This window comes from Saccopteryx bilineata, chromosome X (assembly GCF_036850765.1).
Source record: "Saccopteryx bilineata isolate mSacBil1 chromosome X, mSacBil1_pri_phased_curated, whole genome shotgun sequence".
Classification (NCBI taxonomy): Eukaryota; Metazoa; Chordata; class Mammalia; order Chiroptera; family Emballonuridae; genus Saccopteryx; species Saccopteryx bilineata.
Window position 1 is genome coordinate 128,508,487 of NC_089502.1, and position 142,418 is coordinate 128,650,904.

At 45.5% G+C, this 142,418-nt stretch overlaps 4 protein-coding genes, 1 long non-coding RNA gene, 1 other non-coding gene and 3 pseudogenes across 8 annotated transcripts; 3 read left to right on the forward strand and 6 right to left on the reverse strand.

Annotated features, from left to right (window-relative positions):
- Positions 1–18,288: 18,288 nt before the first annotated feature.
- On the reverse strand, positions 18,289–21,099 carry SAT1 (spermidine/spermine N1-acetyltransferase 1). Its single transcript, XM_066249770.1, has 6 exons — positions 20,840–21,099; positions 20,598–20,649; positions 20,425–20,508; positions 19,076–19,177; positions 18,932–18,972; positions 18,289–18,798 (listed from the first exon to the last, which is right to left on the reverse strand). Exons 1-6 carry the CDS (start codon positions 20,903–20,905, stop codon positions 18,628–18,630), a joined length of 516 nt encoding a protein of 171 aa, XP_066105867.1. The 5' UTR covers positions 20,906–21,099; the 3' UTR covers positions 18,289–18,627.
- Positions 21,100–30,908: 9,809 nt separating this feature from the next.
- On the forward strand, positions 30,909–49,521 carry LOC136317872 (uncharacterized). The gene is made up of 3 exons (XR_010727899.1): positions 30,909–31,132; positions 33,000–33,060; positions 49,242–49,521. It is a non-coding gene; the product is annotated as an uncharacterized lncRNA (long non-coding RNA).
- On the forward strand, positions 34,345–34,420 carry TRNAA-GGC (transfer RNA alanine (anticodon GGC)). The gene has a single exon. It is a non-coding gene; the product is annotated as a tRNA-Ala (tRNA).
- Positions 35,669–38,438, reverse strand: LOC136317296 (jupiter microtubule associated homolog 1 pseudogene; annotated as a pseudogene).
- A 5,778-nt stretch (positions 49,522–55,299) lies between the features above and the next one.
- Positions 55,300–82,992, forward strand: ACOT9 (acyl-CoA thioesterase 9). 2 transcript variants are annotated; one of them, XM_066249983.1, is made up of 16 exons: positions 55,302–55,476; positions 60,058–60,155; positions 61,054–61,080; positions 61,707–61,752; positions 64,327–64,497; positions 64,756–64,793; positions 68,774–68,857; positions 69,475–69,578; positions 73,064–73,137; positions 78,152–78,219; positions 79,938–80,049; positions 80,212–80,302; positions 80,689–80,774; positions 81,455–81,542; positions 81,692–81,842; positions 82,785–82,992. In XM_066249983.1, the coding sequence occupies exons 1-16, from the start codon at positions 55,457–55,459 to the stop codon at positions 82,871–82,873; spliced, it is 1,347 nt and encodes a 448-aa protein (XP_066106080.1). In that variant the 5' UTR covers positions 55,302–55,456; the 3' UTR covers positions 82,874–82,992. The 2 variants fall into 2 exon arrangements, with proteins under 2 accessions (XP_066106081.1, XP_066106080.1); XM_066249984.1 differs by lacking the exon at positions 61,054–61,080 and having other exon boundaries at positions 55,300–55,476.
- Positions 82,993–90,184: 7,192 nt separating this feature from the next.
- Positions 90,185–109,155, reverse strand: PRDX4 (peroxiredoxin 4). 2 transcript variants are annotated; one of them, XM_066249707.1, is made up of 8 exons: positions 108,704–109,077; positions 104,675–104,792; positions 100,389–100,505; positions 97,433–97,555; positions 94,433–94,563; positions 93,366–93,400; positions 90,526–90,572; positions 90,185–90,296 (listed from the first exon to the last, which is right to left on the reverse strand). In XM_066249707.1, exons 1-8 carry the CDS (start codon positions 108,942–108,944, stop codon positions 90,293–90,295), a joined length of 816 nt encoding a protein of 271 aa, XP_066105804.1. In that variant the 5' UTR covers positions 108,945–109,077; the 3' UTR covers positions 90,185–90,292. The 2 variants fall into 2 exon arrangements, with proteins under 2 accessions (XP_066105804.1, XP_066105805.1); XM_066249708.1 differs by lacking the exon at positions 90,526–90,572 and having other exon boundaries at positions 108,704–109,155.
- A 17,570-nt stretch (positions 109,156–126,725) lies between these two features.
- LOC136317861 (AN1-type zinc finger protein 5 pseudogene) lies at positions 126,726–127,402 on the reverse strand (annotated as a pseudogene).
- A 3,789-nt stretch (positions 127,403–131,191) lies between these two features.
- LOC136316981 (probable ATP-dependent RNA helicase DDX20) lies at positions 131,192–134,764 on the reverse strand. Its single transcript, XM_066249400.1, is given in 8 exon segments — positions 131,192–131,266; positions 131,963–132,151; positions 132,153–132,607; positions 132,610–132,668; positions 133,101–133,740; positions 133,743–134,486; positions 134,489–134,641; positions 134,644–134,764. Coding segments are annotated over 8 exon segments (2,436 nt in total).
- Positions 134,765–135,266: 502 nt separating this feature from the next.
- On the reverse strand, positions 135,267–140,860 carry LOC136317862 (histone-lysine N-methyltransferase PRDM9 pseudogene; annotated as a pseudogene).
- Between the last annotated feature and the right edge of the window lie 1,558 nt (positions 140,861–142,418).

The following is a 142,418-nucleotide window of genomic DNA, read 5'->3' on the forward strand; positions in this document are numbered from 1 at the left end:
CCCATCTGCTTCTCTAACCCTCCCCTATCACTTCTCTCTCTCTCTTCTCCTCCCACAGCCATGGCTTGATTGCAGCAAGTTGGCCCCAGGTGCTAAGGCTGGCACCATGGCCTCGGACTCAGCACTAAGAAGAGCTCAGTTTCTGAGCAATGGAGTAACGCCCCAGATGGGCAGAGTATTGCCCCCTAGTGGGCTTACCAGATGGATCCAGGTCAGGGCGCATCCGAGAGTCTGTCTCTGCCTTCCCTCCTCTCACTGAATTAAAAAAAATTTTTTTTTTTTTTTTTAAGAACAAAGCAATGTCTGGCCATATATATGGCTTTTTATTTTTTTGAAAGTTTGCATTTTTTTTTTTTTTTGGTGAACCTTTAACATTTTCACTTTAACTCCATTAGAAAGTTGTATAGTTTTACAGTGTCAAAGGTTTGTTTTGTGTAGTTTAAATAACTAGTTTGTTGGCTGGTGGCTTAGTTTACCGTCAGTCTTCTCAATTACTTAAAATAGAGTAACTAGAAAGCAAGATGCTGGAATTCCCAGCCTCCCTTACCATGGAGGGGTGCTGCAGGACACATCCCAGCCAATGAAGTGTAGGTGGAAGGGCTGGGAGGTGGCTTTCTTCAGAATTAAAAAAAAAAAGGCCAAGCTGTATAAGGACAGGCTGTATATTTTCCTTTACCACCCCCATCACTGTGTAAAAAATGGACACATTGCTTAGAGGTTTTGGGAGTGACATTCAAGCTGATTACTGAAGAAGTGTAGGGGTTAATTAGGTGAAGGGGAACAGGGATCTTCAAGCAATTATATTTAGTCAAGAATGACTGAAGGCCTGAATATCTGACATGTCCATCTTGGAATCATCAAAAAACCCATGCAGTGGGTACGAGTTATTCCAGCCCTGGTGCAGAATTAAGGAAACAATTGGGTAAATGGGAACAACAAAGGGACAGCTTCCCGCGGGAAGCTAGCTGAATTTTTTCCTAAGTGGAGCCTTCCAACAAAGGTTTGAGCTACGGCGTAGCGAGTAATTTCCCCATCACCCAATGCGTTCCAGCAGATGCTGGCTGACGCCTGGGAACAGGGAGAGTGCTTGCCTCCTGCGTTAATGTATGGCTTCTGCTGTTTCAGTTGCATTCAAACATGTTTGCTTGAATATGTCCTAAAAGAATTCTGAACAATCGTGGTAGCCCCTCACACCTTTTATTTTGTCTGTTAAATTTAAAAAATTTCCCCCAATTTCAAACTGACACATTTGTAAAATCATAGGTTAAAATAGCTGCAAGGAATGTGATTTCCTGGTGTACTGTACATTATGCACATAATTTAAATCTATACTTTTTTATATAATTGTTTGAAAGATTTTATTTTACTGGTTTTACAGAGAGAGGAGGGGGAAGGGCTCGAGAAGTATCAACTCATAGTTGCTTCACATTAGTTGTTCATTGATTGTGTGTTGTATGTGTCTTGACCAGATAAACACCGGGTTTAGAACTGGTGACCCCAGCATCCAGGTCAATACTTTATTCCCTGCGCCACCACAGGCCAGGCCTAATCTATTCTTATTGCTTCAAAATCTTGGCAAGGCTCATTCAGCTCATTCAGGTAATGAAAATGCCTGTTCGTAACCTGATGGCAAAGCCAGCCGCCACCATCAGACCAGCTAGCCCAGTCAAACCGACTCTCCAGGAGCGGCGGCAAACGTTAGCCCTCTTCCTGCCACCAAACAACTGTGCACCAAAGGGACGTGGTTCTTGCCTTCATGGAGGCTGGCCTTTAATGGGAGAGACAGGTCTTTTTTTTTTTTTGTAATTTTTTTTAAAAATTATTTTTATTTATTCATTTTAGAGGAGAGAGAGAGAGAGGGAGAGCAGGAAGCTTCAACTCCCATATGTGCCTTGACCAGGCAAGCCCAGGGTTTTGAACCGGCGACCTCAGCATTTCCAGGTCGAGCGAGCGAGGCTTTATCCACTGCGCCACCACAGGTCAGGCTGTAATTTTTTTAAATTTATTCATTTTTAGAGAGGAAAGAGAGAGGGAGAGAGAGACTTAGAGGGAGATAGAGGAGAGAGAGACAGAGAGAGAGAAGGGGGGAGGAGCTGGAAGCATCAACTCCCATATGTGCCTTGACCAGGCAAGCCCAGGGTTTTGAACCGGCGACCTCAGCATTTCCAGGTCGAGCGAGCGAGGCTTTATCCACTGCGCCACCACAGGTCAGGCTGTAATTTTTTTAAATTTATTCATTTTTAGAGAGGAAAGAGAGAGGGAGAGAGAGACTTAGAGGGAGATAGAGGAGAGAGAGACAGAGAGAGAGAAGGGGGGAGGAGCTGGAAGCATCAACTCCCATATGTGCCTTGACCAGGCAAGCCCAGGGTTTTGAACCGGCGACCTCAGCAGTTCTAGGTCGACGCTTTATCCACTGCGCCACCACAGGTCAGGCTTTTTTTGTAATTTTTAAAGATTTTATTCATTGGCTTTTTAGAGAGAGAAAGATAAGAGGGAGGGGAGGAAAGCATCAACTCATAGTAGCTGCTGTTCATATGTGCCTTGACCAGGCGAATCCGGGGTTTCCAACCTGGATCCTCAGCCTTCCAGCTCGACACTGGATCCCCAGCACCACCACAGGTCAGGTGAGAGACAGATATTAGTCAAAGTATTTCACAAATGAACAGTAAGTCACAACTGGGGAGAGTGCAGGAGGGAGGTGTTAGTGGAATGTGTAATAGGAGATGGGGAGGTGGTCTGGGAGGGCTTCTTGAGGAAAGTGACATTTTAGCCAAGAGCTACAAAAAGGGAAATGAAAATCTTTTTTGTTTTAAGTGGGAGAGAGACAGAGATGGGAAGGGAGAGAGATGAGAAGCATCAACTTGTAGTTGCAGCAATTTTGTTGTTCATTGATTGCTTTCTCATATGTGCCTTGACCAGGGGCTCCAGCCAAGCCAGTGACCCCTTGTTCAAACCAGTGACCTTGGGCTCAAGCAAGCGACCTTGGACTTCAAGCTAATGACCATGAGACCATTTTTTGATGTTCTCCCACTCAAGCCAGTGACCCCGTGCTCAAGCTGGTGAGCCCACACTCAAGCCAGTGACCTCAGGGTTTTGAATTTGGGACCTCAGTGTCCCAGTCCAATGCTCTATCCACTGCACCACTGCCTGGTCAGGCAGGAAATGGAAATCTTTAAAGAAAATCTGACTTCTTTCTGTTCAAATGAACTTGAAATATTATCTCACTTCTAATGCTCAAAGCAGTTTGTCACCTGGATAAACTAAGTTGCCATTTCTATCACTATACTTAAATTTTTTTCTTTTTTTTTTTTTACCAAAGCTCTCTTTTTTTCAGGCCTTGAGAGAGAAAATTGTCTCAAATCTACTCTGAGATAGAACTTGATGTCTAATGTCATTTGCAGCCCTCTTCTGGGAGATCATCAGCAATCCTGCTGAAATACTTGAGCAATCTCTTTGTGGAAAGTTCTGGTTACGCCCCCAGCTGACTGACTGCTGACACTCTAACCAGTAGTTCCCTATTGTACCACTTATATCCCTACAAAAAGAGGATCTTTAAATTGGCTTGCTCCGGAGCCTCTTGGGAGAGTTTGAAACGAAACCTTGGTTTGTGCTCCTAAGCAATCTGAGGAGCCCAGGGGTCACTGGTGAAGGGGATGAGAACACGTACCCCAAAATATGCTCTTTGGCGTAAGATTCCCTTGAGCTGGTTATTTTTAAGAACCACAGACGCAGGAGCGACTCTGAAAACTGAAGTACAAGTTACCCTTTTGTGAGACACACGCGCCTTTAGAAGGGAAATGTGCGTTTGTCAGGGTGTCTCCCGCTTTGTACCAGGAAGAGGAGGGTGACTCTGGATCTCCAGATCTTATCAGTGGACAAGGCACTGACTTGAAGGTGCACAGCGACCTTACCCTTGTTTACTGGGCTGTTCCTGGTCACCTCCCATAAGTGGCTCCCCGCCCCAACATCTTTTGGCTTTAGTGCAGCTAGTATGTACGGTGGAGGCTTGGGCCCTGTGGGGGAGCTGCTCAGTTATCCTGAGCCTCTCCCGTGTAGGCAGGAGGTGTACCTGTTATTAAACTTCTGTTTGCTTTCCTCCTAGTAATCTGTCTCTCTTATTGCAGGGGGTCTCAGCCAAGAACCTAGAGGGTAGAGGGGAAACAATTTTTCCTCCCGCACACTGACTGAACTCTAAGGGAACTATTCCCCCATGAGCTGTATATTCCTGAATATATATATAGAATATATTAAAGTGTAAAAGCCCCATAGCTCTTACACTTTAAGGTGGCATGTTCTGCTAAGATTCAGGATAGATGAGCATACACTTTTTTTTTTTCAGAGACAGAGAGAGAGTCAGAGAGAGGGATAGACAGGGACAGACAGACAGGAACGGAGAGAGATGAGAAGCATCAAGCATCAGTTTTTCGTTGCGACACCTTCGTTGTTCATTGGTTGCTTTCTCATATGTGCCTTGACCGCGGGCCTTCAGCAGACCAAGTAACCCCTTGCTTGAGCCAACGACCTTGGGTCCAAGCTGGTGAGCTTTGCTCAAACCAGATGAACCCGCGCTCAAGCTGACAACCTTGGGGTCTCGAACCTGGGTCTTCGGCATCCCAGTCCAACGCTGTATCCACTGCGCCACCACCTGATCAGGCACACCTTTCTTATTTTAAGGCAAGTGGGAGAAGGGTAATTATGAAAGGAACGATGGGCAAACAGAACTGAGTCTGACTTCTTCACTTCAGGAGCATTGTCATGCGAATTATTTCCAGAAAGAGTATATATAAAATTTGAGGCCTAGAAACTTAAGCTCCCGAAACTCAGTCCCCTGGAAAATTCTCATATACCTGAAGTGGCAAATGTGTCCCAGTTCGAAGGCCTTAAGCTAGGTGACTCCTCTATGCTTGGGGCAGAGGCTTATTATATAAATGACCACAGAGAGTGATGGATGAGAAATCATATCAAGAGGTTATTGTAAGGACTCGGGAAGAGAGGCCACTGCAGCAGCCTACATCTTTTCAAGTTTTTTCAAAGCCCGTTCTTCTCAGTGGCTCCTTTGAGGACAGAGTGATTATTATTCAGTGGTTACTGTTGCAGAAAAATCACGTGGTGCTTTAGTCTGAAATGCAGGCAGTGATGGAATCGACTTAAAAGAAACAGAAACTGCTCTGAATTTGTCCCTTATGGGTTGGAGCATTTGATATCTAAGGGTTTGTTTTAAGAGCTAAGTCTCAAATAATTATCATTTGAACTAAAAGATTGTGTATATTTCATTGGAAGGAAAGCATGGTCTTTAAAAAAAAAACCTTTTGGTTTTTTTCTTATCACTGGTAAATGTCAACTTTCAATTTCCACTTCCTTTCTTGGTCCAAATCTCAGGAAGATATTCTTTCCTACAAATCATTACCAGGAAATACCTAGGTTTTAAAATGTACACTTTGCTTTTTCCCACTGAGTTGTAGTAAGAAAGAATAATAAACTTGATGAAATTCAAGCCTAGGACAATGCACCCGGAAAAATACTAAACACAATAACCTGGGTTGCAAAGCTTGTTGAGCAAGTTTCAGTGGGGAGGTTAATTAAAACCTGCTCAGAAACTCCTTAAATCACAGACCGGAATGAAAACCACACACACCGTCACCTGCATTCTTCCTGCAAGGCCTTTCTCCTCACCACTTTCCTGGAGCTGGGTGGAACATTTCCCTCGAGTTCCATCTGGCCCAAGAGCACAGTGTCTGTGACCACTGGTGTCCGTGACCATGACACAGCCCCTTTCCTTCTGTGGTGGAGGAGAAAATGTCCTCTTTGCCTACTGAGTTCTTCTGGCTGGTCAAATAACTAAGATGACATGTGACAGATTAACAGGAGAAACTAACTGAATTCCTTAAGAACATGAAGCCTGAGGCTAGGTCAGGCAGTTGAGGCTTGGATGCCACCTTGAGCTAAGGAGAAGGGGTGTGTCACTTGGGACCTCAATGGGGAGGGAGGCAATTCGCATGGAGTTGGAAGAACCAGTGTTTGGTGAACAGATGTTTGCTGGGCCATCTTTAGCAACAGGGCACAGAGCCCTGGCTGAGTAGCTCAGTTGGTTAGAGCATTGTCCTGATACACCAAGGTTCCAAGGTTGCAGGTTCAATCTCTGGTCAGGTCATATACAAGATTTAATCAATGCATAAATAAGTGGAACAACAAATCAATGTTTCTTTCTCTCTTTCTCTCTCTCCCCCTTCCTTTCTCTCTCAAATCAATTTAAAAAAATGCCAATGGCACACCGAGAGAACTTCGAACGAAGGAGCCTTGATAGGTCTCTTGCTATCAGTCACACCTAGTGCCTATTGAACTGTGTTTACCGATAATGACAGATTCCTTTTCTGCAGCTGGTCCTCTAGCTAAGTTCTTTTAGGCAGTTGGGGGAAAGGGAGGAGGTAGAAGGTTCTCCCTCAGTCTTTGTTTCTTAAAAACAACCAGCTTGAAATAATCAATATCCCAAAGAGGCCTAGTTTGGGATTTAAACTCTGCTCCCATTCACTGCCGTTGCTGGGAGGAGCAGCAGGGCCCCAGGTAGGCAGCCCCACCGTGGCAGGTGTGACAGACTACAGGGATACAGCACTCCACAGTTTAGCTCCTCCAGGGGGTGGAGTGGGGTTGGGATCGGGGACTGAGGCGCTGGAAGAATCCCCCCACCATTTCGTGTATTTTTGTTTGTTTTCTCTTTTTGTTTGTGTGTGTGTGACAGAGACAAAGAGAGGGACAGATAGGGATAGACAGACAGGAAGGGAGAGAGATGAGAAGCATCAATTCTTTGTTGAAGCACCTTAATTGTTCACTGAGTGCTTTCTCATATGTGCCTTGACCAGGGGGCTACAGCAGACTGAGTGACCACTTCCTCAAGCCAGTGACCTTGGGCTCAAGCTAGCGATCTTGGGCTTCAAACCAGCAACTACAGGGTCACATCTGTGATCCCAGGCTCAAGTCAGGGACCCCATGCTCAAGCTGGTGAGTCTGCGCTCATCGCTGGTGACCTCGGGGTTTCGAACCTGGGTCCTCTGTGTCCCAGTCTGATGCTCTATCCACTGTGCCACTGCCTGGTCAGGCTGTTTTATGTTTTAAGGCCACATATTTTAAGATATAGAGGAGTGGAGTGATTGTTCTGGGCATGAGACCCCAAAGAAAAGTCAAAGGCAGAATCGGAGGGCAAAAATGCTACCTGGTAATTTTTGACTGAGCTATACGAAAATATTGAACCGGCTGAACATTCTGGAACATTAGCTGTATATTCTTTCAGAAGTTCCTCAGGGTTACCGCTATTATTTCTTTTGTCCAGGCTTGTTCTGAGTGATTGTCAGCTAACCCTGCTGGTGGATAAGCATCTGCAAGGCGTGCAGGAAACAAGGCCGGGGTATAATTATAACATAATGCTTTAACAACATTGCACAAGACTGCCTCAGGACTATATGCCAGAGTGCACAGCAACCGTCTGGCTGACAGACATTTGGATGGTGACCAGTATTGGACCATGTCCTGGAATCAGGCTTGAAGCCAGAAAAACTGGAAAATGATTTTTGTTTTTCAACTCCTTGGAGGCCCACGTAAAAATTTTAGGAGATCAAATTTTTGTTTCTAGTAACAGAACTCAATCCAATTTGAGGAACAGAGAGTGGAACGGGCTGGTTCCTGAACCACTCGCGTTGCCTTGAAGCAGGTCTTCCGTGGAGAAGATGAATTTCTCGCCGAGCTGGCTGAGCAGTGAGGCTGGGAGTAGGTGGCCGGAGGCCCGCATTCCCCTGGTTCCTCCCAGACCTAATGGGAGCACAGGCAAGACCTTGTCCAGGTGACAGAAACAGCCCCAGAGCGCCACCCGTATTGATGACTCCAGGCCACTGTGTCTGGTTAAACGAGACAGAGTTGAGGTGTGTGTGGCGTCCCGCTGCCCAGGTCAAATCCCACCCCATCACCTCTGCTTAGATAACACGGAATGGGTTGCTTCCCTACGCCCTGTCTTCCTCATATGCAAAGGCCTGGTTTTGTTAGAAGGATTACGTGACATAAGCCATTTATAGTGCGTGGGGTGTAGAAAGTGCTTTACAACGATTAACTTTCTTTTTTCTAATTAAATTGAGACTCAAGATGGGTACCTGTTACAAGTAAAGGGTGACATTCGAGTTGATTCTATCTCTGTTGCCCCCTAAAGCGAGGGTGGGTTTGTTCTGTTCATTATATTTTAAAATTGATTTTTAGAGAGAGAGGAAGGAAGAGAAAGAGAGAAACAGAAACCTTGATCTGTTCGTGTACGTGCCCTGACTTGAGAGCAAAGCAGCAGCCCTTGAGTATTGGGGTGCTACTCCAACCAGCCGTGCTCTCTGACCGGCGCACACTCCACTTAGCTGCTGATTGTTCACAGGGTGTCCTCTGCATGCGTGCACGGAGCAAGACCCTCGGAGTATAAAGATTATGAGACACAGGCCCTGACCAGATAGCTCAGTTGGTTGGAGCTTCGTTTGACCTGAAACACAGAGGTTGCTGGTTCGACCCCGCGTCAGGACACATACAGGAACAGCTCAATGTTCCTGTCTGTCTCTCTCTTTCTCCCTTCCTCGCTCTCTAAAATCAATATATAAAATTAAAAAAAAAAGATTATGGTACACAAAATCCCTGATCCCAAGATATTGACAGTCAAGGAGGTGGACATTTTTATGCACATCACTATAACAAAAGGATAAATAAATAAGTAAACCCGAGGTCAAACAGTCTGGAGAACTGCTTAGAGAAGGGAAGGTGTGTCAGAGAGAGTGCCCATGCGTGGAGCCGCAGACCTGGTCGACCGCCCGGACCAGCAGCCCCTGCAGTGAAGCCAAGTTGCTCAACCTCTCTAAGCCAGCTTTCTCATTTAAAATGGGCCCCATTTGGTGGTGCGCTGAAGCCGGCTCCTGCCAGCTTGGGAGAGCCGATTGTTAAATAGTCCGGGAATTTTTCAAGCCAGTTGTTAAAACCATTGGTAGCTTGAAATCAGCCTTGATGGAAGTATTCCACCTTGTTAACCAGGAAATTCTACACACCAAGGCGCCCCCTCCCACCTTCTGCTGGTTTAAGCATACCAGTGGTAGTATATGTGTGGAAGGCAGAACTTGACCTTTATTCTCTTGGGGTCTTTGGCTGGTCCTGAGAATTTAGTGAACAGAAAACAGATTAACAGGAGAAAAGTATACAAATGTATTCAATATAACTTTTACATGACATGGCAGCCCTTATAAGGAAATGAAGACACAAAGAGGTGCAAAGCCTGGAGGTGATTGTTCTGGGTTGACCACAGACAGACAATTCTGTATAAATAACTAAAATATATTGGGACGCTAAAGAAAAGGTTATTTTACAGTTTGTTCAGAATTCTCTCTGCTTTGACTGCCCTTCACAGAATGTTTCTTTTCCCCTGGCACAAGGAAAGCACTTTCACATGGGACTTTTATCTCCTGTTTTCAGAAAGAAAACGGGAGATTAGAGTGCCCTTTTTGCATCTGCTGTTTTTCAAGTGCCTTTAGTTCAAAAATAATCCTTATGCCAATGTGGCATATTTCGGGATGGCATAATCTATCACCCATCAAATGCCCTTCACTACTGTTATGGAGATGGATGGAATAAAATCACCAAGGCATCTGGCATATACTTGGTACTCTTGACAGGGTGCTGTAGGTATACAGGGTGGGGGCAATGTGGGTTTACAGTAGTTCATGTGAAAAATAATACAAGAATTAATAAATAATAATAAAGGAATAAAGTCTGTTTCATGTACTCACAACTATAAACCTATTTTGGCCTACCCTGTATATATCATAAGATATATTAATAATGTGGCCCTGGCTGGTGGCTCAGTGGATAGAGCATTGGCCTGGCATATGGATGTCCTGGGTTCAATTCCCAATCAGGGCACACAGGAGAAGCAACCATCTGCTTCTCTCCCCCTCCATCTCCCCTTCTCTTCCTCTCCCCCTCCCTTAGCCAGTGGCTTGAGTGGTTTGAGCATGGCCCTGGGTGCTGAGGATAACTCGGTTTGTTTGAGCATCAGCCTCAGGTGCTAAAAATAGCTTGGTACTTGAGCACTGGCTCCATACAGGGGTTGTCAAGTAAATTCTGGTCGGGGCACATGCAGGAGTTTGCCTCACTATCTATCCTCCTCTCACTTAAAAAAAATAAAATAAAAAAGAATACATTAATAATACATGCCCTGTACCTCCATATTCATCATTTTATTTAACCCTCAACACAACTCTGAGGTAGTTTATTTACTCCCATAAATGAAGTTTATTTTTATTCCCCCAAATGAAGAAGAGCCGGTTGTCATTCAGTTTCCTTTGACCCCAAGTGGAATGTTCTTTCCTGCAGCCCCAAACTGCCTCTGGACCTTGTCTGTCTGCAAACAATGATCATTGTCATTGTGGATTTAGCTGTTTCGAAACTACTTTTGTTGTTGTTATATTGATTCACTAGATGAAAGAAAGCAGTATAAGCAACAAGGTGGAAGAAGTCAGTCCTGGCCCACTCAGAAAGCCTCCCTGAGCTAAGCTGGAAGAGAATACCCTTCTCTTAGTCCGCACTGAAAAGGCCCTCCCTGCTGCGCCTGTGCATTATCAAAACAGAGCTGTGTGCACTGCTTGCTCCCTAGAAATGGTGCCTCTCCAGGAGCCTCTGAAGCTCAGAATTACCTGGACATTGATGTCAGGGCTTGGGTTGGAAATATACCAGATGAACCTGGGACATCTTAAAAGTGAGGAGGCCAAGAAAGGCTTCTGGGGTCGTGTCCAAAGGGTTCTGCAGCCAACTTGAAGAAGCTCGCACTGAACAATATGGGTAATCTGAGCTCCAGTAAGGAATAGGATGGCAGTGAATTAAGACACAGGAAATTTTTAAAGTCCGTAAAAGTCCATAAGTTAATAATAACGATACTTGGGTAAGGGGTGAGTCCAAATTGGAGAAGCCAATTCTTCTGAAATTTGGTAAATTTGGTAAGTACAAGAATCGAATATTTATCTTGCCTTTGCTAGGTAAACTGTACTTTATGGTAACAAAATACAAGATGGGAGGTTCTCTTTATAGAAAGAAATATTTTAACTAACGAAGAATGAATGCTAGAAATATAATATCATCACTTTGGAACTTCTAATGAGTCAGTGGACCTAGATATTCATCTGAATGGCTGCTAATATCACAAAAAGAGATGTCAAGATATTATATGCCTCTTGGTAGGAAAAATCATGTATGAAATATTCTTGCTAAAAAATAAAACCTGAATTTGATCAAGTTGGGGCCCAATTGGTAAAGTCTTACCTCTTACACCTTTGGCTTTTTCTTTTTTATGTGTGACAGAGACAGAGAGAGACAAAGAGAGGGACAGATAGGGGCAGACAGACAGGAAGGGACAGAGATGAGAAGCATCAATTCCTCGTTGCAGCACCTTAGTTGTTCATTGATTGCTTTCTCATATGTGCCTTGACCGTGGGCCTTCAGCAGACCAAGTAACCCCTTGCTCAAGCCAGCGACCTTGGGGTCAAGCTGGTGAGCCTTGTTCAAACCAGATGAGCCCGTGCTCAAGCGGCGACCTCGGAGTTTCCAACCTGGGTCCTCTGCGTCCCAGTCTGACGCTCTATCCACTGCGCTACTGCCTGGTCAGGCTGGCTTATTTTTTAAAAGACTTTATTTATTGATTTTTAGAGAGACAGACAGAGAGAGAGAGAGAGAGAGAGAGAGAGAGGTGGAGGGAAGAGAGAGATGCATCAACTTGCAGTAGTTGCTTCTCATACATGCCTGGACTGGGCAAGCCTGCAGTTTCAAACCAGCGACCTCAGCATTCCAGTCAATGCTTTATCTACCACGCCGCCACGGATCAGGCTCCTTTGGCTTTCCCCCCACCCCCCACCAAACAGAAACAGCAGTATTGCGTTATGGTCATGACAATGATTTGAGTACCATGGACCCCCTTTTTTTTTTCCAAAGCCAGAAACGGGGAGGCAGTCAGACAGACTCCCGCATGCGCCCAACCGGGATGCACCCGGCACGCCCACCAGGGGGCAATGCTCTGCCCATCCGGGGCGTTGCTCTGTTGCAACCAGAGCCACTCTAGATCCTGAGGCAGAGGCCACAGAGCCAATCTCAGCGCCTGGGCCATCTTTGCTCCAATGGAGCCTCGGCTGCAGGAGGGGAAGAGAGAGACAGAGAGGAAGGAGAGGGGGAGGGGTGGAGAAGCAGATGGGCGCTTCTCCTGTGTGCCCTGGCCGGGAATTGAACCCGGGACTCCCGCACGCCAGGCCAACGCTCTACCACTAAGCCAACTGGCCAGGGCCCATGGACCCCTTTTAAAGGAAAGAATTTTCACAGTCCTCTGGTGAGATTGAAAGTATTATATTACTTACTACTGACATACATCTAGATGTGAACATTTTTTTTTTTTCTTTCTGAAGCTGGAAATGGGGAGAGACAGTCAGACAGACTCCCGCATGTGCCCGACCGGGATCCACCCGGCACGTCCACCAGGGGCAACGCTCTGCCCTCCAGGGGGTGATGCTCTGCCCCTCCGGGGCGTCGCTCTGCCTCGACCAGAGCCACTCTAGCGCCTGGGGCAGAGGCCAAGGAGCCATCCCCAGCGCCCGGGCCATCTTTGCTCCAATGGAGCCTTGGCTGCAGGAGGGGAAGAGAGAGACAGAGAGGAAGGAGGGGGGGGGATGGAGAAGCAAATGGGCACTTCTCCTATGTGCCCTGGCCGGGAATCGAACCTGGGTCCCCCGCACGCCAGGCCGACGCTCCACCGCTGAGCCAACCGGCCAGGGCCTGATGTGAACATTTTATGTTCCTAACTTCTATATAGCTGTAAAACCAATATATATATTTACAAATCAAATACAAACAGAAGTACCAAGCTAATGAAATGGAAATGAACAACACTGATTGAATGTGAGGGAGGATGAGGAATTTGGGGAAATGAAGTTGCTGCATACTGACGAACACGGTGCTGATGGCCGGGGTAGATGTTCTTGGTTTTGGCACTGTACGTGCTTGGACGGCACATTTCTCCCACCATGTTTCTCTAAGGACTTGCCAGGAGGTTCCCCTTGATGCACTGTGATGTCACTTCAGTTGACCTTTGCTGGGCAAGAGCTCACTGTCAATGACGTGGTGCAAGGTAAGCATAACGGCTGTACTAACATGGTGAATAGGGTTTGGTTACAAGATGATTTTCTAGATCAGTGGCTCTCAACTGTGGCCTCACTTGGGAATGCCCATTAAAATGTAATTAAATTAGGAGTCTCTAGGGTGGGCATTAGTATTTCTTAAAAGCTTTCTAGGCAATTCTAACGTGCAGCCAGTACTAAAGATTTCTGATTTTGATGATCCAGAAAATACTTAAAATGATTGCTTACTATTACTATTTTTAATTTAAGTATTGATTTTAGAAGGAGAGGAAGGGGGAGAGAGAGAGGCAGAAACATCAATCTGTTCCTGTATGTGCCTTGGCCAGGGATCGAACCAGCAACCTTTACGTATAGGGACGATGCTCCAAGCAATGAAGCTATCGATCAGGGCCATAATGATTATTTTTTAGAGTGTAATCCAAAAGAGCTCCAAATTTAATCATTTTATAGAGAATATGAGGTTTTCTGAACATATGGCAGTGAACACCCAAAGATTTGAGAAACTTGGTTTGGAGTTTGATTCCCAGGCCTAGTGTGTGCCCTTAAACAACTTAACTTCTCTGAGGTTTAGCTTCTCATTATAAAAAGTGACTAATAAGAGTACACACCACATAGGATATTTGTGAGAATTAGATGAGTAAGTAATATATCGAAAGCGCTAAACATGATGCCTAGGTCTTGGTGAGTACTTACTAAATGTTCTTATTTATTATTGATATTATCGTTGATATATTATTGATAATCGTGTGGAAGCCACTAAAACATCTTCTGGACCAATGTGAGCCCCAAGAAAGAAAGGTGCTCTGGCCAGGTAGCTCAGTCAGTTAAGAGCATCATCCCGAAACAAGGTTGTGGGTTCAATACCCAGTCAGGGCACACATGGGAAGCAACCAAAAAAGGCATGACTGAGTGGAACAAATGCTTCTCTTTCCCCTCCCCTCTCTCTCCCTTCCTCTCTCTGCCTCTCTAAAAATCAATAAAAAAATAAGCCATGGCCGAAGAGCTAGGTTGGTTGGAGCGTTGTCCCGGAGCACAGAGGTTGCTGGTTCAATTCACCGCTCAGGGCCCATACAGGAACAGCTCAATGTTCCTGTCTCTATCTCTCTCAAAAATAAAAAATAAAAAAAGAGTAAAGAAAGAGGTGATGAGGAAATAGGATGCTGGGAGAACATTAGGAAGAAGGGCATTTGGTGGTCTTTGAGAGGTGGGCATCCAAGTCAGTGATGACGGGGGTGGATCCAATGAGGGTGTAGGCCTGTCAGCATGAGCTGTGGATGCTGGATGGCTTGAAGCCCAGACTTGCAGCACAAAAGGATGGGAATGAAGCACAAGTCACCCTGAGGTGACTGTCCACAGGAAAAGATGATGAAACAACAAAACAAAGATGATGCCAGTCAAGCAAACAGAGTCCTCGGAGCAGACATGGTCACTTGCAGACTCTGAACAGGAAGCCAGGTCTGCCGCGGTCAGGAGGATGGCACATGTGTCCCAGCGCATGGCCAGCTCCCTCAGTTGCTACTGAGCAGCCACTTACCTCAAGGAGAGGTGATAATGCCATCCATCTAGGCCCTGTTGGGGACACATAGGATGAGGTACAATGGCTGTAAGGCACTCATAAATCATTAGTTTTCTTCTCAATTGTTGCTTCGGCATTTCTGTGGAAAAGACTCAACCTTCTTTCCCTGGGAAGGCTGTCCTGTGAAATCTAAGCAGTTGATGATCTTGGGCTATGGCCGGGACAATGACAGACCGTGGCTGACAGACCATGACTCTACTATGGGCCCTGTAGTCAGATTTCTGGCAGGATGTCACAAGCCTGTTTGCAGACAAACCCAGCTACTTCTCATTTCAATAGTGCAATAGGCCCCCCCTTATTTTCGGTTTTGCTTTCCACTGTTTCAGTTACACAGTCATCTACGGCCCAAAAATATTAAGTGGAAAATTACAGAAATACATGACTCATAAATTTTAAATTGTGCATGGTTCTGAGTACCACGGTGAAATCTCGCACAGTCCTGCTCTATCCCAACCAGGACAAGAATCGTCCGTCTGTCCTGCATCTCCACATTATAGACCGTCCCCACCCTTTAGTCATTTAGTAGCCATCAGGGCTATCAGATGGACTGTCACAGTATTACAGTGCTGTCTCCAAGTCAGTCTAATTTTTAAAAAGATTTTATTTATTAATTTTAGATAGGAGAGAGAGAGAGAGAGAGGAGGAGGAGGAGGAGGAACAGGAAGCATCAACTCCCACATGTGCTTTAACCAGGCAAGCACAGGGTTTTGAACCAGTGACCTCAGTGTTCCAGGTCGACCCTTCATCCACTGCACCACCACAGTCAGGCCAAGTCACCCTAATTTAACTTAATAACGGCCCCAAAGTGCAAGAGGAGTGACGCTGGCCAAAGGGAAGCTGTAAATTGCCTTCTTTCGGTGAAAAGATGAGTACAGTACAATAAGAAATTTTGAGAGAGAAACAGAAACTCAGGTCACATTCACATAACTTTTATTACAGTATGTTGTTATAATCATTCTGTTTTATTATTAGTGATGGTGGTTCATCTCTTACGGTGCCCGATTTAGAAATTACACTTTATCATCAGTTGTATGTGTAGGAAAACACATAGTACATGTAAGGCCTGGTACTACCTGTGGTTTTAAGCATCCACTGGGGTTAAGGGGTGAACTGTATAAAATCTTTTTTAGTTTCTTTAGCAAGAGAGACAGAGAGAGGGACAGACAGGGACAAATAGGAAGAGAGAGAGAAGAGAAGCATCAATTCTTCGTTGCAGCAACTTAGTTGTTCATTGATTGCTTCTCATATGTGCCTTGACCGGGGACTGCAGCAGAGTGAGTGACCCCTTGCTCAAGCCAGCGACCTTGGGCTCAAGCCAGCGACCACGGGGCCATGTCTAGAAGACTGTGCCACTGCCTGGTCAGGCTGGTTTGTTTTTTTTAAGGGCTAGAATAAACTTACAAATAAGTATTTAAAAAATTTATTTAAACATGTTTTTAGAGAGAGGAAGGAGAGGGAGAGAGAGAGGGAAACACCAATGTATGTCCCAGGAAACCACTGATCTGCTCTTGCACTTTTTTCTGTCTGATTTCTTTTACTCAGCATAATGTTTTTGAGATTCATCCACATTGCTCTATGGGTTAATTGTTCATTTCTTCTTAAAAAAAAACATTTTATAGAAAGAGGAGAGGGTGGGGAGTGAGAAGTATAAACTCCTGGTGCTTCACTTCAGTTGGTCATTGCTTGCTTGTTCTATGTGCCTTGACCAGGGTTTTGAACCAGCGACCTCAGCATTCCAGGTTGACACTCTATCCACTGCACCATCACAGGCCAGGCAGTTGTTCATTTCTTTTCGTTGCTGAGTTACTCAGTGTTTTATCTTTTAAAGCTACTTCTCAATATCTTTTGGCTTCATACCTCACCTCATAAAACTATAAATTTCAAATAAAAAAACCCACATCAATTTGTTCCACTTATTTATGCACTCATTGGTTGAGTCGTGTATGTGCCCTGACTGGGGATAGAGCCTGCTACGTTGGCGTATCGGGACAATGTCTAACCAACGGAGCTACCTGGCCAGGGCCAGGGATATTTTGATAAAATAGCAACTGTAATCTTTACAGAACTGTTGCTTACATGGATTTTTCTCCTTTTCCAGGTTTATCATTGTTTATTTCCTTTGACATCATTTCCCCAGAACGTGTTTTCTTACTTGCCCAGTGATTTCAAGCTTTACAGATTTATCATTGTTTTTTCAAGAGGTGTCTGTGATTGAGATGAACATTTTGTCAGCAATGCTGTGGTTTCAGCTTCTCATATTACACTTAAGGGACTTCTTTAAACTGGACTCAGAAACTTCCTAAAAACTTTAGTGGTGATAACACGGGCCTTTTGGGTTAAGCTCTAAGAAGAATGAGAAAACAAAGCAGCATTATTTTAAGTCCCTCGGTTAATGTACTTTATTCACATGTTTAACCATAGTCAGCATGTCGTTTTCCTCAGAGGTCCACTTTCCGAAACAGTTTTCAAAATGTCTCCAGTTCACCTTTTTTGTGAGCTAGCCAGTGTCTTACTTACTTGCCACCTAGCCGGACCCTGGTTGAAATGGACTCTGTAAACCTGTTCTGGTGGAAGGTTGTCTGAGCCACCAGTACATCCCAAATCTCCCCCGTATTAAATGCAATACAGGATCACACTTGTTTGGGCCTTCTCATTTAGGAAGCCATAGCGCACAACGAACGAAGGAGTGCCGGCCAGAGCCCGCCTCCCCCTGAGGAGCCCGCTGTTTATTTCCTGGAGAACACAAAGAAGAAAGGGAGTCTTGTTTTTCAGGTATCTGTCAAGTTCTTTTGGAAAACATTAATCTTGGAAATCAGTACTATGGTTCTTATTAACTACCATTTTCCTTATTGGGGTAATTAGCGGGTTTAGGAATTTAGATCAATGTAATGAGTAATAAAAGGAGTTGACTTATCTAAAATTGTCTCTTCCTTATGCCCCTCCATCTTCAACCCTGGAGAAAACCTGGAGAAAACTTACTTCTTCCCTCCCGGTGGTTTTAAGCACTCCTCCTAGAAAGCCATTGTTTTCCCACAGTACCACTAACTGCCCTTCAAATAAGGGGCTAATTTCCTTTATTAGGATCTGTGTCCAACTCCGGCCTGTTTGGAAGTGTTCTGTAAACACACGGGGATTTCTGTGCTTGCCTAGTTAGCCAAGTGACCCATTTTGCCTTCTGAACAGTATTTTATGTAGGATGACATTGTTGTGGGCAAGATCTAGTTCCCCCTAGTGTTTTAGAAGCCCGCCTCAAACTCCTTACCTGTGTAACAAATGGGCTTACTTATTATGGTGGGTGTCAGTCTCTAAGCTCTCAAAAATTGTGCAGGTAAAATGTCCAGTGTCATTGATGTCAAGTTATTTTATTGGTGTCGCTACATATAAAACCCTGGCATTTAACTGGCTGCTTTCCAGATTTGTTTAAACAATTACAAAGTTTTAGGTTAGGTTTCTTGGCCATTTTTATTTTGCATTCAACAGTAAGAAAACAGTCTTAAGACACAGAATATTAGTAAAAATGCTTACACCGAAAAGTGAAATCAAAGGGTAGTTTATTAAAAAAGAATCAAAACAGAAACTCTAAGTACCAGTGTGTACATTGTACACATTTAAGTGACTCACAAGAATGAAGTTTTTCATATACATTAAGATCACACCACCAGTTGTTTATCAAAAGATGTTCAACAGTAAATCTGACTCCAAACTGCACTGCCATCTTAGAGACTCCATCTGAAACATGCAACAACGCCACTGGTAATAAAGCTTTGGAATGGGTGCTCATTCTATTATTTCACTACAAACATGATAGAAAGCAAGATAAGTTGAGAATTTTTTCTAAAATAGAATGGAAGGTGTAGTCCACACCAGCACTCCTCACTCCTCTGCTGCCATTTTTAACAAGTACTCCTTGTCGATCTTGAAGAGTCTCCATCCCTCCTCGCTGGACAGATCAGAAGCACCTCTCTTTTTGTAGAAGTTGATAGATGGTTCATTCCACTCCGCTACCAGGAAGTGCATGCTGCTGCAGCGACACTTCATGGCAACCTGTTGTACACAGGGGGACAGGAGGCACAAACTCCGTCACCTTTCAGCCGCTTCCCAGGGCCCAGTTTTGACTCAGTCATTAAAATAACCAGTAACCCTCAAAAAAATCCAGAAGCCAAAAACCAAGACGTACCTGGCTTAGATTCTTCAGAATTTCTGATCCTATCCCAAAGCCTAAAACAAAGAGAAGGACCATTAAAAAAAAAAAAAAAACGCACCTAAAGGACTTCAAGTCCCCGATTTCTCTTTAGAACCACCCCCAGGAATGCAACCATACCTCTATAATCACTCATTACGAAGAAGTCCTCAAGATACAAGAGCTTGCCAATCCATGGGTCATAGGTAAAATAGTACATGGCGAAACCAACAACACTGTGTCCTGTAATCAGAGTATCACATGAGCAATGGTTGAAACGGATTCATAAACGTTGTAGTTGCAAAATCTGAAGCCTGCCATAGGTTTTTTTTTAATAATATACATGCATGTATTAGCGAGAATGCTTTCATTACTTGCCAGAGCACAACTGCTATGGTCTTAAACTAAACATTATTCACATCCTATTGATATAGTGGTATGGTGACTTCGGAATAAGGCTACACGGCAGTTCAGAATAGTAAATACTTGTAGTTCAGAAACTCTGCTTCCTTAAGGTCGGGACATTAGGCCCAAAGTGCAACGTTTAATTTCAGAACTTGCCTTCCAATTATTTCAATTTGCTCACCCCAGTTTTTACGCCAGAAGCAGCGGAGGTATCCAGAAACAGGTATTATGTAACCTCCACCTATCTCTAAAAACACTTCATCCCTTGTTTTTTCTGCTCAGTTCTTCTAGCTTGGGGAACAGACTCCAGAAAACAAAAACAAAAAACAAAACAAAAACAAAAAACACACAAAAAAAACTTGAGCACCCACCCGAACAACTTCCTCTTGCTGTTCTGCCTGTTAATAGGGACCAGCAAAAATCAGATCCCCGTTTATTGGGTGTCTATAATTCCAAATGGAGGCAAAGGTTTCAAATTAAACTTTCTTGCCATTTTATACTCCTTTGCAAACCCAGGAAGCGAGCAGAATAGAATTTCTGATCTACCGTGTTTTAAGTGTGTGATAATAGGGCCTTACCTCATTTTTATCATGATCATCTACTTTATTGTGTAAAGGATCTTTTAGTTACCTCCCCGCCCATCCATGTACACGGAAGGGCCATGTACATGGCGAAGCTAGAGACTGTAACCTGAAGATTGGGACAAATTAAAAAAAAAGTGATTTAACAGGATTATAAAAAAAAGTTACGATAGGGTCAAACAAGAACCATTTAAGAAACTGAATTACAACAAGTGACATATGTAAGTCTTCCAGGTCTCCACAGCACTGATACTTACTTTTAAACAGCTCAAGTTCTTCCTGGTCCCCAAGGAACTCTGATACTTACTTAAACAGCTCTTTTCACCCACCCTAGTTAAGTGTGCACATCTATTTTATTCCCTCAGTAGTTTGAACACTGGCTGGCTATGATTTCTGGCCAACTTCTCAGTAACTACGGCCTGTGTTGTCTGTGGCTCTACACAGCAGACACTATGTTTCCACAACACTAGATCTCTCTGGCTTCTGGAAGGGGCGGGTGGTTACCTTCCGGAGTGCTGTGCTCCTTGGAGACCTCTGCTACCAGGCAGTGGTAGAAGGGGTGCTCTCCGAAACCATCCTCCAGCAGATCTGCAAGAAAGGGCAGCAGGGACAGTGTTGGTCTCGGTGAAGGCGACAGGAACCGACGCTCCTCCCCCACCCCGTCACTGTGGCGTTACCTTTTTCTGTTAATATAACTTGTTCTTCCATATATTCATATTTAGCCAGTTCCTGAAGCGATGCACCGAGAAAGGAAAAGATGCAGAAAACTTAGTAAGAGACTCCGGCCCGGCCAGCCTACAGGGAACGGGGACCGGGGGTGGGGGCGGCGGGGGGAGCGGGGGACCTGCCCGGGACCCTGATCGGCCGGAAACGCGCCCCCGTACCGTCCCTCCCCGGGAACGCCCGCGCCCCCCGTTACCTTGATCAGCCGCAAGATGTCACTGCAGTCGGTGGCGGTGGCCGGGCGGATCACGAATTTAGCCATTTTCGTCTTTTGCTTCTCTTCCCTTTGCGGACCAGGCCCCTGTACTTGAACAACAGGAGAAAGTGGTTCTTCATTCGTTTCCTGGGAGCTTCCTCTTCTCAGTCAGGCTGGCACCATGACCCGGGGAGCCTCGGTGAGCGGCGAATGCACTTGTTCACGTAGGGCTGCAACTGCCCGTTGGGTCGCTGCCTACCCGGCTTTTCAGCCCGAAGAAGCACCGCCCCGGGCCGTGAGGCGGTGCCACCTCGTCCAATGAGGATGCGCCCGCCCCTTTTTTCGGGCACCTCCCTCTCTTCCGGTGCGCGTGTGAACCGTCCGGCGGGGGCGGGGGCGGCGAGGCGCGCGGCTGGCACTCCAGCGGCGCCCTCTAGCGGCGTCTTCCGGGGCCTGCCCGGAAGCCCGACCTCGGAGCCTAGGCGTCCCCAGTTATCTTTGCGAAAGGAAGAGCAGTTCCCCTTTTCTTCCAATCAGTGAGTGACTTGGCTGTTTCTTCCTTGGCCAATCACGGAAAGAAACTCGGGAGACCTGGCCCTGGGCAATGGCGGAATTAGAGCAGCGGTTCTAAAAGTGTGATCTGGAGGACTCTTTGGGTTACAAGATCCTTTCAGGGAGTGTCAAAACTGGTTTCATAATAATACTAACACGTCATTTGCCTTTTTCAGTCTCTCTGGAATTTTCCACGGGCAACCAGATGTGTGATTTAGTCATCACTCAGATGACTAAAGGAATGGGTGCTTGTAAAAAGAGTTTTTTAAAACTTATTTTAGAGAGAGAGGGAGAGAGAGAAACCCGGATTTGTTGTTCCTCTTATTTACGCATTCATTAGTTGATTCTTGTATGTGCTCTAACCAACTGGGCTATGCAGCCAGGGCCTGAATGTTCTCATGTTTCCTAGAATTTCCTAAGGTAAACTACATATTTGGATTGCTCAGTAACCCTTCCCTCCTCATCCAGTACTTGTAATTTTTAGAGTTAACAGAATGCTTTTTTATACTTTTTTCCCTTCTTAAATCTCTGATCGTCCTGTGGAAACACTCCTTCTGCCTGAGGTACACTCTTCATAATTTCCTTTAGTGAGGGTGTCCTTTTGAAAAATTGTCTGTTTTGCTTATCTAAATGTCTTTATTTATTTATTTTTATTTTTTATTTTTTTGTAGTTTTCTGAAGTTGGAAACGGGGAGGCAGAGAGACAGACTCCCGCATGCGCCTGACCAGGATCCACCCAGCACGTCCACCAGGGGCGATGCTCTGTCCATCTGGGGCATCACTCAGTTGCGACCAGAGCCATTCTAGCACCACAGGCAGAGGCATTGAAGCCATCCTCAGCACCCGGGCCAACTTTGCTCCAATGGAGCCTTGGCTGCGGGAGGGGAAGAGAGAGACAGAGAGGAAGGAGAGGGGAAGGGGTGGAGAAGCAGATGGGTGCTTCCTGTGTGCCCTGGCTGGGAATCGAACCCGGGACTCCTGCACGCCAGGCTGATGCTCTACCACTGGGCCAACCAGCCAGGGCCTTATATGTCTTTAATTCAACTTAAAATTCTTCAAGGAATTATTTTACTGCTTTTAGATTGTTTTGTAAAATATTTATTGATTTTTACAGAGAGAAGAGAGGGGGACAAGAAGTTTCAACTCCTGGTTGCTCTACTTTAGTTGTTCATTGATTGCTTGTTGTGTGTGCCTTGACTGGGCAAGTGCAAGGTTTTGAACCCGTGACCTCAGTGTTCCAGGTCTATGCTATATCCATTGCACCACCACAGGCCAGGCTAGAATTTGAGGTTGAAAGTTATTTCCTTTCAGCATATTGATGACATCTGACTATCTTTGAATTCCATTGCTTTTGAGAGTTGTTGTAATCCTTACTTGCTCCATCTTCTGTGCTTCTCTTTACCCTTTACATTTTTTTAAATTTTGAGATAATTATAAATTTTCAGGATGTGTGATGATAGCCTTGCTCTGGTGACCAAATGAGTGTGTGTTTGTGTATTCTTATGTTTTCTGACATTTTTGAAGATAAGCATTTTTACATTCAATAACTTTTTAAATGTTCTGAGAGCAAAATGTTTGATAAAAGTTGGATTAGAATGTTGGCCCTGGCTTGTTAACTTAGTCAGTTAAGAGCGTTGTCCCGAAACAAGGTTGTGGGTTTGAGTCCTGGTCAGGGCACACACAGGAAGCAACCAATGAATGCACGACTGAGTAGAACAACAAATGCTTCCCTTCCCCCTGCCCTCTCTTTCCCTTCCTCTCTCTGTCTCTCTAAAAATCAATAAAAATTGGTCCTGGCCAGTTGGCTCGGCGGTAGAGCATCGGCCTGGCATGTGGGGGACCCGGGTTTGATTCCCGGCCAGGGCACATAGAAGAAGCACCCATTTGCTTCTCCACCCCTCCTCCTCTCCTTCCTCTCTGTCTCTCTCTTCCCCTCCCGCAGCCAAGGCTCCATTGGAGCAAAGATGGCCCGGGCACTGGGGATGGCTCCTTGGCCTCTGCCCCAGATGCTAGAGTGGCTCTGGTCGAGGCAGAGCGACGCCCCGGAGGGGCAGAGCATCGCCCCCTGGTAGGCAGAGTGTCGCCCCTGGTGGGTGTGCCAGGTGGATCCTGGTCGGGCACATGCGGGAGTCTGTCTGACTGTCTCTCCCCGTATCCAGCTTCAGAAAAATACAAAAAAAATCAATAAAAATTAAGCCCTGGCAGGATAGCTCGGTTGGTTGGAGTGTTGTCCCAGAGCACAGAGGTTGCCAGTTCAATTCCCCAGTCAGGGCACTTACAGGAGCAGCTTAATGTTCCTGTCTCTCTCCCTTCCTCCCTCTCTCTGTCTCAAAATAATAATAATAATATAGCTATTCCTGGATTGTACCGACTGGAACAAGTATTGAAGCCTCTTGCAGATAGAGTTTTCCTTTTACAACCCACTTTTCCAGACAGACCTTCCTGAGGGTCTTGCTTCAGCTGCCCTGCCTGGGTTTCTGAATGAGTCAAAGAGAAAGCATAGCCTCTGGTCCAGGTAGCTCAGTAAAGCATAGTCCTGAAGCACCAATGTTGCAGGTTCAATCTCTGATCAGGGCACATATAAGGATCAACCAATGAACGCATAAATGAGCAGAACAACAAATTGATATCCGCCCCCTCTCATCCTCTCTCTCTAAAAATCAATAAAAACAAAATTTAAAAAGAGAAAGCACCAAAGGGGCCTGCAGTGTTTTCAGCCTTTATTTATTGATTTTGGTGAGAGGAAGGGAGAAAGTGGGAGAGACAGGAACGTGAATCTGTACCTATATGTGTCTTGGCCAGGGATCAAACTGGCAACCTCTGCGCTTCGGGACAGTGCTCAGACTAACTGAGCTATCTGCCCAGATTGTGTTTTCGTCTTGAAAATGAGAGGTTGAACAATCACCAAATACCCTCCTCCCCCCAAAAAAATTTCAGCAAGTGGTTTTCTGCCTTTGCTGGGAACATCCCATATGTAGAACAGAAAGCAAAAGGAGGTTCCCTGTTACGTTTCCACCCTCTGAGGATGTCATGCATAGCGAGTCATCGTGGCAGTTTACAAAATATCTTTCTCAATCATCTTTTTTTTTAATTAATCTTAATGGGGTGACATTGATAAATCAGGGTACATATGTTCAGATTTCTCAATCATCTTTAAAAATATCGTTGATTCTCAATTGTCTAAGCTAGGGGTAGTCAACCTTTTTATACCTACCGCCCACTTTTGTATCTCAGTTAGTAAAATTTTCTAACTGCCCACTGGTTCCCCAGTAATGGTGATTTATAAAGTAGGGAAGTAACTTTACTTTATAAAATTTATAAAGCAGAGTTACAGCAAGTTAAAGCATATAATAATAATTATTTACCAAGTACTTTATGTTGGATTTTTGCTAAGTTTGGCAGAATAAATCTTTATAAAACAACTTACTATAGTTAAATCTATCTTTTTATTTATACTTTGGTTGCTCCACTACCGCTCACCATGAAAGCTGGAACGCCCACTAGTGGGCGGTAGGGACCAGGTTGACTACCACTGGTCTAAGCTATTGCAGGTGGTGTCCTTCCTGACACCATGACACATGGATGATCATTCATAGGTTCTTGCCTCCACTGCTTTGGTCTAACATGCAGGAGGACTTAGGAGAACTTGTTACCGATTTACTGATGACGGTAAAGTAGACCTCCATGACTAAGCTGTAATGATAGCCGCCTACTTGAAGTAAAAACAAACCATTTCTGGTTTAGGTTACTTAGTTTTTCAGAATATTGATGGTTTCACTAAAATGCATTATATACATACATATTTTTTAAAGTGTCTTTTTTTATTATTATTAATTTTTAGAGAGGAGAGAGAGTGAGAGAAGGGGGAAGGAGGAGCAGGAAGCATCAAGTCCCATATGTGCCTTGATCAGGCAAGCCCAGGGTTTTGAACCGGTGACCTCAGCATTTCCAGGTCGACGCTTTATCCACTGCACCACCACAGGTCAGGCCATACATATTTTTTAAGACTTATTCATTTTTAGAGAGAAGGGAGGAGGAGCAGGAAGCATCAACTCCCATATGTGCCTTGACCAGGCAAACCTGGGATTTTGAACCGGCAACCTCAGTGATCCAGGTTGACGCTTTATCCACTGCGCCACCACAGATCAGGCATATTTTTTCTTTTTATTCCGTGAGAGGAGGTGAGGTAGAGACAGACTCCCGCATGTGCCCTGACCAGGGTCCACCCACAAGCCCACTAGAGGATGATGCTCTGCCCATCTGGGGCATTACTCCATTGATCAGTTACCAAGATCTTCTTAGCACCTGAGACAGAGGCCATGGAGCCATCCTCAGCTTCTGGGGCCAACTTGCTCCAAATGAGCCATGCTGTAGGAGTGGGAGAGAGAGAGAGAGAGAGAGAGAGAGAGAGAGAGAGAGATATGCAAGAGGGGGAGGGGTGGAGAAGCAGATGGGCACTTCTCCTGTATGTCCTGACTGGGAATTGAACCTGGGACATCCACATGCCAGGCTGATGCTCTACAACTGAGCTTACCAGCCAGGACCATATTTTTTCTATTTATTTTGTTTTTCCAATTTTTTGTGCTCTTATGCTTTACTTTGTCCTTATGACAAGAAGAGTCTGTCATGAAAAACAGATGCTAAAGAAAGCCTGTTGTGGTTGTGTTTGTGCATGTGCAGAAGCTTAGAACCCTAAGACATCTTCATTTTCTTCATGGCAGTGAATCATAGATAAATGCAATGGGTGACCAACAGTAACCCCTCTCGATATTGGAATGCATATGTTTAAAACTGCATAAAAAAGGGATAAACTGCTGAGCACTTGGAACACTTTAACTTGGTTAATGAGTCAACAAATCAAAAAATATTTATTGTCTTGTGCTAGGTACTTGGGGGTTATAAAGCAGAACTAAGTTTTGAAACTGGCCCTCAAGGTATACAGTTTAGTTTTAGAGGTTTGTATGTAGTGTACTACAACATAATTAATCTTTGTGAGAAAGCATTCCAGTAACTCGGTTTGAGTCGGGGAGAATAGGAAGGGAAACACAAGGCACTTCCTGGGTGATTCACACTCATTGTTCCTTACAACTGTTGCAAAATGGGTAATGTTAGCCCCATCTTTACTGCTGAGCAAAGGGGAGGCTCAGCTGGGTTACAGAAACGTCAGAGCTGGGAAGGGGGAGAGCTGGGAAGGAAGGAATTCTGTTGGTTTTGGTGCCAAAGTGAAGCTATCCAACATGCCTATTAAACTGTGATGAAAGGTGTCATTATCTTTCTGTTTATTACAGCAATGTATACTGATTAAGAAAACTGGAGGCCCTGGCCAGGCAGATCAGTTGGTTAGAACATCGTCCCAATACATTTAAGGTTGTGGGTTCAATCCCCAGTCAGGGCACGCACAAGAATCAACCAAAGAGCTTGACCTGTGGTGGCGCAGTGGATAAAGCGTCGACCTGGAAATGCTGAGGTCGCCGGTTCGAAACCCTGGGCTTGCCTGGTCAAGGCACATATGGGAGTTGATGCTTCCAGCTCCTCTCCCCTTCTCTCTCTCTCTCTCTCTCTCTGTCTCTCTCTCTTCCTCTCTAAGAATGAATAAATAAAATTAAAAAAAAAGAATCAACCAAAGAATTCATAAATAAGTGGAACAACAAATCAATATTTCTTTCACTCTCTCTCACCCTCTCTCAAAAATATCAATCAATAAAGAAGAAAGAGAAGGAGGGATAAGTAGCCCCTTGGTTTGGGAAGATGCAGATACTGTATAGGGTGATCATGCTTGAATTCTCGTGGGTGTGCCCAGTGCTGCTCATCTCTGACCCTCGCACGGGAACACCTACAGCAAACCAAAGGCTGAAAAGCTGTATCAGTAGACAGGGACAGAGATCCCCCTCCCCGTGGTAAGGAGTTATCCCAAGCTGCCCTGATCTATTTATAAGATGAGACCTATTTGCCTTGGTAGCCTCTATCTATCCCCAGCTGTTAGAATGACAATCCATGGGGCTCTTACTAAAGATCACAGAAAGTTGTGGCAGACAGACCAGAGAGACCCTTTGGTTGAAGTTGAACAGATATGATCATGGCGCTTCTCTTCCTGTCTAGTGCTCTATGTGGCGAGGCGAGCACACTGGCCGTTTTCCACAGTCCACAGAGATGACCCCCTGGAAACCAGATATAGAGGCTGAGTGATTTTGACAAAGACATGGACATATTCCAAGGCTATGAATGTTCATGACTTAAGATTGGTCTTGTGTATTGGTTTTGTTTATGACTTAAGATTGGTCATTGGTCTAGACTATGAATACATTTTATTTCAAGGTTTCACAATGGCGAGGCAGCTCTTTGCAAGCAGGTTGTGTAACCGCGCAGATGCTTCATTTCTTTCCTATGACCTCGTCTCCTTTCTTTCCTTTCCATTCAAACAGGCCTCATCCAGCCCCTGACTCACCTGGCGCCTCCTCCCTTGCACGTCCACTCCCCGTAAGCATTCAGCCCTCAGGACAGTGACGTTCTCATGGGCATCAAAGAATCTTGGGAACAAAGCCTTGGAGCTGTTGACCCCAGAGATGGAATTTCAGTCAAACTAGAGAGAACATCTGGGGCTCAGTTGGATATCAGCTCCAGCCCCAGAAAAGTGGCAAAAACAGAGTAAAGGGTGCCATGCTGAGGTCTGGACCAGCTGTACTGATGATGTACCCCTACCTGGGAACTAGGTTTTAGAGTGGTCACTCACCTGATTCCAAGTTTGGTGCCATTTCCTTAACTAGAAATCTTGAGGTTCTTTGCTGCAAGCTCCTGTTCGCATGTGATGGGACTTGGTTGCAGGCAGGCGAACCAGCCCCTTTAGTCCAGTAACAGTTGTCTTACAGCATCTCTTTTGTATTAATCATCTGTTGTCACGTAAATTAATGCAAATCTAGTGGCTTAACTTACAGGCATGTATTATTGTGGTTTCATAGTTTTAGGAAGCGGGGCTTGGCTTAGCCCAGGGCGTCAACCAGGCTGCATTCTCTCACGTGGGAGTGTGACCAAGAAAGAATGCACTTGCGAGCTTAGCCTGTGGGCATTGCCAGAGTTCGATTCCTTGACAAAGGGCCTTGGCTTCTTGCTGTGTGTCGGTTGAGGCTGCCCGTTGTTCTTCAAAGCTGCCTGCTGTTCCTTGTCACCTTGGCTCACCCAGTATGGCCGTTTACTTCATCAAGCCAGCAAGGAAAATCGTTAGAGTAGTCTGCTGGCAAGATATAGTCTGCTTTGTGTGAAAAAACCTCACATAACAAAATTGACCATCTTAACCATTTATATATATGTAGGAGTGCTAACTAAATACATATTATTGGGTAACAGATCTCTAGAAGAAGTTGTATAAGTGAAACTCTGTATGTATGCATTGAACGACTCCCCATTGCCCTCTCCCTCAGCCCCTGGTAACCAACATTCTTCTCTCTGTCTCTATGAGTTTGAGTATGTACTTCTTAAAAAATTGATTTTAGCAATAAAGGAGGGAAGAGAGAGAGAGGAAGGGAGAGAAAGACAAGAACATTGGTGTGTTCCTGTCTGTGCCCTGATCGGGGATCAAACCAGCAACCTCTACACTTCTGGACAATGCTCTAACCAGAGGTTGCTGGATTGAAGCCGAAGGTCGCTGGATTGAGCCCAAGGTCACTGGCTTGAGCAAGGGGTCACTGGCTTGGCTGGAGCCCTCTGGTCAGGCATGTAGGAGAAGCAATCAATGAACAACTAAAGTGATGCAACTATGAGTAGATGCTTCTCATCTCTCTCCCTTCCTGTCTGTCTATGTGTCTTTCTCTCTAAAAATATATATTTTATCCCATTCAGTAGGTTGCTTTTTTACTCTGTTGGTTGTTTTATTTAAAGTGCAAAGGTTGCCCTGGCCGGTTGGCTCAGTGGTAGAGCATCGGCCTGGTGTGCAGGAGTCCCGGGTTCGATTCCTGGCTAGGGCACACAGGAGAAGCGCCTATCTGCTTCTCCACCCCTCCCCCTCTCCTTCCTCTCTGTCTCTCTCTTCCCCTCCCACAGCCAAGGCTCCATTGGAGCAAAGTTGGCCCGGGTGCTGAGGATGGCTCCATGGCCTCTGCCTCAGGTGCTAGAATGGCTCTGGTTGCAACAGAGTGACCCCCCAGATGGGCAGAGCATTGCCCCCTGGTGGGCGTGCCGGTTGGATCCCGGTTGGGCACATGCGGGAGTCTGTCTGACTGCCTCCTTGTTTCCAACTTTGGAAAAATACAAAAAAATAAAAAATAATAAAGTGCAAAGGTTTTAAAGTTTGATATAGTCTCATTTGTCTATTTTGCTTTCATTGCCTGGCAACAGAGAGTTTCACATAATGCAACAACATCATGGGAGTGACAACCTATCACCTTCAGCATATTTTGTTGATTAAAAGCAAATCATACCTAACCAGGTGGTGGTGCAGTGGATAGAATGCTGGACTGGGATGCAGAGGACCGAGGTTCGAAACATTGAGGCTGCCAGCTTGAGCGTGGGCTCATCTGGTTTGAGTGCGGGCTCACCAGCTTGAGTGCAGGGTCACTGGCTTGAGCATGGGATCATAGACATGACCCCATAGTCACTGGCTTGAGCCCAGAGGTCGCTGGCTTGAAGCCCAAGGTCGCTGGCTTGAGCAAGGGGTCACTCACTCTGCTGGAGCCCCACCCCCATCAAGGCACATGTGAGAAAGCAATCAATGAATAGCTAAGGTGCTGCAGCGAACAATTGATGCTTCTTATCTCTTTCCCTTCCTGTCTGTCTGTCCCTATCTGTCCCTCTCTCTGTCTGTGTAACAAGAAAAAAAAAAGAAAGCAAATCACAGGTCCTGCCCACACTCAAGCAGAGGACCACACAGAGGTGTAAACATTGGGAGACAGCATCCTGGGGGCCACCTTGAAGGGAGGGGGAGGAGCAGGACGCATCAACTCATAGTAGCTGCTTCTTGCATGTGCCTTGACCGGACAGGCCCAGGGCTTTGAACCAGCAACCTTAGCATTCCAGGTTGATGCTTTATCTACTCTGCCAGCACAGGACAGACAAGCTTGCTTTTTATTCAACAAATTACGGTCATTGTGCTTGGGGAATGCTAAAACAAATATGGCAGTCTATGCCCTCTAGGGACTTAGAGTTCAAAGTTACAGGCCCTCACAGCTCTAGTTAGTCAGAAGGCATTCATCCTTCTGGAGAAAAAGGACAGAAACAATCAGAACCGAGGGGCAGGTACATAATTAGTCACCCACCCAGTATGGCTGCCCTTCTCGGGGCAGCCCACCCTTTCTCCCCTTTTGGTCTCATGTCCAAAGGGAAGACTCAACTTATGGATCAAGGCTTGACTCGTCAGAAATATGTAGGAAATCTGCAAAGCGCCGCAGCTATCCTTAAATATCATGTCTAGGAATCGGAGAATGGAAGTTACTAAATAACGAGACCGTAGGAAATAATTGCCTATTAGTGCACAAAGCAGAAGACACCTCCTCTTTTCCCCCTCTTTTCCCGGGCACACAGAAGAAATTTTAAAGTTTAGAATCCGGCTTCCCATTCATAAACTGGCAATTAAATGTTAACAGTGAATCCAGGGAAATGGATACTTCAAAGAAGGAAATGCAGGGGCAGGAGCTCCACCTGAGCAGCCTCTGCTGGCCGGAGAAACAAGGCGCAGACCCACGTGCTGGGCCCGATGCCAGGGACAACAGAGGTTATCACCTGAGAACTCATTTTGGAGGTGGACCGTGTGGGGTGAGTCCTTCCTTCTGGGGGGATGATGGAAGTGGGAGCACGGGGCAAGATCAGAAGGGGCCCCAACCACAGGACTGAGGAAATTGTAATATATTTTAAGGTCTCCGTAAAAGGTTAATTATAGGAGGGTGCTATCGGAGAGGAAGAAGCGAGATATGCAACTAGTATTTCTTAGTGCTGGCTATGAGTGGCGTGCCTTGCTTGACATTTTACACATGTGATTTCATTTAGTCTTAAGTGCCAGGTATTATTACTTATTTTTACATATGTCCTGCTGTGTCATCTACATTCTATTAAATTGAAGAGATATATGTTGTTATACTAAAAACAGAGTTAACTATGCAGTTTCTTTTTTTTTATATTTTATTTATTAATTTTTTTTTTTTTTAGAGAGAGAGGAGAGAGAGAGAGAGAAGGGGAGGGAGGAGCAGGAAGCATCAACTCCCATATGTGCCTTGACCGGGCAAGCCCAAGGTTTTGAACCGGCAACCTCAGTGTTCCAGGTCGACGCTTTATCCCACTGCGCCACCACAGGTCAGGCAACTATGCAGTTTCATTCAGAGTTTCAGGGGACGCTGGGAATGAAATCAGCCATTTAAATAAAGCTGACCTGGATAAATATAATCTGGAAGAATAAGGGTTTTTCTTCCTATGAAGCCCTCCGATCTGTATTGTTGAGATTTCTGTCATCATGGAAGCATAGAATGTTAGTGATTCTGTAGTCCAAATTCCTCATCTAAGAAAACGGAAGCCCAGAGAGGGTAAAGCACTTGTCCAAGGTCACACAGCTGGAAAGTAGGAGAGTCAGAAATACAGCTGAGGTCTCCTGACTCTTACGCAAGAGCTCTTTTAATATGATATATCATTGTGTAATTATAGCCCACATAGATCTGGCAAAAATGGAAAGTTTAAAAACAGATTTTATCAAATACTGTCTTAAGACGAGCTTAGGGAAACAACTGTAAATTTTCAACACATTTGGTTCCCTTTTCACCTTTCTTTTTCTTTTTCTTATTCTTTTTGCAAGAGAGAGAGACAGACTGGGAGGGACAGTTGATGCTTCAGAGATGAGAAGCATCAACTTCATAATTGCGGCTACTTAGTTGTACGTTGATTGCTTTCTTGTATGTGCCTTGACTGGCAGGCTCAAGGCGAGTCAGTGACCCCTTGCTCACCTCAGTGATCTTGGTCTCAAGCCAGAGACCATGGGGTCATGTTGATGGTCCCACACTTAAGCCGGTGACCTTACACTCAAGTCAGCGACCTTGAGGTTTCTTTTTTTTTTCTTTTTTCCGAAGCTGGAAACGGGGAGGCAGTCAGACAGACTCCCACATGCGCCCGACCGGGATCCACCCAGCATGCCCACCAGGGGGCGATGCTCTGCCCCTCCGGGGCGTTGCTCTGTTGCATCCAGAGCCACTCTAGTGCCTGGGGCAGAGGCCAAGGAGCCATCCCCAGTGCCCGGGCCATCTTTGCTCCAATGGAGCCTCGGCTGCGGGAGGGGAAGAGAGAGACAGAGAGGAAGGAGAGGGGGAGGGGTGGAGAAGCAGATGGGCGCTTCTCCTGTGTGCCCTGGCCGGGAATCAAACCCGGGACTCCTGCACACCAGGCTGACGCTCTACCGCTGAGCCAACCCACCAGGGCCGACCTTGAGGTGTCAAACCTCGGACCTCAGTGGTGTCCCAGGCTGACGCTGTATCCACTGCGCCACCACCGGGTCAGGCCCCTTTTCACAAATCAAGATTCTTTAGTGCACACATTTGTTTAATTACAGCCAGAATGCTTGCTCTCGACAGTTCCAGTCTCCCCAGTATCTTCCTCTTCCTAAGTCTTCCCTCTCTGCCTGTGTCCCTATCCCCCATACCAGGAACGGGACTGAGAAGCAGGACTCCACAGTATGGACCGGGAATGCCCACAGCCTGAGACAGGTAAACAATCAACTTGCTAAGAGATCCCTGTCACCGTAAAAGGCTTCAGGAAGCTGCCCCATCCTGGACTCCTTTGCAGAACAGTTCCACAGGCCATAGGACTTTCTGCTCATGGAGGATTCCCTCTGGGCGTCTTGTCAATGAGTGTGGGCATCACAATACCATCATTTTTTCGGAGATGACTGCTATCTCAGAACTTTGAAAATGATCCACTGTTCTTCACTATGCTCTTCCCTCATAGACAGCATACACACTCATCATCTGGCAGGAAGAATGGGTTTTCTTATCCAAGCACGAGGCTCACACAAGGCCACACTGTTGGCATGGAACCAAAGGGTAATGGACTCTGTAAGTGCTTTCCAGTTGTGGCGCTGAGTGCACTGTGTGGCAGATAAAGCAGGGTTTTTTGAGACCAGGCAGACCTAGATGCAAATCCCAGCACAGCCAGTTACCAGCTGTGTGATTGTGGACAGGCTTTGGAATCTCAGGATGACTCTCTTTAAAACGGTCTCCTCCTAGGGTTGCCAATATGAACTGCTGTTGTAAAGTCCTTTGTACAGTGCTGAGAATATAGTAGGTACCCTCTGAATGTGTATTCCTTTCTATCTACCTGGCAACATAAGGTTTATAACAATTTGTGGGTTAGTAAGAGTAACTGTGAATGGTTCAAGGGTGAGAGAAGGATGTCCCTAAACCTATTTTTATCCTGCCCTTACACATGGTCATTCTCTTATTCAAGGACCTTTGTCATGAAACTTTGACATTCCTCATGAATGACAAATGTGAAATGCTCTGTTAATGTTTTCCAAGCAAGGAGGCCTGCCCCAGTGCCCACAGAATCAGGCCTCATCGCAGAGGCTGGGTGACCAGTATACCAATGCCTGTTGCACTCTGCCCATCGTGTTTGATCTGCCTGGCCAGACATCACATGGACAAGGTCCAATCCAGAGCCATCACCTGAGATAAATTATTTACAGCCCTGACTCACTTTAGAAGTGGACTTCATCTGTGACCCGATTAACAGTCAGCTATAAACCACACTTGAAGATTTCTTTTTTAAAGAGGTGGGCTTGGTAAAAGTAGAAAATGTTGAAAAGGCCATTATGCAGAACATATTAGTTCACAAAACATTTTTTCCTTCTTTTTAAAAGCAGATATTTTAGGCCCTGGCCAGTTAGCTCAGTTGGTTATAGTGTCAGGCTGATACACTAAGGTTGTGGGTATTGTTGTAGTCTCCACAATAATTTTAGCGATAGAAAAAATCAGACAAAAATCTTTGCCTTGGCCCTGGCCAGTTGGCTCAGTGGTAGAGCATCGGCCTGGCATGCGGAAGTCCCGGGTTCGATTCCCGGCCAGGGCACACAGGAGAAGCGCCCATCTGCTTATCCACCCCTCCCCCTCTCCTTCCTCTCTGTCTCTCTCTTCCCCTCCCGCAGCCGAGGCTCCATTGGAGCAAAGTTGGCCCAGGCACTGAGGATGGCTCCATGGCCTCTGCCTCAGGTGCTAGAGTGGCCCTGGTCCCAACAGAGCGATGCCCCAGGTGGGCAGAGCATCACCCCCTGGTGGGTGTGCCGGGTAGATCCCGGTCGGGCACATGCGGGAGTTTGTCTGACTGCCTCCCCATTTCCAGCTTCAGAAAAATACAAAAAAAAAAAAAATCTTTGCCTCTTTGTGATGCTTAAATTCTAGTCAGTATCTTAGCTGAATGCAAGTGATTCTGTATTTTTCAGTAAATATTCTGATTTTAATTGGGTTTCTTGTGGCCCCCAACAGTCCCACATCTCATTGTGAGTTAAGAAATTGATATTGTTGGCCCTGGTCAGTTGGCTCAGTGGATAGAGTGTTGGCCTGGCATATGGACGTCCTGGGTTTGATTCCCAGTCAGGGCATCAAAGAGAAGCATCCATCTGATTTTCTCCCCCTCTCTCTTCCCCTTCTCTCCCTCTTCCCCATCCCACAGCCAGTGGCTCAGATTGGTTCAAGCATCAGCACCCGGGCACTGAGGATGGCTCTGGTTGGTCTGAGTGCATCAACCTCAGGTGCTAAAAATAGCTCAGTACTTGAACTTCGGCCCCAGATAGGAGTTGCTGTATCCCAGTTGGGGCATATGTGGGAGCCTGTCTCACTATCTCCCCTCCTCTCACCTAAAAAAAAGAAAGTAAGAAAGAAAAGTAAATTTATATTGTTATTTCATTTATCAGTCTTTTGTTTGATGTGAATCCTGCTAAGGATACTGATTGAATTTCAGTGAAGTGACAGATCAAGTTTCTGGCCTGTGTATTTAAGGCCGGTACCTGAACCATGGTGAATTCAAAAAGGCATTTCAACCCAGTGAGCCAGCACGGGAGACAGACAGCCACCTGGCTTTCTCCAGTGAATACTCCGAGGGTGAACGTTTCCTATATTCGGAATGTTTCAACTTCTTCATATATGTGAAAGGGATACAAGAAGGAAATATTGCATTGTAAGCACTTATCTTTATGTTTTCAAGTGCTTCTTTTTTAAGGAAACAAACCCAGAGATGTTCAGTCAGGCTTACATGGTGCAGCTCACACGCTTGCAGAAAACAAACAAACAAACAAAATGACAGCGCTCAGGGCAGGCGAAGCTAGGCCAGAGCGAGGCTGGACCTGCCACCTTGGGGGTTTCTTCGGGACGCCACCCGGCTGGGCACAGGGACAGCGGGCACACGCTTCTCCTCCCTCTGCCCCTGGCTGGCCTGTGCGTCTGTGGCCGTGTTTTCATGAGTGTGACCTCCTCCTTTCAGGTCTAGGAAGTCTCCAGGGTTTGCTTGAGAAGAGTTCGTTCCCTGGGGCCCAGGGGACTCAGGACCTTCTCCGCCACCACGAGAATCAGCGCCTGCTCACCTGGCCCATGGAGGGGCTCTTCCTCAGGCATTCCAAAGACACCTCACGTGTTGTTCTGTTGCCTCATCAAAGCCTAATGAAAAACTGAAACTGCCACCCAGTCCGCAAAACCCGGGGGCTCTTCCCGCCGTTGGGTTCGACCCCCTTAGGTGTGGTGGTGGTCACGGTGCTGAGGAGCGAGGCAGGCAGGCGCGGGAGCAGAGGGGGAAAGGCTCGGGTCCCACAGGCACAGAGCAGCTCCCCACCCCTCGATGGCGACCACTGCAGGAGCCTCTATAAACGAAATTATAAGCATTTAAATCTATCCTTTGGAAGGAGTACTAATCTTGAAACCCTGTGATTAGTGTAATTATTATGAACTATTTTTTTTTGAGAGAGAGAGGGAGGGACCAGTAGGGACCGACAGACAGGAAGGGAGAGAGATTTATCAGCATCATTTCTTCATTGTGGCACCTTAGTTGTTCATTGATTGCTTTCTCATATGTGCCTTGACCGGGGGACTCCAGCCAGGCCAGTGACCCTTTGCTCAGGCCAGCAACCTTGGGCTTCAAGCCGGCGACCCTGCCCTTAAGCCAGCCATCCCATGCTCTCAAGCTGGATGAGCCTGCACTCAAGCCGGCGACCTTGGTGTTTTAAACCTGGGTCCTCACTGTACCAGGCCAATGCTCTATCCATTGCACCTGGTCAGGCTGAACTAATTGATTTAAAATTCATCCTCAGAGGATTCAAGATTAAACAAATTTTCCTATTGATGAACATTTAGATCACTTCCTTTCTTTTCTTCCCACCATTTCAAACAATGCTGTTATGAACGTTCTTCTATATGTCTTTGAGTACAGGAGAAATAGTTTATAAGGTATTTGCCTAGGATTGGAATGCTGGGTCACAGAGTATACGCGATGGATAAAGAAGAAGCGGCGCCTATACACACTGGACTATGACTCAGCCATGAAGAAGGAAATCTTGCCATCTGCAGCTACATGGATGGACCTAGAGGCTGTTCGCTAAGGGAAGTAAGTCAGGCAGAGAAAGACACGTGCCAGATGATTTCACTCATATGTGGAACTTAAAAAAACAAAATAAGCAAGCAGAACAGAAATAGACTCACAGACACAGAGACTATTTTGACCATTGCCAGATGGGAGAGGGGATGGGGGATGGCTGAAAAGAGTGAAGAGATTTAGGAGTACAAATTAGTCATTACAGAACAGCCCCAGGGCCTGACCTGTGGTGGCAGAGTGGGTAAAGTGTTAACCTGGAATTCTGCGGTCACCAGTTCAAAACCCTGGACTTGCCTGGTCAAGGCACATATGAGAAGCAACCATTGAACAGGTAAAGTGAAGCAAGTATGAGTTGCTCCTCCCCCTCCTCTCTGTAAAATCAATAAATTTTTGTGTGTGTGTGAAAGAGAGAGAGAGAGAGAGGACAGATAGGGAGAGACAGGAAGGGAGAGAGATGAGAAGCATCAACTCACAGTTGCGGCACCTTAATTGTTCATTGATTGCTTTCTAATATGTGCCTTGACCAGGAGGCTACAGCAGAAGAAGTGACCCCTTGCTCAAGCCAGCGACCTTGAGCTTCAAGCCAGTGACCCTGTGCTGAAGTTGGTGAGCCTGCGCTCAAGCTGGTGACCTCAGGGTTTTGAACCTGGGTCCTCTGCATCCCAGTCCGATGTTCTATTCATTGTGTCAATGCCTGGTCAGGCTAATCTTCACTTTTGACCTTACTGTGTCATTATTTTAGTGTCATGCCAAGAACAGACCAGTAGGAATAGTCCACCCAGTTACAGAAAATAAGGTCCTGCCACCCCAGCACCAGCTTACATATTTACCATCTGGTTTGGAATTTCATGCTCATGTCTGTCCTCTGTCACTTACTGCTTTTGTGGCGTACAGGACCAAGGGTGGATAAGGATGAAATGTGTGTAAGGATCTAATAACCAATAGATGAGACAGACTCAGATCTCCCTGGAGGATCCAATGACATAGTTATACATTCTGAAACCCAGTGGAAAGAAGTAGAAAATGAGTGTTTTTATTTACTGGTATGAGAAAGGAAAGAGTCTTAGATTAGGAAAAGTAACATTCCGAGATAGTGGTCTGAAACGACAGATTCCAAGGCATTCTGTTTGCAAAATGTCGGGAAGCCATGTAACGATAATCCATTAATTAAGGTAGAACCATGTGTCATTACTTTATAATTTACAAAAGTAAAAATAGCTGTAGAACACATCAGTCCGCATGGAGAAACAAGTGGGGAAACAAATCGGAAAGGGAGAAATGCGGGCCGGAGGCCTGGCAAATGCTGCATGGGTATGTGAGAGGGGACCTGGGAGTCCGACCTGATGCCTTGTGATCAGCAAGTTTCTAGATGATATTTTTTTAGCAAGAGAAAAATAACCAAATTTAATACGTGCGTATGTATGGGAACCCTACATACACGAGAGGCTCAGAGACCTCACCTGGAGGAGAGGTGCAGAGACAGAAAGGGAGATTGAGGTGTGTGAGACATCCTGACTTAAGGATGAGGCCACGCACCTTGAGGGCTTCAAAAGGTCATTGCAGGAGGCCCTGGCCGGTTGACTCAGCGGTAGAGCGTCGGCCTGGCATGCGGGGGACCCAGGTTCGATTCCCGGCCAGGGCACACAGGAGAAGCGCCCATCTGCTCCTCCACCCCCCCTCCTTCCTCTCTGTCTCTCTCTTCCCCTCCTGCAGCCAAGGCTCCATTGGAGCAAAGATGGCCCGGGCGCTGGGGATGGCTCCTTGGCCTCTGCCCCAGGCGCTAGAGTGGCTCTGGTCTCGGCAGAGCGACGCCCCGGAGGGGCAGAGCATCGCCCCCTGGTGGGCAGAGCGTCGCCCCTGGTGGGCGTGCCGGGTGGATCCCGGTCAGGTGCATGCGGGAGTCTGACTGTCTCTCCCCGTTTCCAGCTTCAGAAAAATACAAAAATTCCAAAAAAAAAAAAAAAGGTCATTGCAGGATGACAAGAAGAGCAAGTGTTTAGTAAATACAGTACAAGTTTTCTCTGCCCCTTACGCAGGGCCCCTATTCAAGTATTAAGTAGTTAAATGGAGGGGCAGAAGTTTCTCTTGAGCCTGTGGCTACTAAAGTTGCCTTTAGCTCAAAACAACCTGTGCACCGCAGAGGCACATCTTGGGGTGACTCATTGTATCTGTATCTCATGAAATCATTCTTAGTCTTGAGAAAAGTTCAGTTCAGGTAAACGGTTGTATCTCATTTCAGAAGGCAGTGGTCCAGATGGGTGCCCAAAGTTAGGCCTATGGTGTACGCAATCATGTATTTAATAAGAGGCATCTCTGTGGAAAAACGAAAATTAATGATTGAAACAGACTATAATCTCAGTTTCTGACTTCTAAAGGCAGGCAGTCAAGAATATTTCTAGATGTCTGTCTGGAATTATTTTCAGATGCAGTAGTCAGTCAGGCAACGACAGCCTGATTGGTTCTCCTGTTCTGCAGTTTCTTTTCTTTCCTTTTTTTTTTTTTTGATAGAGACAGAGAGAGAGTCAGAGACAGGGACAGACAGGGATAGACAGACAGGAACAGAGAGATGACAAGCATCAATTCTTCATTGTGGCACGTTAGTTGTTCATTGATTGCTTTCTCATATATGCTTTGATCAGGGGGCCACAGCAGAATGAGTGACCCCTTGCTCAAGCCAGTGACCTTGGGCTCAAGCCAGCAACCTCAGGCTTCAAGACAGCGATTTGGGCTCAAGACAGTGACTCTGCGCTCAAGCCAGATGAGCCAGTGCTCAAGCTGATGAGCTCGGGTTTTTGATCTAGGGTAGAGAGGCAGATGGTTGCTTCTCCTGTGTGCCCTGACTGGGAATTGAACCCAGGACTTCCACATGCCGAGCTGATGCTATACCGCTGAGCCTACTGGCCAGGGCCAGGAATCTTCAGATTGAACTTAAAAAGGTCTCTCAAGGCCAGGAAAAACCCCACATACTTGCCATCAGGTTTCGCCTACAATACCCGTAGATTTGGGTTATTCCTCTCTTCTCGAGTTCCCTAATGTATCCTGAGGTTCTTTCTTTGCATCTCCTGGTAAACAGCCTTCATTCCTTACCTGGAATGACTACTGTGAACCATGTAAGAAAGGTACCAGGTTGTTTTTCAAGGGGGTTTTATTGGCTTCCAAAGTCAATTCCTTAAAGCTTTCTGGTCGTCTGAGCCTGTGCATGTCTCTCTCAAATATGACATTCAAGTCAAAGCCTTCAATATAACTGGTTTCCAATTGTGTTCCATTATAAAGAGAACAGATTCTTATTGAACTTACGTAAACAGATTGCCATGAAAATGAAAACACTCATTGAGAGTTTTTAGTCTTGTTTCCAGACTGAAGGGGACTGTTTGCGTGCACGCATCAAAGTCCAATGAGACACAGATAAGAGTTTGCAGTCAAGAAAGTAAGGGTTTGTTAAAGGTGTAGCCCCATACCCAGAGTCACAGCTAGCTAATGCTCAAACCTGGCTCCCTGATGGCTTCCGGGAGATGGCCTATATAGGGAAGAAGTAATTCATCATGGTGACTGATAGAGTTAGGGTTGTGGTCTGTACTGATTGGTTGGGTAGTTGATTGTTGTATCTGGTCCTGATGTCAGCCATGGAGTTGTTCTGTTTAATTTCACAAGAACTTGTTGTGTGGGATCATTCTGCTTTCCTGGGTCTGGGGCTAAAATACAACCGAGGCCAAGATATTATGTTTAACTTTGTCGCAGTGGTCAACAAACCCAGGACCTTGTTCCTAAGGCTGCTAGATGCTGACCAGAACCTCATTGTCTTTTTTTTTTTTTTTTTTTTTTTTTTTTTTTTTTTTTTTTTACAGAGGCAGAGATAGACAGGGACAGACAGGAACAGAGAGAGATGAGAAGCATCAATCATCAGTTTCTCCTTGCACGTTGCGACTTCTTAGTTGTTCATTGATTGCTTTCTCACATGTGCCCTGACCGCGGGCCTTCAGCAGACCAAGCAACCCCCTGCTGGAGTCAGCGACCTTGGGTCTAAGCTGGCGAGCTCTCTGCTCAAGCCAGATGAGCCCGCGCTCAAGCTGGCGACCTCGGGGTCTCGAATCAGGGCCCTTCCGCATCCCAGTCCGACGCTCCATCCACTGCGCCACCACCCGGTCAGGCCAGAACCTCATTGTCTTGAGGGCTTAATGATTAAGCAAGGAGAGGGAGGTGGCTGAGACAGGGCACTAGGTGAAGACAGTTTGAGTCAAAGGGGGGGAAAAAAAGGCCAAATTAAAGAAAATATGGCTTAGGAAATAAGATTTCTGCATGGTTATAGTCTGAGGGGCTCAATTAGAGAGAAAAAAAGTAAAGGTTTCAGTAGTGCTTACAAAGGTGTAAAGAAGATAAGTTCCTTATATCTGGAAAACAGAAGATTTCAAAAAGTGCAACATTTCAAATAAAAAGTCATAGAATCGTGACCCTTCTCATCAGCTCAGTCAGTCCTGTGTCATGCAACTTGTTCTGTTTGAGTCCCGTTTCCCCATTAGTTTTCTCGACCTCACCTGATCACTGAGGGTGATAGGGTCTGGGATAATTCCAAGAAGTTGGCAAGACTGTTCGTCAAGTCTCATATGATTTGCTCAGTGAAATGGATGCCTCGATGCCTAGAGATTTTGGAAGTTATATCGCAAATGAGGAACATTTTCTAACAGTTTCTTTGCCACTGTGAGGGCTTCAGCCTTCTGGCAGGGGACAGCTTTAATCCACACAGAAAACACAACAACAAGAACATACTGATAACGCAAACTACTAATGGTAATTGAATGGAGTCCAGCCCAGATGTGCTGCGGTAGACGAAGGAATGCGACGCCTGAAGAGAACGCGGGAGCCAGGAAGGACCCAGCTGCCGCCGTAGGCTTCCCGTTGCCCTAACTATAGGTTTCTAGGTGATTTTTTTTAAAAACTGTCTTATCTTTTTATTTATATTTATTTATTTATTTATTTATTTTATTCATTTTAGAGAGGAGAGGGAGAGACAGAGAAAGAGAAGGGGGGAGGAGCTGGAAGCATCAACTCCCATATATTCCTTGACCAGGCAAGCCCAGGGTTTCGAACCGGTGACCTCAGCATTTCCAGGTCGACCCTTTATCCACTGCACCACCACATGTCAGGCTATTTTTAAAATTACTTTATTTAGCAATTAAATTTAATAGGGTGACACTGGTCCATAGGAACACATAGGTTTCAGGTAAACATCCTATAGCATTTGAACCGTTCATTGCATTGTGTGCTCATCATTCATTTTTTTTAAGGTGAGGAGAGGGGAGATAGAGAGACAGACTCTTTTTTAAAAAAATACTTGATTGATTTTACAGAGACAGGAGAGAAAGGGGAGCATGGAATGGGGAGTAACAACTCATAGTTGTTTCAGGCTAGTTGTTCATTGCTTGCTTGCGGTATGTGCCTTGATCAGGAAAGCCCGGGGTTTCGAACCGGCAACCTTGGCATTCCAGGCTGAAGGTTTGTCCACTGCGCCACCGCAGGCCAGGCGAGATGGGCTCTTACATGCATCCCAACTGGGGTTCACTCGGCAACCCCATCTGGGGCTGATGCCCGAGTATCGAGCTACCTTAGCTCCTGAGGCTGGTGAGCTCCATCCAACAGAGCTATCCTCAGCACGTGGGGCTGACACTGAAATCAATCAAGCCACTGGCTGCAGGAGGGGAAGACGGAGAGGAGAGGAGAGGAGAGGAGAGGGAGGTGGAAGAGAAGCAGATGGTTGCTTCTCTTGTGTGCCCTGACTGGAATCGAGCCAGCCAATGCTCTATCCACTGAGCCACCAGCCAGGGCCTCATCCAAATTTTTTTTTTCTTTTTCTTTCTGAAGCTGGAAACGAGGAGAGACAGTCAGACAGACTCCCGCATGCGCCCGACCGGGATCCACCCGGCACGCCCACCAGGGGCGACGCTCTGCCCACCAGGGGGCGATGCTCTGCCCCTCTGGGGCGTCGCTCTGCCGCGACCAGAGCCACTCTAGCGCCTGGGGCAGAGGCCAAGAAGCCATCCCCAGCGCCCGGGCCATCTTTGCTCCAATGGAGCCTTGGCTGCGGGAGGGGAAGAGAGAGACAGAGAGGAAGGAGGGGGGGGGCGGGGGTGGAGAAGCAAATGGGCGCTTCTCCTATGTGCCCTGGCCGGGAATCGAACCCAGGTCCCCCGCACGCCAGGCCGACGCTCTACCGCTGAGCCAACCGGCCAGGGCCCTCATCCAAATTTTTATTTCCCAGTTTGAGTCCCCTGACTCTGCAGAATCCCCAGATTTTGGCAGCAATCGCTGTTCTACGTCGGATCACAAGCCGACTTCCCCAGATCTATCAGCATCATCCAGCTTTTGGGGGCGAGACTGGGGTACAAGACTGTGCCCTCTGGTGGAGAGAGGCACCACTCACTGTGCGTTTGGTAATAGCTATTTAGAAAATGCTTGTTAGCCATCACTTTCTAGCCATTTCGATTTTGGGGATTTTGATATTTAATATTTCTAAACCCCGATCTCCTTATCAATAAGATGGAAATAATGGGATTATCGATCAATGCTTGTTGTGAGGATTAAATAAGATAATTGAGCAATAAGGGCTCAATAAATCATACTATTTCTACAGCTAGTCCCTCTTTTTTTTTTTTAATTTTTATTTATTTACTTTTTTAGATTTTTTTTTTGTACTTTTCCGAAGCTGGAAACGGGGAGACAGTCAGACAGACTCCTGCATGTGCCCGACCGGGATCCACCCGGCACGCCCACCAGGGGGTGATGCTCTGCCCATCCGGGGCTTCGCTCTGTTGCGACCAGAGCCATTCTAGCGCCTGAAGCAGAGGCCACGGAGCCATCCCCAGCGCCCGGGCCATCTTTGCTCCAATGGAGCCTCGGCTGCGGGAGGGGAAGAGAGAAACAGAGAGGAAGGAGAGGGGGAGGGGTGGAGAAGCAGATGGGCGCTTCTCCTGTGTGCCCTGGCTGGGAATTGAACCCGGGACTTCTGCACGCCAGGCCGATGCTCTACCACTGAGCCAACCAGCCAGGGTTTCTTTTTTAGATTTTTATTTATTCATTTTTATTAGAGAGAGAGGGGAGAGAGAGAGACAGGGAGAGATAGAGACAGAACAGGGGAGGAGCAGGAAGCATCAACTCCCATATGTGCCTTGACCAAGCAAGCCCAGGATTTTGAACCAGCGACCTCAGCATTTCCAGGTCGACGCTTTATCCACTGCACCACCACAGGTCAGACCTAGTCCCTCTTTTTATATAAAAATTTTTAAAAGATTTTATTTATTGCCTGAACAAGTGGTGGCACAGTGGACAGAGCATCAGACTGGGACCCAGAGGAACCAGATTTGAAACCCCGACCTTGCTGGCTTGAGTGCGGGGTTACTGACTTGAGTGTGGGATCATAGACATGACCCCATGGTCACTGGCTTGAGCCCAAAGGTCACTGGCTTGAAGCCCAAGATTGCTGGCTTGAGCTAAAGGTCGCTGGCTTGAGCAAGGGGTCACTCACTCTGCTGTAACCCCCTGGTCAAGGCACATAGGAGAAAGCAATCAATGAACAACTAAGGTGCCACAACGAAGAATTGATGCTTCTCATCTCTCTCCCTTCCTGTCTGTCTGTCCTTATTTGTCCCTCTTTCTGACTCTCTGTCTCTGTCAACAACAACAAGAACAGATTTTATGTATTGATTTTTAGAGAAAGGAGGATGGGGAAGAGTTGGAAGCATCAACTCATAGTAGTTGCTTCCCCTATGTGCCTTGATTGGGCAAGCCTGGGGTTTCAAACTGACAACCTCAGCATTCCAGATTTAATGCTTTATCCATTGTGCCACCACAGGTCAGCTAATAAAAAAGATTTTATTTTAGCCTGACAAGGCAGTGGCACAGTGGATAGAGCATCAGCCTGGCCTGACCTGTGGTGGCGCAGTGGATAAAGCGTCGACCTGGAAATGCTGAGGTCGCCGGTTCAAAACCCTGGGCTTGCCTGGTCAAGGCACATATGGGAGTTGATGCTTCCAGCTCCTCCCCCCCTTCTCTCTCTCTGTCTCTCCTCTCTCTCTCTCCCTCTGTCTCTCCCTCTCCTCTCTAAAAAAAAAAATGAATAAATAAAAATTAAAAAAAAAAAAAAAAAGCATCAGCCTGGGACACTGAGGACCCAGGTTTGAAACCCCAAGGTCACCATCTTGAGTGTGGGCTCACCAGCTTGAGTGTGGGATTGCTGGCTTGAGCATGGGATCATAGATATGACCCCATGATTGCTGGCTTGAGCCCAAAGGTTGCTGGCTTGAAGCCCAATGTTGCTGGCTTGAAGCCCAAGGTCACTGGCTTGAGCCCAAGTTCACTGGTTTGAGCAAGGGGTCACTGGCTCAGTTGGAGCCTCCCAGTCACGGCACATATGAGAAGCAGTCAGTGAACAACTAAGGTGCCACAAGTATGAGTTGATACTTCTCATCTCTCTCCTTTCCTGTTTGTCTCTCCTTCTCTGTCCCTCTATCTCTTTTTTTCTCTCTCTCTCTCAAAAAGATTTCATTTTATTGATTTTACAGAGAGAGGAGAGAGAGAGGGAGAGAGAAGGGGGGGGCTTAAGCCTCACTTTAGCTGTTCATTAATTGCTTCTTGTCTGCACCTTGACTGGGCAAGCCCAGGGTTTGGAACCGACAACGTCAGCCTTCCAGGTTGAGGCTTTACCTGCCACTACACCACTTCAGGTCAGCCACATTCCCTTGTTTGTTCAATAAATATTTACTATGTGTTTTTCAACATGTTAGGTCCTGAGGTAAGTACTTGATAAATGGTAGCTATCATACTGCTATTTAGTTATTTGGTCAATTCATGTTATTCCTATTTATTTATTTATTTATTTATTTATTTATTTATTTTAGCGAGAGAGACAGGGGCAGAGAGAGGTACAGATAGGGACAGACAAGCAGGAAGAGAGAGATAAGAAGCATCAATTCTTGCAGCACCTTAGTTGTTCATTGATTGCTTTCTCATAAATGCTTTGACTGGGGGGCTGCAACAGATTGAGTGACCCCTTGCTGAAGCCAGTGACCTTGGGCTCAAGCCAGCGACCTTGGGTTTTAAGCCAGTGACCTTTGGGTTCAAGCCAGTGACCATAGGGTCATGTCTATGATCCCACACTCAAGCCGGATAAGCCTGAACTCAAGCCTGTGACCTCGGGGACTCGAACCTGGGTCTTCTGTGTCCCAGTCCAATGCTCTATCCACAGTACCACTGCCTGGCCAGGCTCAATTCATATTATTCTATAATTGCAATATATCAGGCACTGTGTCAGGCATAGGAGCCAAACCAGTAAGTAAAAGAAAACTTTCGAGACTCTGCATAAGCTTTTCTGGTTCTACCAACGGAACTCTCCTTTTCTGTATGAATTCTTTTAATGTTTTTAACGACACGTTCTCGTCAGTGGAAGAGATCACGGTTCCATGCCCTTCTGGAGCATGCCAGGCCTGGCTGACTATAGGCTGGAAGCAGGTATGCCAATGTGAAAAGCCTTCGCCTCATATTGGCAGGTGGGAGTTAAGCTGCTATTCCCTTCCTTTCCCCTTCTAGAACCTAGTGTACCAGGGAAGTACTAGGGGAAAAATGGCTGTAATAGGAAAAAAAGAATATAGACATAAAGCAACACAGATCAAAATGTCCACTCCAGCCTTCCCATGAGAGACCAGAAGAAAGTAGGGGCCTGTCTTTTCCCAGTTCGCGGGGCAAACCCAGCCCTTTGGACTTCTTCCGCTCCTCAGCCTCCAGCGGATGGCAGTCATCCGGTTCCTTTTGGTGAGACAGGTTAGAGGGTATAAAAGGACTGAGGATTTCTTTGGGCTTGAATCTTGCAAGTAAGTAGAAGAGGGAAGAAAAGAAAGAGGTTCTTACTATGGTCCTTTCTCAGAGAGGTTAAGCTGCAAGACAATCAGATCTTTCCCACTGCCAACATCCATGTGCTCTCATGCATTATAATGCTACAAAGAGCTTTTGTCTCTTTCCCTACTAAATGCCCTCTTCTGTTAAGCTTTTGTAGGAGGCACAGGAATAGGGGTGGGAGGGGGAGGAAAAGACAACCCTTTATGGCAATAAGAAAAACAATTATTTTTAATTTAATAGGAGCTCGAAGGGTTTAGATTAATGCATGGATAACACACTGACTAACTTAAAGTTAGGCTGCTATGGAGAATAGCTTTTGAGGTTGACATTTATCACAGGTTAACTATGTTGTTGTACTGTACAAGAACTCACCTTTTTTTTTTTTTTTTTTTTGCTTTGATGGACCCAATCTTCATTAGGTGGGTTGTAAATATGATCTATAGTGTAGGTCCTTTTGTTTTTATATTATGCTCTTGTGGGAGGCTCTTTAAATGCAATCTGGCAGGTTTTTTTTTTTTTTTTACAGAGGCAGAGAGAGAGTTAGACAGGGACAGACAGACAGGAACGGAGAGAGATGAGAAGCACCAATCATTAGTTTTTCGTTGCGCGTTGCAACTTCTTAGTTGTTCATTGATTGCCTTCTCATATGTGCCTTGACCGCGGGCCTTCAGCAGACCGAGTAACCCCTTGCTGGAGTCAGCGACCCTGGGTCCAAGCTGGTGAGCTTTTTGCTCAAGCCAGATGAGCCCGCGCTCACGCTGGCGACCTCGGGGTCTCGAACCTGGGTCCTTCCACATCCCAGTCCAACGCTCCATCCACTGCGTCACCGCCTGGTCAGGCAATCTGGCAGTTTTTGAAGGCTGGGTTAGGACCAAACTAGCCTTTGAAGGTGGGAGCTTTGCTCACTATTCCTCTTTTTCCATTACTTGTCTGCTCAAAAGTTGGTTTCTGTCATCCAATCAATTAAAATAGAAGTAGATATTGAGAATGAACTGTGTACCCAGACTTGAAATTTACAAGATAACTCTCATCTTCAAGAAGCTTATAGTTTCATTGGAGTATCACAATGGACACTTCAAATAATTAAAGAAATAATACAAGGCAAAGTATAATTAAGTGATAAATTGTCAAGTACAGACTTAGTGAAATAGAAATTTGAGAAAGTAAAAGTTAATAATGATCACAATAGTCAAGGCATTCTCAGAAGAATCAGGACCTCAGTAAGGCCCTGTGAGTCCAGGAAGGGAGGAAGGGACTCGGTGAAGGGAGCACTACAGCATGAACAGACGAGAGCAAGAAAGCGGAGAGTGAAGAGCCTCAGTTTCCCTCTCTGTGAAATGGGTCAGGAGCCAGCTGTGAGCCCGAGGCAGGGACTGTTGTTTGCAGTCTGTGGCTCCAGCATCAAGCAGACTTTCTCCCACAAAGTAGGCGTGTGATGATGTGTGTCTTGACTTGAACAGACACGACACACGGAGAAGGTGGATCAGAGATCTGTCTACCCAGGGACAGAGTTCATGTTAGGAAGTGGTGACACTCCTTCAGCGAGCAGGGCTCAGCTCAGAACCGTCCTGAGAGGCATGTCACCTCCCCCAGGGAATAGAACTAAGTCCTCTGAGAATGCAGCAGAAAGTAATGTCTTCCTACTCAACATACCCTATTTCCCCGTGTATAAGACGCACCGTCATTCTGAGGCCCGAAATTTGAAAAAAAAACTGTATTACATAAAGTTTATTAAACTCAAGTTTTTTTATTTATTTTTATTTTATTTATTCATTTTTAGAGAGGAGAGAGAGAGTGAGAGAGAGAGAGACAGAGAGAGAGAAGGGGGAGGAGCTGTAAGCATCAACTCCCATATGTGCCTTGACCAGGCAAGCCCAGGGTTTCGAACCGGCGACCTCAGCATTTCCAGGTCGACGCTTTATCCACTGCGCCACCACAGGTCAGGCTAAACTCAAGTTTTATTCATCATAAAATTCATACAACTCCTTAAGCAGGAAATGCAAGTAAAAAAACCCTGCAATCACTGTGTAAGACACACCCAGTTTTTAGACCCCAAATTTGTTGAGAAAAGGTGCGTCTTGTACATGGGGAAATACGGTTGGTACTTGGCTGAGAACACATCCCTAGCTGCCTCCACTGCAGGATTCATCTGGCTTGGTAGTGATGGTGACACCCGCTAGGTTGTTCAGGGAACACTCCTTCCAGGAAATAATCAACTGGGCCGTTGATAAGTGGTGCTTGGCCAGCCTCCATGCATACCTTTAATAAAAACAAACAGACTGAAATTAGGCAGGGCTGCGTGATAATGTGACACAGAAGGACAAATAAACATGTTCCCTAATAATGTTTTGAAAGCTCTCTTAGCCTTTTGACAAAGGGTTTAGTTAAAAAACTGGAAAATTCAATTTGGATAATTTAGTCTTTCTTTAAGGGAAGAACTCTCAAATGTCACCTCCTGCCTGTGGCTTTCCAGGCCCGGTCCAGCCTCTTCACGAAGACTCCATCAATACTCCCTGCCAGCAGAACGCGTTATTCACAGCTTCCTGTGAGATCTTGTGCGCATTAGTCATCCTAGCAGTTAGCACACCGCATTTGGTTACATTGCTGGTTTTTTTCTCTACGAGGGTGAATTCCTAGAGGTCAGAAACTGTCCCTGTTTGACCCTGGCACTTTGCATATTCCTCTATTAGAATTACTGTCATTAAATTACATTGATTTGTTTCCACATTCCCCTCTCTCTCATGCTGTTTGCCTCCCCTGTTTAGTCCAGGACTGTGCCTTACTCATCTCTGTATTCTTAGTCTCTGAGATGTCACTGAATCTGTGTGTTTGTGGCAGTGACTGAGGAAGTGGGAGGCCTGTGGGGAGGAGACTCAATGGTGGTGGCATCAGCATTAGAAAGGGGAAGCCCAGGAACTGGTGGGGACTGAATCCAGCTAACACGAGTTCTCTGTGGTGTGGGCTGGCCTGCTCCGGAATGCCGCGAACCCATAGGTTGGCTGCCAGCACGGAGAGGTAGTGTCACAAACCAACGACTTGGTCTCGGCGGGCGCTCGGTCCAGGAATGGTTCCCCAGAATTCTGAGCCTCCTGGGCGTGCCCCACCAACAGTGAACCCCTCTCTAACTCCCTGCCACTCACTCCCCCAGCCACCTGCCATCCACAGTGTTTCAACTCTCACAGTTCCAGACTGGAAGCCACAGACTTCAGATAGAAATGGAGCAGCTCCAATCACCAAAAGACTCAGTCTGGGCTTCCTGGGAGTGATGCTTTCTCTCGTTTTCCACGGCTAGGCCTTTGTACTCTGAAGGGCCCTGAATGTGCAATGTTTTTTTTTTTTTTTTTTTTGAGAGAGAGGCAGGGAGAGGGACAGGAACATTGAGCTGCTCCTGTATGTGCCCTGACCGGGGACCTAAGCGGCACCCTTTACGCCCTGGGACACTGCTCCAACCAGCCGAGCTGTCTGGCCAGGGCTTCTGAATGTGTATTTGATAGCAAACCGAGACTCTAGCAGGCTTGGCCTGAGACATGTATTCTAGTCCATTAGAGTAGATTGCTGTGTGTGTGTGTGTGTGTGTGTGTGTGCGCGCGCGCACGCGCGCAAAGAGACTTTGTAGGAGTAGAATAAGGCTCTTTCCTCCTTCCAGGCTTGTTTTCTGCATTGCCACCCATGAGGCCTAACAGGCACCATATGTGGTGTCCTGAGAAATGTGCTAATCAACTACTTGTAAAAACCAACAAGACAGTTTATCCGTCCCATAAATATACATAAAGATAAAGCAGCTGTAACAGCATCAGTGTTTCTGAACATAAACTAATACTTACGGTCTCACCCTGTCCTTGTGTGGCCCCATCTCCAGATAGCGCAGGGTACAAGTTTACACCCGAAAGCGTGCTGTGGAAATTCAAACAACCGGCATGATTTTAGCATCTAGAAAGTCACAAAGCCTCACTTTAAAGCAAGTTTCAGAAGCTTGTGTGCACTTTGAAGTGTGAGTTTCTGCAGAGATGCCCAGTTATGTTTACAGCTGTTCCCGCCGCCAGGTGGGCTGTAACTATATGGGAGGTATTGCTGGTTTTCCTAGGCTGGGAAACAGCAGCTTTCTGACACTGGCCAAGCCGAACAGGCTGCCCTGGGGTCTGAAGGGAGGTTCTGTTTCCCAGCTGGGGTGGTAGCAGTTGGGGTGGTGTGAAAAAAAATTCTGGATAGTGGCTGGGCAAGAGAATGGGGAGAAATAGTGTGCAGAGTGAGGGATGAATGGGAGAGAACTGAATTTGTTGCAGAAAGTGGTATAAGTGGGAGGGTGGGGAGCATGAGAGGGTGAAGAATGATTGGAAGGCTAGGCATGGGGAGGGGATGCGGACACTGACACCTTATCATTGAAGCCCTATTTTATTGAGAGAGACATCTTTATTGAAGATGACGCTCAGCCCTGGCTGGAGAGCTGGGTTGGTTAGCCGTTAGAGCACCGTCCTGAAGCACAGGGCTTGCCGGTTTGATCCCCGGTCAGGGCACACACAGGAACAGCTGGACGTTCCTGGCTCTCTCTCTCCTTCCTCTCTCGCTGAAATCAATAAATAAAAAATTTTAAAGGAGTTAATAAAAGATGACACCCTGAAATGAAGATATCTTATCCTAAATAGGCCCCCTGATCCCATGTCACTAATAGTACACTGTGTTTTAAATACATGCCATTTTTAAGCAAGAGGAAACTGTTAGAATAAAAAGAGCACTGCTAAAGACACAAACATTTTGCCACTTGCATTTTCGGAGCACACATAAAAGTGGAGCTCAGGAAAGGCAGGGAAAGTGCTAAAAATCACTGCCACTTCAAAATTACCTCGCCCGGGTTCTGCTTCTCACCGGTCTTTTGCGTTTTTTCTTTAAGGATTAGAGCAGGGGTAGTCAACCTTTTTATACCTACCACCCAGTTTTGTATCTCTGTTAGTAGTAACATTTTCTAACCACCCACTGGCTCCACAGTAATGGTGATTTATAAAATAGGGAATTAACTTTACTTTATAAAATTTATAAAGCAGAGTTACAGCAAGTTAAAGCATATACTAATAATTACTTACCAAGTACTTTATGTCGGATTTTTGCTAAGTTTGGCAGAATAAATCTTTATAAAACAACTTACTATAGTTAAATCTATCTTTTTTTTCTTTTCTTTTTTTTTTCATTTTTCTGAAGCTGGAAACAGGGAGAGACAGTCAGACAGACTCCCGCATGTGCCCGACCGGGATCCACCCGGAACGCCCACCAGGGGCGATGCTCTGCCCACCAGGGGGCGATGCTCTGCCCATCCTGGGCGTCGCCATGTTGCGACCAGAGCCACTCTAGTGCCTGAGGCAGAGGCCACAGAGCCATCCCCAGCGCCCGGGCCATCTTTGCTCCAATGGAGCCTCGGCTGCGGGAGGGGAAGAGAGAGACAGAGAGGAAGGGGGGGGGGTGGAGAAGCAAATGGGCGCTTCTCCTATGTGCCCTGGCCGGGAATTGAACCCGGGTCCCCCGCACGCCAGGCCGACGCTCTACTGCTGAGCCAACCGGCCAGGGCCTGTGCCTTTTATTTTAATGATACATTTGATGCCAGCTTTATTACCTTGACACCACATCAGACTAGAACTAGTGGAATAAAACAGAACACCATAAAGATGGGGTGGAGAATTTGTTACTTACGGACAGTGATCCGCACCACTATACAACTATGGCATGTTTCCTGGTCTGATTTTGTGACCACTCTGTCTTCTCATTCCTGCTATCCAAAACCTGCAACAACACACATGCACAGGAATCAGGATTATGAAGCTTTTTAAAATTTTTTATGCATGCTGCCAGTTGAGATATTGTAGACACATGGACAAATGCTGGGCTGGCTAGGTTTTAGCTGGGTTTTCCTGAGGTTAGAACTGAGGTTTGTGAGCTAAGTGATGAAATCATTTTTTTTCGTCTTGAAATAACATTTGCAATGGGTATTTACAAGATTGGTTGCTCAGTACTCGGTTTCTTTTTTCTTTTTTCTTTTTTTTGTATTTTTTCTGAAGCTGGAAACAGGGAGGCAGTCAGACAGACTCCTGCATGCGCCCGGCCGGGATCCACCCAGAACGCTCACCAGGGGGCGATGCTCTGCCCATCCGGGCCGTCGCTCTGTCGCTACCAGAGCCACTCTAGCGCCTGGGGCAGAGGCCAAGGAGCCATCCCCAGTGCCCGGGCCATCTTTTGCTCCAATGGAGCCTCGGCTGCAAGAGGGGAAGAGAGAAACAGAGAGGAAGGAGAGGGGGAGGGGTTGAGAAGCAGATGGTCGCCTCTCCTGTGTGCCCTGGCCGGGAATTGAACCCGGGACTTCCGCACGCCAGGCCGACACTCTACCACTGAGCCAACTGGCCAGGGCCAGTACTCAGTTTCTTGAAAGTGCTCTATATCCCCATCTGAGTGACTACTTATGGAGATAGCCATGTTAGTAGATTCTGACCTGGCTGTGAGTCAAATGGGCAGATCCTAAGACCTTACCCTGCTGCCACAAGTCAACCAGTCCAGGTGGGGGCGGGGCAGTACCTGATCCCAACTGGGCCAATGAATCTCTTTTCAAGACTTCTTGAACTTGGGATGCAGATTTTTGGGTTAATCTCTATGCATGTGGCTGTGGTTGTAAGATGTAACATTTAGGAGCTTGTTTCATCACATGGAGAAAGCCATTCTTTTATTTTTAATTTTTTTAAATTTTAAATTTTTTTATTTTTTCCAAAGTGAGAAGCGAGGGGGCAGCAGACTCCTGGCATGCGCCCAACCAGAATCCACCCAGCCCAACGGGAATCCACCTGGCATGCACCACCAGGGGGCGACCCTCTGCCCATCTGGGCCGTTGCTCCACTGTAACAGAGCCATTCTAGCACCCGAGGCAGAGGCCATGGAGCCATCCTCAGGGCCTGGACCAGCTTTGCTCCAATGGAGACTTGGCTGCGGGAGGGGAAGAGAGAGATAGAGAGAAAGGAGAGGGGGAAGGGTGGAGAAGTAGATGGGCGCTTCTCCTGTGTGCCCTGGCCAGGAATCGAACCCTAGGACTTCCACACACTGGGCTGATGCTCTACTGCTGAGCCAACTGGCCAGGGCTAGGAAGCCATTCTTAAAGAATGAAGCCAGTGCACAGAGGAAAACAAAGCTAAGTGCTGAAGAAAAAGCATCTTCGTGGCACTGGGTGTTCCGGTCCAAACTGATAGTGTGTATACACTGATGAGAATGTGTCTGGCTGGAAGGTGAGTTGATTGTACAAAAATTATAAGCTTTCCCTACCCATTATTATACCATTTATGTAACCTGAAAAATTCTCTTAAACTTAATTTTTCCCCCTGACCCTCTAATTGCCTCAATCAAAAGTTCAGATAAAAACAAGAAAAAGTATAATTCAGTAAAATATTTATTGCACTGTGTTAAGTGTGGTAGAGTATCAAGAAATATAGTTGACACAAAGGAAAACTGAAATCACTGAAAAGGTACAGACAATATGAGCAAAAAGAAAGGGGGCATCCCTGCAGGCCAAAAGGACAGTCTTCTGGATGTGGGGCCGATACAGGGAAAATTAGGTAGAAAGGAAAGAGGAAGCCAAAGACCATGCCCAGTTGTAATTTATGGAAATGGCTCTGAACGAAAATCCAGCTTAATTAAAACCGGCAAATTTTTGCCAAGCATGGGGTATGCTAAGGAACACACAATGTGGACCCTGTCTCCTAGGTAGGAAATTACCATCTTCCTGGAAAATCCCGTCTCATTACCTTGTTTTATTTTCTCTTTAGACCAATTTTCCACATTTGAAATGTTTATTGCTAGTTTGCCTGGTGACTTGTCCTTTCCCGTAGGATACGCCCCTAAAGGAAGGCATTTTTATGTTTTGTTGGATCTCCAGCATCTGCAACAACGTCTGGCTTCCTGTAAACGCAGCTCAATAAAAATTCGTTGCATGAAATGGAGAATAAGGTCCTAGGGTCAAGTCCTCTAAGGCTGCGGCCAAGATCTCCAACTCGTCAACACCAGGGGGCAGGCCGAGATTAGAAGAGGACCAGTCTTTTCCCTTTAGGTCAGTGCTGCTCATCCTTCGAGCATCACCTGGGGCGCCTTTAGCATCATCCTAAAGACCAGGTCACGCCCCTGACTATCTAAATCAGAGCCTTAGGGTGCGGCCCAGGCCTGAGTCATTTGGGAAACTGCCCAGGCGATGCCAACGCACGGCTAAGGGCACGAACTATGGTCCGGAAGCCGAGGCGTGGCGGTCATCGTCACGCGGCCTTCAGCGAAGAGGAATAACGGGGACAAGTTCCAAGGAGCTGGCAGCACCCGACCCCCACGCCGCGCCCCGGCCGCGCTCAGCGGCGCGTTTAATCCAGGAGCGCGGGGTTAAGCCGGCCCCCCGTCAGCAACGCGCTCGCGCGGCTCATTGCGTGGGAAGCTCCACGGCGATGGACGCCAGTTTCCCGCCAATGAGCGGAGCTGCAGACCCGGCCTGGCCCCGCCCCCAGCGCGAGGGTGCGGTCGCGCGCGGAGCGAGTCGTGGTCCCGCTCTGGCTCGCTGTCGCGCTCTCCGCTGCTTCTACTCCAGCCCGCCGACGGGCGCGCGGGGCCCGGGTCTGGTCGCGTGCGCGGGGACAGGGCGCGATGCGGCGTGCGGCGTTGCGGTGAGGAGCGGGGCGGCGCGGCGCGGGCGGCCCGGCCGGGCGGAAGCGCCGGGCTGGCGTGGGCGGGACTAGTGCATGGGCATTTGGGCCGGACCGTGGCCAGGTGCGGAGGACGCTGGGCCGCCGGCCGGGCTGGGGCGCAGCGCTCCCCACCTGAGCGTCTCCCGGCCCCGAGTGTCATACTGAAAGCGAAGCGGGACTCTTAAGGGAGGAATGGGTGTTCCCCAGATTCCTTTCCGTTTGCTCATCACGGGTGTGGTTTGGGGCAGCCCCTTGGCAGAAAGCTGGTAGTCGGAGTTCCACATTACTTTGTCGGACTCTTGCCTTTGTTTGGAGAGCATTTTTAGGCTGAAGGGCTTTATCTACTTGGACTCAGACTTAAGTGTATTGTAATGTGGGTAGATATTGTAGGGTTCCTGCTGGGCTCTCAGGAATTTGTGGTGAGGACCCCTGGTGCTGATTGGAACTTTAAAGAGCAGCAAGGGGGACTTTGATGGGTCACTTGGATGAAGGGGTTGCCATTTTATATAGGTGGTGTCATCCCAGCTTGCCAGGTTAAGGCCTAAGGCTTTAGACCTCAGTGCGTGCCTGGCTCTCTCAGTGTCCCCTCCAGCTGTTCAAATTCTTTCTGCCTGGTTGTGACCCAGGTGGCTTCCCCCAACCCTATTCCAGCTTCTGGAGTCACCTGGCTGCACTTGCGCCAGCCCCTCTGATGCTCCATAATGGTTCTGACACTGATCCCCATAAATTCTCTTCGGGGTCTTGATTCTCTCTCATTGTGCCTGTGGGCCTTGCTATTACTCCAGAAAGCTTCTCTCTGTGTGTCTTGTTTATAACACTTAAAAAGATTAGAAACTTTGTCACAGTTTGCAGACAGGTTGGAAGTCAGGTTAAAAGAAGGGCCTCAGTTGGCTTTAGCTTGCACTGGACACAATGTGAAAGGCCCTCTGTAAGTTCCACAGTCTTCCCCAAGTGTCTTCTCCCAGGAAACCTTTCGTGGTCTCCTCTCCCCTGGTTTGGAAGGCCTCTTTCTTTGCAGTGAATGTCCATAAACTCGCATTCCTTTCTTGTGAGTTCTATTGAATTTTAAGCAGGTACTCCATTAGTGTCTAATGGAGAAAGTTCATCAGTGAGTATAGACGTATAGACTGTAGACTTGGTTGGTTTATTCGACTGTGGTGGCCAGTCTTTTAGCTTCTTTTCTTTCCACTCACAAAAGAGCCACCTGCATTTGTTTAGTCTCTAAATCGAGGTGTTCCCTCAGAGTGGAGGGCCTGAGTGCCATTGCCTGTTGTACTGAAAACTTCCCAGACACCCACCCTGACAGAGCCATCCCCAGAACAGAGCAAAGCCACTTCTTTTCACACCTTCAGGTGACTTCTGTGACTCCCTAAGCAAGCCACGGAGGGGGTTGCGTGCCTTCGTCTCCTCATCGGAAAGGTTCAGTCATGGAGTCCTAGGGTCTGAGTGCCACAGAGCCTTTTGACAGTTTCTTCTAAAGGCTCACAGATGGCCCTGGCCTGATAGTTCAATTGGTTGGAGTGACAGCTCAATATGCCAAGGTTGTGGGTTCAATTCCCAGGCCAGGGCACATGCAAGACTCAAACAATGACTGCATAAATAAGTGGAACAACAGATCCATGTTTCTCTCTCCTTCCCCCTCTCCCTCCCTCTCCCTTCTCCTTTCCCCTCTCCCTCCCCCTCCCTCTCGCTTCCTTCTTACCTTCTCCCTTTCTCTGAAAACAATAAAAATAGTAAATAAAGGCTTAGGGGTTTTACTCTAAAATTACTGAGGGCTTATTACGGAATAAGCCAGTAATCCTGGATACCCAGGTGTTGGTTAGGGTTAAATCCCTCTCCATCTCCCTCTCCCTCTCCCTCCCTCTCAGTGCTGCATACATAAAGGGATAGAGAGACTGTGAAGGAGCAGGCTCTTTTGTGTTTGTACGCACATATGTATGTATGGGAGAGGGGTCGCACATACGTGTGTATGGGAGCGGGGTCCCACACGTGTACGTATGGGAGTGGGGTAGCACACGTGTACTAATGGGAGCGGGGTCGCGCACACGTACCCATGGGAGCGGGGTCACGCACACGTACGTATGGGAGCGGAGTCGCACATATGTACGTATGGGAGCGGGGTCGGAAGGACTGGGCTTGAGCTAGTTGATTGAATCAAAGGTTTTTTAACAGTGGACTGTGGAAGTGTCAGGCATTCAGTTGTAGGATGCTAGTTTCTGAGACGGCAGAGTAAAGGCCTGTTTCCTTCAGGAAGGGATTTGAACCTACAGAAAATACATAAAATGAAATGGTGAGAAATAAAGAAAATTCTGATCATGTTCTGAGAAAATGCAAATTAGAGAGCAAGAGTTAGAAGACTAAAGTATAAATATACATGTAAAAGTACAGAAAAGGAAAGTTTACTGTGAAAAAATGAATCTAAAATATGCGACAGAGAGGCTTATTTTCCTATGAGATCAAAGAATAAACACAAGAAAAAAAAAGAAGTAAAACAAACCTGACCAGTGGTGGCACAGTGAATAGAGTGTCAACCTGGGACGCTGAGGACCCAGGTTAGAAACCCCAAGGTCGTTGGCTTGAGCACAGGCTCGCTGGCTTGAGTGCAGGGTCGCTGGCTTAGTTGGAGTCCTCCAGTGAAGGCACATATGAGAAAGCAATCAATGAATAACTAAAATGCCACAACTACCAGTTGATGCTTCTCATCTCTCTCCCTTCCTGTCTCTCTCCCTCTCTCTCGCTATGAAAATAAGATAAAATAATAGACTGTAGACATGACTGGTTTATTCGAGTGTGGTGGCCAGTCTTTTAGCTTCTTTTCTTTCCATTCACAAAAGAGCCACCTGCATTTTTTTTTGTATTTTTCTGAAGCTGGAAACGGGGAGAGACAGTCAGACAGACTCCCGCATGCGCCCGACCGGGATCCACCCGGCATGCCCACCAGGGGCGACGCTCTGCCCACCAGGGGGCGATGCTCTGCCCCTCCGGGGCGTCACTCTGCCGTGACCAGAGCCACTCTAGCGCTTGGGGCAGAGGCCAAGGAGCCATCCCCAGCGCCCGGGCCATCCTTGCTCCAATGGAGCCTTGGCTGTGGGAGGGGAAGAGAGAGACAGAGAGGGAGGAGGGGGTGGGGGTGGAGAAGCAAATGGGCGCTTCCCCTATGTGCCCTGGCCAGGAATCGAACCCGGGTCCCCCGCATGCCAGGCCAATGCTCTACCGCTGAGCCAACCGGCCAGGGCCTGGAGCCACCTGCATTTGTTTAGTCTCTAAATCGAGGTGTTCCCTCAGAGTGGAGGGCCCGAGTGCACACAAAACCAAAACTCCAAACTGCAACAAGCATTCTGGTCTTACCAAATATTTTTACTGAGAGACTTTTCCTGAATGCTATATTTAATTCAGAAGAGAAATCTATAGTGAAGTGGGGCTCTAAAGAAAATAAAACATATACTTTTTGTTGGGGAAGGTAGTCATCATTTGTCCTTGCGTTAGATGTGTTGTTTGTGGTATTAAAGTGTCTGGTTAGGAGTCAACACTTAAAGCAATAGTGAATCGAAGCCAATGTAAATAACTTATTTTGGAAGAATAGGCTAGGCACACTTATTTCATTGGGGATTAAGAAATTTCTGCCTAAGTCCAATAAATACTATCTTTGACGCCGGCAAGGGTTACATTCTGTTTTCAAAGTTGATTAACTTATAATTGGATTTAGCTTATCTACTGAGGAAATATGCTGTGTTAATGAACAAAATAAATGTCCATAATTAGTTTACTCACCAAATCGATTCTGGGCTTCTGAGGCTAATAAAATAGAAAGAGCAAGAATAAATCCATTAAACCTGGTTCATATCTTTTATTTCTTTTGTAAATAGTTACCTCATCGGTCTTTGCTCTCAAGAAATGTTTTCTGAGACTGATGGTTGCCAGACGGAAGAAGGTTGGGGGACCAGGGTGATAAGGGTGAAGGGACTGAGAAGAACAGATTGGCAGTTACAGAACAGTCACGGGGATGTAAAATACAGCAAAGTGAATATAATATCGTTGTCGTAACTCTGTATGGGGCCAGGTGGGTACTGGAACTATCAGGGGAACACTGTGTAAAGTCTGTGACTGTCTAACCTCTGTGCTGTACACCTGAAACCAATACAAAGTAATATTGAATGTAAATTGTAATTGAAAAATAAAATGAAATGTTTACTCTAGTTGGAGAGATGATTTATGGAGTAGCCTCAAATGCAAATATGCATACACTTGAGAGAGAAGTGCAGGCCCCCTCCCAGACAATATGCAGCACGGCCATGCACTGCTTAATGACAGGGGTAGTTCTGAGAAATGCATTGTTCGGCGGTTATGTCGCTCTGTGAACATCACAGGGTGAACGTACACAAACCTAGATGGTATGCGGTATAGCACCATCTTATGCTATGCACTCAGTCATCCAGAATGTTCTTTGGTGCATGACTAGATGCCGAGGACGTGGGCCAGCCCAGTGCTCTGGGAGGGGCACAGGTCTTTGGGGTTTCCAGGGAAGAAACTACCCTAAGTGTGTTTTTTCTTGTTTTGTAGGCTTTCTGCCTTGAGCAAGGTGCTGCTTCTTCCTGGCAGAGGACTGACTCAAGGGCCCCAGAATCCTGAGAAACAGAGAGGTCACCACTTTCAGGAAGGTAAGCATGGGTGTTTACTTTTTTAGGCCTTTGTAGTGAAAAACCCCGTTTTATTTGGGAGGCGTATAGACAGATACTTTAGGGCAAATGAAGCATATTAAAGGTAGATCTTTCATAAACTTTCCTTTATGAAATGACCAGGATAGCAGTGGGTAGAGACCACATTCAGAATTTGTGTTTTGGTTCCTGGGACCCTTGGGGACTGAGTTCCTTCAGTGAGGTGATTGTGACTTCCTGTGTGTAGGTTCTGAAGGGGAAGGCCTGGGAAAAAGAAACCTAATGCACAAGTAAGAGGTGGGCCCTTCAGCTGTACCAGCTAAATGCTCCTAGGCCACAATTTTGCTAGGGGGACCTTGTTTAGTCCATGTTTAATTGAAATTAATTTCAGTTACTAACCTGATATGCAAACTATGGATGTCTTTATCAATTTAGGAGTATTTATTATAATTAGAATTGTTGCTTCTTTGAAGGGCCCGCATAAATATATTGTGTAAATATAATTTAAAGTTCTACTTTTCCTTCTGGTCCTCAGCCCTGGCCTCCCTTCCTCCGCTGGCTAAAGCCAGTTGTGATCACTTCCTGTCAGCGAGCATCAATAGTCTCGCCGTTTGGCGTACTTCCTGTTCATTCTTTTATTCAAGGGACTCAGGAGGAAAAAAGTCAGAAATAAGACGATGTCATTCACTGATGGTTATTGTTTGAAAGTTAAAGTGCCTGTTAATCCAACAGTATTTGGCTTTGATCAGTTATTGAAGAATCATTCATTTCCTGTAACTGGAATATATATTTTTAAATGCTAGAAGAAAACATGAATTCAATACATTATTTGAAATTCTATTGATGTTTTAGTTTTGAATTTCTACTGCTTATCTAATTTATTTTCCATTTATCTATCTAGCATGTTCACCTATACACGTGAATCATGGTGTGTGTGGTAATTTGTATCAACTAAGGGCTCCCCCCCCCCCCCCCCCCGCTAATTCTTTCTTCCGCTTTGGGGCAGTGAGCATTAACTAAAATTTCATGCTTGGTCTTTTCTGAATGTACGTATCTGCTTCATTTTTTCTGGCGTAAGCTTTTCTAACAATTAGGATAGTATAAATATATGAGAAATCAGGTAGAGTGCTACTCAGATTTGGATATTAATGCTACTCCTTGATTAATGCTACATCCTTAAGTAGTTTGATCTGTTGCCTAGAAGAAGCTAGGTGGGGATTCTGTTCATAGTGTCTCCATCATTAAGAGGACTCCTGTTACTGATGGAGCCCCATCTGATGAATAATTGAAGTTATCCTCTTTTATTTATGTCAATCCTAGTGATTGGCACAAAGGTATTCTTTTCCGCACTAAGGAGGCAATCGTTATTTCAAATTTTCAGGAAGCAGAGGCCTGATCCCTTCTCTGGCTGTTTTTGTGGCATTTAATGGAAACTTGTGGCTCTTTAAAGCTTCCCAGTGCATGAATCACTTTTCATAGTGCTTGCGCCTGTTGCTGTAATTCAGTTCTCATATTTCTTTGTTTCAAGAGATGACCTCTTTATCTTTGTTTCAGTTCGAGATAAGTTGCGGGACATAGTGGGAGCTTCCAAAAACTGGAGGTACGCACTCTGGGGTATTCATTCTTGCGTGTACATTCACCTGTAATGTGATTTACATGTACTCTATACTTTTCAAAGTGCAGTCAGGTATATTATTTTACTGGCTCTCAATAAAACTTGTGACAGGCTTATTGCATATGTTGCTATCCCCTTTTCTTTCTTTCTTTTTTTTTTTTACAGAGGCAGAGATAGACATGGACAGACAGACAGGAACGGAGAGAGATGAGAAGCATCAACCATCAGTTTTTCGTTGCACGTTGTGACTTCTTAGTTGTTCATTGATTGCTTTCTCACACGTGCCTTGACCATGGGTCTTCAGCAGACCGAGTAACCCCCTGCTGGAGCCAGCGACCTTGGGTCCAAGCTGGTGAGCTCTTTGCTCAAACCAGATGAGCCCGCGCTCAAGCTGGCGACCTTGGGGTCTCGAACCTGGGTCCTTCCGCATCCCAGCCTGACGCTCTATCCACTGCGCCACCACCTGGTCAGGCGCTATCCCCTTTTCTACGTGTGGTGAAATGAAAACTCGGAACGATTAAGTGTCAGGTTTTGGCACTTGAACCCAGGTTTCCTTGTTTTTCTATTTCATGTAGCATAATGCCTTTATTGCTTTTTGTTAGTTCACAATTAACCAGGTTCCCATATGGTCTTTCTCTTTCAGTATTTTTATGCTATAAAGTAGGGTGATACTGCCCTGGCTGGATAGCTCAGTTGATTAGAGCATCGTCCCGAAACACAGGTTGCTGGTTCGATCCCTGGTCAGGACACACACAGGAACAGCTTGATGTTATAGCTGTTATGACACTTCAGTGTACATCTCCAGTAAATAAATATATTTTCCTTTGTAACAAAATCAGTATTTACGTATCTCCAACAAGAAAGGCAGAGTGTTGCATAATGAAATTGACAGTAATTCCCTCATAGTTCCTCATAGGAACTACTATAGTATCCTAGATAGTATATCGCTCATTTGTGTTCATAATTCCTCAACTGTTCCTCAAATGTCTTTTATAGCTTTTTAAAAACATCAAGATCTAATAAGAGATTACGTATTTCATTTGGTGGTTACGACTCTTTAGTCCCCCCCCAATCTAGAATAATAAGACAGTTGTTCCTCCCCCCCCTTTTTTTTTTATCCCCTTGACCTTGACTTTAAAGAGGCCAAGCCATTTGTCTTGTAGAATGGTCCGCATTCTGGATTTACCTGGTGCTATTTAACTTGTTCTTCTAGCCCTGGCTGGGTAGCTCAGGTAGTCAGAGCATTGTCCTGATACGTCAAGGTTGCAGGTTCAATCCTCAGTCAGGGCACTTACAAGAGTCAGCCAATGAATGAATGAATAAGTGGATCAAGAAATCGATGTTTCTGCCTCCCTCTCTTCCCTTCCAGCTCCCTTTACCTCTCTCTCTAAAATAAATTTAAAAATAAGTTGTTCTGCCTGACCAGGTGGTGGCACAGTGGATAGAGCATCAAAATGGGATGCAGAGGACCCAGGTTTGAAACCCCAAGGTCACTGGCTGAGTGTGGGCTCACCAGCTTAAGCGCGGGGTCACCAACTTGAGCATGGGATCATAGACATGACCCCATGGTCGCTGGCTTGAGCCCTGAGGTCGCTGGCTTGAATCCCAAGGTTGATGGCTTGAAGCCCAAGGTTGATGACTTGAAGCCCAAGGTCGCTGGCTTGAGCAAGGGGTCACATGCTCTGCTGGAGCCACCCAGTCAAGGCACATATGAGAAAGCAATCACTGGGAAACTAAGGAGCCGCAACAAAGAATTGATGCTTCTCATCTCTCTCCCTTCCTGTCTGTCCCTCTCTGTCCTTCTCTCTGACTCTCTGTCTCGGTCAAAACAAAACAAAACAAAGAAACTTGTTCCTCTATCCCCTATATTTTTTTGCAGGCTAAACTTCCTGGAAACAATAAGTATTTCATAAGTGATGCTTAAAAAGACATCTTATTTAATGATATTGTCAACATTTTAGTTTCCTATTCCCTTGTCTTGTCCTCTTCTATTTTAATGTCTCTTGTTTTTCTTCCCTGTCTCCTTCTCATATTCATTTCCTTTTTACCTTTTGATCTGCCTTCCACTTCTTAGGATATACTCCATTTTCCCTCCTCTGTCTCTCTTTCCTGAAATTGGAGACAGAGGTGGGGAGAGGGAGAGGTTTGGGGCGCAGAGAATATGAGAACTGTCAGGGTGAGAAAGAAGAATGTGGAATGCAGTGGCCATGTTCTTTAACCCATATGTGTTTATATACTATTGTGCCCATCTCTGTATTTTAAATTTGATTTCAAATACTCTATTATTTGAAAACACTTTTTGACGAGGGTGAATATGGTTCATGTGGGTATATATCCGTTATCACTTAGAAGTGTTTTTCTTATCTACTAGCCTAAGAAATTTTAATAGAAAACTTGAATTTCACCAAGTAGCAGGTGTGAAGGGAGGGGAAGAGGAGGTGACATAGGTCCAGACCTTCTCTGTCCCTCTTCGGTGGTGTCTGTCTGGCCTGTGTGGCACTGGCATTGAGGGACAGCACTGCTCCCGTGTTTCATGACGCTCTCATCCCTTCTTCTTAGAGACCATATGAAAGCATTGGAGGAGAGAAAATTACTTCACAGTTTTTTGGCTAAGTCCCAGGAAGTGCTGCCCCCGCGGAGAATGAAAGACAGTTACGTGGAAACTCTCTTGCCTTTGGGCAGTCAGCCGGAGTTACGAGAGAAATATCTGACTGTTCAAAACACCGTGAGGTAACAGAGCACTGTTTTTATTTGTGTCATTTTTATTTCATTGCCTTTCTTTATTGCAACTTGGAGATCTAATTCGCACACTGTACCTTTTACCTATTTAAAGTGTGCAATTCGGTGGTTTTTAGTATATTCAGAGAGTTGCGCAACCATCATCACAATTAATTTTAGGATGTTTTTATCACCTCAAAGTGTGTTATTTTATTTTCACAGGGCTATCAACATGATTTCCATCTAATCCCAGTTTTCTTTATTTCACAGATTTGGCAGGATTCTTGAGGATCTTGACAGCTTAGGAGGTACTGTATTATTTTAGTATTTCTAATAGCTAATTACACCTGTATTTTGAACCCTCTGGCTAGAAAGGGATTTTATTCTTTAATTTGCACAGATCAGAATATTCTAAAATAACAGAAAAAGAAGGGCTACTATCTCTGACTTGTCATTCCCACCAAATGTTGATTCCTATTTAACAGTTATTATCTGATTAATTCTCCTTTCTTACAACTTTTAAAAATAGTCTTACATTTATAGAAAAGTTGCATATAAGTACAAAGAATTCTTCCTCCCTGTATCATGTAAGAGTTCATTGCTGACATGCACATCACCCTTAAATATTTTCATGTCTGTTTTGTACAAACAAGGACCTTCTCCTGTGTAACCACAATGCACCCATCAGAATCAGGAGCTTCCCGCTGCTGCATTGGGCGGTCTCGCCCTCAGACCGCCCTCGCCTTCCGCCAATGGGCCTTCAGAGCAGACGGGCCCAGCTCTGAACCCCGTGGTCCATTTGGTCGTCATGTCAGGAATAGTTGCTGAGTCTTTCTCTGACTTTCGTGACCTTGACACTTTTGAAGGTTATAGGTGACGTCTTTTGTGGAAGTTCTCTCAATTTGGATTTGATGCTTCCCCAAGATTAGATTGAGGAGGTGTGTCGTTGGCAGCAGTGTCACAGAGGAGATGCTGTGTTCTTATTGCATCTTATCAAGTGAGGCGTAGTTCTAACTTGTCCCATTACTGTGATGTTAACTTTGATTCCTTGTTGAAGGTGGCATGTGCCAAACTTCCTCACTGTAAAGTTACTTTTTCCCCTTTGTAACTAGTAAGTACCTTGTCGGGAGATAGTTAGAACCTTGTAAATATCCCATCCCTCATCAGACTTTCAACTTATTACTTTAAAATCAGTATAGACTCAGGGATTCCTGTTTTATCAAGTGGGTTATAATATGTTACTATCATCTCTTTTGATGCTCAAATTGTCCCAGGACTGTCCTAGTCCCTTCTCCAAGCTAGCTTTATTATTATATATTTTTGTATTTTTCTGAACTGAGAAGCAGAGAGGCAGAGAGACAGACTCCTGCATGTGCCCGACCGGGATCCACCCGGCATGCCCACCAGGGGGCGATGCTCTGCCCATCTGGGGCGTTGCTTCGCTGCAACCGGAGGCATTCTAGCACCTGAGGTAGAGGCCATGGAGCCATCCTCAGTGCCTGGGCCAACTTTGCTCCAATGGAGCCTTGGCTACAGGAGGGGAAGAGAGAAATGAGAGAAAGGAGAGGGGGAAGGGTGGAGAAGCAGATGGATGCTTCTCCTGTGTGCCCTGGCCAGGAATTGAACCTGGATTTCCACACTCCGGGCTGACTCTCTGCCGCGGAGCCAATCGGCCAGGGCTCCACCCTTTTATTGAATGAGCTGAGGAATATATGCTCACACACATTTACCTCTAGTATCTGTCTATGGGAACCATGAGTTCACACTGATAGTTCCAATTCAACACCACAATTTTGTTCTTATTTCCTCCCTTTTCATAGTTGTAATTCCTTTCTCCAGCTGGCTTCATTTCCTTAATACATTTACTTAAATTGATCAGTCCCCCTGGATGTAGCCAAACTGGGGTTCCAGTCCGTGCCAAGTCGCCTTCTGCAGGTCCCCTCCTCATGTGCGCAGGGCCACCCCTCTCGTTGCCTCTCTGCCTGTCCTCCTGACCCCACTTGGGGTTCAGCACCCTGCTCTGGGCCACCTTGCTTGTTCCTGCCTGATGACTTGTGGACTGAACTGTTGGGAACGGGTTTAAAGAAAGGCTCTAATAACTTTAAAATATATAGACGTAAGTCCATTGTTCGGCTCACACCTGGCTACTTTTGTCTTGAGATTAAGTAAACCTGGTTAAAACTTCTTACTGGCCTTTAAACACATTATATACACATATATTTGACTTTGATTCACTTAAGTGTCCCTAAATATGCCAACGCCCTTGCCACTACCTGTGTTTCCCTCATTTCCTCCTCTTGGTGGCCAATGCCTTTGACTTGTTTACTTGATTCTATTCTGTCCATTTCTCCAGGAACTTGCCTTATTATGTATTTGTCTTTTTGATCTTAAATTAAAAATAGGTAAAATCTCCTTCCCTATAACACTCTCCAACTATCATTTTCCATCACTTGAGAGCTAACTTTCTGGAAAGAATGAGGTCCTAGGCAAATACCTTATAAATTCCTTCTCCTTGCTATTCCCCAGCCCGCCAGAGTCGGGCTTCTGCTCCCCTTGCCTGCAGTGCACGATCTGCTGGGCTTCCTCGGCCCCTGCGCGGCTCCTGACACTGTCACACTTGGCCTGGGCCTTCAGTGCGTTCCCTCCTGCTCTCCGGTGGCTCCTTCCTCGTCTCCTGGATAGGCTTCTCCTCCTCCTCCAGCGATCCCCTAGGTGAGGGCTAGCCCCAGGGGGCTGTCTTCTGCCCCGTGTTTGGTTATCTGCACCTTCTCCAGAAATAATCTCGTTTACTCCGCATGCTTAATTGATGTCAGTATGGGACACACTTAGGAAGGTACAGTTCCTGGCCTGCTTTTCTGTGTTCCAGACCAGATTGCCTTCCTCTCTCCTGGACATTGTCATTTGGATGGGCTCCCGACTTGTTGAATTCAACATGGTGAAAACAGCCCCTTCTCTTCTTCCTGTGTTCTCTTTTTCAGTGAATGGTAGCCCATCTTCATCGATACTGGGAACCATTCAAGCCTCAACAAGTCTCCCTCTTCTTAGCTTTGGGATCTTTTCCTTCTCTTCCTCCCCACTGCTGTTGCCCTGGGCCAGAAGCATAGCGTTTCTTTTCTGGGTAGCACAAAGGCTTTGAAGTGAAATTTCTTTCTTTTAGCCTCTTGTTCCTCCAGCACAGCCTTCAGCGGTGCATGGATGGAAGAGCTCATTGTCACAGCTAACACTTATGAGCACAGACCCGTCCTGAGGGCCGCTGATACACATGTGAATGAATCATGGGGAAAGCAGGGAGGCCACTAAATACAAAAAGAATACAACGTGGCCCTGGCCGGTTGGCTCAGTGGTAGAGCGTCGGCCTGGTGTGCGGAAGTCCCGGGTTCTATTCCCGGCCAGGGCACACAGGAGAAGTGCCGATCTGCTTCTCCACCCCTCCCCCTCTCCTTCCTCTCTGTCTCTCTCTTCCCCTCCCGCAGCCAAGGCTCCATTGGAGCAAAGATGGCCCGGGCGCTAGGGATGGCTCCTTGGCCTCTGCCCCAGGCGCTAGAGTGGCTCTGGTCGCGGCAGAGCAACGCCCCGGAGGAGCAGAGCATCGCCCCCTGGTGGGCAGAGTGTCGCCCCCTGGTGGGCGTGCCAGGTGGATCCCGGTCAGGCGCATGCGGGAGTCTGTCTCACTGTCTCTCCCCGTTTCCAGCTTCAGAAAAATACAAAAAAAAAAAAAAAAAAAGACAACGCAATTTTCAATGAGTTGATGTTTGTAAGGTGTGTAGAGCCATGCTTGGCACATACCAACAGCTTGTTAAACTATGGAAAGGGTGCAGACAAGCACAGAGTAGGGTAGGAGCCGAGGGTGCTGTGGGAGGGCGGAATAGCTCTGAGTGAAACAATCCCTTTATTATTAGGAGACAGTCAGGAGGAAACAGCCGAGTCCTTGTGACTGTTTCTATATATTTTCTGAAGACGTTTGATGCTGTCAGCCTCATGTGCTGGCGTCTTTTTCTGATTTAGATACCGTGTCTCTGTAGGTGGCGACAAGCCACCTACTGGGCCTGGGCTTTGCACTTCCATTTCCTCACCAAATCTAAAACTGATTGTGCAGTTAGGTTAGAGGGTCCCCAGATTTCTTCATTGTAGAAAAGTCTTGGGTCCTAGGATAAGATGGCCAGCGAAACATGCGGGTTTGGGTCTTTAAGACAAGGTAAGGCTTTTTATAGATTTCAGGGAGTGGATTGTAAATGTTGAGAAATAATTTTGCTGTGCTCTTGTTTGGTTCTCTTTTGTTTTCCTACAGTTTTTATTTGCTATAAGCACACCAAAATTCATTCAGCCTCAATGTCTCCTTTGTCGATAGTTACAGCCCTGGTGGACAAGATTGGTAAGCAATATTGTTTTCGATGCCTACTTAGAATTCTTAATGATTACAAGACATTATTTTTTAATTTAAATCATTTTTTATTTTTCAGTTACAGTTGACATACAATACTATATTAGTTTCAGGTGTACAGTCAGTGATTAGATATTATGTAACTTACTAAGTGATCATCCCGATAAATTTTGCACCAACCCAGCACCATACATAGTTATTAGAATATTATTGACTATATTCCCTAGGCTGTACTTTACATCCCCGTGACTATTCTGTTAGATACAACCAATTCGATTACAAGATATTACTGAGATTAGAATTATTTTTCTTTTATGGGGGGGAATTTTTATATCTATTTGCATGTGGAAATGTTTAGAATGCTGTGTACCACAATATTTATGTTAATTATCTTTGAGTGGAAGGATTTTGTGTGGTTTCAGTTATACTTTTGATATTTGCATTGTCTACGTTTTTCAAAAAGCCTTGCAAATTTCTTCTTATGTCAAAAAGGTGATTATGTTTGGAAGACAAAAAAGAAATGTAGTGAAATTTACCAACATTTCCAATGAAATTGTCCATTTACAGCACAGAAAATTTTGAACTCAGATTGATTTTCTGTTCTGCAGATGTGTGTCAGAACAGCTTAAGCCCAGAGCACGACATCAAGTTCAGTGGCCATGTTAGCTGGGTTGGGAAGACATCTATGGAAGTGAAGATGCAGATGTTCCAGGTGTGTAAGCACCCCAAGACTGCCCCGTTTCAATTCAACCCACTAGTCTTAGTGAAAGAAAAGCTTATTTGCCTGTGTGTCCCTAGACAGGGCTAGAGCTCACCACTTTTAGAAAATCCGTGGCGAGTTCAGGTCACACAGATGGTGGGTTATTACTATCTTCCTCCTGGATAAAGACTGACACGTTACTTGGTGTTTGAGTTTATTACTTTCAGATGATCTCAGCTCCCCTTTAAGGTACTTGTTTCACGTTTTCACAAAAATCTGGGTTATGTTATGCGTGAATGGGATTGGTCACTATGTGTTAGATTCCTGGCTGCTGTAACAAAGTTCCACAAACAAGATGGCATAAATGAACTGAAATGAATTGTCTCACAGTTTGGAGGCTGGAAGGCCGAGATCAAGGTCTTGGCAGGACCATACTCCCTCTCCAACTTGTAAAGGAGAACCCTCCCTCGTGTCTTCCCGGCCTCTGGTAGTTTGCTGCCAGTCCTTGGCGTTCCCTAGCTTGTCGTGTAATGCTTCAGTTTCTGCTGGCATCGTGATGTGGCATTTCCCCATGTGTGTCTGTGTCTCTCTGTCTCTCCTCTTTTTGTAAAGACATTAGGAATATTGAATCGGGGCCCACCCAACTCCAGTATGACCTCATCTTAACTGATTATATCCGCAACACCTCTATTTCCAAATAAAGTCATGTTTGTAGACACCAGGGATTAGGACATTGACTTACCTTTTTGGGGGCATAGTTCAACCCAGGACAGTCACTTAGACCAGTGAGGGTGGTTAGCTATTTCGAGGACCGGCACACTGGCGGTTGGAAAGCACTGACTCAGACTGTTTACAGCAGTTAGGAACCGCCTCTCTACAGAGCAGAACACAGAATAGCAATTATAAAGAAATAAAGACATTTGACAAGAGAAACTCCTTCAAAGAGGATAATAGCACAGGATCAGATAATTCAGCATATGTCCAAGGTTTCATCATGAAAACGTATTTAAGAAGGACTTTCTTAGTTAGGCCAGGGTATTTAGTAGAACTATTCACTCAGATACATTTTTTTTTTCTGTATGAGATTATGAAGCACTTCATGTTTTGGTAAAAGTCTGAAGCTTGCTTTGCTGGAATTAAAGTTATTTATCAAAATAGTTGTGTTTTTTTTTTTATCAGATTCTGTATGTAAGCAGTTGGATTCTGTAACTCCTGTGTAGCTGTAACCAACAGTAACTATTTCTCTTTCTTTTTTAGTGAAGGAGAGAGAGAGGGGGAGGGACAGACAGGAATGGAGAGAGATGAGAAACATCAACTCGTAGTTGCGGCACCTTAGTTGTTCATTGATTGATTCTCATACGTGCCTGACCAGGGGGCTACAGCCGACCCGCTGACCTTGGGCCCATGCTGGCAACCTCGGGGTTTCAAACCTGGGTCCTCAGCGTCCCAGGTCCCTGTTCTATCCACTGTGCCACCGCCTGGTCAGGCTGACAGTAACTTTTTAAAACAGAACACAGAGTAGTTGGGGATGCTGCTATGATTTGTTCACGTACTTTTTAAATCTTCCTGGCTGATTTCTAGCCTGCTCAGTGCTATGTGCTGGCATAGGACCAGCTTTTTAGGGAATTGTGTGACAATTTGAATCTAGGATAGTAAGTTGAAAAAGTGATACAGGAATTTTTGGGAGGAGAGGACCAATGAAAATCAGTGTCACCTGACCAGTAAAGGCACAGTGGATAAAGCATTGGCCTAGGAGGGCATTGAGGTCCCAAGTTTGAAGTCCTGAGGTCACTGGCTTGAGTGCAGACTCACCAACTTGAGCGCAGGGTTTCTGGCTTGAGCGTAGGATCGTAGACATGACCGCATGATCACTGGCTTGAAGCCTAAGATCGCTGGCTTGAAGCCCAAGGTCACTGGCTTGAATCCCAAGGTCGCTGGCTTGAAGCCCAAGGCTGCTGGCTCGTCTGGAGGCCCCCAGTCAAGGCACATATGAGAAGCAACCAATGAACAACTAAGGTGCCACAACTCTGAGCTGATGCTTCTCATCATCTTTCTTCCTTCAGTCTGGTAGTCCTCGATCTTGACCTGCAGTGATTCATAGGGCAGCAGTCATTGCTCAGGTTTCTGCTGACTGCCAGTCTTGTTCTCAGTGCTTGGGGTACACATGTGAACGAAAATGGTCTTTGTCCTGAAGGAGCTTGTGGTGCAGCAGGGAGGCAGCCCCGTAAGCATTCGTGATCTAGCATGTTAAGTATCATGCAGCATTTCTCGACAGGGACACTGTTGGCATTGTGTATGGGGAAAGTCCTTTTATCTGCAAGACTGTCCCCTGCATTGTGAAGTGTCCAGCTCCTTGCTTACCCCCATCCTACTAGTAATGTCTCCCAAGTCATGTGACGACAGCCCCAATCAGCCCTCCACATTTCTAAATGTCCCCTTTGGGGGTGAGAACCCTAGTCAGGAGAAGGTTTTGTTTCAGGTGAGCTGGCAAACAAAGGAGGGAGTGGTGAGGGGTGCCAGGGAGCAGGAAAGGGTGATTGGTCCGGGGAGAGGGGGTGAGGTTGATGAATGCAGCCGTGAGGACAGCGTCACAGGCAGCTGCGGAGAGGGTTAGACAGCGTGGTGCGTTCCAGGACCTCCAAGCTGTTAGCTGTGGGGGGGGGGAGTGTTTGTGAACATCTAGAGGGGACTCTGGGCTCTCTGGTGGAGGGCTTCCTGTGTAGGGCTTAGAGCAGAAGCTAGAAGAGGGCTGGGGGAGGTAACAGCCTGAACAGGCATTAGTCACGAGGGCTAGTGATGAAGCAACCAGATGTACCTGCCCTCAGGTTACGATCGCACTTTATGATCGGATTGTCCTGGAAGTACAGACTTCGAAGGGGTAAAGGAACACCTTGAAACCTCAAACGCTTGTGAATTGTAAATATTTACTTTAATCCACAGAATTACCAGTGATCTTACTCCTTCTTTGGAGCCCCTGTGGTCGGCTATGGAATCAGAAACGTGCTGATAGTTGGCACATGAAGGGACCGTGAGAATACTAACATCAGTGCGAGTGCAGGGCCCCCCCTGGCTCTGTGCGCCCCTTTGAGCACAGAGGGGCTTGAGGAGAGGCAGAACTCGCGTGAAGCAGGACAGCGAAATGGTGCTGCAGAAGGCCCTGTGGGTCCCAGGTGTGCACAGTGCCAAGCCTGTCGTTCACACCCATCCGCATTTTGTGCAGTGCACTTCAGAGAGAGGGAGGGAGAGAGACAAACTGATTTGTTGTTCCACTTATGTATGCATCCATTGGTGGTTCCCGTTTGTACCCGGACCGGGGATTGAACCTGCAGCCTTGGTGTATCGGGACGATGCTCTACCACCTGAGCTCCCGGCCAAGGCACTTCTCGTTTTCTAATTGCAGCCTTTCTCAAAGCATGCGTGATATCGATTAGAATTGCAGTAGGTATTCCCAGGAAGTGCATTTCTTACATCTGCATTTTCTTTCCTTTGTTCTTTAGTTACATGGCAATGAATTTAATCCTGTTTTGGAAGCAACATTTGTAATGGTGGCTCGTGATTCTGAAAATAAAGGGTAATTATTCTTTGTTTCCCTCATTCTTTGATTTGAAAATTGTCAATGATACATAACACCGGAGAGAAGAGCATAATGAATATGCACCCATCACCTAGAGCAGGGGTCCCCAAACTTTTTACACAGGGGGCCAGTTCACTGTCCCTCAGACCATTGGAGGGCCAGACTATTAAAAAAACTATGAACAAATCCCTATGCACACTGCACAGATCTTATTTTAAAGTAAAAAAAAAACAAAACGGGAACAAATACAATATTTAAAATAAAGAACAAGTAAATTTAAATCAACCAACTGACCAGTATTTCAATGGGAACTAGGCTCCTCTCACTGACCACCAATGAAAGAGGTGCCCCTTCCGGAAGTGCGGCGGGGGCCGGATAAATGGCCTCAGGGGGCCGCATGTGGCCCGCGGGCCGTAGTTTGGGGACCCCTGACCTAGACTTAAGAGTTTTAACGTTTTTGCCATATTTGCTTCATCTGTTTGTTTTGTAAAGTATATTATTTTTTCATAATTAAAAAAATGTATTTATTTTTAGAGAGAGAGAGGAGAGAGGGGGGATAGTAGGAAGCATCAACTCCCATATGTGCCCTGACCAGGCAAGCACAGGGTTTTGAACCAGCCATCTCAGCATTCCAGTATTTTTATTTTAAAGCCAATTCCAGACATAATGACATTTCACCTCTAAACACTTTAGTGTAGGCATCTCTTTAAAAATGAAAATGGTTTCTTAATTACCATTAGCACACCTAACAAAAAAACCCACTAGTAAATCCTTAGTATATTCTAATAGTTCATATCAGTTTTCCCCAAATATCTTTTCAATGGTTTTCTCAAATTAGGATCCAAACCGAGTCCACGTATTACATTTGACTTTTTTTTTTTTTTAAGTTTTTTTTTTTAAGTCTTTATTTATTTATTCATTTCAGAGACAGAAAGTGAGTCAGAGTGAGGGATAGACAGGGACAGACAGACAGGAACGGAGAGAGATGAGAAGCATCAATCATTAGTTTTCCATTGCGCTTGCAACACCTTAGTTGTTCATTAATTGCTTTCTCATATGTGCCTTGACCGCGGGTCTTCAGCAGACCGAGTAACCCCTTGTTGGACCCAGCGACCTTGGGTTCAAGCTGGTAGACTTTTGCTCAAACCAGATGAGCCCACGCTCAAGCTGGCGACCTTGAGGTCTCGAACCTGGGTCCTCTGCATCCCAGTCCGACGCTCTATCCACTGCGCCACCGCCTGGTCAGGCTTACATTTGACTTTTATGTCTTGTAAGCCTGTTTTGTTGGTTAATAGCTTTATTGAGATATAATTCACATATCATATAACTTACCCATTGAAAGTGTGCAGTGTTATTACGGCTTTTAGTGTATTCACAGATCAGAGAGAGAGTTGTGCGGTCTCTAAAGGCTGTTTAAACCCAGAATAGTTATGGTCCCCACTGCCCCCTTACTGATTTATCAACTCGTTGAAGGCTGGATCGGTCCTTCTGTGCAGTGTTCAACTTTCTGGGTCTGTCTCATTGCTTTCTCGTGGTATTTTGTTGTTGTTGTTGTTGGACTTGTTTCTCCACTCCTAGGATTTTCTGTAACCTGAAGTTAGATCTAAAGCCTTGATTAGATTCAGGCTCAGCATATTTGGCAAGAGCAGTATCTGTGTGTCTCATAGTGTAGGTCATATTGCATCATATCAGGAGGTCTAGATTGTCTCACTCAGAGTAACGCCGAGATTGATGCATGGGTTCACATAGTGACTGATTGAGCTTTCCGCTGCAAAGTTCAGTTGATCCACTTATGCTCACAGGGGCCTACAGGGTGCAGTGTGGGGCAGGGTGTATCCAAACTGGATCTGTCATGCTTCGCATAGCTAGCTCCCAGTCAGTCTTCCTGCGGGACTCTTACTGTCCTTTGTTGGTCACTGCTTTAATCATGCGGGAGTGTAAAATGCTTCTCAAGTTCTGTCATTTCTTTGCCATGTATTAGCTGGAGTTCTGTGAAGAAGACCTTTCTCTTATCAAGTAGGGAACTTGGATTTGTAAACGGAAGCCAAGATTAATGTTTCATCCTTGCCCATTATTTATACCTTTGCTAAATAATGAGTTGGTGCATTAGCTAGTGATGACATGGTTTTTCTACTGTTTTGGCTTTTTAAAGCCATTGTGTGCATGGATTTGTGCACACATTGTGCACAACTTCATTGTGGATGCATGGATTTTAACATATAATGTACGTGTTTTTCCACTGATTGCAGCCATTGCTCTTGCTGCTCAGCGTATATTGTCTTTGGTCAGTGGAGCTCCTTTGAGTTGGCTGCTGTGATAAGCTCTTTCTTTTCCTTTCTTCTTTTCCAAATGAGAGGAGAGGAGATAGAGACAGATTCTGACATGTGCCCTGACCGGGCTCCACCTGGCAACCCCCATCTGGGGCCGATGCTCTGCCCATCTGAGGCCATGCTCGCAGCTGAACCATTTTTAGCACCTGAGGCAGAGGCTCCAGGGAGCCATCGTCAGTGCCTGGGGTTGATGTGCTTGAACCAATCGAGCCATCACTGCAGGAGGGGAAGAAAGAGAGAGAGACAGAGAGACAGAGAACGGTGAGGGGAGGCGAAGCAGATGGTTGCTTCTCCTGTGTGCCCTGACTGGGAATCAAACCTGGGACATCCACATGCTGATGCTCTACCACTGAACCAGCCAGCCAAAGCCAGTGATAAGCTCTTTTGACATTTCCCCATTAGTCTTTGATACATGCCTGCAGTCTGGTGCAATGAGCTATCTTGGGTTTATCTTACACATTTCCTGCCCCAGGCCTGGAATCAGCCATTTCTCCAAGTCCTGGGGTTCCTTTTAGCAGGAACTGGTATTTAGGAACCAAAATCTGGGCGCTAGAACTGCGTGTAGTTACTAGTTGATCATTATGTCTAGGCCTTCTCAGTGGGCAGAGCGTACATGTGGTATAGCAAACAACCAACCAACTTCATGAGTTTATACTGTCATTTTCAAGTCAACTTTAATCATGCAGCATGAACTTATTTGACTTTATACTTCATCTTTTTACTCTTGAATTGAATTTTGGTTCCTAACAGCAGTTACACCCAAGGCCTTCAGCCAGAGAGAAACCTTCTGATTGTGTGTAGGCGTGGCGTGGGAGGGAGTGTGGCAGGATTGCTGTTTGTACAGGGCGGAGTCTGGAGGCCTGTGGGAAGTCCAGTTTGTATTAGAAACTGGACTTAGGAGTCCACGACGAGAACTCATTTCTGCTGCCTGGAAAGCTGCCATGGAAAATGGTGTTAAGATGGAAAATACCTTGGGGACTAATCAGAGCGAAGAATGCCGCTGTCCAGTCTAAGTCCTCCCAGCAGCCCCTGCCGACCAGCTGGCTGCTCCTGGGCCCCGGCTGGGCTCCCGTGCCAGTGCTGGGGGTATTCAGGGTCTTCTCTCAGGCAGTGCATTTCATTTTCCAAGCTGCCATTTCAGTTCCTTTGTTTCCATTGTTGTTTCATCAAACTTTTGGATTCTCCCATAGTGGAATACTGGCTTCCTTTTTGCTCAGTTTTTTTATTTTTAAAAATTTGACACCTACATGCTGACCAGGTGGTGACGCAGTGGATAGAGCATCAACCTGGAACTCAGAGGATCCAGGTTCAAAACCCTGAGGTTGCCGGCTTGAGTGCGGGCCATCCAGTTTGAATGCGGGGTCGCCAGCTTGAGCGTGGGATCATAGACAGAACCCCATGGTCAGTGGCTTGAGCCCAAGGTTGCTGGCTTGAGCAAGGGGTCAGGGAGCCCCCTGGTCAAGGCACATATGAGAAAGCACTCAACGAAGAATTGATGCTTCTCATCTCTCTCCCTTCCTGTCTGTCCCAATCTGTCCCTCTCTCTTTCTCACTAAAACAAAATGTAACACCTACAGAAAAATAGAATAATGGAATGAACATGCATATACCCTTCACTTAAATTCACCGATTAACATTTTACCACCAGCCTTATTTTCCCGCCCTCTCTATCAATATACATATATTTGTTTTTCTGTCTGAATCATTTGAAAGTTTGAGACCGTTTCATCCATGAATAGTTCAGCATGTATCTCCTAAGAGTAAGGTAATTCTACATAACCTCAGTGCTTTTATTATATTCAAGAAATCTAACACTGATATATTATGTAACATACAAGCCATAGTCAAACTTTGCCAGTTGTCCCTAAAAGATCTTTGTAGCTTCTTCCCCTAAGGCGGGATCTGATCAAGGATCATGTATTACAGCTGCTTACCATTTTTCTTTAAAGTAGTCCTCCATTTTCTGTCTTCTACAACACTGGCATTTTTGCAGGGTTCAGGCCAGCTGTCTTATAGAATGTTTTACAACCTTTGTTCCCTCCTGATTAGATTCAGGTGAAACATTTCGGCAGGCAGCCCTGTCCTTTCTTTCTTTCTTTTTTTTTTTTTGTATTTTTCTGAAGTTGGAAATGGGGAAGCAGTCAGACAGACTCCCGCATGCGCCCCGACCGGGATCCACCCGGCACGCCCAGCAGGGGGCGATGCTCTGCTCATCTGGGGTGTTGCTCTGTTGCAACCAGAGCCATTCTAGCGCCTGAGGCAGAGGCCACAGAGCCATCCTCAGCACCCGGGCAAACTTTGCTCCAATGGGGCCTTGGCTGCGGGAGGGGAAAAGAAACAGAGAGGAAGGAGAGGGGGAGGGGTGGAGAAGCAGATAGGCGCTTCTCCTGTGTGCCCTGGCCGGGAATCAAACCCGGGACTCCTGCACACCAGGCCGGCGCTCTAACACTGAGCCAACCGACCAGGGCAGCCCTGTCCTTTCTTAATGTGAACTTTCTACTGTACAGCTGAGTCTGTACAGTAACTGGCAGCCTTCCCTAATTGTTGCAGGTTCTTGTGTGAAGCAGTCAGTGGGCATTACCTACAATGAACAGCACAGACTTTAAAACTAGTGGATAATTGTGCATCTGCTGCTTTTATTAGATAATGACATTTGAACTGTACTCTTTTCTTCTCTTTAGGTCGGCATTTATAAATCCGCTCATCCTTGAAGGCCCTGAGGAAGAAGAGCTCTTTAGACAAGGAGAATGTATATTAATTTGTTTATAATAAGATAATTTTTTTTTTTTGTATTTTTCTGAAGCTGGAAACAGGGAGAGACAGTCAGATAGACTCCCGCATGCGCCCGACCGGGATCCACCCGGCACGCCCAACAGGGGCGACACTCTGCCCACCAGGGGGCGATGCTCTGCCCCTCCGGGGCGTTGCTCTGCCACGACCAGAGCCACTCTGGCGCCTGGGGCAGAGGCCAAGGAGCCATCCCCAGCACCCGGGCCATCTTTGCTCCAATGGAGCCTTGGCTGCGGGAGGGGAAGAGAGAGACAGAGAGGAAAGAGGGGGGGTGGAGAAGCAAATGGGCGCTTCTCCTATGTGCCCTGGCCGGGATTCGAACCTGGGTCCCCCGCACGCCAGGCCGACGCTCTACCGCTGAGCCAACCAGCCAGGGCCAATAAGATAATTTTTTTAAGCAAGAAAGAGGGAGAGGGAGAGGGAGAGGGAGAGGGAGAGGGAGAGGGAGAGGGAGAGACAGGAACAGACAGGAAGGAAGAGAAACGAGAAGCATCAATTCTTCGTTGCGACACCTTAGTTGTTCAGTGATTGCTTTCTCACATGAGCCTTGACTGGGGGGGGCTACAGCAGACCGAGTAACCCCTTGCTCAAGCCAGCAACTTTGGGCTCAAGCCAATGACCTTTGGCTTCAAGCCAGTGACCTTTGTGCTCAAGCCAGTGACCGTGGAGTCATGTCTATGATCCCATACTCAAGCTGACGACCCTGCACTCAAGCCAGTGACCTTGGGGTTTTGAACCTGGGTCCTCAGCATCCTAGGCCAACACTCTATCCCATGTACCACTACCTGGTCAGGCATAAAAAGATACTTTTTTTTTTCATTTTTCTGAAGCTGGAAACAGGGAGAGACAGACAGACTCCCACACGCGCCCGACCGGGATCCACCCGGCACGCCCACCATGGGGCGACGCTCTGCCCACCAGGGGGCGATGCTCTGCCCATCCTGGGCGTCGCCATGTTGCGACCAGAGCCACTCTAGTGCCTGAGGCAGAGGCCAGAGAGCCATCCCCAGCGCCCGGGCCATCCTTGCTCCAATGGAGCCTTGGCTGCGGGAGGGGAAGAGAGAGACAGAGAGGAAAGCGCGGCAGAGGGGTGGAGAAGCAAATGGGCGCTTCTCCTGTGTGCCCTGGCCGGGAATTGAACCCTGGTCTTCCGCACGCTAGGCCGACGCTCTACCGCTGAGCCAACCGGCCAGGGCTAAAAGATACATTTTTAAAAGCACATTAACTACTGCAGAGGAGATTATTTAAGAGTATATATGGACTCCTTGTACCAGTCAAGTACGTTTACTCATTCCAAGAATTTATTGAAATTAAAAATACTTTGTTTTTTGTCCCATGAAGTCCATACTTTGAACGATTTTATTGATCAGCCAGTATTTATTAATTGAAGAAAATTTTTTTCTCATTTTTAATGAAATGGAAGTATATCTTAATGAAATAGCTGCCAGTGGGGCTCTAGGTTAGGATGATTATAAGTGCTTTTTCACTGAGCTGATACAATTTCCACATAGAAGCAAAGACTCACTGCAGGTTTTTGTGAGACATAGGTCCAGTTTCCAGTGGGAGTTTTGCAGTTGGGAAATACTGTCTCTGTAGGGTCCCAGGGAGCCCAGGTCAGGAACCCCTGTGTGTCGTGGGACCCTCCTGACCGCGGCTCCTTCCTGTCCCACATTTCAGTGAACAAAAAGAGAAGGGTCGTCTTCAGCTCCTCGTCGTTATTGAAAATGGCTCCCAGTGCTGAGGAGAGGACAGCCATACACGAGATATTTCTGAATACGCTGGATCCCAAGTGAGTTCGGCTGCTGAGGGGCCGCGCTGGGAAAGCATTGGACCCTCGGCTTTCTCCAGAATCAGGCTTGCCTGAACATACTGGGAATTGTTTCCGAATGTTTTATTTTTCAGCAGCAAAACCATGCCCTTAACAGAGTTTACTGAATCTCTATTTACACAGGACTATAAGTTTTCGGAGCCGAGTTTTGCCCCCTAACGCAGTGTGGATGGAGAATTCAAAACTGAAGAGCCTGGAAATTTGCCACCCTGAGGTATTGCGGTTTAGTGGAAGGTCTTCTGATAGGATAACTTGCGATCCTGACAGTCACTTCAGATTTGATATCATTAAACTGGTCTCTGTTCTTTGGCACTGCTAATTCCTTTGTTCAGTATACAGGGGTGACTGTGACCTTGTATTGCTTTCTTTTTATTAAAGGTTTTACTTATTGATTTTACAGAGGGGGGAATGGGACGAGAAGTATCAACTCATAGTTGCTTCACTCTAGCTGTTCATTGTTGGCTTGTCATATGCGCCTTGACCTGGCAAGCTTGGGGTTTCAAACCGGAAACCTCAAGGTTCTAGGTTGACACTTGATCCACTGCGCCACCACAGGTCAGGTGAGCTTGTATTTCTTAATATTCATTTTATGTCCTATAGGAGAGAAACATTTTCAATCGGATCTTCGGTGGTTTCCTTATGAGGAAAGCCTACGAACTTGCATGGGCTACTGCTTGTAACTTCAGGTAAGTTAGATTTAAGGTAGTCTTTTCTTTCCTTATCCTTTATCCTTTTACATTGGATAAAAGTGTATAGGTTTCAGGTGTACAGTTCCACAGTACATCATCTGTGTATTGTATTGAGTATAAAGGTAGTTTTAACTTCTGAGAAGCAATTTTTATTGCCCCACTGAAATGAAACTTTTTTTAACATGCCTGAGAAAGACAAGGCGTGGGTGTGCTTTTGAAAGAGCCCGCTGAAATGGAACACTTTGGACCAGTCTGGGTGTGGGGGGAATTTTTAAATTAAATGTCACACTGCTGAGCAGCTGAGTTTGGTCATCGTTGTCGAAGGCGGTTACTGTGACCAGGTGAGTCAGTACAGTACAGGCACACCTCGCTTTATTGCGCTGCACAGCTACGGTGGTTTTTTACAGATTGAAGGTAGGACCCTCCACCAGCAGAAAGGTTACGGCTCATTTTCTTTGAGCGCTTGCTTCAGTGCGGCGCTGGAACCGAACCGAACCTGCCGTGTCTCTGAGGTCTGGTCACAGAGGCATCTCTTACCGTTCCCTGCTGCTCAGATCGCTTCCCCTTCTCTAGGTTTCTTCTTTGATCATTTGAATTTTACTTCAGCCGATTGTTAGGGGAAACATAGAGACCGTCTGAATTTTGCAGCTGACCACAAATTCTGCCTCTCCCCATAGTGGTTCCTACCCGTTTGTGGTAGCCGTGGATGATATCATGTTTCAGAAGCCTGTGGAGGTTGGATCTTTGCTGTTTCTTTCTTCCCAGGTAGGTGTGTGACGGTAAAATACAGTTTTTATAAGTCATTTGGGCCTAGAAGAGAAATGTTTGTATTCTGAAGCACCTGCTTCTCTGATGATGACCTGCACCCCTTTCCCAGTGGGACTGACCGACTGTCGTGTGTCACAATGTCTTAGGTTTGCTTCACTCAAGACAATTACATTCAAGTCCGCGTGCACAGCGAAGTGGCTTCTCTGCGGGACAGAGAGCATACGACCACCAACGTCTTCCATTTCACGTTCAGGTCGGAGAAGGACGTGCCTGTGGTTTTCCCCAGGACATACGGAGGTAAGCGGCAATGACTGCTTGTCCCGAACCGAGGGGAAAATTTTTTTTTAATGTTTATTTTATTGATTTTAGAGACAGGAAGGGAGAGAGAGAAAGAGGAACATCAATCTGTCCCCATATGTGCACTGACTGGGGATCGAACCAGCAACCTCAGCGCTATGGGACACTGCTCTAACCAACTGAGCTATCTGGCCAGGGCACAAAGGGAAGAATTTTTAAAGAAATTTGTCACCTTTATTTTTTAAAAAATTTTTTTAGCAAGAGAGAGGGACAGACAGGCAGAAGGAAGAGAGATGAGAGCATCAACTGATAGTTGCGGCACCTTAGTTGTTCGTTGATTTCTTCTCATATGTACTGTGACCAGGGGCCTCCAGTTGAGCCAGTGACCCCCTTCCTCAAGCCAGTGACCTTGGGCTCAAGCCAGTGACCTTGGGCTTTAAGCCGGTGACCACGGGGTTATGTCTTTGATCACATGCTCAAGCCAGTGACCTTGTGGTTTCAAACCTGGGTCCTCAGCATCCCAGGTCGATGCTCTCTCCGCTGCGCCACACTTGGTCAGGCTCCTTTTAAACTGTAGAAGTACATGATGCCTGTTAGTTTGAAAGCATCTCCTTAGGAGATTGTGCTTTTGAGATTCCGCAGCCCCGAAGGCTGGGTTGCCTCGTGGCCGCAGTTGGCTGCGGCTGCTCTGCCCTCCTGGCTGCTGTCTGCAGGGCCGGTGCCAGCTGCCAGCAGCCACCGGTGGTCAGAGACCGGTCCAGCCATGGGAGGGGGCTGGAGTCGGCCGCTCCCTGGGGCACGCGCACCCCCGCCCAGCCGCGCTCGCCCCGCACCGGGCCGCGTTCCCATCACTGCCCCAGTGCTCCCAAGTAGTCTTGTGTTTGTGCCTGGCTGTTCTGAGGTGCTGCAAGTTTCTCTGTGGCTCTCTCTCTTGTGTTTCAGAGTCCATGTTGTACTTAGATGGGCAGCGGCATTTTAACTCCATGAGTGTCCCGGTGACCCTGAGAAAGGAGTACCTTGTGGAGCCCTAGGGAAGCCCACGCTTGCGGAAGAGCGGCGTTCTTCGGCGACCTGGTGCCTGGTGGTTTTCTCATGCTTCAATGTATTCTGCTTTTAGGACAATTAGAAAAGCAGAGCGAGAGAGAGGTTGGGTGGGGCGGGGGGGGGCGGAGGTGTTAACTAATAAACACTTTCAAAACTATTTAAATTGTCAGCCCACATGTTACTTCCTGCCTACTGAAGAAATTGAATTAGGACAGATGCTTTTCTACACCATGAAAACATTCTTTTCTTACACGTCACCCCGACTGTCAGTATGCACGTGGCTTCTCGCCAAGGCGCCGGGGCGGGGCGTCCGTGCAGCCTGACCATTGCTGCAGTTCTCGGTCCTCCCAACCCATCAGCCCTCCGTGGCCCCGTCGGGTTTTGCCTCTCCCCTGCTCTCCGGCTTCTCTTGTTAGCAGAGGGTAGATGAAAAGTTGGGGTGAAGGGACTGGACGGAAGATGTGGCATTCTGAAAGATTTGTGGGAAGCTTTGGCCCCAAAGCCTTAGCAGAGGTGCTCGGAGGCGGGCTGGACAAGGAAACGGGACTGTGTTCCTGCTCCTAGCGCCCACCGCTGGGCCTGGGCGGGTTGTGGCAGTGGTGTCCAACCTTTTTACAGCTGGGGACTGGTGAAAATAGAGTTATTTCAGGGACCACTAAGGCAGAAATCACCATGAGCGTAAGCCAGTCTGAGTAAGATCACTGGGTCTATGATCATCATAAAACAGGATGGTTAACTCGTCCGCGGAGCAGCATTTGAAAACCACTGGTCTAGTCCCTGCTGAGCTATCCCAGTTCAGGCATTTATGACCAAGTTCTTAGTTTTTGCTTAGGTATTTCTTCAATGAGAAGTCTTCAGGGGTGGTGTCTTTATCACCGGTTTCTTTACAAAAGAGTTCATGCTGGTGTGCTTTGCACTACTGTTGTGTGTGCCCGTGTGACGTGGCGGATCCTTTCTTGGGGGAACCCGAATGCCCTGTCTATGTGTTCCCTCTGCTACCTGCATCCTTTATGATGTGATCTGCTTTCTCTCACCTATTTCAGTGGAGCCAGGAGCTGGAAGTCCTCTTTACCCCAGGGAGGTCCGCATTTCTGTTCTGATGAGTTCATGCATAGAGAGGCCTTTCATCTTTCTAAAGACGTGATTCTTTGGGATGTCTGGGCTCACCTGGAGGTTCTTCTGCTTTATGTGGCGTTGGCTGGGCTCACTGAGCCAGCTGTGTTCATCTACGCGTGTGTCTGGTGTGGGAGAGTCTGGCACCTTCGCCTGGGGTGGCAAACACAGGTGGGGGCCAGCCAAGCCTCCTCAGTTGGCTGGTTGTATTTCCTTAACGGTGGTTCAGAGGCTCCCAGAGCAGCCAGACGCTTTCCCAGGTCCTAACTACACCATTCTGCCTCCCCAAGCCATTTCTGTGCGGGCACTGATCAGTGGTGGTAGGGGGTGCCGAGGCTGAGCCCTGGGAAGAGGCTGCAGTTGGATGATTGGGAGGTGCTAGTAAGAAACAACAGCTTCAGAAGGTGATGGTGTCCAGGGCTGGACGGCCAGGGGCGGAGTCCTTGGAAGCGCCCAGCTCTCTTTCTTGGACGTTGGTACTAGTGAGCTGCTCTTTTAGAAACACTTTATCATCAGGTAACATCAGGAAACACTGCCTAGTGTAAGCTAATAATGGATATTAGCTTACAAAGGACTGAAAAGTAGGGCCACGGGGATGCCTGTTTACCTTTGTTTAATCAGTTTTTGTGACACTTATTTGACCATGAGCCTTTTTTTTGTTAATACCTGTGACTAAATTGGAAACACTAGGAGATTGTATAACTTTTACAAAGCTGGGGTCACCTCCTTATTCTATTTTGTAACATGAAAGGGCAGTGCAGTGTAGTGTCCAAGGAGCAAATCGTTTGCACTCTTTTGCTATGAAGAATCAAATACTAGTATTAAGTTTCTCAAAACCAAATTTGGGGTAACATTTTAGATCTCACTGACATTTTCATCTTTCCAGAATTGGCAATCTTGCTTCGGAGTATAATTGCTCACTGTTATTGTTTTATAAAATGAACTTGTCCTGGGTTTCGGCACCAAAAAAAAAAAAAAAAAATTGTGACACTGTGTTTAATCATAAGAAATTCTGAATAATAATTTTTTAGCATTTCACTCCTTTACAGATGAGAAGATGGAGGTGGAAGGAAGTGCATCAGGAGGAAGGTGAAGGTTAGTTAATAAGACATTTGCCTCCATTTTGATAGAATACACGTTTGTTACCTGTTTTTGTTTCTGGAGAAGAGCTTCAAGTTCAAAATCAATGCTTTGTGCTTTAACATGACAGCATTTGGGAGTACTTAGGGAGTCCTCATTCAGTTATAGAACCCCTTGGTAACTTGTATGTTAGTGAAGTGGGGCAAAAAATCACTTACAAGACGTAATCATCATGAAATAAGAATTTTTATCCATGGCTGTGTGTCTGGCACTGTTGAGCTGTACTTTCTCACTTAATTCTTTTTTTTTAATTTATTCATTTTAGAGAGGAGAGGGAGAGAGAGAGAGAGGAGAGAGAGAGAGAAGGGGGGAGGAGCTGGAAGCATCAATTCCCATATGTGCCTTGACCAGGCAAGCCAGGGTTTCAAACTGGCGACTTCAGCATTTCCAGGTCGACGCTTTATCCCACTGCGCCACCACAGGTCAGGCATCGTTTAATTCTTACAATTACCCTTTGAGGTCAATACCATTGTTACTCACGTGTTGCAGTTGAGGACAGGGGGGCTGACAGAGGAAGAATAACTTCGTGAAACCCACCCTGTAACTTTCCAGGTGGGGTAGGCCCAGATTTCATCCATAAAATGTGGCCCTCTGCCTTAGCCACATTTTATACTTATTTTCTCAGCTGTTATGATAAAGGGTTAACTAATGATTTTATATATATATATGGTATGTGTGTGTGTGTGTGTGTGTGTGTGTATATATATATATATATATCTATATATATATATATCAGATAGTGGTGGGATTCAAATAATTTAACAACTGATTCTTTGCCCTAATGACCGTTTTAAGTATAAGAAAAGATATACCGAAAGGTAGTTTATTATTTCATGCATTTAATACTTAAATAAAAACAATAAAAGAGGTACACAAAACTAGATTGTTCTAAGAAAGAGTTTTAAAGTATTAATGGAAAATATATTATAATACCTGACAAAAAACACTAAAACTGTTATTTAAGATATTTCCTGCCTGACCAGGCGGTGGTGCAGTGGATAAAGTGTCGGACTGGGACATGAAGGACTCAGGTTTGAAACCCCGAGGTTGCCGGCTTGACTGCGGGCTCACCAGCTTGAATGTAGTGTCACTGGCTTGAGCGCGGGCTCCTCCGGCTTGAGCGCGGGCTCCTCTGGCTTTAGCGCGGGCTCATCTAACTTGAGTGTGGGCTCACCAGCTTGAGCACAGGGTCATTGGCTTGAGCCCAAAGGTTGCTGGCTTGAAGCCAAGGTTGCTGGCCCTTGGTCAAGGTGCATATTAGAAAACGGTCAATGAACAACTAAGGTGCCGCAACGAAAAATTGATGCTTCTCATCTCTCTCCCTTCCTATCTCTCTGACCCTCTCTCTCTCTCTCTGTGTCTGTCAAAATAAAAAGGTATTTCTATATTGCTAGTTCAAGTGATAGATTAGGGGGACTCATCGCTTCAGGTTCCATTTCTTCCTCCATAAAAGTAGGGTGTTTTCTCATCCCACCACCTCCTGATTCCATCACTTGATTCAGCTGTTCATTAGTGAAATATTTTAATGAATATATTTAATAAATGTCATCATAAACTTCAAATCCTATTTAAGATTTGTATACTAAAAATAAAGGGAACCTCAGAATAAAATAGGCCATTCTGGAAAACATTTAGTAATCCAGAGGCACTGAGAAATTATACCCCAGAGGAAGGATTAGAGCAGCGGTCGGGAACCTTTTTGGCTGAGAAAGCCATGAACACCACATATTTTAAAATGTAATTCCATAAGAGCCATACAATGACCCAATGTATGTTACTCATTATCCAATAAAAATTTGGTGTTGTCCCGGAGGACAGCTGTGATTGGCTCCAGCCTCCCGCAACCATGAACATGAGCGGTAGGAAATGAATGGATTTAATACATGAGAATGTTTTATATTTTTAACATTATTTTTATTAAAGATTTGTCTTCGAACCAGATGCAGACATCAAAAGAGCCACATCTGGCTCGCAAGCCATAGGTTTCCGACCCCTGGATTAGAGTAACCGAAGAAAGGGTAGGGATATTGTGATTTTTGCATCACAAAAATTGTGCTTTAATGAGGGGAATAACATGGCTAACACAAATGAACAAAACCACGATGGAAGTAAAATGACAATTACAGATGACAAGGTGTTGTTATAGTAGGCATTTATTGTATCCTGATTTTATTTAATCTTATGTATTTGTGTGTATACATATCCATGTGTGTGTGTGTGTGTGTGGTATATTTTGAACTATGGGTCATGACCTATTAATGGATTATGAAATTTAGTGAGTTGTGATCAGCATTACAAACAAAAGATCAGAATGCATCATGATGCATGGCAATGGGAAGTGTGTGAAACTTCTTATGCACATGCATGTTGCACATACACATTCACCTGTGTGCTAGGTCACAATGTAATATGTACTTCTAACTGGGTTAGGGCTATTGGTGGGAGTACACTCAGTACGAATTAAGATGCCTACTTCACTTGTACTTGGTTTTGAATTGGTCTTTGTTTTATTTTTATTTTTTACTGCCCTATGTGTGGCACTCACGACAGAAGCCTTTTTTTTTTTTTTTTTGGGTCTGAACTTTTTAGTAATTTTTAAAAATGAGATTCATTAAAAAGAAAAAGACAAAAACATTCATGAGTTAGTTGTTGCTTTTAGTTTATCCTGAAAGGGGGCTCAGTCCTTAGCAGGTGGCTGAGGGATTTGTGCTCCAGGCGCCATCTCGTGGCCTTTGGGTTACAATGCAGGGTACTGCCTTTGGTAGAAAACTTGCAAATCCTGTTTCTTTATTTTATTTATTGATTTTAGAGAGAGGGAAGAGAAGGGGGGACGCTGGAAGCATCAAATCATAGCGGTTGCTTCTTGTATGTGCCTTGACCGGGCAAGCCCAGGGTTTCTACCTGGTGGCCGCAGCGTTCCAGGTCGACACTATCCACTGCACCATCACAGGCCGGGCTACAAATCCTGTTTCTGATGTCCCAGCTGGGCTGTAGGCTGTACAAATGAGTGTGAAGTTAATGAAAGCACACCTGCATATTCATTTCTGACCTTCCGTTCACCATGGCCACACCCTGGACTGCTAAGCTTAGCCAGTCAGCTCTCAATATGCTCTTGAAGTTGGGTTGCAAGTACAGTCTTTTTACGTAAGGATGGCGCACTCAGAGGGGCACAGCCTTCAGTGGAGGAACAGGGATGGTTTGCACTCCCCCCATCCGTTTTCCTTGCACCGCAGTTGCTCCTGCTCTACCAGGAGCCACCACAGGTGAGTGTTTTTGGCCTTGATTACACCGGATTGCTCTCATCTGGGAGACCGTGCCACCTTTTTATCTGCATTGCCTAGCAAAGCACCCTGCACACGTGTCGGTGATAACTGGTCTGCATGAACATATGCATGATTTAGGTGGATTTGGGTGTTTGGCTTGGCTTTTGAACTTTTTGAGTTAAAGAAAGTGGACCTTTAAAACTACATTTTTAGGATTTTTACATAAGTGTACAACATTATGCCAGAATTGTGTTGTTAATAATAGAGTTGGTGAAAGTTGCTTTGCTACCTAAGATTAAATACTATGCTAAACATTTTCCTTCCTTTTAAAAGCTTGGGAAAAATTGTAATGAATCTCTATAAGTGTTTGTACGTTTACACACACGAGCATACATATCTGTCTCTCCTGACAGAGACCTTTACTTTTATGTATCCGTTTACCCGAGATGTACATTTCATCCCATTCATATGTTAATAAGGCCAGTGAGAGAGATTTCAGTGACATTGCATTGTCAGAAAGTTCACGGGCAATGCAATGCAATACAATGATGCATTCATGATAGCAGGTTAGAGGACCCAACATCACTAAATAGTAAAATAGTGATTAATATATTTGAGAAAAAATATACAACTTGGAAGTCTACTGACAGATGGAAAGTTTAGGATGCAGGATTAGATGTGCCCACAGAGAAGCAATGATGGGAGTGGGGGACTGATTTTTTTTTTAAACACATATTTTTTTAATTTTATTTTTTATAGTGACAGAGAGTCAGAGAGAGGGATAGGGACAAACAGGAATGGAGAGAGAGAAGCATCAATTACTAGTTTTTCGTTGCGACACTTAAGTTGTTCATTGATTGCTTTCTCATATGTGCCTTGACCGCGGGCCTTCAGCAGACTGAGAAACCCCTTGCTTGAGCCAGCGTCCTTGGGTCCAAGCTGGTGAGCTTTTGCTCAAACCAGATGAGCCCGTGCTCAAGCTGGCAACCTCGGGGTCTCGAACCTGGGTCCTCCGAATCCCAATCCGATGCTCTATCCACTGCGCCACCGCCTGGTCAGGCTTCTTTTTGTTTTAATGTCTATTTTTTCCATCATTTTCCATTTTTAAAGTCACTTTTTTCAATTTCAGTTGGTATACAATATATTAGTTTCCATTGTGTACCCCAATGATTAGACATTACATAACTAAGGGATCACTCCTATAAATCTCAACCCCATCAGACCCCATGCAGTTATTAGAATATTATTGACTATATTTGTTGTACTTTACATGCCTAATGACTATTCTGTATCAAGCAATTTGCACTTGATCTTAGCCAAAAGGCCTAGAAGCAATTGTAACAACCAACTTGTACTTCTTAGTCAGGACTGATTTTTTGCATGAGATTCTGGGGACTAGGCAATCCCTGGAGTGCTAAGAGCCCAGAAATTAGAATGAGCTTGTCTGCAGTTTGAAGTCTGAGTCTCCCTCTGCTAATTAGCTGTGTGGCTTTGAGTAAGCAGTTATGCGAGCTTGTTTCCTTGTCTGTGAAGTCAAGAACTGAGACTAACTGTGAGGACTAGAGGAGCTAGTGCCCGTCACCGGCCTAACAGAAGGCCGGCCGCACTGGACCACATACATGGTAGTCAGCGTTGCTGCCTGTTTGATTCCATCGGACGTATCTTAGTTTGGAAAGAGAAGAACAACTGCCTGGCTTTGGGCGTCAGTGTCTAACTTCAAATATCTTTGGACCCTGACATGGATTTTTTATATTCTCCAAGAAATCACCACTGGACACAATGTGGTAATCACATGATGTCCTTTATTGACAACGTTCAAGCGTCATGACCTGAGAAGTATTTTTCAGTTCAGTTTGTCGAAATACTTCAGTTTTCCAGCTGGATCTGGGATTATCTGTTAAAAGAAAAAAACAAATTAACCACTTTCAAAGCCAAAGTACATCCTTAGTAGTCTGATAGTAGTTGCCCATCTCTCAACTAAAGATGAGACTGTGAGTGTACCAAATGATACCATGTCTATAGAAAGACTGGGTTTGTCCTACCTACCAATCTCAGCTATCCCAAAAGGCAAATGCTTTGCTAACAAATTAACAGCTGTACTCAGGCGCCCCAGACGGACTTACAGCTCTTCTCTTGGCCACCAGGCTTTCATGGCGTCTTCCGGTCTGATCTAATTAAACCAAACACATTGAGAGACCATGGCTACAGATGTTAATGTATTTCTCAAACCACCTGCTGATGAAGTGTGGGTGTGCCATGACAGCAGCGTGTTGAAATGGAGATTTTGGAGGCCCAGAATGCAACCTCTTCATCTCTACTGCAAAGTTGAAAATACACGCAAGTCCAACACGGGCTGTCACCTTCAGTAACTAGGGAATGAACAAGTAACTGAACAAAGGGAATGCTGCCTCGCAGATCACGGCCCTAGAAACCTGTTAGACTTGCAAAACTTTCCATATAAATCGTCCTCACATTAACTGTTACTTGATAGTTATAAAGTACATTTATTTCTATATAGAAAATCTCTTGTAATCAGCTAATGATAGTTCTATATGCGTTTTCTTTGTACTTGTTCTTCAGTATGACATCAACATTACCTGGTTTCTCAGGCGTCACTAAAAGGAGTATTCTGTCTTTGCCATTTATAATCTCTCTGCATTTAAAGTCAATTTTCAGGTACTTATGGAACAACCAGTTCCTTCACCACCAGTGTGCTGGGCAGTGGGGAACACAGGACCACTGCCACACCCCACCCACCCCCCCGGCACACACAAGCACGTGGGAGACGTGTATACACGACTGTTGTGATGCACTGCACAATACGAGTATGTACAACACGGGCTGGGTGACTCAGAGGCTGAGGTGGCGTTCGGGACTGTCTCAGAGCGGAGGTGGCATTTCAGTTGGTCTTGAAAGAGTAGAATTTAGAGGGGACAGGTGTCCAGGCTCTAGAGAACAGGTGTGAAAGAGCAGGGCTTGTTTGGGGGAAAGGTGTCATGGTCCGCTGGGAGCACTGCGCCTGTGCGTCAGGCCAGTCACAGGGAGGAGGACCCGGGAGAGGCCCGGGGACACAGAATGCAAAGGCTTCAAGGTGGTGCCCCGAGGAGCTGGACTTTGTCCTGTGCGTGCTGGGCAGCCGCTAAGGGGCTCTGGTCTGGAGAATGACGTGACTGGAGAGGAGAGAAACTGAGGTCCAAGAGACAGATCAGACCTGGGCAGTACATGGGGGGGGGCACGGACGGATGGACTGAGGGATATGGAGACAAAACATTCAGCTGTGTTCAGAGACCCGCCACAAAGCCTTTTCTGGCCCTACGCCCCCCCCTCTATTTCTTGAACGTTCACACGTGGTCCCTGCTCTCAGCGCAGAGACCACTGAGACGGAGATGGAGACCAATGGGGTGTGATGCATCAGGCGCTGGGCCCCGCAGCTCCGGGCAGGCCCCAGCCAGAAGGCCTCGTCCACAAAGGCTCTGTAAGGCTCTCAGGCCGGGCCTGCGGCTTCTGATTCACACTTCTGTCTGTAAGCCTCACAATCAGTAACTGCAAATTAACCTATGACTGACTGATCATTTCAAGTATGTAGTGCTCCAAGTCCCCCCACCCCTTTTTTTAAGAGAGAGAGAGAGAGGAGCATCAACTTGTCTCACCTAACTGCGCCACTGACTGCTTCTCACATCGACCAGAGCTAAAATGGGCAACCTTGGGTCCAGCCGATGCCCTGGGGATCAACCCTGGGCTCGAGTTGGTGACCCTGGCACTCCAGGATGACACACTATCCACTGGGCCGCTGGCCAAGGCACTTAAAGTCCCTTTAATGCTCAACTTTAAATCCATCTGACACCCATCAGATCTATGTAGAGGTGAATCAAGTTATATTATAACATGAACTTTGACCCAAAAGGGCAAAGGTGTTAGGCACACCCATCAGAAACTGGTTTAAAATTAGTGAAATGTCACTTTACCTAATATGACTGTGGTTTCGGAGGGAATTTCTACTTCTCATTCATTGGCTGTGGCTAATGGTACTGGCTTTTCTATTTTTTGGTTTGCTAAGGAAGAACATATTAGTCTATATTTTTCTTTTATCCTAAGATGACAGTTTCTTCCTCTAATGCTCTAGTGCAGGCGTCCCCAAACTACGGCCCCGCGGGCTGCATGCGGCCCCCTGAGGCCATTTATCTAGCCCCCCACCGCACTTCCGGAAGGGGCACCTCTTTCACTGGTGGTCAGTGAGAGGAGCACTGTATGTGGCGACCCTCCAACGGTCTGAGGGACAGTGAACTGGCCTCCTGTGTAAAAAGTTTGGGGACTCCTGCTCTAGTGTTTTCCCTAACTCCAGTTTATGTAAAATTCTTGCTTTTTAGAAGATAACATGTTCATTAAAAAATAGTTCAAGCAAGTTTCTGAATGGTATTTTGGCCAGACTCCTTCGGGGTTGTCTATAAATTAGTCTCCCCGTGAAAGAGCGTGCTCGTTCCATTCCTTCCGTGATAAGGGCTCGAGAGTCATTAGCTTCAATGTTAGTTAAGCTAGATTTTTCTCAAGAGCTTTTAACTGTATATAAAAAGGCTATGTTTGTGACTATTTTCTTTTTCTACAATATAGGAAAAAAACCCCAGAAATGATCTCTTAGACCTTTGAATTTCTTTTACCAAGTCTCCATTGTTCCCTTTTGTTGTTGTTCTTTTTAATGGTCTATTTAGCTGGATGTTTGGCTTTAAAATTCACAGCATGGGGTTGCCCCTTCTGCTTTCTCCCGGTTCAATTATCTCTCTACACTACGGGTCAGAGGTCGCCTGTCCTGCGCTGCTCCGAGCACCGCCCCTCTCACCATGTTCCCCTCACGCTGCTCCCCTCACACACTGCGCAGGCGTCAGCACAGCGCCAGGACAGGTCTTCCTAAGGCTGGCATTTGGGTTTGGACCGACATCCCCTTAACAGAAAACTCAGCGGGACTTACTGTTTCACTTCCAGGTTTCCATCCAGCAGGGCAGACTGAAAGGAACAAAAATTGGACAAGACAGTTAGTTCAAAAGCAGAGTTCAGTTCTCTTCAGCAACGCCTGGCTTTCCTTTTTCTGAATGAAAATAAAAATGGAGCCGAGAGTAAGGAGACCGTTTCTGGGCCGCTGGACAGCTCACTCCTGTGAGCTGGGAGCTCGCCTGCTCACACTAGGAATTTCAGCCACCGGGCTAGCTGGCAGGCGCGCTCTTGCTTTGTGCCTGCCAATTACGTTTAGTTACGTTACAACGGGAGAAACCGGAGCGGAGTGCTCCTCTAGGAAAGCTGCAGAGCTTTGGAATCCGTGAACCGAAAGGTCTGCGCATGGCACAAGTCCCCCCAATTTACCTCAACTTACAGCTTATCTGCTGCTTCCTGCAGTACTTTGTACTGATCCCCTGGTTTGCTGTTTGTCAAAAGAGACTTTAAAATCATTCAAAAAGTAGGGTTTCCCTTTGATTTAGAATGCCCCTTGACCCAGCTACTGAGTTAGACATTGGAAAGAAATATGTATGTTCTATTTTAGGAAAATCTGACCTTTCCCATTGATCTTGGAGTGAAAGGTTGAACTCCTAATATATTACTAGTATAATACTGAACAACCCTATTACTGAATTACCTGGAGGAAAAAAGTCTAAAATAAGGTGAGCATACCAATAAAACCTACATTACTAAACAGTGCCAGATTGGCCCAGTTTAAGTTTATAAACATCATTTGAAAAATTGCAGCAGCAGAAACTTCTTTGAGTTTATACAAAAGGACTATGTGAATTCAGTAAGTAGAATATATTCATGATATTTTGTTAAAAGTACTTTAAAAAAGAATTTGATTTACTAAAAAGATCAGCTAATAATCTGAAAACAATCAGATGACTTTGGAACCATCCAAATTACTTACAGGATAAGAAACCAAACTAATTATGATGCTACCTCTTCTCAAACTAAAGTCAAATCGAAGGGCTCTGACCGGATGATACTGCCTCTTCTCAGACTAAGCTCAAAGGCCCCGCCCGGAAGGCAGAGTACCTTCGCCGTGTGTGTCTGTGTACTGGAATGCCTGAACCAAACGCAGTGTCTCATCCACTGATCTGCCCACAGGAAGGTCATTCAGGGTGATCTGTCTTAGGGTCCCTTTGTCATCGATGATGAAGAGGCCTCTGTAAAACACAAGAGTGGGAGAAGCGAGGCCATTGCATCTCAGGTGAGGCGGGTATTTGTTACTGTGAATCCCTGCACCGTCCGCAGAGCAGGATTGTAGTCTAGAACCAACCGCATACTGCCCACCTGCTTGACTGCTACATGCACGCACATCCATACCCACACTTATCTGTTACATCATTTGTGATTATAATTGTTAAATGGTAGCTTTACATTTTTCATTGAATTTATCGGGGTGACAATGGTTAATCAATTATAGGGGTACCATGCTATAACACGTCTCTGTACACTGCATTGTGTGTCCTCCACCCCAAGGCCAGTCTCTTCCATCACCGTTCACCCTCCTGTACCTGCCTCCACCTCCCACCCCCCAGTCACTTCGCAGTTTTCATCTGTCTATGAAATGGAATCTCCACGAGTATAAGGTTTGGGATTTGATGGCACTGTAACGGAAATGATTAAATTACATAGCAGAGTCTTCCTCTCAGTGAAGGGGTGATACATCTTTCTCATCACTGGCTGTTTAGAATATCTTTTTAGTTCCTTTTTCAATGGTAGAAAAAGACAAGGTTACTGATGTAAGTGAAGTTACCTTTCCCTCTAAACCTCTAAATGTGTGACTCACTTCTCTGGCCTGGGGAATAATGAAGTACTTTGACCAAAAAGATCTGTCACTGAGAAAGGGTGGAAATGCAAGAGTTAAAACAGACTAGAGACAACAATTTTCAAAGGACATGATTGTCTATGTATTTAAGTCTCAATATGGATTTCAACCTAATAATATGGATTAGAAAAAGATCTCAGGTACTGGGGCTAATTGCTTGTGTACAAGTATCATAAATGATGAGATTTTTAATAGAAATATATGGAATTATATATCTATTTTATGAAATCTTGCTTCATGATCACATTAAACATTACTAAAAATATGCCTGCTTATCCAACAATACATGTAAACTTTTTTTCTACTGGTTTGAGGTGGGGATGAGAGAGAGAGGAAGAGAGAAGCATCAGCTCGCTGTTTCACTTACTTCCCTTTAGCTGTACACTCACGATCGTTTTGCCTATGTGCCCCGACCAGGGTGGAACCCACACCTCTGGTGTGCTAGGTCAGCGCTTGAGCCACTGAGCCATCCAGCCAAGGCCCTACAGTACGTCTTTTGAACGAGAAACCTGATGTCTGAAATAACTAGGGCTCACTCTCCTTGGACCAGGTCAATTTGCTTAATAGTTCTTCATATGGGTGATGTTCCATGTAGCTGCTCTTACAGTTGAAAATTGTTGTCAATGCTGATCAAGTCCATTCTGAAGTGAACCTGATCTAGAATTCTGAGCTTGCCTCTGTAACATACATCATATGAACACACATCACACAAAAATAAAATAAATGTGCCATTTCTTTGGCAGCAAATTCTAGCTTGTTTTCTGTTTTAATTTTGTGAACTGCTTCCTTGGTAAACTTTGTGACTAAGACAGTTGCCATACTTGGTGTAATATACACATATGTCTCTTCCACGGAGACGAGACAGGTTATTCATATAAAAAATCAGAAATGAACCCTGGCTGGGTAGCTCAGCCGGGGAGAGCATCCTCCTGATACATCAGGGTTGTGGGTTCAATCTCGGTCAGGGCACATACAGGAAATCAACCAATGACTGCATAAGTGAATGGGATAAGACACCAGCGTTTCTTTTTCTCTTCCTCTCTCTCTAAAAATCAATAAAATTTAAAAATGAAACAGAACATTAAAAAAAAAAAGAAACAACCTGTTTAAAAAACAAAAGAAAGAAATTATAAAATGGCAACAGACATCTCAATAACAACCCCAGAAGCTAAAGGCAGCAGGGCACTGCTTTTAAATGTCTGCAGGAAAATGCTTTCAATCTATAATTCCATACCTTGCCAAATCACTAACATGAGAGTAGAATAGAAACATGTCCTGACATGTAAGGTCTCAAACCACTTAGCTTCCAGTGACCTTTTACTAGGAAGCTATGAAGATGTGTGTCACTAAGAAAGGATGAAATAAAGGCAGGCAGGCATGGGAGCCAGAAAGCTGGGGGAAAGCGGGAGGAATTGCTAATGGGTATGAGGCCTGTTTTTGTAATAATGAAAATGTTCTAAAATCCATTGTCATGATGGCTGCAAATCTCTCTGAATCTACTAAGAACAAACTACTCAATTGTATGCTTTATAATGGGTGAGTCATATGGTGTGTGATATATCTCAATAAAGCTGTTATTAAAAACAGGATTATAAAATACACTTTCACATAAACTATTAAAAAAAGAAACGATTAGCATTTAAAATAAATAAACAACATATTACAAAATTAGAGTTGCTTTAAAAAAAATTAGAGTTGCTTTAAGCTAAAATCCCCCCCCCCCCCCAAGAATTCTATTAGCATTTATCAGCACAAGTAAACCAGTGAGAACTGTTGAGTATTTCCTTAGTTTTTCCTACTCCAAAGACACAGGTTCGCTAAATTCTATGATACTTGTATTTAGGAAACCATTACTGGGGTCAGTGTGGAGAAGAGGAAAAATGGAGAAGGAGTTTGGGAGCCGGGTTCAAGTCTGCACTCTGCCATTACCTAGTTATGTATCTCTGGCTAAGGTCATAGAATTCTATGAATCTGCTTATAGGTAAAATGCCAGGGTTGGTCCACGTACTCTTCCAGCTCTAACAGTCTATGACAATCACCTAGTTTAGTAGGGCACTCACTGATTACTTTAAAGAGCGTCTACAACATTTTTGCAAATAGAACAAGTGCTATTTCTTGGTGAAACCTAGTATCTTCTAACTACATTTCAAGGAGGGTTACAAATATATCTGGATTGGTCATAACGTCAAGCCACTGAGAAGTACCTAAGAGTATGGCCTGAGTCTTCTAGATAAACACCGTAGTCCTTTGAGATCTGATGGGTCAAATCAGAAAGAAGTGGAATCTTTATTGGCCCAAGTCCTCCTTGTCTTCGAGGGGTATTAATCCTGTAACAAATAGAACATTTACCTCTCAGGTTAAATAGTATATATCCAAACAGCACTCTTTCTCCGCATGTGCACACACATGAACAAGCAATACACCCATTCTTTCCCTAAAAAAAATAAAAGGGCTAGCCTGACTGGAGGTGGCACAGTGGATGAGTCATCACCCTGGGACACTGAGGTCCCAGGTTCGAAACCCCGAGCTCGCCAGCTTGAGTGCGGGCTCATCTGGTCTGAGCACAGACTTACCAGCTTGAGCACAGGGTCACCGGTTTGAGTATGGGATCGCTGAAATGATCCCAGGTGCTGGCTTGAGCCCTAAGGTTGTTGGGCTTGGAGCCCAAAGGTCACTCACTTGAAGCTCAAGGTTGCTGGCTTGACCAAGGGGCCTCTGGCTCAGCTGGAGCCCCCCGGTCAAGGCATGTAGGAGAAGCAATCATTGAACAACTAAAGTGACGCAACTATGAGATGCTGCTTCTTATCCCTCCCCCCCCCTCTTGCTAAAACAAACAAACAATTATAACTCAGGCTAATATACATCCTATTTCTTTGCCCTTCCCTCCATTCAACAATATATTCATATCCTGTAAACACAAAATATGGAGAAATGCATCACATTTTAAATGTATAGACATACTCTATTTTACTAATCTCTACTAACAGACATTGAAGCTGTTTCCTTTTTTTTTCTTTTATAAAAACTGCTGGAAACATCCTTGTATTCTTAACATTGTACACTTTTCTGATTAATTCCTAGAAGTAGACTGTATGGATAATGGATATGCATTGACATAAGTATAACCTTAGAATTGTGATCATAAGACAATTCCTTGAGAAACATGCAGAATATAATTGGATATTTTAATATTCTGAGACAAAGAAATGCAAAGTCCACTTGCAGCAGCACAGGAAATTAGCTATAATCTCAGACATGCCAGTCTTCAGATCTAAGTAGTTAAGTTGAAACCAAGGGACGTGGGCTGGTACCCCAAGTGGAAGGCACTGACGTAGCAGCTAGAAAACAAATACTGCTCCACATGTCTGCAGCCTGAGTTCTGACATCAGTAGAAATCTGGTTGATATGAAACCTATTCAGCTGAGAATGTATCCCCCAAATTTCCCTGGGAAAGCAATCCCAAAGTATTGGGGATGACATAAACTTTGTCCTTTAGTGGATTTGTGTTTTAATCCTATGGAAGTTTAGAATCACTAGAGAAGTGATAAAGCAAGTTAAACCCATAGTTTTACTATTTTTATATTGAAAAACAAGTACATATTTGTATGTTGTTATTTATACCGTTTAAGAGAATTTGGCATATTAGAATAACATGTTTACTTTGTGATTCCAATTTAAAATGTGTAAGCTGAAATTTTCCTCAGTGTATAAAAAGTAAAGAAACATTTTAAAGGACTTAAGACATACCATGTTTATTTATTAGCTTTGCAAGAATTACTTAAGTTCTTGAGAGGGTGTGTCTGAAAACTGAGATACTTCAAGGAAATCAAATAAAATATAAAACTGCATTTTAAAATACTTAAGAGACTTAATTATTACTTAAGGGAATGTCGAATGAGTTTAAATTGTAGCTCCTGAACCAATTAAACATTTAGTTTTCTGTACATATACATATATTCATACCTGTAATTGTCAATGGAGGAAAACTTGTTTTGAATTTGTTACTTTAATGTTAAGTTTTAAAACCAATATAATTCTGGGCCCTGGCCGGTTGGCTCAGCGGTAGAGCGTCGGCCTAGCGTGCGGAGGACCGGGTTCGATTCCCGGCCAGGGCACACAGGAGAAGCGCCCATTTGCTTCTCCACCCCTCCGCCGTGCTTTCCTCTCTGTCTCTCTCTTCCCCTCCCGCAGCCAAGGCTCCATTGGAGCAAAGATGGCCCGGGCGCTGGGGATGGCTCTGTGGCCTCTGCCTCAGGCGCTAGAATGGCTCTGGTCGCAATATGGCAACGCCCAGGATGGGCAGAGCATCGCCCCCTGGTGGGCAGAGCGTGGCCCCTGGTGGGCGTGCCGGGTGGATCCCGGTCGGGCGCATGCGGGAGTCTGTCTGACTCTCTCTCCCTGTTTCCAGCTTCAGGAAAATGGAAAGAAAAAAAAAAAAAAAGAAAAAAAAACACCCCAATATAATTCTGAACAGTCTCTATCGTGCATAAAATTTTGTGCACAGAATTGTCGACATGATTAAAAACTGCCACCAACACGCACACTTCAAATTCTGGAATGTGTTGCCTAACATCTCCCAGAAAGGCTGACCCAACTGTGTGTATGTGCACTGTTTCTCCCTCCATCGTCATTAGTGCGTGGAATTTTTTAGTATTTGAAATTTTGGTCAATCAGACAGGGAAAAAAGGGCACCCCTTGTCATTTTAACGTGCAATTCTTTGCAATTAATTAGGTGTGTAATTAATTAAAAATTATTTCTAAAATTACTTTAAAAGTCATTGCTTCTTGAAAAGTAATTATAAAGGCTATTTTGAGTTTGGTTTAATACTAGACAAGTGTGTAACCGAGAAATGGTATTTTAAAGATTTCTTTTCCCCTCAGATTAAGGTTACCCAAAATTTGTCATAATAAAGTCATCTTATGATTCAGTAGTTCTTTGCTGTGGATAGTACATTTTTTGCATTGAACTCTTCTCCAAATTTGAAATGTCCTATAAAATCCTTAGGCATTTTTATGTAACTTTATTGAACCAGCAGTTCTCAGACAAATCTCCTGAACTGTCTGATAAATAACTATATTCCTATCCTGTTCAAGTTGTCTACCTGTAATTTAAAAGTGAATCCATTCTCTGCCCCACAAATGTAAGTGTGAGATACCTACCAGGCCAGATGGGTAAACTGTGAGTCCACAGAGCATGCTACCACTTCGGTGTTTATGGATCTGAACTCCTCAATTCTGTCGCCAAAGGCAATAATTTCAGTTGGACACACGAAAGTGCTGAAAGGAAAAAAATATACTCAGTATTCCCCAAATACGCATATACCTGAACTTTCAAATAAGTCTGTACAGACATATTTAGTATATGAAAATGCACACCAAGAACAATTTATATGCGAACCTTCTCAAGATTGAATAGTCTAAAATGCTCTACAGCTTTCAATGAACCTCTACAAACCTTACATCCTTTCGTCATTTTTTACATTCCTGTACCAGCCTTATGAGCTAGATGCATCTCGCTCTATTCTGGAGATGAGAAAATGCCCTCCCATCCCCCCCTTTCTTGATAAGATCCTATAGTCAGAAGGGAATGATTAGAAACTATTACCTTAGTATTTTTTCTTTTAAAATTTTATTTAGAAAATCCTTAGTATTCTTCAAACTGCGGTAGGAATTGCTTAAGCCAATTTACTGAGTTCCAACCGGCATTTTAAAACAGTGAAATAGAAAATATGAGATTATATGATGCAGAGTGACGGTAAGTTATGAAACATATACACAAGTGCATATGTATTTGCGTGTTCAGGAGAGATACTAAAACTATTTAACCACCTTAACTCACAGCGGGCTTTAGCGTTGCAGGTTTCGGAGAGGGTCTAGGTGTGTGGGGGGGCAACGTGGCTATTTACCACGTGGTGTGGAAGGTTCTCAGTGCTTCAGTCGATCGTGGCTGTACTGGTGCGTACGGATGGAAGTGACCCTGTATGTATGTGTCAGTGTATTGGGCAGCAGTGAAAATTTTCTTTTCTATTGTGTGTTATGGTCAAGAAGGTTTGAAGATGTAGATTTAGGGACAAGTGCTACCACATCCCAACATAGGCTTTTCAAATGTTTCTGTCGTTCAAGTGGAGGACTGTCTTGCACAAGCAGAAAGTTCTAATCTAGATTACATCCCTGGAACCTGGGCTATAAGACGAAGTTTTAGTGTTTTCCAAAAGGTAGGGATGGCCAGCCCCCGCCTTCCTTCCTGATATCCCAAGAAATGCTATCAAGAGCCTGACCAGGTGGCGGCGCAGTGGATAGAGCGTCAGACTGGGACGTGGGGGACCCAGGTTCAAAAGCCCGAGTTTGCTGGCTTGAGCGCGGGGTCACCAGCTTGAGCGTAGGATAATAGACATGACCCCATGGTTGCTGACTTGAGCCCCAAGATCTCTGGCTTGAATCTCAAGGTCATTGCTTTGAGCAAGGGGTCAAAGGGGTCACTCTGTCTGCCGTAGACCCCCCCCCCATCAAGGCACATATGAGAAAGCAATCAGTGAACAACTAAGGAGCTGCAACGAAGAATTGATGCTTCTCATCTCTCTCCCTTCCTGCCTGTCTGTCCCAATATGTCCCTCTCTTTGTCTCTCTCTCTGTCTCTGACACACACACACGCACACACACACACATGCACACGCGCACACACACACACACACACACACACAGAAATGCAATCTAGAGACACACTGCCCAGTTTCTTAGTGAAGACAGAGAAGGAGGTCTTCTGGCAGAAAATTGAACGGTTATATTTGTGACTTTCATCCCTGTAGAGTTGGTAAATGCCTGAGAATTCCTCCTCCTTTAACCAGGCCCAGTCCAGGGTTACACAGAAATAATAGAAAGATGCCACGTTAGCTCCTTGTCACAGAAGGCCATTGCTAACACCATGCATAATTAGATATGCCTTATTCATTACAGAGTTTGAAATAACACGGGAGAAACAAAGCATATGTCTGCTACGTTAGACTAATCTCAAAATGCAGGTTTAGTGTCATATATATTTTATATGTTTTAACTTTTTGGTTTTATAACATGAATTTAGAAGACCTATAATTTTAATATACTAAATTTTCAACTTCTGTTTTCTACTGGAAATGAAAGTATATTATACATTTTCAGTAGTCAAGCTAATTTTTTTTTTGTATTTTTCTGAAGCTGGAAACGGGGAGAGATAGTCAGACAGACTCCCGCATGCGCCCAACCGGGATCCACCCGGCACGCCCACCAGGGGCAACGCTCTGCCCACCAGGGGGCGATGCTCTGCCCCTCCTGGGCGTCACTCTGTTGCGACCAGAGCCACTCTAGCGCCTGGGGTAGAGGCCAAGGAGCCATCCCCAGCGCCCGGGCCATCTTGCTCCAATGGAGCCTCGGCTGCGGGAGGGGAACAGAGAGACAGAGAGGAAGGAGAAGGGGAGGGGTGGAGGAACAGATGGGTACTTCTCCTGTGTGCCCTGCCGGGAATCAAACCTGGGACTTCTGCACGCCAGGCTGATGCTCAGTAGTCAAGCTAATTTAAAAGATTATATATTATGTAGATTCGTGACTTCTTTTAGTCTCAATGTACTGATTTTTATGAGATTTCTTCCTATATATTTGGATAGACTAGGGGTCAGCAAACTTTAAGCCACAGGCCAAATCTAGCCCATCTTTTTTTGTAAATGGAACGTGCATTCATTTATGGATTGTGTAAGGCAGTTTTTGTGTTATGATCGCACAGTGCAGTAGTTGGAATAAAGATCACAGGCTTAAGATTGAAATATTTACTTACTATCTGGCCCTGTGTAGAAAAAGTTTGCCAACTCCTGGCCTAGAGACAACTCACAGAAATGAGTTTAAGTATGTCCCACCTGCAAGTTTCCATCTTATTTACATAGTTCTAGATTAGTCCTAACAGAAAAAGAACTTTAATATACAGTGACAACGATAGAAGAATCTTCTTACTTTTTTTTTTTTCAGAGACAGAGAGAGAGTCAGAGAGAGGGATAGACAGGGACAGACAGAGAGGAACGGAGAGATGAGAAGCATCAATCATTAGTTTTTCGTTGCGTGTTGCGACTTCTTAGTTGTTCATTGATTGCTTTCTCATATGTGCCTTGACTGCGGGCCTTCAGCAGACCGAGTAACCCCTTGCTGGAGCCAGTGACCCTAGGTCCAAGCTAGTGAGCTTTTGCTCAAGCCAGATGAGTCTGCGCGAGCTCGGGGTCTCAAACCTGGGTCCTTCCACATCCCAGTCCAATGCTCTATCCACTGTGCCACCGCCTGGTCAGGCGAATCTTCTTACTTTTGTAACCAAAACAAATATTCAAATAGAAAAAAGATAAAAGTTGGGGTAGCTCGCTTTTTGCTTTCATGGAATTTGAAAAACACTCCAAATAAAATTAAATCCTCGATGTGACTAAAGTTGTAAGAGCCTTTGAGTCACCTTTTTTTTTTTTTTTTTTTTGTACTTTTCTGAAGCTAGAAACGGGGAGAGACAGTCAGACAGACTCCCGCATGCGCCTGACCGGGATCCACCCAGCACGCCCACCAGGGGCGACGCTCTACCCACCAGGGGGCGACGCTCTGCCCACCAGGGGGCGGTGCTCTGCCCCCCCCCCCGGGCGTCACTCTGCCGTGACCAGAGCCACTTTAGCGCCTGGGGCAGAGGCCAAGGAGCCATCCCCAGCGCCCGGGCCATCTTTGCTCCAATGGAGCCTCGGCTGCGGGAGGGTAAGAGAGAAACAGAGAGGAAGGAGAGGGGGAAGGGTGGAGAAGCAGATGGACGCCTCTCCTGTGTGCCCTGGCCGGGAATCAAACCCGGGACTTCTGCACGCCAGGCCGATGCTCTACCACTGAGCCAACCGGCCAGGGCCTGAGTCACCTTTTTGACTATCTACAAGAGTGCCCACTGTCACAGAATTGAAGAGCAAAAACTTCCACAATAACCGTAATTTACATCAGTAGTTGTTATTCATTAAGCATATGCAGTATTTTCAGGCACATGTTCAAATCACAGGGAGGCAACAGATGCAGCAAAGAATAAAAATAGTAAAACCATAGTTAAATGGCATCACCAGAGAGAAGGGCTTGTTAATTTTCTATCTGACAGGGAGACATTAAATAGATTTGTGGTGGAAGGCTTGCTCTTAAATGCTAAAATATTGTCAGCCCATTTTCTCGCCTTAGTAGGTATAGCTTACTGAATGTAATTGTATTCTTTCTCTAATGGTTGTTATAACACAGTCATGTAGTTCTAAGTGTAAAGTATTGGGGTCAGTGCGTTATGAATCTGAAATACGTGGTAGACATTACCTTCTTGGAAAAATTCTTCATCTCAGTTTGCCTCTGGAGAACCAGGAGCTAAATAACATATTTCTAGCTATCAATAAGAACTAAGGTTTTACTAGCTGCTATGTACATGTATTACTTACAAATCAAGTGGGTAGAAGAAAAACACCAGGTATTTTCCACGGTAATCAGTTAACTTGAGCTCCTTAAACTCTCCATTTATCACGGCTGTTCCTTCCCAGTAAGGCGCTGGCTTGGAAACTAAGAAAGAAAAATACAGGCTGTTTCGTAACACTGATAATGTTGGTGGGATGACAGGACAGCTTTAGGAAAGTACTAAAAACCAAGGCTTCTAGACCTTTGGAAATCTTTAGCAGTCTGGTGAAGCTTACAGACTTCCCAGAATAGTGTTATTGAATGTATAAAACATATAATTACAAAATAAGCAATTATATTGGAAATATAATTAAATAAAGGAAATCCAATAATCAAAATACAAAAACCATATTGGTGATGTAGTAATAATACATGTGCCCTTTGTTAGTTTTTATTTTATTGATTAGACAGGCAGGGAGAGAGAGAGAGAAAGAGAGAGAGAGAGAGAGAGAGAGAGAGAGAGAGAGAGAGATATGGGAACATCGATCTCCTCCTGTATGTGCCCTGACCGGGATCGAATCGGCAACCTCTTTGCTTCAAGATGAAGCTTCAGCCAACTGAGCCATCTGGTCAGGGAACATGTACCCTTTTATTGACACTTTAAAAATGCAGGATCTACCAGTGATCTCATAACTCCCCAAAATAGTGAAGACTGTAAAGGGGGTTTCAGTATACCTGCAACAACCAACAACCACACACTGTGATAGGAAAATATCTGTTGGCCTATTGGCAATAGGTACAAGCAAGTACTGCTGAAGCTAATGTGGTCTGTTGCTGACATTTATAGTGGGAAGGAATGCTCAATTTCAGCTGGAGGTTAGTGACAATACTTTTTTTCTATTCATGCTCATAGCCCCCCCCCCCATTCCATCTCTGCACTAGACCCTATTGGATACTTCACTGTAGCCCTTCCAAGTTGAACAACTTCCTACATTTCAAATAATTATTATTAGATACTCCTTTCCCTCAGGGCAGTCTTTCAGATGTACTAATTTGAACATCTGTGTGGTTTTTCACATCCTCCTGGAGGACCTGCTGCAGCACTCAGGTAGGTAATTTGCAAACACTCCATAAGTGCAAAATCCCAGCCGGTGGGATTATTTTCCAGAGGATTTTGAAAGAAGAGAGCCCCTTACAGGTTTCCAGTGACCTGATGGAAATAGTAGCTAGCGTTGCGATTTTGTAAGGGCAGGCTGCAATTCTAGCCGACACGCTTTGATAATAATATAACTTGATCTTTTATTACATTCAAATGGCACTTACACTTTCAGAACCATTACCTATATTGAAGTCAATACTTGCTTCCAAGTTTCACTAGGGTTCCTAGAAAGTATGGCTTATAATGGCCAGCATTTATTATATTTTGTATAACAGCCAGCATTTATGGTCACTCTGAAAAGAGACACACACACTTAAGGTAAATTTCTCTGTGAAGTTAACATAGAACATGTGACTACTTATCTTGAGTCAGCAGCCTACTTCATATAAATATCCTGATCTGATTAGGTAAAGGCCAGGAGGGAGAATTACATAGTATGCTTTATATACATTACTGAAAATGCTACTCAAGCGGCTAAATTAATGGGCTACACTAAATACATGTGTGGTTAGAACTATAAGGATCTGTCACAATGACAATCCTTAATGATTTTAGCATATTGGGAAAACCAAATCTGAGAAATAAATTTTGTTCTCAAAATTCTGACTTTGAAAATTTTGGGTCCTTGATTTAACAATTGCAGTGTCAGTTCAAAGAAAAAACTGTCATCAATTAATAAAACAAAAAAGAATGCAGTTACTTGGCTAAGATCTATAAATGAAATTCCCAAAGCAACCCCTTTCATCTATTAAAATCTTGAATATAAATCATACAACAAAGATTCTGGCAACGGTAAAGAATAATTAAAGCTCCCTTTCCCATAACTCCATTAATTTAACTACCGTTAACATTTTGATGTCTTTCCTTCCAGTCTTTTTTTTTAAAACACAATTTTGGATCATTATTACACCATTTAAAAAAGGCAACAGTAAATCATAAATAGTTTTTATGTTAATAAAAATTATTTGGAAAAAACAATACAAAAATTATTTGGCCCTGGCTACATAGCTTGGTCAGTTAGAGCATCGTCCTGATACCCAAAGGGTGCCAGGTCGGATCCCTGGTCAGGGCACATAGAGAAACAGATCGATGTTTCTGTCTTTCTAAAATCAATAAAATGAATTAAAAAATTATTTGAAGGTATGATTTTTTTTCTTTAACAGAGACAGAGAGAGTCAGAGAGAGGGATAGACAGGGACAGACAGGAACCGAGAGATAAGAAGCATCAATCATTAGTTTTTCCTTGCGCATTGCGACATCTTAGTTGTTCATTGATTGCTTTCTCATATGTGCCTTGACCGCGGGCCTTTAGCAGACCGAGTAACCCCTTGCTCGAGCCAGTGACCTTGGGTCCAAGTTGGTGAGCTTTTGCTCAAACCAGATGAGCCTGCACTCAAGCTGGCGACCTCAGGGTCGGCAGCATCCCAGTCCGACGCTCTATCCACTGCGCCACTGCCTGGTCAGGCTGAAGGTATGATCTTAATGATTCTATAATATTCAATTTTATGAATAAAAGCCCTGCTATCTTTAATTCTAGGTAAGCCTAAGCCGACATGTGACGGAGATGAAGCAAATACCTAAAATTTGAAAGAGCTTTCTGGTAAAGGGAAATAAATCTATGACTACATTTTTTGCTTTTACGAGCAGGCTTAAATGGGATTTGTTTCTTATGGGAAATATATATAAAGCCAGTAAACACTCAACTGGCTAACATATTTCAAAATATCTTCCCAGGCAAGTAAAACTAATGGCACTTTGAAATACTGAGATTTTAAAAGTGCAAGACTGGCTTTTTAAGAAACAAAACCCAAAAGTCATTAAATTGGGTAGGAAAGAACTGCAAATGTTTAAGAAGGCAAACATTTTGTTTTCATTTATTACTCCCACTCCATTCTAAGACATAACAGCATTCCACTTAACACTGAGGATTCATAATTGTGATGGTTACTTTTTTCACTGAATATGGGCACAGAACATTCTGTAACTGAACCACAAAAGCCAAATACATATCTTTAGAATGCCAAGTGGTCTGTAAGAAAAGGTTAATTAAAAGCAAGCAAGGGACAGTCTTTATTCTTTAATCCCTAGCCACTTCTTTCTGGCTAACCTGAAGATCTAGATGCAGCATGCCACAACTTTCTCAGTATCTCAGTCTGACGTGTCCTTCCTGAAAGTAGCCATTACCTGTGTACACTGGACAGAAATGCAAATAACCAAAAGCCAAATTGGCAGGACACAAATTTGCCATGAGGTTTATCATCAACCAGAATACATTACTTCCAACCTCCTTTTTCTTCTTTTCCCTACAAAGAGCCTCCAAAGTACAGCCTGTAATAAGTTCTTTATTTCTAAGAGACACAAAGAAAACTCATTAATTATATAGATTTGGGGGAAGGGCTTTTAATAGCCTTGTTTATAAGATGGGAAATAAAAGGAAAAAAAAGATGAAATGTTTGCTTTCCTGAACACTTTGTTAAGCCACTTTTCTGTCTAATCAAACTTTCTATGATTCATTCTTCAACCTAACGTATTCTTCCCTGAAATAGTATTTGGAAACAGACACAATGTGCTGCAGCCACTTAGCGATGTTTGAGGAAGTGTTTCACTTTGCACAACATCCTCTGATGCCTGCAAATCCGGGACCAGGGCCACCTTCTTACACTTTTCTGCGGCTTTTGGGGTAACCACTACTTCCAAAATCTGTTTAGTGGAAACCATTCCTTCCGCACAGCTGGAACCGCTCCCCCACCGCCCCGAAAAGAGCCAGGCCCGCCCCGGGACGGGAGGCAGCGCAGGGGCGCCGCCCAAGCCGGGCTGCGGGGCAGCCGCCGGAGGCAGGGCACGCGTGGCTCCCGGCCCTCCCCGTTTCCCGCCTCCCTCTGCCACCCGTCAAGCCCCCTTGGCGGGCACCACCTACTCTTGGCTTTGCTGAGGTGCAGGGAGTGGTCGGCGACCGAAACTCGGGACGCGTCCCCAGGGTACACTTGTCCCCCCGCGTAGAAGTGGCACTCCTCTTCACGGGTTCGGGGCCTCTCCTCTGCCTCGGAGCCCCGCAGAGCCCGGGCTGGCAGCACGAACAGCAGCAGGGGCAGCAGCAGCCTGAGGCTCCGGCTGGGGGCTGGCGTCGTCGCGGCTGACAGCGGCCGCGGCGCCTCCATGACCACGCGAGCGCAGAGCGCAGAGCGCAGACACACGTCCCTGGCCGCGCGCGCTACTTCTCCCGCCGCCTGGCAGCTACAACCGCGCGCCGGGTACCCCCGCGAGCCCGGGCGCGGCCTCGCGAGACCTGCTCCGCCTTCCCACTCCCCCGCCCCTGCTCCTCGGTTCCTCGCTCCGCGGACCACCCCTCCCACCAAGGCCCGCCACGTGGCCTGCTCGCCCCCTGCCGGCTTTTGCGCCTGCGCCTAGGGGCGGGCAGAGCCGGGCGCTCAGCCCAGCTGCGAAAGCCGCTTGCTGTCATGGCCAGCGAGTGGCCTCACGCGCTCCTGTCCTCTGCACTGTTTCCACAGTCACCTCTTTCACAAAGTCTGAACCCCAGACACCATCCCACTTACCAAACTGAAACTAGCCTATCTGCCTTTGAACCCCCTGCATTTAATACTTATAATAGTTTTTTTCGTGATCTGTGTGAACAGTACCATGAATCTCCCCCCCCCCCCCCCAGCTGCACTCCTTTTAAGTCTTGAGAAACTTGGAGAAGAAAGCTCTAACCTTTTATACTCCAACAGGCAAGGGCAAACAGGCACTTAGGTGACTTAAGCCTGTCTCAAGGTGTCATTTTTTAAAAATCAGGACTTGAAAAGTTCCCAGAAGACTAGACTTCCTCCCAGCACATTATCGTTCCATCTTCTGATCCCTTCTCTGTTTTTGTGAACTTTTTTTTTTAATTGACTTTCAGAGAGAGAGGAAGGAAGAGAGAGAAACATCCTGTCGTTGTTCAATCTGTTCATGCTGTCCTTGGTTGATTCTTGTATGTGTTCTGACAGTGAATCCAACCCATAACCTCAGCATGTCAGGCAACGCTCTAACCAACTGGGCTACTCGGCCAGGGCCTCTTGTCATCTTTCTAAATCCCTCAGAAGTCTATTAGACTGTCAGCTCCTTGGGATCGAGATATATGTCAACTTTACCCTTTTCTTCCCCCAAGGTACCCGGCACATGGCATTTGCTATTGCAAACACTTGCTTTTGTAAGTAACACCTAATATTCCTAACAGCATGTCTCAGTTTCACGTTGTTTTCAGTACTGTGACAACCCTTTGGGTAGATAGAAAACCTCCCCTCTCCAAGCTTATTTTTCATCTTGGTCCAGCCCATTACATTGCCCCCCACCCCCCACCCCCTGCACCCCCCGCTGCGCAGCCTCCCCAGCGCCAGTGTTTGCGCATGCGCCCTGGAGGCAGGCTTAGGCGCCCAGCGGAAGTCCCACTTGCGGAAGAGCTGTGAGACCGTTGAGGGCGTCGACTGTGACTGGCCTGCTCTCCTGCCTTCCCGCTCGCCCGCTCTCAGCCTTACTTTAGGCCCTGCTCAGCCTTCTAGGCTCATCTCTTTCACAGAATTTCGTTGAAGACTAGCCTGCCGCCATGGCAAGTGACCGGTCTGCACTCAGGTGAGGGCCCTAGTGCTCAGCGCGGTGGACACTCTTCTCACCCTTCCACGCACCTCCCTCAGGAAGCCTCCCTGCCTTACACCACCCGCCTCTCCCCGCAGCTGAATGACCCCTTCACCCCCGAGTGGTTGGTGTTCTGTACGTTAACAGTGGTTCTCCTTTCCTCGCAGGGAGCCGGTGAGCGGTGCCCCGACTCCGTCCTGCGCCCCAGCGTCGCTGCGTCCTGGGAGAGGTGGAGAAGGGGCTACCCTGGAAAGCAGTGTCCTGGAAAGCAGTGTCCGAGCCCGTTTATCCGCTTCCAACGGAAAAGGAGCTTTTCTCGCGGGGAAGTCACGGCCTGGTGACTTCAGACTGTCTGTCTCAAGGTATGTCTTATTTTTTTAAACCAAGATTTGTTAAGTTCCCAGAACCGCCTTCCTTCCGTCCCGAGGCGGTTCCGTCTTCCGACGGTCACTCCGTCTCTGTCCCGTTAGCTGGGACGCAGGCAGGGCCGGGGCGGACGGAGCACACATGGGGCAGACAGACGGGCCAGCGGCCCTGAGGCCCGGTCCCTTCCGTCTCCTGAGCTTTGTCCTCTTTCTGAGCCCCCGGCCGGCCTGAGAGGTTGGCTAGAGTCTGTTAGCTAATAGTCTGTCCCAGGGGTCCCCGAACTCCTTACACGGGGCCAGCTCACTGTCCCTCAGGCCGTGGGAGGGCCGGGCTATAAAAAACTATGAACAAATCCCTATGCACACTGCACAGATCTTATTTTAAAGTAAAAAAACAAAACGGGAACAAATACAATATTTAAAATAAAGAACGAGTAAATTTAAATCAACAAGCTGACCAGTATTTCAATGGGAACTATGCTCCTCTCACTGACCACCAATGAAAGAGGTGCCCCTTCCGGAAGTGGGCGGGGCCGGATAAATGGCCTCAGGGGCCGCAGTTTGGGGACCCCTGCTTTCAAGTCTGTTAGCTAATGGAGTCTGTTAGCTTGTGGGCTGCACGTGGCGGGGGGGGGGGGGTGTAGAGTCCCGTGTCGATTTCCTGTTTGTTTTCCGGCTCCTGGCACAGTCATTTGCTATTTATGTTTCTCATTTTGTAAATAACACCTAATGTTACCAAGCGCCCGTGTCAGTTTCAGGATGTTTTCTTGTATTACGACCTTGCTCCTGCCTCGACCCTTGGAGGCGGAGAGGAAACCTGCCCTTTCCGAGCGTGGCCCCCTCCCAGTATAGCCCGTGCTAAGTTTTGCTTTCTTGCCCCCAGACCCGTTTCCCGTGGGCATAGGGAGAAAAATGGAGCCGCCCCCCTCCTGCCGAAAAGGGGGAGCTTGTTCTTACCCGTGACGCGGTTGGCCGACTCCTCCCTTCCCAGGGGCGCACAGGTCGCCGCGTTCCTCTGCCGGGGGAGCTCCCCCTGCTCCCACTCTTCTCCTTCCCTGGCCTCCTGTTCCACATGGATGGGCAGCGGGGCACTGGGGCTTCGGGACTGAGGCCCAGGGGTTCGGCTCACACCTGCGCTGCGTCTGCTTCGGTGATCCATGTTCATTGCGTGACTGTTGAACAGACAGCAACCTAGCCTCAGTGAACTCTAGGCCAGGGGTCCCCAAACTACGGCCCCCCAGGCCGCATGCGGCCCCCGCGGCACTTCTGGAAGGGGCACCTCTTTCATTGGTGGTCAGTGAGAGGAGCATAGTTTCCATGGAAATACTGGTCAGTTTGTTGATTTAAATTTACTTGTTCTTTATTTTAAATATTGTATTTGTTCCCGTTTTGTTTTTTTACTTTAAAATAAGATCTGTGCAGTGTGCATAGGGATTTGTTCATAGTTTTTTTTATAGTCCGGCCCTCCAACGGTCTGAGGGACAGTGAACTGGCCCCCTGTGTAAAAAGTTTGGGGACCCCTGCTCTAGGCCCTCTGTGGAGCCTCTAATCTGGGAACTGGGAGAGGAACCTGGGGGAGACTGTTATTTCCTCACACCTCCGCCCTGGGCCGAGCTGACGTGCCCCAGTTGGCAGTAGGGGTTACTCACCCAGTGGGTCCCAGTGAGCCTCCTGCCCACCGGAGGGAATGGTCAGATAGGCCAGATCCCAGCCACCAACTGTGAGCCCCTCAGTTCCACCAGAACCCCCAGGCAGCTGACATTCTGAGTGGCAGGCTACTCGGAATGCTCCTGTCCAATGATACTTCCTGAGTGCCTGCCTCCTGCAGGCATTGTGCTGTCACAGTGGCAGTCACAGGGAAGGTTGGGCAGGGGCCCCACCCTCAAGGCGCTGGCCATCCAGCTGGACTCGGCTGCCCATATTAATAATATGAAATCATCAGACACAGTGAAGTGGTTCTATGTGTAGAATGCACATGAGGAACACCCAGGGAGCTTAAAAACATTCAAGTGTATGGACCAAGTCCCAGGAATGACTTAAGAGGTCCTGGGTGGCGGTGGGAAAGGGGGGGTGGAGTCCCCAGTGTCCACGGTTTCATAAATGGTGTGTCTGGTGAAAAACCACCGCTGATGGAGGTTAAGAGTACAGGCTGTGGAATGGGCCGTTTCTAGGTTCCAGTCTGAGTTTTTCCGCCTCTTGTCTTTGTGGCCTTGGGAAGAATATTTAACTTCTCTGAGCCTGAGTTTCATCTGCAGAGGGGGATCATTAATACCTTCTCCATGCCATGAAACTGAATTGATATGAGTTGTATAATATAGTATAAGGGTAAACCTAACTTGGAATGGGGGCCAGACTTAGGGACTCACTTCTAATGCATATGGCGGGGAATGCTCTGTGACTTCTGAGGCCAAACATAAAAATGATCATTTTTCTGTTTGGCCACATAGATTACTCATTCAGGGAGAAGACTTTTTGTCCAAACATTTTTTGAGATAAAATTCACAAAACTTTGCAATTTATCCTTTCAAAATATAATGCAGTGGTTGTCAATCTAGTCACGCTGTTCTGCTTTGTGCTCTCCACTACCTAATTCTGGAATATTTCCATTGCCTCCCAAAAGAAACCTCACACCTGTTAGCAGTTAATTCCTCCCTCAACCCAAGTCCCTGGCAAAAACTAATCTGCTTTCTTTCTATAGATTTGCCTATTGTGGACATTTCTTATAAATAGAATAATAGAATATGTGTCCTATTCTGTCTGGCTTTTTTACTTAACAATAGTGTTTTCAAAGTTCATTTATGTTGTAGCATGTATTGGGTACTTCATTCCTTTTTATTGTGAAACATACATAACATAATACTTTCCATTTTAACCATTGTTAAGTGTATAGTTAAGTGACATTAAGTACATTTACATTGTACACTTCTCACCACCACCCTTCCCCGGAATTGTTCATCTTCCCAAACTGAAACTATCCCCACTCAACAATAAAGAACTCCTCATTCTCCCTTCCCCCCGGCCCCTGGAAACCACCACTGTACTTTTTGTTTCTGAATTTGACTACTCTAGGTACCTCATGTAAGTAGAATCATACAATATTTGTGCCTTTGTGTCTGGCTTCTTTCACTTAAGCTTGATAATTTTAAGGTTCCTCCATGCTGTAGCATGTATTGGCCCTCCATTCCTTTTTATGGCTTTAATAATATTCCATTGTATGGCTAGGCCAGCTTTTGTTTATCCATTTATAAATTGATAGATATTCAGGTTTATCCTTATGATTAATAATGCTGTGAATATTCATGTACAAGGTTTTATGTGAACATGTGTTTTAGTTCTCTTGAGTTTGTACCTAAGACTGGAATTTCTGGGCTATCTGGTAACTGTAACTTCTTAAGGACCTGCCAGAGTGTTGTTTACATGGCAGCTGCACAGTACTTTTTTTATTAGGTGAGAGGAGGAGAGACAGATTCCCTCATGTGCAACCTGGATCTACCGGATAAGCCTCCTAGGGGGTAATGCTCTGCCCATCTGAAACATTGCTCTGTTGCCCAATAACTGAGCTCTTCTTAGCGGCTGAGGTGGAGGCCATGGAGCCATCCTCAGCACCCGAGGCCAGCTAGCTCCAATTGAGCCATGGCTGTGGGAGAGGAAGAGAGAGAGAGAAATGAAAGGGGAGAGGTGGAGAATCAGATGGGCCCTTCTCCTGTGTGTCCTGACTGAGAATTGAACCTGGGACATCCACATGCCAGGCCAATGCTCTACCACTGAGCCAACTGGCCAGGGCCAGCTACACCGTTTTACATTCACACCAGCAATGTATGAGAGTTCCAATTTCTCTACATTCTCTTCTATAATTATTATTCTTTCTTTATCTTTTGGTCATAGTCATCCTACTGGGTGTGAAGTGGTATCTCATAGTGGTTTTGATCGGCATTTACCAAATGAATAATGACATTGAACATTTTTTCATAACTTACTGGTCATTTGTGTATTGTCTTTGCAGAAATGTTCATTCAGATCTCTTGCCTGTTTTATAATTGGGTTTTTCTTTTTGTTGATGACATGTAGGGGTTCTTTATATATTCTGGATACTAAACCCTTTTTTAAGGTATATGTACAAATATTTTCTCCCATTCTATGGGTTTTCCTTTCACTTCCTTTTTAAAAAAATATTTTATTCATTTTAGGAAAGGAGAGAAAGAAAAAGGGGGAGGAGCAGGAAGCATCAACTCCCATATGTGCCTTGACCAGGCAAGTCCAGGGTTTTGAACCGGCGACCTCAGCATTCCAGGTTGACACTTGATCTACTGTGCCACCACAGGTCAGGCTCCTCTAACTTCCTAGAAGGTGTCCTTTGATGCAAAGTGTTTATTAATTTATTTACTTACTTATTTTTATACTAGCACCCTTTCATTGAATACTTATGATGTTTTAGATACTGTGTTAAGAGCCTCATGGATCTTATTTCATTAAATTTCACTATAAGTAAGCACTATTATTATAATATTCATTTAGTGATTAGGAAACAGGTTCAGAGAGGTTGAGCAACTTGTTCAAGTTAACACAGCTAGTTGGCAGCAGAGCATGATCTTCTAACTCCAGTGATGGGAGATTTTAACCACTAAGATGGACTGATAGTGAGCTATTTGGGTTGAGGGGGTAAACTGATTTTTTAAAAAATTTATTGTGTTTACATAGATTCTAGTGTCACCCCGATTGCATCCCCCTCCTCCATATTCCCTTCAACATCTCCCTTTCCCCCTCCCAAAAGCTCCCTCCCCCCTTCCCTTCAGGTTTAATTTCGTTCCTCAGTTCACATTGTTCCTTGGATTCCTCAAATGAGTGAAGTCATATGATATTTTTCTTTCTCTGCCTGGCTTATTTCACTTAACATAATAGTTTCCAGGTCCATCCATGTTGTTGCAAAAGGTAATATTTCCTTCTTCTTCATGGCCCTATAGTATTCCATTGTAATATGTGCCACTGCTTTTTAATTCACTCGTCCACTGTCGGACACTTGGGCTGTTTCCAGATCTCCGCTATTGTGAACAATGCTGCCATAAACATGGGGGGGGGGGTATTTCTTTTTTTGAATCAGTGCTATGGTGTTCTTAGGATATATTCCTAACAATGGTATAGCTGGGTCAAAAGGCATTTCGATTTTTAATTTTTTGAGGAATCTCCATACTGTTTTCCACAGTGGCTGCACCAGTCTACATTCCCATAATGCAAAGTGTTTTAATTTTGAAGTCCAGCATATCTCTATTTGTTCACTTGTGCTATTGGTGTTATATTTATGAAGCTATTGCCGAATCCAAGGTCATAAAGATGCACACCTATGTTTCCTTCTAAGTGTTTATATAGTTACAGCTTTTACATTTAGGTATTGAAACTTTTTGAGTTAATTTTTTTATGTGGTGTGAGATAGAGATCAGGAATCCTTTCTGAGCACCTGTGTGCCAGGCACTGTCACTGGGAATCAGCAGTAACAAAACAGGTATCCCCGCTGTTATCAAGGTATAATTCCAGTGACACTCACAGACATTAGTTAATGGTCACATAAATGTCTAAATGTGAATTTGACTATACTTTTTTTTGTTTCCAAATTCCATTTATTTGTTTATATATTGTTTATATAACACACTTTTAAAACATATCTAACTGGGATAAGTGAAAGCTTATGAGAAATGTCCTCATATATGGAAAGATAAAACTGTATTCAGAAATATTTTCTGAATGCCTACTGAACCACACACTGTTTCTGATCTATAATGGGGGCCCAGAGAATATGAGGATTCTGGGAGAAGGGCACACCCTTGCACGATTGGCAGAGTTACAGTGTGGCCTGGGACTCTGCAATGTGGGGGGAAGCCCTGTCTGACGGTGTCATGGGAACATTTTCAGATTCCTTGAAGACCCCAGAGTGCAGGCCTGCCTCACTCATATCTTTCCTCTGAATAGTCATTTAGGACCCCCCCACCTAGTCCCTAGGCTTTTGTGACCCACCCGGTGTTTGGGTCTTTCGGTTCCCCAGGTGACCTACTTGGCTCTTTCTCATTTTATGACAGTCTCAGCCCACTGTCTTTGTGGGTCCATATCTGTTCACCGGGAACATATGTTTTACTGCATGTTCTGACAGTTCAGTTTGCAACTAAAGTTGCCATTTTATTGTCCCTTCTGCCAGGGACAGTCCCGACCCAGCCTCGAGACTTTCCTTGTATGAGTCAGACACTAGTTCCTGTGATCCTCAACCTACAGGAGATAACAAGCTTTCTGAAACATTTTTGTCATTTGCCTAAGGTAACAACATTTGTCCCTCTCTCATTGTAGGAATCCTCATCCACCAAGTAAGTCAAAAGGACACTCAAGCGGTGCCTTGTGATTGCACCTCCTTGGAACCAGACCTTGCAGCTCTAGTCGGTTCTGATGACTGCAGCCATGGTGACATCTCAACCAAAGCCTCACGGGACACAGGGCCTTCTAGAACCACTCAGCTCAGCACTTCCTGAATTCACCAGCCACAGAAACAGTGAGTTCGATGAGTATTCATTATTGTCTAATTTTGCAGTTTTCTTGAAATACAATTCACGTACATAAACATCACCATTTTAGAGTGTACAGTTCAGTGGTTTTTAGCACATTCATTTTGTGCAACCATCATCATTGTCTCACTCCAGGACATTTCCATCACCTCAAAATGATACCCCTTACCTCTTAGCAGTTACTTTTAGTTCTTTTGTCCCGACTGCTCAACACCTGACAATTGTTAATCTACTCTCTGAGTCCAAGGATTTGCCTATTATGGGCATTTACTATAAATGAAATCATATAATATGTGGTCTTTTTTGAATGATTTCTTTAATACGTTTCCAAGGTTCATTTGTGTTATAGAATGAGTCAATCATTTATTACTTTTTTAAAAGGACTTTATTTTTTACTAAGTGAGAGGCAGGGAGGCAGAAAGACAGACTCTAGCATGCACCCTGACCGGGATCTACCCAGCAAGCCCACTAGGGGGCGATGTTCTTCTCAGCTAAGACCATTGCTCGGCAACCAAGCCATTCTAGTGCCTAAGGCAAGGCCATGGTGCCATACTCAGTATGCAGAGCCAACTTGCTCAAATGAGCCATGGCTGCAGGGGTGGGGGGAGAGAGACAGAAGAGGGAGGGGTGGTGAAGCAGATGATTGCTTCTGCTGTGTTCCCTGACCAAGAATCAAACCCTGGACTTCCACACACTGGGCCTATGCTCTACTGCTAAGCCAATCGGTCAGGGCCAAAAAGACTTTATTTTTTAGGACAAGTTCTAGGTTTATAACAAAGTCGAGTGGAAGGTACAGCGATTTCCCATGTACCCACTGCCCCCACACATGCATGGCCTCCCCCATTATCCACATCTCTCACCAGAGTGCTACATTTTTCAGTAAGGATGAACCCACACTGGCCCATCATAATTGCCCAAGTCCACAGTTTCCTTTAGCATTCACTCTTGCTATTGTGTATTCTGTGGGTTGGACAGATGTATGCTGATGTGGTATGTTCATCATTATAATATCATACAGAGTATTTTTACTGCACAAACAATCCTCTGTGCTCTGACTTCATTTTTTTATATGTGAATAATACTTTTGTAAAGATACTCTGCAGTGTGTTTATCTGCTTACGAGCTGATGGACATTTGGGTTCAACTTTTTGGCTGTTATGTATAATGCTGCTGTGGACATTTGAACGTAAGTTTCTGTGTGAGCATACATCTCCAATCCTCTTGGGTATATATGTACCTACCTATACTGGGATTGCTGAACCATAACGTAGCTCTGTGCTTGACTTTTTGAGGACTTGTCAAAGTGTCAAAGTGTTTTCCACAGTGACCACCATTGCTTGCTGATTATGTACAAGGGTTCCGAGTTCTCCAAATCCTCTCCAATGCTTATTACTTTTTTTGATGATAGCCATCTAATAGGTATGAAATGGTATCTCACTCTGGTTTTGATTTGCATTTGTCTAATTACTAATGATGTTGAGCATCTTTTTGTGTGTATTTTGGTTCTTGTGTATCTTGGGAGAAATGTTTTTATGTTTTCCATTGTTTAATTTGGTTGTCTTTTTTAAAATAATTTTTTTCATTGATTGTGGGAGGGGGAGAAGCATCAACTTATTGTTCCATTTAGTTCCATTTAGTTGTGCACTCATTGGCTGCTTCTTATATATACCCTGACTGGGGATTGAACTTGTGACCTCGGCATTCCAGAATGACACTCTATCCACTGAACCACCCTCCAGGGCCTGATTGTCTTTTGACTGTGGAGTTTTAAGAGTTCTTTGTGTATTCTGCATACTACGACCATATCAGATATATACTTTATTAATATAATTTTCCATTTTCTGGATTGTCTTCAATTTGTCAATATTGTCCTTTGACATAAAAGTTCTTAAATTTTGATGACTTTCCATTCAATTACTTTTACTTTGGTTGCTTGTGCTGTTGATGTCACATAAAAGAAACTGATGTGTAACACAGTTGCAAAGACAACTATTTTTCCTCCAAAGAGTTTTATAGTTTGTAAATAAGAGTAGAATATGAAAAGGAGGGAGGAAAACCTAATTGAGGCTCAGGGCTTTTTATAGATGTATATACTTTAGGAAAACATCTATATGTAAGGTGATATTGGGGAAATAGATTCAATTGGGACTCCATTCCCAAGCACCCCTAAGAAAGTCTTCTCGTAGGTCTTGGGGGGCTCTGACCTGAGCCAGAAAACTACTTCATTCTCATAGACATTCCCTGGCATAGAAATAATAGGAAAAAGTGGGTAAAAGTAATGAAAAGGGGGTGTATGGCCTGACTAGGTGGTGGCACAGTGGATAAATCTTCAGCTTGGAATGCTGAGGACCCAGGTTTGAAGCCCCGAGGTTGCCGGCTTGAGCACAGGGTTGCCAGCTTGAGTCTAGGATCATAGACATGACCCCATGGTCGCTGACTTGAGCCCAAAGGTCACTGGCTTGAACAAGGGTTCATTGGCTCAGCTGGAGCCCCCAGGTCAAGGCACATATGAGAAAGCAATCAATGAACTACTACGGTGCTGCAACTACGAGTTGATGTTTTTCTTATCTCTCCCTTTCTGTCTGTCTCTGTCTAACCCTCTTTCCAACTTAAAAAAAAAAAAAAAAAAGGAAAAGGGGGCATATGGCAGAGAATGAGAAAAAAGGGAGGGGGTAGAATGAGCATATTGGGAAGTTGTGTTGGGAAAAAGCGAGAAGCTAGTATTCCTTTCTTTCATCCTTGTAGGAATTGTTGGGGTGCATATAACCCTCCCACATATGTAAGTACCTTCAGATATCGCTGGACCAAAATTCTCCTGGATGTTTTCAGAGGAAATTTCCATCTTGAATTATCTCCACTGTGATTTTGTCTCTGCACTTTCAAGCCTGGGTGTTTTAGCCTTCTGGGTTCTTCCAGGGAGCCCGTTTTGTAAATTCAAAGGCCCCTTAAAAAGTCTTAGCATTTGTTGGTCATTGATTTCACTGCAGCTTCGTGCATCTAGTGAATCGGTCAGTGTGGGCAGCACCTCATTTTGGTGAACACCAGTTTCTCACAATTACATTTCTTCTGCCATTCATACAGCAACATTCCAGTCCTCAGGATGTTATGGGCTTCTCACCAGGCGGGGAAGCCCGAGCCCAAGTTCACGGACATGGCAGCGGAGGCACTTCGGAATGGATTGTCTTCGTATTGGCCCCTGGCACAAACTTTTGAGCTCTCAGAAACTTTGACAGGTTGACTCCATGGAATTTGGAACGCCTTCCTCCTGGAGGCTGTTGACGTTCTGTTGGAAACGTACAGGTGATACCCTGTATGGAGCAGGCCGGAATGGGCTGCTCTCACTGAGCATCATAGCTGCGATGGGGAAGTCATCTGCTCTTTCCCAGATGAGGTGACCTTTTCAAAAGGCATCTGTTCACATTTGTGCAGCCCTTCCTAATAATGTATTACAGCTTTTTGATATTGTTGTCTGACAATTGTTGGAGGGAAAGTGGAAACTTTTCCAGAAGATGGACTTTTTTGCAGAATAGGTCTTAATTGACAGTTCATTGGGTACCTTAAAATGAGTGTAAAGGGAAAGTAACTGCATTCTCTTTCTATTTATGCATGAAGACTGCTTTGGGGACCTGCTCTTCCTTACTGTGGCAGGAAATCTCCAGAAGGTCCTATAGCCAGCTTTTAACTCTTAAATAACCAACCATCTTGTGGTAGCTTTGAAGCAGTTAGAAGCCTGGTGTATTATAACAATCAAAACCCTACATTCCTTCCTGACCAGGTAGTGGCGCAATGGATAAAGTGTCAGCCTGGGATGCTGAAGATCCAAGTATGAAACCTCGAGGTTGTCAGCTTGAACGTGGGGTGGCCAGCTTGAGTGTGGAATCATGGACATGACCCTGTGGTCATTGGCTTGAGCCCAAAGGTTGCTGGCTTAAAGCCCAGGGTTGCTGGCTTGAAGCCCAAGGTTACTGGCTTGAGCCCAGGGTCACTGACTTGAAGCCCAAGGTCACTGACTTGAAGCCCAAGGTTGCTGGCTTGAGCCCAAGGTTGTTGGCTTGAAGGCTAAAGTCACTGGCTTGAGCCCAAGATCGCTGGCTTGAGCAAGGGGTCACTGGTTCATCTGAGGCCCCCCATTCAAGGCACATATGAGAAAGCAATCAGTGAACAACTAAGGTGCAGCAACAAAGAGTTGATACTGGTCATCTCTCTCCCTTCCTGTCTGTGTGTCCCTCTCTCTCTTGCTAAAAAAAAAACCCCAAAAAAACAAAACAAAAAAACCCTACAGTCTTGAATGCTGGGAAATTTCTTTCTATGACAGACTGGCACCTTCATGGAGTTTGTAGTCTTGCTAGTGATGTATGTATATGTAAATATAGGATGAATATAGTACTTTTTTCCTTTCCTCTACTCATCTCCTTCCTACTTCCTCCACTTCTTGACTGCCGTTCCAGGGCTGGTCCCCAGGGATGGAGATGTGTGTGGAGGCACCACACCCTGGCATGGGCAGTGAAGTTGTGATATGAGAAGGAATTTCTGAGCTGATGCTCTCACAGGCACATTTGAACTTCCTTAGGAGACCTCAGACTGCTGGCTCCTGTCTCATCAGGGGCCTTTCGTCTAACTGGCCACCAAACTCCCCCTCACCCCCTAGTTTTTTTTTTGTTTTTGTTTTTTATAAATAAAATTTTATTTTAATGGGGTGACATCAATAAATCAGGGTACATATATTCAAAGAAAACATGTCCAGTTTATCTTGTCATTCAGTTCTGTTGCATACCCATCACCCAAAGTCAGATTGTCCTCTGTCACCTTCTATCTAGTTTTCTTTGCGCCCCTCCCCCACCCCTCCCCCTCTCCCTCCAACCCCCCCCCCCCCGTAACCACCACTCTCTTGTCTATGTCTCTTAGTCTCGTTTTTATGTCCCACTGACGTATGGAATCCTGCAGTTCTTGTTTTTTTCTGATTTACTTATTTCACTCCGTATAATGTTATCAAGATCCCACCATTTTGTTGTAAGTGATCCGATGTCATCATTTCTTATGGCTGAATAATATACCATGGTGTATACATGCCACATCTTCTTTATCCAGTCTATATATTTTTTATAGTGATTAAAGCCTTTAAGCAAACTCTTGGCCAATACAGCAAGAATCCATAAAAGAGTCGTGTCCTTAACATGTTCACCAAGTCCAAGTTGGCCCCAACACCATGTCAAATCCCTGAAAAATGCAATCCAATCCCAGTTCAGTCTGTTAGGAGCTGTCACAAGGAGCAGGAGTCCAGGAAAAGTCCACTTCCAGGAAAAGTCCGCATGGCACTGGAATTGTTGTCACCATTCTATACTTTGCAGCTCACATCCAAGTCCCAATGACCGCTGCTTCTAGCTGGTAATGATTCAGGTAGACTGGAAAAGCCATCTGCAGCATGTGTGGAGATGGAGCTTCTGTTCTTCTCTGCCTGGAGAGATGAGACCAGGTTGCTTTTCCCTGGAGCTCTGCGACTGTGGCTTGGTAAAGAGAACCTTGGGATACACTAAGCTGGGTGGCAAAGGTAGATTCAAAATAGAAGTTGGCAAAAGGGGGAAAGAGAGCTCTAAATTAGGAGTAGGTCCCAGCCTGAAATATGAGTGGGGCATTGAGGTAGAAGGAATAAAGGAAACACTATAAAACAAAGCAGCAGAAAATGGGACTATCAACACCCACAACAGAGATCTTCGAGGGAAGAATAAAAAACCTGACTATTCAGACAAGACATAGTTAAGTGGCCCTTGTGCAAATGAGATCAGTTTACCTGCTTTTTGGAAGAAATACCCTAGGCTCATCCACAGTGTCATACATGGGGCCGACAGCCCTGGGCACCTTCAGCCTTCAGTGGCAAACCCCAGCATTCTGGGCAAGGTTAGGTCATAGGTGGCTGGAGCAGGGCTGGAAGAGACTGAACCCTCCCTTAGAGGAGCGAGGGGGAAGCCTACCTTCCAGTGTCCCTGTTTCCTCACAGCAAAGGCATGGAAGCCTGGCAGGCTTTAGCTCAATGACCTTCCTTTCCACTATTGAAGCAGGACCCAGATGGATTCCTATGAGACCCTTTTGGGGCATTGGAGCCTTTAAGGGCGTATCCTAAAAGCTGGTAGTTCTCCTGATCTCTATTGGGCTTTTTCTGCCTCTTGGTATCTTAAAGGCCATGCTCAGAAGATCTCACTGAGGGGTTTGAGGATCCCCATCCGCCTTTATAAATCTTTTCCATATATCTGGAGCAGTCTTGGTGTGGCTTCTTCAGTGTTCCTTGGTTGAAGAGTCCTCTTAGTTTAGTCCAAAGTTGGTTTTTCCAGATGATAGTTCTTAAAATTAGTTTGTAATCCACTTTGGTTCTGGGAGGTGGATGTTGGTACGTCCGCCTACTCCAGCACTATCTTGTCTTCCTGCCTGCCCTTTTATCATGCACAGATTTTTTAGGGCTCTTTAGGTAGCTATCCCGTATAGCCTCTACAGACTCGTCGCTGACTGATGGCCTACCAGAGTGGGGTTTCTCCACCAAACTAACGGTTTGCTTCAACTGCTTATCCCACCAGGTAACCCTCCTAGTTTTTTGAGACTCACACTCCTGCTAGGGTCATTGCTTCTCTGGGTGCTCTGCCTTTGTGCTGTGCTTTTCAGACGAGATCGGGCGCGTTCAGGGTGGTATGGCCGTAGACCGTGCTGTGCTTTTCAGACAGCCTGAGCGCGCTCACTTTTCCAGGGTGCTCACGTCAGCTGCGCCGTCACAGCTCCTGTGCACTGGGAGAGGGCAGCTCCCCTTCAGTCCAGCCTCATTGTGTCTTTGGGCCAGCATTCCCAGAGCCTGATTCCTGTCCTCATTTACAGGAGTCAGGCTTTAGTTCTGGCGTCCAGCAAGCTGAGGAAAACAGGGTCAAGCCCCTTTTCATTGGATTACAGTCAGGGGGGCAGTAATTCTTATCTTGTCCTTATGAGGGTAGACAAAATACCCGCCATTGTTGCTTTCCCAGGGTGCACACCATGACCTTGGAAAATGGCCATGCATCTGCGCTTTAGTGTTTCCTATGATACATTAAAATCAAAACAGTATTAGTCTCTTCACAAGTAGTATTTTATATCTTTGGATTTTTTCAGCCACAATGACTGGATTTTCTTGCCTGATATTTGCTGCAGCTTCTGCTCTGTAATCATGCGGACAGTTGTGCTTGTCAGAGTCCACAAAACAAATTTCCACATTGGCAGTCAAACCTGTCCTATGCAGAACACCTCTGTCCCTAGCTTCTCTTCCTGTGTGACTCGTATGCCACTGCCTGTCACTGAAGGGTCCATGGCTGCAGCATCTGTCTGGACATCAAAGTCCCCTCCAGGCCCAGCCTTTTGCTGTCCTCCCTTCTGTCCCGGGTTTCTGTCTCCCAGTGCTTCTCTTGGGGGCTTTCCTTGGATGACAGCCGTAGTCCATTCACTTTCCTGCGCCAGGCTCTTACCTTCCTTGCTCTGAGTCCCACACTGGTTCCACCGTCTCTCGGACTCCAGGGGACATATGTCAAGCTTTCTTTGTTTTCTCTCTACATGGCTTTTATTATTTACGTAATGCAGTATAGCATCAATGCTGGATAGCATGATTATGTACAATACTTAAATGTGAACTATCTATCTGCAGATCTAACTCAGAACCTAAGGTACATAAATTTAAAAGCAAAACTGAATGAATGTTTTAATAAAAGTAAAAACTAGGACTGAATACTGCAGTAAATCAGGAGTGCCTTGTGTACATACTTAACTATTTACAGATTAAAAACAGGCATTACCACAACACTAACTATACTCACTTATATATAAAAAACACAAGTTTCATACATCACAGAAAACCTTCCATTATAACACAGAAGTGATATTACCAGACAAGCATCAGTGAAGTATACTGCCTTTTCTAGTTGTTAGTATACAATGCTGTAAATAATGCAGCCCATACAACACACCCAAGAACACTAGAGTCCTACAGCCAAGTACAATATGATAAAGCAGCCCTCTGCAAGTGGTGCTGGATACCACTAAGAAGTCTGCTGCAGCCATGTTGGTTATGATTTTCCGTGTAGAAGGGTACAGTTACATTAAGAATTGAAGTCTTTAAAAAAGCTTTAAATATTCTTTCTTGAACCAAAACATTCAACAAAAGATGCACATGAAAAATGAACTGTTCAGATACCTTCGCAACTTAAAATTCAGATGCATGTTATTCAATAGAGCTGCTGTATGTAAAAACCAAACGTAGTTTTAACTTCTTGTGAACAAATTAATCCTAGGGCAGTTCTGTGCTACACATTTTTAGCAATGAGAGTAATGCAGACATCTTCTGGTGCAGGCCGGCACAATAAGCTTCAGTGATAGCTCAAGACCGTGTTGCTTCATGGTTTTACTCTTATAACCAGTTGCAATGTGTACCTTTCACAGAATGCCTTGACAACTTTTAGACCAATCAGCCAGGCTTACATATGGCACCAAACACTGGTTTCACAGAAAGGTCTGATCCTCTATCGCCTTCTTCCAAGAATATGCTGTGGAAATTAACGAGGTGAAGTTGAACTAGGGTAGAAATAGACTGCCAGTCCTTTTCTGGTGTACCATTTTTTAGAAGAATACAGGCACATAACACTAGCCAGAGATTATACCTGGATTACATTCCCAAAAGGCAGAGATATGCTGGAAACATGCAGAGATTTCATGTGTTTTGTTTGGCACGTGGGAACTAAATTTTGTTCCTATTATCCGTGTAATTCAATCTGCTGTGCAGATTTCATCCAGCTTTATTCAAGGGAGGGCATATACATTTTGTAGGGCTGTATCCAATTCTGCCTGTTAACAAACACTCAAACATCCTAAAATATCAATTATAAGACAGACAAGTATAAAGTAAAACACTGGAGATCAAAGGAAAATGGCCATGCATCTGCTCTTTTTTTTTTTTTCTTTTTTGTATTTTTCTGAAGCTGGAAACGGGGAGGCAGTCAGACAGACTCCCACATGCGCCAGACTGGGATCCACCCGGCACGCCCACCAGGGGGTGATGCTCTGCCCATCCGGGGCGTCGCTCTGTTGCATCCAGAGCCACTCTAGTGCCTGGGGCAGAGGCCAAGGAGCCATCCCCAGCGCCCGGGCCATCTTTTGCTCCAATGGAGCTTCAGCTGCGGGAGGGGAAGAGAGAGACAAAGAGGAAGGAGAGGGGGAGGGGTGGAGAAGCAGATGGGCGCCTCTCCTGTGTGCCCTGACCAGGAATCGAACCCGGGACTTCCGCACACCAGGCCGACGCTCTACCACTTAGCCAACCGGCCAGGGCCGCATCTGCTCTTTAATGTTTCCTATGATATATTAAAATCAAAACAGAAAAAAAGAAAAAAGAAAAAAAGAAAAAAAAAAAAAAAGAAAAAAAAAATCAAAACAGTATTAGTCTCTTCACAAGTAGTATTTTATATCTTTGGATTTTTTCAGCCACAATGACTGGATTTTCTTGCCTGATGTTTGCTGCAGCTTCTGCTCTGTAATCATGCGGACAGTTGTGCTTGTTAGAGTAAAGGTGAAGTCCACAAAACAAATTTCCACATCGGCAGTCAAACCCTGTAAGGCCTACTGTCTCTCTGCACATGAAGCATCTGTTCTTCTTTGGTTTGGGTAACTCCGGAGCTTTTTCTTCACTTGGAGAAGTACTGGGCTGAGAAATTGATGAATGAGGCACAGTGACAACTGGCTCTGACACCTCTGTTTTTGGGGTAGTTATTTTGTCCTCTTGAAATGCTCATTTCTGTCATTTGCTGAATTATAGGCAAGGCAGCTACAGGCACATTTCTTGATTTTTCAGATGTGCTGCCAGCAGCACCTTCACAGTTGTTTAAACTAGCGTCTGTTCTTTGTACAGATGCAGGATCTGAGCTAGGGCTGTTGGAATCACTAGCTGTCCCCATTGGGCTCATTCTGCCACTATTCTACTGCCTCTGAAGATGTTCTTTGTAGCAAACAGAACACATTCCATTTGTCTTGGGATTCCCATAAAAGCCACATCCTGTACTACACAGCATGGGCCCTGGGGTCTGGTTTGTCTGCTGAGCCATATTTTTCTGCTGGCATTCCTGACATTTATTTCTCCAGTTAAATAATAGTAACCTTTACTTTTGTTAGCAAAATGACACCATTTTCAAGCCTGAATATATTTCAAGCCAATCAAGCGTTGTATGGAGAGCGACCAAGAGCCACAGCCTACTTCAAAAGTCTGTGTCAAGCTTTCTGAAGCTGTTGGTCAGTTGCTTGAGGCAAGGGGAGAGTAATCTTTGTCCCTCCTTTGGCAGAGAGAATACCCACTATTGTCCCCTTCTCCGGGTCTACGGGTCTATGTGTAAGCTTTGGAAAGCCTGTTCCTTCTCTCTTCTGCAGTGTATGGCCCCAAATAAACTATGATGCCCTTTTATTAGACAGGAGGCTGCTCTGGCCAGGTTGGTGCCTCCGATTCCCTAGCATCTGGTAATGCATCCTGTAGTCTAGGTAGGCGACAGGTCAGTAGACGCCTCCCACTGGGGGATGGTGCGTTCCATGAGGAAATGGGTAAGGCACTGCGGATCCGAGCACTTGGGCTGACCCTGGTTGATCATTGGGCAAGATGAGACTCTCCTGATCGGGGAGAACAAGAGCAGGGTAGGAGAGGTCAAGGCTCCCTGGGATCGGTCGAGCAGTGCGGGCCCAGCTATGACAGGTGTGGGTCTCTGGACTGTTAGCACACCTATGTCCACATACTGGGTGAGGGGGAATGTTGTATCGGAACAGCGAGAAACAAACGTCTTGCCACAAAATCAGCCAAATTAAGGAGTCTTTAATTAACCGGCTGCGTGATGGCCTGGAGACCTAAGTTGTTCAAATCAATGCAGCCCCGAACAGTTTGGGGCTAGTTTTTAAAGATGAAATCACACACTGATTGGGTAATGGGGAGGAGAGGAAGCCTAGCAGTAAAACAGAGCAGTGAAACAAACTCTCTTACAATGTTTATCTTTTGGGTTAATTTAGAGAGAAACATTCTGGGAACCACTGCAGCTTTGCAAAGCTAGCCCAGGGCCACAGTCTGGGAAACCAGCCTCAAGGCCAGGAATTGGGAGTCTTTTTAGAAAAAGTAAGTTCTGCTAAAAGTCTCTTTGTTTTAGACAAAGTAAGTTTTGCCAAAAATTATTCATGTTAAGAGCCTTTCTTTTACTTCAGGGAATATAAGGGTCCTCCCCCGTCCAATCTCCTCCAGGGTGTGTGGGCCAGTTTAGGGGTAAGATAGGTTCTTTGGGATTTAATGGTGGATGTTGAAACAGTTCCAAGGATTAGGCAGCTAGAGGTTGGATTGAAATCACCTGTCCAAATGGTGCCTAAGTATTGTTCAGAGTACATTTTTTGGTGGCCCAGAGAATGGTTGAAAGTATATGCACATCAGTGCTTACTGCTGCCCTTTGCTCCCTCTGCGTGTTCCCCTTGACCTTATTTCCTGGGCTCCCAACCAAGGAGAGTCGATGGTCTTCAGGAAGCCAGTGTTGTAGTGTCCGTGTAAAAATACCCGTGCTCTTTATTTCTATAGAACATGTCTGGATACAGCTGATGGAACTTGTAGTGAAAAGATGGCAAGTTACAGGTGATTTTGTTATTTGAAAGGCCTGCAAGCTGACTTAGTGTATACTCTGTGTACTGAGGTGTAACTGGTATTGAAATGCGTTACATGTTGAGTTGTTAATGTTCACATCGTATCAGGATAATTTCTTTTATGTGAAATACTTTTACAGTATGATGTCTTGTTGATTGGCAAGTTGAAGGTGTTATGCTCTAGGCCTTGGATGCCCATCATAAGGAAACTTACAGTCTCCAAGGAAATTAAAGGCCTGTATGCCAGTTATACTTGAAATGATGTATGTGGTGTCCCACACTGTATCCCACAAGTGGCCAAAGAACCACTGCTGGATTTCTCAGACTAAAACATCCCACGTTCCTGAGAAAAGTTGTTGATGCTTCAAAACAGCTACCAAAGTTGACCAGTTTGTCTCACAGTAAAAGGAAATGTTACATGGGCCTTTGCCCCACCTGCATTGGGCAGATTGACTCCATTGGGTTGCAAACTCCCTTTCCTGGAGGCTGATAAGGTCACAGTGCCCTTTTGGAAAAATACAGGCATGATCCCACAGGTCAACTAGCCAGGTATGGAGCAGGACCTAGGGGCAGTAGCAGACCTCATTGCTAAACTGTTTGGTGACAAGGGGCACTAGGTTATGCAGAAATGTACTGAGGTCCATAAATATACTGAGTGGAAAAAGCAAAAGTAAGGAGGTGTTTGGGAAAATGCCCAATGGGAGAATATGCCTTCACTGTCATGGCCCTTTCAACTGGGCTAGGGGACAAGGAGTGGCGACCACCTGGTCCTCTATGACTGACCCCACGTTCCAAGCCAGTCTGGCCACCACTGCATTGCTGATGACAGGAGGATTCAGAGACTTAGATCTTGCTGAGATCTGCGGTCTTCAGACTGATATTTATGCCCTGGTCAGCAAACTGCGGCTCGCGAGCCACATGCGGCTCTTTGGCTCCTTGAGTGTGGGTCTTCCACAAAATACCACATGCGGGTGCTACCTCGATAAGGAATGTACCTACCTAAATAGTTTAAGTTGAAAAAATTTGGCTCTGAAAAGAAATTTCAATCGTTGTACTGTTGATATTTGGCTCTATTAACTAAAGAGTTTGCCGACCACTGAGCTAGCACATGCAGTACTGTGTTTTTGCCCAGCCCTTTCTCTGCTTAGTAAAAGGTGAAAGATTTATGCGATCTGAAGAGAAACCAGAGTATAGACCTTTCTCTGCTTAGTCAGAAAAGAGAAAAAAAGGCTCTAAATGCGGCAGCTCCCCAGCAAGTACCTCCCATTGAGGTCAGATGCTGGTACTCATAGTGCTTGTTGAAGTATTTCTGTAGAGTTGTAGATCTGCTTTATGGGCCTGTATGGCCAGGGGCCGCCATCATGGCCATTCACATGCAGGTTCTCATTGAATTTGGGCAGATGGTAAAGAAATGGTGGAGTCGGAGAATGGTGGCCCATTCTGTTTATTGGTGTCTCACCAAGACAGGCAAGCCACAAGAAAAGCCAAGGGCAAAGCAGAAAACCTGCTTTTGCCACAGAGGGCAAGGGATCAGGGAGGCCTCTGCAATGCTGATAGCAGGAACCGAGAGAGATCCCAAGAGCATTGGTCTGCTTCATTTTATAGTGTAGAAATTAAAGCCTTTAAGCCAATATACAAATAAGGAAGTCTCTGATACAAAGCCATTTATCTGAGGCATAAGTGGGATTCCTCATTAGAGTGCTCCACCCCCTATCATGCAATAGTCAAGGGTGTGGGGAAAAGCTTTGTTTTGAGAAGCCGTTAGTATTAGAAGGGAGGGAAAGGCTTAGTCTTAAAACTAAGCCTTAGGCTATAAAGACTGCTAACTTACAGCCTGTCCCCCACACCCAAAGTGAGCAAACATATACATCATATTTACAAACTTTTTTTTTTTTCAAATCTCAAGTTGTTTTTATTTTGTTTTAAGTAAGCAGTGATACAAGTCTTGCAAATGTTTCTTTTTGGAACGGCTTATAGAAAATGGCACCCTGGGACCTTTTGTTTTGTACCAAAATATTTCTCTCAAGAATCTGACCCATGAAGTTTCTTTAAAAAAGATACTACACTTTGGTAGGTCTAAACAATCTGGAAAACAGGTGTACCCGGCATTAAGCTTTAAGACTTTCCAAGTCCCCGAAAATTGCCACTACATATGTAGCTGCTCCACTACAGGTCAAGGCGGTGGCTACCCCAGGTTCCCCTGCTGGCTCTTCCAGATGGTCCGAGGGCCAGCCCAGCTCACTGGTTGCCACGCAGCATTTCTTGTAGGTAAACGCTATTCATGTGGCAGGCTGCCATCCAGCCTGGGTGCCTCTGGGTGTTTGTAAAGCTAGCAGCCAGGGCTAAGGCCACTATCACAGCAGCCTTCTGGCCCATGCAGGTTCGCATTGGATTCGGACAGTCGGTAAAGAAACAGCGGAGCCAAAAACTGATGGGCCATAGTCTTTAATTCTAGCTTGCACCCGGCGGGCAAGTAAAAATACACACTGGGCTCCAAAACCCAGACACATTCAGTGCTCACAAAGCCACTGACTTATCCGAGTTTCCTAGAATCAAAGGTTTCTAGCTCACCAGACTTATTCACCTCTGTTCCCCATCTCCTTCCTTATCCCAGATACAAACTCTACACAAACTGGCATCTCACTCAGCACTCCGCCATCTTAGCTGCTTCTCCTGGCCTCCTCCACGTGGCCTCCTTCTGCTGCTGGCTCTACTCTCTCCGCTCTCTCATGCTAACCTCAGGAACCAAGAGCCCAAGCTCTCGTTCCGTCCCCATTTTATAGTGTAGCTTCACAACCTCTAATCCAATATACCAAAATAGGGAAGTCTCTAATACAAAGTCATTTCTCTGAGGCATGATTGGATTGTACCGCCCCACATCAAAAAAGGGTGGGAAAGGCTTAATCCCAAAACCAAGCCCCAGGCTATAAGGATTCTCAACACACATTAATATCACCTGGGCAACGGCCTCTTTAACAAAGTGAGCATAATACATTTTATCTGCCCAACAGTGTTCCAGTAATAGGACTGAGAAGCGGCTGCATAGTACTCGTGCCAGGCCCTGTAGTAGGCTCGCCAGTACTCCTCGTAGTCCTGATACGCACCAGGAGAGCCCTCGTGGCTCTCCCTGTGGCGGGCATACCCCTCACCTTCCTGGGGATCTGTTTGCACCCGTGAGGAGGACCGCCGGGGGAGGCTTTCTCCGGCTCTGCTTCACCCTCTGCTGAGCCCCCTTTGTAGGCCTTGCCTTTACCCGGACTTCAGGTGACCCCGGACACTCGACTAGATTAGGGGTGTCACTCCCATTCAGAGTTTGTTCCAAAGAGACATGGCCATCCGCAGGGGTCGATTCCAAGCCTTTCAGCGGAATGTCAGAAGAGCCTGCCATGCACGACTTGTTTCCTTTGCTCTGGAAGGAAGTCCTGGAGCTGTAAGAACCGCTGTCACTCTCCGAGTGCCCTGACTGGCTACTACTTGCCAAAACCCACACGCTCTCCGGAGTAACTCGGTTTCTCACAAAACCATTCTGTGGGTTCACAGCCTGATCCCCACGACCTGTGTAGTGCCTGATGATTTCTACAGGTTTCTCCAACCCCTCCTTAATATAGTGCTCGTAATCCTCTACCAGCTCTGCAAAAGGCAAAGTGCATGGCGGGCAGACAGACAAGGGATTTGGGGGAGCAACACAGGCAAGTTCTCCCTGGCCTGGTGTTGACTGTTGCCGCGGACCAGCGCAGCTTCCAAATAACGGTGCGGAATTAAGGAAACACACTTTGTCAGAACAAAACCGATGGGACCGGGAGGACTCCTCAAACTGCCTGGCAGCATCTGAGTGCCTCACAGCCTCAGTTCGCTTTATTATATGGACCTATGCAAATCAAGGACCCTGATACAAAGTTGCACATCAAAGGCTAAGACAGGAACTCTCCCAAGGCAAAAACAGTATACATTAGTGAATTTTACAAACATCTGAAAACAAAGAGTCAGAGGAAGGGTATGTATATTGCTTCCTGCAACCCAAGGAAGGAAGGGGAGTGGGTGCAAACACAGAGCATCAAAGCCAAATATGGAGATGGAGGGGGTAGAACTTAAGCCCCCTGCCAAGCCTTGAATCTATAATGGCTTTTTGCCATTACCGGTCCACAACAGACTGTTATTGCAGTTTTCAGTAGGAGGCTCAACAGAATTGTCCATATGCTCTTCCAGCTGTATGGCACAGCCCAGCGCTTTCGGTGACCCTGCTTTTTCTAGGATCCCACACTCTGAGTGGCTTTACACAGGCAGTTTTTGTTTGGTGATGGCCTTGGACCTGACTGACAGTCCAGATACTGAAGCATTTCTACAAGAAGCCACGTGGTTACTGTGAGCTGTCTGAGGTTGAGAGGTCTTCTCTACTTCTTGAGTTTGTGTTTGGAGGGGCTGGCTCGGTGCACCTGCCAAGCCATATGTATGCACAGCAGCTCTAACCTCCACGTCCCAATCCAAACATTCTTCCATCAGACCTGGAGGAATGGGGTCTGGCAAAGGCAGAAGGTTGATATTATATTTCTGGGCAATTTTCATCATCATATTTTCTTCTTCTCCCCGGCAACAGAAGGTCACTGTCAGTCCCAAAGTCCCAAAACGGCCAGCTCTGCCGATCCGATGCATGTATGTCTCCCAATCCAATGGTATGTCCAGATTCACAACCAGATTCACCTTCTCAGCATCGATGCCACAGGAAGTCAGATCCGCGGAAATGAGGACCCGGCAGTGGAACTGCTTCAGCTTGGCCATGGCGTCAAGGGCTGGCTCCGGTTCATGTTGCCTGAAACGCACTCCGCAGGAAAGCCCTTACAGGAGAGGACGTCAGCCAGATGCTGCGCTCTGCTGTGCAAATTAGAAAAGATGAAGGCTTGATTAAACGGAATTCTGCTGAGCAGTTCCTGTAAATGCTGAGCCTTCTCCTCAAGTATCTTACGGGCCAAAGGGTACAAATGGACAGCTTTGTAATACTGCTTCAAACCTGTGAGACTTGGGTCGCTGGAATTGAGTCTCACAAAAGTGGGCTCTCTCATGTACTTTGCCAAAGCATTAGCCAAACATTCCGGGTAAGTAGCCGATACTGCCACCATCTGTTTGCTGGCAGGCAAGGAAGAATAAATCCAATTTATTTGTTCATGGAAGCTGCCTTCTTCTAAAAGCTTATTCGCTTCATCCAGAATAAAGAGACGTATACTGCCTGGGTTCAAGTAGTCAAGTTTTATCAGCTGTTTAATTCTGCTAGGAGATCCAACAGCAATATGACACTTTTCAAGTCTGGCTTTGTCTTGAGATACTAGAGTCCCTCCAATGAAGACGTGACACTCTAAGCCTTCCATTTTTATTCCAATGGTTGTGATAACAGAATGTATCTGTACAGCAATTTCTCTTGTAGGAGCCAAGATCAAAATCTGGGTGCATAAGTTTTCAAGAACAAGAGAGTCCAAAGCAATGGTGGAGAATACACAGGTTTTGCCAGTGCTAGGCTTTGCTTGGACAATTAAATCGAGCTGCAGCGCCTCAGCGGGATGGCCTTGAGCTGCACCCGGGAGGGCCGCTCGAAGCCGGCCGCCCGCAACCCCTCCAGCACCGGCCGCGACAGCAGCAGCGACTCGAAGACTGCGGGCTCCGCCAGCAGCACGTCCCCTGTGCGGGTCCGTGGGCCGCCCGTCGGCTCCGCACCGGCTCCGAGACGGGCTCTGGGGCTGGGACCCGTGAGACCACCTGTTCCGTGGGCACAGAAGTCTCCTCGGTCGCTAAGGCCGCTGGCGCTTCCAACGCCGCCACCATGGTAGCCGGCACGAGGTCTTTGGTACTTGGGGCGGGGCTGGGAGCTGGTGCGGCGCCGGGTTCACGGTGGAGCCCTTTACAAACTTATTTGACCAACCTGACTATCCTGCATAAGTGCATATATATTTTTAGAGAGATTATTCTCTGTCACTTCTCTATAAAAATAAACTTAATCGATTTGGTGGTGGTGTGCTCTCCTGGGCTGGGCCTCATCGGTGCCAATGTGGGACAGGCATTCTTGATGAATGGGACCACTCTTCTTGCTCTGCCCTGTGGGTCCCTCTCCTCTCCTCGCCTCCCCTCCCTGCCGGAAGGTGATGGTTGAGGAAAGAGAGAAGGGTGTGGAATCCGCCGGACCTAGCCCTTTTGCTCTCTGCCTTGTGGCGTAGACAGTGGGGGCCGGGGTTTCCTGATGCGGCCGACACTCTGCCCTCTGCATCTCTGGCTGTGTGTCGTGGAGCGGCCCTCCACGTGTCGTGGGAGGGCCCGTGGCACGACCTTGTCACATGCCCAACCCTGAGTTGGGTGCCTGGCCCTTGGCGGTGACCCTGGAGCACTCCAGGTTATCCGTCATGCGGTCGTTGTCACCTCCTGTATCCAGCTGACTCGGTGGGATTTCACCACTGCTCGTGGTTGTGTCAGGGCGGAGCCTCCGGGAGATGCAGTGTGGGAGAGAAACGGGGAGAGGCACACCCTGTCATGCCACTCACTTGCGATTGCCACCGCCTAGCTGCGTGGTCGGTGGGAGGCGTGGGCGACCAGCGGGTCGTGTCGTGGCCTGTAAGGGAGGAGCAGTGCTGGCTGCCAGCTGGAAAGTGAGAGTCGCTGTTGCCTTGGTTTGTATGTCTGCGTTTTCCTGGTAGCGACCCTGGTAGTTCTCCTGGTAGTGCCACAAAGCTTGGAGACAGCTCCCTCATGAAAAGACACAAAATCCCAAGAACTGACCACGTGTGCAACTCAGGTGTGAGTTGGCCGGCACATGTTTGGCCCTGTTCTTTCGCTTCTTTTACAGCGGGCCTTGTGTCCTGGCTTCTTTCTTATTCTCTGCCTGAAAAAATTTTGCTTTGTTCTAAAAGAAAAAGTATATAGATGTTATGTTGTAAGTTTGTACACCTGAAGTTTACATATTGATATTAACCAAATGTAAGTAAGTAACCTCAACAAATTTAAAAGTACATTATGTTTTCATCTTCTAAACATGATTCACAATTTCTGATTACTACAATCACAAGATAAAAAAGTTTCTTTGATATTGTATATTTTTTCCCTTGATGATATTTTGATTTTTAAAAAATTGATTCACAGAGAAGTCTAGTAAAGAACATTTTAATAAGCTGAAAATAATTTTTAAAAGGATGTATTCATTACTGGTTCCTGAGAAAATGTCAAGCATGGTAATCACCTGACTTGAACCTGACAAACTAAAAAGGGCATATTAAAATATTAAGGCTAAATTAGCTTTCCGTAAAGGCAGGATGTTAAAAAATAATAATAAATTCTGTTTTGGGTATAACAAAAATATTGAAATTACAAAAAAGAAAGTTGGTTTGAGTTCTAAGTGTGGCATTTCCCCAGAAGGGAACCTCCATTTACATAGAATGTTTAATTATATCTTTTAGGGGAGGGGGAAGGAGGCCAGAGTCATCATGGTGCAAAATATGCCTGTCACATTGACAACTCGCACTGAAAACACTGTATTTCTTCCAACTCAACTGTTCTATCTGTTTGGGGTTGGTCATGGGATAATGCCTGAAGAACCAGGTTACATCATTTCTTTGCCTGCCCCCTAACTTCAGAATATGGTTATACTGGGCATTTTGTGTTTGGAGTCTCTGCCATATCTCTTACAACAGCACATATTGCTTCCATCATTAATACAGACTTTTAGGGGTCTTTCTGAACAACACCTTCACTTGCTACACCATTGATGAGTGCAGTTCCTTTTGCAGTTCATGTATTTTGGGTGAAGTGGTTGTGTCTGTGTACTTTTGTATTCTCAGGATGACCTCGAAAGGGGAAGTTACCTGCTCAGGACTTGGGGTGGCATATCCATCTGGTGTGAAACTCCCTCTTCCTCTTGCTTAAGAGCATATTGTATGGCCAGTAGCCACAGCCACCATCACAGACGCCTGGATCATGCAGGTTCCCATTTAATTCAGGCAGATCATAATGAAGCAACAGGGCCAAGAACTGGTGGGCTGCCCTTTATTCCTGCTGTGTACCCAGCAGGCGAGAAAATACACACAGTTGGAAAACACTTCCCTTTCCATTCAGGGCTCCCAAAGCCACTGACTTTCTCCAGTTTTTCCCTAGAATCAAAGGCCCAATAGTCTCACTTAGTCCCCTCTGCATGCCTCCATTTTGGCTGCCTCCTCCCCTCCAACCACATGGCCTTTCTCCTCTACAACGTGATCTCTCCTCTCCCAAAGTGGTCTCCTAGCTCCTCCTTTTAAAACATTTTGGCGGGACAATCCCTCCCCCAGCACACATTAGCATAACCAAGCCTTTTCCTAAGCAGGAAGGTAATTAATATTATCACCTAGGCCACGGCCATTCACATGGGCAGCGCCATCTATAATAAAGTGAGCATAAAAATTACAGTTTACAAACTTACCTGCCCAACACATATCTTTTAGGGTCAGGTGTTCTAGGTTCTGCTCATTGTTCTGGTGGCCTTGGGAGAGACATTAAACCTCTATGTCTTAGATGCTTCACATTTATATGGTAGATAACTACAATACCTTCTCCATATATTGAAGTGTGAAAATTAATGACAAATATAAAAATTTAATACCAGTTCTGAGACTCAGAAGTTTAGATCTTATTAATGATCATAGAAATCAAATGTCAGATTCAGTAAAAAATGTGGGAATTCAAAAGAAGGAATGGGAGGTAAGGCTCATCAAGCTGGGGTTCACAAGTGATTGTTCTATACCTTTGTGCTGTTGGTCCACTTGGACTCTGAGTCTAGCCTCTACTGTGACTTGAGCAGTGTTGATAGCCCACCATTTGTTCATGTAGTCAAGGCTGGCTGAGGCAGAAGGGTGGGAGGAGAGCAGATTCCAAATTTTTATTTACATTTTGGGGAAAGAGCAAGAGTGAGAGCTTTCACTTTGGGTAATCTCTCTAGTGTTCCTCATTGACTGGAGAGATTTATTTTTTGTGATACTCTTAAAAAATCAAGGTCATGGGAGTTGGTATATGGCTTGTGGCACAAGCCGTCTCCATACTTAGGGGAGGTGATTCTGTGAGCCCTTGGATGTCCACCTATCTCAGTGTCTTTATGCATTACCTGGTCCATAGTGGGCAATTCTGTCATTGACCTGCTTGCTTGTTGTATTGTATCTTCAACTTTTAATACTCCCTTCTTATCACACTCATACAAATTAATCTACCAATGATTCATCTATTTTGTGACAGAGAGAGTCAGAGAGAGGGATAGATAGGGACAGACAGACAGGAACAGAGAGAGATGAGAAACATCAATTCTTTTTTCTGGCACCTTAGTTGTTCATTGATTGCTTCCTCATATGTGCCTTGACTGGGGGGCTACAGCAGACAGAGTGACCCCTTGCTCAAGCCAGTGACCTTGGGCTCAAGCTGGTGAGACTTTTTTTTTTTAAATTCCAAATAATTTTAATACAGATTTTTCTATATTTATTATTTTAATTTAGTTTGATGCTTGCTGCACAGAGATTTTATATTAGGTTCCAATTTGGTTAGCTTTAGTCTCAAGTCTCCACGTTGTGTTATATCCAGCCAATTTCATTTTTTTACCAGTAAATCATTTACAGCACTAAATTCACATTCAGCTAAAAATGAAGATGGAAACGGTAGCAATAGTTTTCTTGCACATTTGGTTGAATTTGGGTATTTGATTTCTGTTTCCTCACAAAGCCATGCCGTCGCTCCTTTGATATTAAATAAAGCTTTAACTGACTCATCATTTTACAATTCTGTGAGTTCTTCTTGATACTGCATATTTGATATATCAGACAAATCCACTAACATTGGCTGCATCACCCATGTTGGAAAATCAATTTGTTTTAAATCAGAAAATCTTTCTTTTAAATCAGCCGATAGAATATTCAAATGATTGACAATAACAAGTAAAGCGGTATCAGTTACTTCACATTTTTGGAGCCAGTGAAACTGTTTAAAGTTTTTGTTGTTAATATGTTTCTGACATAACTCAATATTGGTAATAAAACCAAATATCTTTGCTTTTGCATCGACAAGAGTTTTACTTGTTCCTTGAAGTTGCTTATTTAATATATTTAGTTTTTCAAAGATATCGGCTAAATAACTCACATAATGCTTTACCATCTATTGTTAACAGATACTTCATTTCAGGTTTGTCGCTTAAAAAATCACTAAGAGTATCAAACAGTTCCATAAATCTTTTCAAACAGTTTCCTTTAGATAGCCATCTTACTTCAGTATGAAGTAAAAGTCTCACATGGTCTTCATTTTGTTCTTCACAAAATAGCTTGAAAAGACGCTCACATTTGGCACTAGCTTTGATAGCATTAACACACTTTATTACTGTATGTAATACTTCATTCAGAACAGGCGAGATGTTTTTAGCTACCAAGTTTTCCCTATGAATAACACAATGCACAAGAATAATTTCTGGATTCGCATCTTTCATTAATTTTAAGCAGCCATTTTTCTTGCCTGTCATATTGGGAGCACCATCTGCAGCACAAGATGTTATATTTTTCATTGGTATATCATTGACATCTAAGTTTTTTAGCTTATTATATATATCTTTGGAGGTAGTGGTGCTTTCTAATCTTTTACAGAACAACATTTCTTCAGCAAAATGTCCTTTATGTAAGTTATCAATATATTATGTAAGTTATCAATATTGCCTCACTGTCTCTCAAAGTTGATTCATCCATTTGCAAGGAGAATTTTCTTGTTTTCAGCTTTTCAATAAATTGTTTTTCAATATCCTCATTCATTTCCTCTATTCTTCTGCTAACAGTATTGTCAGAGTGGCATAGCTTTTACATCTTTGTCATCTTTTACAAGAACCGTTTTAAGAAATGCTGATATTGATGGTTTTATTAAATTCTCTCCTATAGTGTGATTTTCTCCAGTTTTAGCGATGAATAAAGAAATTTGATAACTAGCCTCAAGAACACGATTATTAGTTGAAGTATGAGCAGTAAATAGAGACTTTAATGTTCTTTTTTCAAAATTTTTCTTTAAAGTTTTAAAGTAACTCAAATCTGAATTAATATGAGCACTATGTTTCGCCTTCAAATGCGCCTCAAGATGACCTCGTTTCATTGATTCATTGGTCAAGCATTGCTGGCATAAAAGACAAAAAGGAATCCGCTCATTGTGAACAGCGGGTATGAACCCAAATTTTAAATATTCCTCTGAATATTGGCGATTTTTTTTCTTGCTTGCACCACTCATTTTACTATGGGCTCTAGCTGCTGAGAGCTCTCTCTCCTGCTTGCTTCCATAGTTGATGCCCAGCTTCTGGCCATACTTGTCACCATACCAGACTAGCAGCTCACAGTCTGTCTTGATGACCTGACAGGTTTGATAGAAATTCTGCCTGTGATACTGAAAGGCCACCAGGTTCTGCTCTTCATCATTCCGGGCACAGTTCACATACCTCATCCAGTTGGCCCAGGATTCATCCTTCCCTTCCACATACTCATGGCAGTTTCTTCCTTTGGTGATCAGCCAGGAGTATCCGTTGTTGCCTGCCTCTTCATCTTCTGTGATCTGGCCCTTATAAGGGCCAAAGTGCAGACCCACTGGCAGAGCAGATGCCTCATTCCACACTCCAAGACCAGCTTCAGAAATGCCCAATGGTCTGATTCTCAACCCAGGGGGCCGAGTGAGGGCTGCATGGTTCAAATACCCCTTATCCACTGCACTGTCTTTTACAAATGTAGGAGGCCTGTGCACGTCACAACTGTCAATGAAGAAGTTCTGACAGTTCTCACAATAGAGGTAGTCATCGTCCTGGGGCTCGCTGAACTCTTGGTACACTTGGCCTTTTCTTTCTTGTAGGCTATACATCTTTACTTCAGTCTCCTTTCTCCTGAGTTCTTGTTGCCTCCTAGTCCATTTTTCATGCGAATCCTCAGTGTCCACCGCCAGGGTTTTGGTGTCCTGTGTGCAGCAGTGCGTCCTGGTTCCTCTGCACGTTGGGGCAGCACACCTTCTCCCAGTCACCCAAGGCGGCCACCCCTCCAGGAGAAGTATGCGCAGATGTCCCTGAAGGCTTCAGGGTCGTTTATCCGAGCTCTGCACCGCCCGACTAGTGAACTGCGGCCCCTGCCCGGAAGCCTCACACCTCATGTCCATGGCCTTGCTGACTCTTGCGCTGCGCCTCAAGTGAGCCTTTCTTAAACCAAATGAACCCACAATCAAGCTGGCAACCTCAGGGTTTCAAACCTGGGTCTTCGGCATCCCAGTCTGACGCTCTGTCCATGGTGCCACCATGTGGTCAGGCCCAACATTTTATCTTATATGAATTATGGCAGTGGTTTTCAACTTTATTATACCTGGGTACCTGTGAAAGTAGAATTGTTTAGGAACCTGCTAATGCAGAGATCACCCTGAGCATAAGCAAATTCAACTAAGATTATTGGGTCTATGATCTTTCTTATTTAAAAAATATTTTTAGACCTTATTTACTCATTTTAGAGAGGAGAGAGAGAGAAGGAGAAGGAGGGGAGGAGCAGGAAGCATAGACTCCCATATGTGCCTTGACCAGGCAAGATCAGGGTTTTGAACCTGTGACCTCTGTGTTCCAGGTTGATGCTTTATCCACTGCTCCACCGCCTGCTCAGGCAAGTTAATTAAAAAAGAAAAAAAGGGTTTCAAGTTCAATAGACTCTCTCCAAATAGAAAAGACAATTACAGTTCAACTTAACACAGAAGCTTGTGTGCAAAAGTGACAGGAAAGGGAGGCATCATGTAAAAAGTTATTCAAGATGATTCTGTGGTTTTATTCTTTGTGTGTTTTGTTTTGAGGGTGTGGCTTCCTTGTTTGCTTGAACTCAGCAAAGAAGTGGTTATCCGGATAAAATAGCAACAGCCAACCCACAGTAAAAATAGACAAATTCTAAAAAATTCAAAAAAAGTATTATCACCAAAAATATGTCACTGCTTCCTCCCTCTACATTTCATTTTTATTTATTTTTATTTAGTGAGAGGTGGGGAAGCAGAAACAAACTCTTACATGCGCCCAACCGAGATCCACCCTGCAAGCCCCCTACCAGGCGATGCTCTGCTAGGCCTGGGCTGCTGCTTTGTTGCTCGCAGCCAGCCGACCTATTCTAGTGTCTGAGGTGGGGCCATGGAGCCATCCTCAGTGCAGGGCCAACTTTGCCTGAAGCATACCAGCCATGGCTGGGGAGGAGAAGAGAGAGAGGAAAAAGGGGGAGGGGCAGGGATGGAGATGCAGATAGTCGCTTCCCCTGAGTGCCCTGACCAGGAATCAAACCCAGGACTTCCACACACAGGGCTGTTGCTCTACCATTGAGCCAACCAGCCAGGGCTACATTTTGTTTTTTAAACGTTTTTTAAGTTTGATGGCCCAGGGGGTTTCGCCCGCAGCGGGCAACCCTCCCCCCTGGCCCCTTCAGAATTGCACAGCGGCTTTGCTTCCCTGTGGTCT

Coding starts and splice junctions, on each gene's coding strand:
- SAT1 (XM_066249770.1), bottom strand. CDS start 20,905: ATGGCTAAATTCGTGATCCGCCCGGCCACCGCCACCGACTGCAGTGAC. Junction 20,509..20,597: donor AGTTATATTAACAGAAAAAG/GTAACGCCACAG, acceptor CCTTTCTTGCAG/ATCTGCTGGAGGATGGTTTC. Junction 19,178..20,424: donor GGAGCACAGCACTCCGGAAG/GTAACCACCCGC, acceptor CTCTGATTACAG/GACACAGTGTTGTTGGTTTC.
- ACOT9 (XM_066249983.1), top strand. CDS start 55,457: ATGCGGCGTGCGGCGTTGCG. Junction 55,477..60,057: donor ATGCGGCGTGCGGCGTTGCG/GTGAGGAGCGGG, acceptor CTTGTTTTGTAG/GCTTTCTGCCTTGAGCAAGG. Junction 80,050..80,211: donor CTGAATACGCTGGATCCCAA/GTGAGTTCGGCT, acceptor CTATTTACACAG/GACTATAAGTTTTCGGAGCC.
- PRDX4 (XM_066249708.1), bottom strand. CDS start 108,944: ATGGAGGCGCCGCGGCCGCTGTCAGCCGCGACGACGCCAGCCCCCAGC. Junction 100,506..104,674: donor TTCTTCTACCCACTTGATTT/GTAAGTAATACA, acceptor TTTTCCTTTCAG/CACTTTCGTGTGTCCAACTG. Junction 94,564..97,432: donor GACTCAGGCCATACTCTTAG/GTACTTCTCAGT, acceptor TGTGTTTTACAG/AGGCCTCTTCATCATCGATG.